We start from the raw sequence: 144,179 nt of genomic DNA, 5'->3' as shown, positions 1-144,179 counted from the left end.
CAACATTACCTCTAAACGACAGGACTACCATGGAAGGCTAATCTCGGCCCCTCTTAATCAAATGAAATAATAACAAAAAGAATAGAAATCATATAGAATGAATAAGAAGTAAGATAAGAGAAGAAGAAGAGAATAGAAAGAAGGAGAGGAAAAGAAAGAAAGGCGGAGAAGAGTGTGAGAGAAGAGGGAAGGAAGGAGCAAAGACAGACACGGACTGCAATAAGAGGAGGAGAAAGAAAACTTAATCGATGACGTATCCCCGTCAGCTGTGACAAGAAGGGAGAAGAAGAAAAAGGCGCAGGCGGCAATGTGCTTCCGTTGACTGTGGCAGAAGATAGGAGAGAGGAGACACAGGCAACGCTAGGCCTTCGTCGGTCGTGCCAGGAGAAGAGGCATAAGAAGACACAGGCGACGCTAAGCCTTCGCTGACTATGTTAGACAAAGAAAAGAGAGAGGACACAAACGGCACTAAGCATCACTGGCTGTGTTAAAAGGAGAGATAAGACACAGGCGGGCGCTAAGCATCGCCGGCTGTATTAGGAGAAGAGGAGGGATAGGAAACAGGCAGCGTTAAGCATCGTCAGCTGTGTTAGGAGAAGAGGAGGGATAGGACATAGGCGGCGCTAAGCATCGTCAGCTGTGTTAGGAAAAGAGTAGAGAGAAAGAGAGATAGAAACAAGAAGAGAGAGAAAGAGAGATAGAGACGAGAAGAAGAGAGAGAAAGAGAGATAAAAATGAGAATAAGAGAGAGAAAGAGAGATAAAGATGAGAAGAAGAGAGAGAAAGAGAAAGAGGAGAGGAGAGAAGGAGAGAGAGAAAGAGAGAAAAAAGAGGAGAGGAGAGAAGAGGAGAGAGAAAGAAGGGAGAAGAGAGAAATTTACCTTATCGATGGGTATCAGCCTTTTTCTTCTCTTTCCTCTCTCTCTCTCCAATACGAACTTACGAACTCGAGAAAAAATTGAAATTTTATTGAATGATCGAAAGTTGAACTGAAGGTCGTTTACAATTTGGCTTTACATGTTTATATAGAATTGGGCACAAACATGGGTGGACGCCCAAAAACTACCTAGAATTGAAGATAATTACAATTTAATTCAATTAAAAGAAATTCCAAAAATTGGCACAAAAAGACTGTTTTTTCCCTACCTAACAATGTGTGGAATTTCAGAATAATCACTACTGCCACCCGAAACTTGTGTGATCTTTCATGACTGATTCGGGGCTGCTCTACTGCTTGTTTGATCAGCATGACGATCGATTTGATACCAATTTCGAGCTATGAATCATGTTTTTAAGCCATGATTGTGAAACTTGAAATTTGCTTGAATCTTGAAAACTTTGGATCGATTTTGTGTTCATTTCTTGATGTTTTTCTTTAGTTTCTTCATTGAATTGCATAGAGCATGCTATCATGATCACGTTGCAATAAACACAACTCGATTTCATGTACAAATGAAGATTTTGTCGTCTTGAGTATTTGGCCAGAATCTTGAAATCCAATGGCCAAAATTTACAACAGTTTCAAAGCCTTTTGTGTGAAATCCAACCATTCATCATACTCGGAGTTCGGACCAAAGATACCTTTGGACCTTACGCACATAATGCAATTGGTTTCGTGCCGATCGGGTATGCAAGCGTCGTGATTTGGCCACCAGAGTGAGGCATGCTGCTACTGATTTTTCAGCAACTTTCTTCACAGATCAGCAACTTCTCTCTAATTTTTCTCCCTGCTAGGGTATCGTCACGAGGCATACCACATATCAAAATTCTCATCTTGAAGATACAAACATGCTAGCAAAATTTGAATGCGATCCAACTTGAAACGCGTGAGATATGGGTCCTAAAAGTCAATACCCGTGACTGTGAAAGCAACCACCTTTAATGGTGTTTTGGTGCAAGGTGGCCACACGGGAATAGTGTGTGGCCTATTCCTTTTTAGTATTTTACCTATAACTTTATCCTGGAGTGCTCAGTTAAACTAAAACTTGACCCATAAGGGTTTTCGACTATACCGGATCCAATGGTGGTGGTCCCATAGCGATTTGACACGTCTAAAATATAGTTCTAATTACGGGGTCCATTTCATAATGAAACTTGGCAAGTGGCCTTTTGGAGTGCTGATGAAGATCTTGACTAGTTCTGGGGCAATTCGGAGACTGTCAAAATTTTCACTTTTTTGTAGGCTCAATTGATCAGAAGGACCAAGGTACTGAAAAATGTGTTCAAACAGCGTCATGAGAAAAAAGAAAATCAAAAAGCAGACGTGACCTCGAAGTCATGGGTAAAAATGCCTCACGGAGTCGATGAAAACCACATTCATGGCACAACTCCTATTCAGTTCAAGTGAAAACACAAATGGGCGCTTGAATTAAAATAAAACAGGTTGGTGCAACTACTGCCTGAAAAACGAAGAAGACCACAGCCAACTTCAAGTAAGAAAAATCCAAATTCCAGCCCCAGTGCCAAAACTAAAATTCCCGACCCCATTGCTAAATCAAATCAAAACCAAAAATTAAAATTCCAGCCCCAATGCTAAAACATCCCTACCAGCTCTATTGGGGCAAAGCACACCAAGGGAACCCACTAACAGGTCCTGACCCAAGTGCCAAATCCAATCAAAATCAAAATCCTCCACCTTAAAGCCAAACATCCCTACCAGCTAGAATGGGGCAAAGCCCAACAAGGGAACCTACTAGCTAGTCCTGACCCTAGTGTCAAATAAAATCAAAATCAAAATCCCCAGCCTTAGAGTCAAACATCCCTACCAACTAGATTGGGGGCAAAGCACACCAAGGGAACCCACTAGCTGGTCCCGACCCCAGTGCCAAATCAAATAAAAATCAAAATCCTCGACCCTAGAGCTAAATATCCCCATAAGCTAGATTAGGGCAGAGCCCACCAAGGGAACCTACTAGCTGGTCCAATAAGGAGGCAACATCAACATGGAGTGGTAAGCCCTTTACAAGGCAACCTATCAGTGCGCTCTCCCAAAAAAAGAAACAAAAAAGGATTCTAGAAGTATTGGGAAGGGAGCCTTAAGCAAAATCCCCATTTGACTAAGTGTCCACTTCGGTTCCTCCTCATGAAGAAGCTTAGTATGGTCTTCCCCTTAAGGATTGTGCTAACGCTAACGATCGAGAAGAAAAATATTTCGTTGAGACAAAATAAACACATCTTAGTAAGGATTCGTAAAAGATGAACTTCAAAGACAAGATCACATTCCGTATGTTGCACTACTCGCTTCTCTTGAAGCACAACATCCATCGAGGTAAGTCGTTGTACGTCATTTTTGATGTATCTACATCCCTAATACAAATAAGAAGAGAGTCAATGACTACCTAGTACAGCTGGTGCCCAAGATAAGACTACGGGAACACTGCAGAATGATCCTGACACTAGGCAACATTAGAGAAACTGCCATCACGCCACAAAAACACCTTACAACTAGAACCCTATGCTAAGGGCGTCAAAACAAATACCACACCACCGGCGTTGCATCCAGAACGATGAAAAAACCCTAGGACTAAATTTGGGCTCAATTGGACCTCCCATGGACATTTTGGGCCCAAATTACCTCGAAAGGGGGTAAGTCGTACACTATTATGGTGGGACCTCGCCAAAACCAATCCCCAATCATGGAGACCATGATCTTCTGCTGTTGGGATGACTTACAAACATCCACGCGTCGCTCGATTGAAGTCGGATCAAGGTCAAATTCAGACACAAGATAGCCCTCGACAACCTGGTCATTTTGATATATGGCACGCGTCGTGACATGACCCAAAATCAAAGTTTTTCTAGAGACAATATGAGCCCAAAATAATGGAAATCAGAGTTCTTGAAGAAAAAGGCATCTTGAACTTCATGAAACAATAAACTCGAGAACCTTACATCGGACCATCGAAAAGATAGACCCGATGGGATCGTATCACGAAGGGCTAAAAATTGGTATTAATGTTGCGTTCAAACCAATGTCAGATAAACCGTAAAACTCCAAGGAAGAAGAAAATAAGACTTTGTTTGGTCAGCAAAATCCCTTTTTCTGGTGATCTCCCAAAATCAGAAAGTACTTCAAGCAATGACCAAAACGGATAAAAATTGGTGGAAAACAACTGTGGAAGTCTCCTCTTCAATTTGCAACCAAAATAAAAACTCGAAACATTAGAGGTTGTATTGTAGCAACAGTCAAAAGATCACAATCTTGTTAGGTTTCCACCGCTCAAGAAAGAGTTTGCCGCAAGACGATCAAAAGACTTCAAAATCTTCAAAATCAAAAAGGCATCAAGATTACGATGATCGATAGTCTCAAACACTGTCACAACCATCTAAAAAAGCTTCCAAGATCTGGCAATGGCAAGAGGCCCCCCAGAGAGGGATGGTTTCATCATCTGTACAAAAGGTTTTAGGGCATTTTTGGTCTTTATTCCTAAATTCGGTATTTTATTGTATTTTATTATAATTGTAATTAGGTTTAGTCTTGAGCATCCACCCCTATTTTTTGGATCCTTTATAAATATAAACCTAGGGCAATTGTAAAAGGATCGGATCATTCATTAATGAAATAGAGGCATTAAGCTTGTTTCTACTCGTCTTTTTGCTCCTAACCCTTGGATTTAGCACCAAAGAGAGAGAAAGATTTTCAGAGAGAGAAACTACCCCTAGCCTTTGCTAACCACACAGCTCAAAACCCCCTCTCCCCCTTCTTTATTTCTTCTCTCTTTTCAGTAGTTACTTGCTCCGCGCAGTAACCCGTGCCATCAGAGAACACACTGTCGCATCTCTCTCCCCTTGACCCAATATCTCTCGGAGTCAACCCGACGATTCCAACCCTTAGACAATCGCTCTGACTTCCTCTCCATACAGTCAAGTTGAGCTGCCAAAGACGTATACGCTCTCTCCCTCAGCCACTCGAGAGGAATCTTCCTGGGCCGATAAGTCGAGAGGGTTCTAATCCCTCGATTACTCTGATCACTCGAGCGAACAACGTTTGAGCAGAGAGGGGAATCTTCACCACCTCTCTCCCTTATCCCTTCTTTTCGTCATCCATCCCTCGTTCGCGCAAGTCACTATAAAAGAGTACATCCGCGTCCATATTGTAATTTCCAGTGAGAGAGAACGAAGCAGTGAGTTGAAAGCCTGAGAAGAGTCTGTATTCAAACCGCACTAGCAGACTTCTGGAGGGCATCGTAATTGTTCTAAGAGGGAAAACTGCCCGGCTATGTCCCAAACCCCAAAGCGACGAGGTAAGTGCAGAAACATTCCTTGTTGTAAAAACTCTCTCTTTGTTGGTTCCTATCTGCAAGTAAGAGAGTACGTGCCCAACGCACGTGAACCCTCCGCGATTGTTTGAAAGAGGATATTTCCCCCCGCCCACGTGAAGAAAAATCAAGTCCGACCAGTCATGTTCTTGGAAAAAAAATATAATGAAATTATATGTCCAATCCTTTCCTCTGATCCCACTACTAAGACAGAATCAAAATACACATGGTCATGAGTTGGAGTAGTTGTAAAATAGCAAACTACTACATTACGGAAAAGTAAAGTGCATTTTGAGGAATTTTCCTTTAGGACACAGTGTTGGTGAGTCAGCCGACTCACCTATTGTTGTGTGGTCCCTTGTTTGTCTAACATCCATCTATAAGATGAATATCACAAAATATTATATCCACTAAAAGTTAAAATGGATGTGAAGAAAGGAATTCAAAAAATAACATTTTTACTTTGTGAAAAAGAAAATTCCACTTGAAAATGTTGTAACTTTCAAGGAAGCTTTTGAAGGGTTATTACACCTTTACATTTGGAATGGTTATTACACATTTTCGAAGAGGGCCATAAACAGTTGCAACTTTCAAGGAAGCTTTTGAATAAGTTATGACATAAAAATTCCAAAAAATTGGTAACCAACATAGTACCCTAAAAGCCTTACTGGTTAAAGATCACTTATCCTATCGATCTTTAAAGACATCCCCCTTTCATTACATGTGTCCACTTCTTAATTATAGCTTTGTAATATAAAGTAAAGATATATCTTTTGAGAAAAATTCTTTTACTTATTTTCTAGGCATCGAATAAAAGGTGTGGTTTGTATAAGGTTGAGGCCCTAAACAATCAAAGTAAGGCACACCTTCAAATAGTTTTGAAATATATTTTTATACTAAAAATCTTTGTGATGGATTGAAGATTTATTTTCATCTCTATGTAGATTTCTTTCTAGTGAATTTCATGTACCAACACAAAGCTCTCAGCTAAGCAATCAGACTGGAAGCTCAACATGCAGATTCAGTTAGTTTGCAGTGTGTGTGTTTATAGGTTGTGAAGCCATACTTATAGCTTATTAAAGAAAGCCAGCGATCAAACTCGTAAGCTATTTCATTCAATCAATCAGGACAGTTAGCTTCTGAATGCAAGACAACAACAGGATAACTAGCTTCTGAAAGCAAGACAACCACAGGATAACCAGACGTAGTTGGAAGCCAGAAAGAAGGATAAAGAGAAAGATAGTCTTTTATAAGTAAGCTTCTCAAAGCAAGAATACTTTGAGTTATTAGAGTGGTTCATAAAGAGTGTCCTCACTCAATTATAAAATTTAAATCTTAAAAAATAGTGTAGATCGAACACATCTATGAACAATTGAAAAACTTGAAAATTGATGTTCCAAAAATGCATAACAAGATGCACTATTTTTAAGACTTGAAATCAATTTTTTTTCTCATATCTTTACATCTTGATATCAAGATGATCAATTTGAAGATTTTTTGGAATCGAAAAACCTTCTTTTAGTGAATTTTTTAAGGGCATCTTAATTTGATTGTTTAGGGCCTTACCCTTATATAAATTTTTTTCTCAAATAAAAGAAGATGGAACTAAAGTAACATAATGGCTCACACTCCTTTTTCTAAATGTAGCATACAGAATTTTAATAGATGTTATATATAGTAACCCGCTGCCTAATCCGAGCGTTAAGCGTGGGACCAATCGACCTACACAAGACTAGGTCCTCATTGTGTAGCCATGTTCAGTTCAAGCTGAAACTTTTCCAACTCAAGGTCGAGCAGGCCTATTTACATGTCTAGAGTCACATTAGTCTCTATTTTAAATTTCGTTACTAAAAGTTCCCCAGTCCAAACTTTTAGCATTTCATTTAGTAGACCCCTGGAAAACAAAAATTGAAAATATGCCTCCTTTTTCCATGATTTAATTAAAAAAAAAAATTTATTGAACCCGACAACTCATCTGACTATTCTGGGTTTTAAAACATTGGCAACTTCGAAGGGGTTTCACAAAAGTTCAGGATATGGATATACTTATGAGAAAAATGTAGATACCCCTAACTTGGACTTTCTAGATAACTTCCCCCCCAACCAATTTTTTTTTTACAACTTTTACCCCAAAACATATTCTTTTTACAAATACCCCCCGGTCAAAAAGTCATATTCATTTAAACCAAAATTCTCTTATCCGTACATGTAACGTCCCTGCCCCCGTCCACCTTACCGTACTTGCTGGAGGGCGGTCGAGAGCGGGTCCATGAACCGGAGGTAGCGAATACCACTTAGGTCGAAGTGGCTCAATGCTTTAATAATGTGGAAAACAAAGCAATCCATGGAAAAACTAAAACATTAACTCTGAATGCAGAAGCGGAAAACCATACTCCAAATATCCACTATATATCAAAATTATTACATATCAGTTCGAGGCATCAGGTCCCAATAGTATACATAACTCATAATAAACAATAATTAGGGCCAAAGTGCCCAAAAACCCATAATGAGAAAGAATTATCTTCAACAACTTCGAGTCCCAAACGCCAATAGCTTCCACTAGGCCAATCTTCTTCCACCTGTGACTTTTGCTCTACAGAGATGGTATGAGCTATACAGCCCAGTAAGTAAGTCTAGAGACTAAGCATCATCAATGAATACATCCAGGTATCACAAACTGCATTTTTCACTTATAAGCAATCACGACATAAATACCACATAGGTCAGAAATCTTCTAGGTGTATCTATCATGATTGTCATTTCAAATATCAGAATTCTCATTCATTTAATACAACGATCATTATTCATATTCGCCATGCAGATAACAAGTATCATAAGTAGTAATAATCCAGAAAGTCTTCTGTTAACGAACACTATAATAAAACATACAGTCATTCACTTCACGATATCATTCATTCATCCATAACGGGACACGTTTCACAATGTACGTTCTTATCATAACATAACTCGTCCTTACTTTATCACTGAGCATATTTCGTTCCACAGTAAGCACTTGGTCAGGTCATGCAATATGCTCAAAACATGCGCCCAACTAGTATCAATCACATAAGCAGTCTATAACAATCATTGGATCAGGTCATGCAATACGCTCAAAGCATGCGCCTAACCGATATCAATCACATAAGAAGTCTGTAACAAACACTGGGGGTCATGTAATACGCTCAAAGCACGCACTTAACCGATAGCAATCAAATAAGCAGTCGGTAACAATCACTAGGTCAGGTCATGCAAAACACTCAAAGCACACACCTAAACGATATCAATCACAATCACATAAGTAGGCTCTGCAATACTCTCAAAATAGGCACCCTTCAACCTCACTCCTAGCCATGCAATGCACACAAAGCATGTCAAGGACTTCTCATAACGATAATCACATCAGTCCCCTACCAGTGGGTAGCCCATTACGTAGAGATCAGTATAACTAGTCACATTCAATTACATGCATCACATAGCCATCACATGGTATTAGCAGTTATCAGACCGTCTCTCATTTGTATAGTCGCATAGCATCGTGCTCATAACTCCATGGCAGTTAACTTGTGACAATCATTTTAGGAAGACTATTCTATATCATAGATGTATATCAATTCACACACATAACACCCTATCACTTAATTGATTAGCGAAATATTCAAACAAAAGGAGCATATTTATCAACTCCATAAATGTGACCTTCTTGTAGGAAAAGGAGTACAATTGTCAAGCAATGGAGGGGTTTACTGGGATTTGAAGCTGATTTTAAAATAGATTTATTCAAAAATCACATGAAGGTGATTTGAATACATTTGGTCAGAGTTGAGCGCAAAACCATGTAACAGGCACAATTTTGAAAGTCTCTGTATTGTGTGGCATTGACGTACCCCTCTTATCGGGGCTTAACTCCCAATCTAGAGAGAGTCATAAAATAATTAAAACATGAAATTTCAAGCCCACACAGTAATCTTTGAAATACAGTAGTTTAAAGGCTTTCAAAAATCATTTGATGGATCAAAAGCTTGACACGAATCACTAGACAATTGCTGGAAATTTCCCACAATAGCAACATGCCCCCGCATTTCAGGGCGTACCTCACAAACCTTGGGGACAAAATAAATTCTCAAAACATGCGACTTTAAGTTTACTCAGAGATCTTTCAAACGACAGAAGTTTGAAAACATTTGGGCATCGTTAGTTTGGTCAAAAGCTCGACGCAATACATGTAACAGTTACTGGAAAAATTCCAGCCATGACAGTGACACATGTTCATACCTAGAGGCGTATTTCTTAAACCGTGCATAATTTCCAGATGGTGTAAAAAGCACAATAAAAAAGACATACATATCTCTCATTCAATACCAATTTAGGCTCATTTGGACGTCGTTCGGCCACTAAAAAGTATGTCGCAAGAACAATCACAATTCTGAAAAATCTCAATACCAAGCTTATTACACATTCAAGATCATTCAATACTTCATTAACTAAGATAAATCTTCACATAAAATCTCATTCATATAAAACTAGCCATACAAGAGAGCTATGCTACAACGTTTTACCACTAAGAAGTTCATTTCCATGGTTCAAACATTCATGGCATAGAGCACGTGGCTATTATTCTCAACCCCACTAAACTCATTCATACTCACAATTTTCACCCCATCATTAACCCACTAACAATATTCAAAACTGATTTCCTACTATTGTTGATGCAAAGAACCTAGACCCACTTACTTGAAGCTCATAGCGCTCCAAACTCCACACACAGGTCACCTTCTTGCTCCTTGTGGCAGGCAACAGCAGCAGCAGCAGTAATGGCGACGGCAGTGAAGAGGGTTTCCCCCTTGAGCACTAGAGAGAGAAAGTTGGGAGAGAAGAAAGGAGAAATGGGCAAACAGTGCTGACAGTGGAGAGAAGTGCGACTTATAAGCTCATGGGTTGGTGAGTCCCAATTAAGGTCCGACGATACTCTTAGAGTGGTACCTTACCAATATCAATCTTGCAATACACTCCAGGCACACACCACAAAATCTCAGAGTCTCAAAACTAGGTCCTGTAATATGCTTAAAGCAGGCACCTCTCTACTGTCAATCATAAGATCAGGTCCTACTACCAGCTTAGAGTAGGCTTTCTATCAGTGTTGGTGACAAATTTAGGTCCTACGATACGCTCAAAGTAGGCACCTCAATTCAATCACAATATTAGGTCGGCAATATGCTCAAGGCAAGTACCCTATCGGTGTTAATAGTCGGGTCCTACAATACGCTCAAAGTAGGCACCCTATCAATCACAATAGTCGGGTCCTACAATACACTCAAAGTAGGCACCCTATCAATCACAATAGTTGCGTCCTACAATACGCTCAAAGTAGGCACCCTATCAATCACAATAGTTGGGTCGTACAATACGCTCAAAATAGGCACCCTATCAGTCACAATAGTCGGGTCCTACAATACGCTCAAAGTAAGCACCCTACCAATCACAATAGTTGGGTCCTACAATATGCTCAAAGTAGGCACCTTATTAATCACAATAGTTGAGTCCTACAATATGCTCAAAGTAGGCACCCTATCACTCACAATAGTTGGGTCCTGCAATACACTCAAAGTAGGCACCCTATCAATCACAATACAAAATATCAACTCCTACAATACGCTCAAAGCAAGCACCTAACTCACACTCACTAGGGCTTTGCAATACACTTCAGTATGCCAAAGAAATCACATAGTGCTTGTTGCATCCATACCATGCCCCCTACATTACAATTCACTCGTTACACAATTTAGGCACGGGTAGACAATAAACGTTCAATTTCCATTAGATATGCCAAAGGATGGTGTCACAATAATAGTGAGAGGAGACAAAATCCAATAAAGCTTTTACATTTCACATTCCAATCAAAACACTTTTAGTTCTCTAACATGGATGCCTTAACTCTTTCCCCTTCAAGTGCAAAGACCCGACCCTAAGTATTCGGTTTGGGTTCATTCTTCAATGTCAGGCAGTCTCTAATCAAGTAGCCTAACTTGCCGCAGTTATAACATGTCTTCGCCTTCAGCCATCACTTGGAAGCCACATGGCCTTGCTTCCTACAGGAGGTACAATGTGAGCTGGCTTTGCTTGATGTCGCCCAGGGAGGTCCTTTGGGTCTAGTCATTTCTCCGACTTCCTTTTCCTCGTGGACCCTCAGGGGGCAGAGGTCATGTTCTTCGCTTATCTTTCCTCAGTCGATAATCATCACAGTCTCTTTCCACCTTCTTGACCAAATCCACCAATTGAATGAAGGACTTAAGATTGGCCGACAAAACTTTCCCTCTGATATCGGGCCGCAATCCTCTCTCGAATTTACTTACCTTCCGAGCATCTGCATTGATGATATGTGGCGCGTATCGGGATAATTCAAAAAATTTTGCCACATATTGATCAATGGTAAAATTCCCTTGTTGTAACTCTATGAATTCACACTCTTCCTTTCCTTTACCTACTCAGGGAAGTACTTTTTATCGAAGGCCTCTAGAAATCCTTCCCAAGTTGGTTCTATCTCTTCCTCCTCTCAGGCCTGCTAGACCGAACGCCACCAATATTTAGCATCCCCTTCTAATATGAAGGTACCCAACCTCAATTTTTACTCATCTGAGCACTGCAAAACTTCAAAGATCCTTTATACTTGCATTAGCCATCTCTCTGCTTTCTCTACACCTCCTTGCCCTAAGAAAATTCGGGGTGTCAGCCTCTTAAACTTCTCTATCAGATTACCATCACTCTGCTCCAGGGCAGGGGTAGATAGGGCCGGCATTGACTCTTTCAGTATTTGGGTCATGGCTCCCAGAGTCCTACAAAATTCACCGAGGGCTTCAGTGTCATAGTTACTAGTACTCCCATAGTAGCCACGAGCTCTTGGCATATTCAACCTAGTCACAGTAACACCCAATTATTATTCTATCCACCCACTACGCTATATTAAAACTACTATAAGGATACTCCTAAACTCCCTAAGCCAAGGATTCTAACTTGGCTCTGATACCATACTGTCACGTCCCCACCCCCATCCCCCTTACCGTACTCGTCGGAGGGTAGCCGAGAGTGGGTCCGTGAACCGGAGGTAGTGAATGCCACTCAGGTCGAAGTGCCTCAACGCTTCAACAATGCGGTAAATAAAGTAAACTTTGGAAAAACTAAAACATCAACTCTGAATGCAAAAGGCAAAAACCATACTCCAAAACTCCACTACATATCATTTATCACATTTGTTACATATCAGTTCAAGGCATCAAGTCCCAATAGTACACATAACCCACAACAATCAATAATTAGTGCCAAAGTGCCCATAAAACCCACAATGAGAAAGAATTATCTTCGACAACTTTGAGTCCCAAACGCCAACAGCTTTCATTAGGCCATATGACTGTTGCTCTACAAAGATGGTAAAAATGATAGAATGAGCTATACAGCCCAGTAAGTAAGTCTAGATACTAAGTATCATCAATGAATACATCCAGGTATCACAAACTGCATTTTCCACTTATAAGCTATCACGACATAAATATCACATAGGTCAGAAATCTTCTTGGTGTATCTATCATGATCATCATTTCAAGTATCATAATTCTCATTCATTCAATAATCATTATTCATATTCGCCATGCAGATAATAAGTATCATAAGTAGTAATAATCCATAATGCCTTCCGTTAACGAACACTATCATAAAACATACAGTCATGTACATTACGATATCATTCTTTTATCCATAATCGGACACATTTCACGATGTACATTCTTATCATAATAGAACTCATTCTTACTTTATCACTGAGCATATTTCAGTCCATAGTAAGCACTTGGTCAGGTCATTCAATACGCTCAAAGCATGCTCCTAACTAGTATCAATCACATAAACAGTATGTAACAATCACTGGATCATGTCATGCAATATGCTCAAAGCACGCGCCTAACCAGTATCAATCACATAAGCACTCTGTAACAATCATTGGGGGTCATGCAAAACGCTCAAAGAGCGCACCTAACCGATATCAACCACATAAGCAGTCTGCAACAATCACTGAGTCAGGTCATGCAATACACTCAAAGCACGCACCTAACCAATATCAATCACAATCACATAAGTAGGCCCTATAATACTCTCAAAATAGGCACCCCCTCAACCTCACTCCTAGCCATGCAATACGCACAAAGCATGTCAGTGGGTAGCCCATTGCGTAGCGGTCAGTATAACTATATAACTGGCATATACACTATACTTCCTCGCATAAGGCATTCATCACAAGGGTTATCTCAAGGCACTTATACTTTGAAAATTAGCATTCATATTCCATGGTTTCATTCAATTACATGCATCACATAGCGATCACAGGGTATTAGCAGTTATGAGACCGTCACACATTGTATGGTTGCATAACATCATGCTCATAACGCCATGGCAGTTACCATATGACAATCATTACATGAAGACTATTCTATGGCATAGATGTATATGAATTCGTACACATAACACCATGTCACTTAATTGATCAGAGAAAGATTCAAGCAAAAAGAGCATATTTATCAACTCCATAATTGTGACCTTCTTATAGGAAAAGGAGTACAATTGTCGAGCAGTGGCGGGTTTTAGTGTTATTTGCAGTCGATTTTAAAATAGATTTATTCAAAACTCACATGAAGGTGATTTGAATACATTTGGTCAGAGTTGAGTGCAAAACCATGCAACCGGCACAATTTTGAAAGCCTCTGTGTTGTGTGGCATTGACATACCCCTCCTCTCGGGGCGTTACTCCCAATCTAGGGAGAATCATAAAATAATTAAAACATGGAATTTCAAGCCCATGCAGTAATCTTCGAAATGACAGTAGTTTAAAGGCTTTCGAAAATAGTTTGATTGATCAAAAGCTTGACACGATTCACATGCCAGTTGTTGGAAATTTCCCTCAACAGCAACATACCCCCACATTTCGGGGCGTACCTCACAAACCTCGAGATTTTTGAAATTCTCAAAACATGAGACTTTAAGTTTACTCAGAGATATTTCAAACACTGGAGGTTTGAAAACATTTGGGCATCGTTAGGTGGGTCAAAAGCTCGACGCAAAACAGGCAATAGTTGCTGGAAAAATTCCAGCCATAGTGATAGTGACACATGCTCATATCTAGGGGCGTATTTCTTAAACCGTGCACAATTTCCAGATGGTGTAAAAATCACAATAAAATAGACAACCACATCTCTCATTCAAGACCGATTTGGGCTCTTTTGGACATCGTTCGACCATTGAAAAGTGTGTCGCAAGAACAGTCACAGTTTTGGAAAATCTCAATACCAAGCTTATTACACATTCAACATCATTCAATACTTCATTAACTAAGATAAAACTTCATGCAAAATCTCATTCATATAAAACTAGCCTTACAAGAGAGCTATCCTACAACGTTTTACCACTAACAAGTTCATTTCCATGGCTCAAACAATCATGGCAACGCGGCTATCATTCTCAACCCCACTAAACTCATTCATACTCACAATTTTCACTCCATCATTAACCCACTAACAATATTCAAAACCCATTTCCTACTATTGTTGATGCAAAAAAGCTAGACCCACTTACTTGAAGATCACGACGCTCCAAACTCCAGACACAGGTCACCTTTTGGCTCCTCGTGGTAGCCAACAGCAGCAGCAGTAGTGGCGGTGGTGGCAGTGAAGAGGGTTTCTCCCTTGAGCACTAGAGAGAGAAATTTGGGAGAGAAAAAAGGAGAAATGGGTAAACGGCGCTGAGGGTGGAGAGGAGCGCGACTTATAAGCTCGTGGGTTGGTGTGTCCCACAGTGGCTGATGTCATTGGGTGGATGGGGAAAATACTGTGGCTGCCGTGATTTTAGTTCGGTCCGACACAAGGTGACATCTATCCAACACTCTTTTACATCGGACCAACATAGTTTTCATGTGGTCCGGCAGCTACGCCTTGGGGTCCAGCAGTGGTTTTATTGTACCGGTCCGATAGTTTTTTACCTCGGTCCGACAATTAACCTTTGGTCATTACGCATCTTACAGGGATGTGACGCGAGCTTGCATGGATAAGGATATTTTGATCCAATAAATATGACTTTTTGACAAGAGGGTATTTGCAAGAAAAGTATGTTTTGCGGTAAAAGTTGCGATAAAAAAGTTGGTTGGGGAAAGGTTGTCTAGAAAGGCTAAGTTGGAGGTATCTTCAATTTTCCTTATTCTTATTAACCAATAATCTTTTGGATAAAATTCAATATATTGCAACTCAAATTGGTCATAAGACAATGGAACTTCAAAAACGTTGAAATATGAATGCACAAATAATGATGGGATACATCGAAATAATAATATAGAAAAAGAGATTGTATAGAATGTGACTGATACTTTTTGTATCGCAGAAGTCACAAGTACCTATAGCCATCATCTGTGAATTTGAATCGCTAAATTGTGTTATTTGTCGACAGAAAATTTAAGAAATATTTCCTTTGATTTTGAGCACGAGTCAATAGGACACCCTCAGTTGCATGAATTTGTATACGAGTGTTAGAGGCCATTATAGCCTTTTGTGCCAAAAAGTAAACAGTTTTATTATATACTTTTTTGAGATAAACATAATTGCATTATAATTTTAAAGAAAAATTGAATCATTGAACAGAGTCCTTTGGATATCGCTTGAGCTTGTCATTACAATCTATGAAGTAGAGGCCAAATCTCGAATTCAATCCAGCCGCCCATTCCCAATTGTCCAAGACGACGCGTTTGTTTGGAGGAAGAAATTTCTCCATAACAAACTTCTTCTTATCACTGTAGAAATCCTGTGTTTGATGCACGGGAACTTCTGCGGTGTTTAGAAGTTGTGAGATACTTTTTTCCCATGTTTCTTCCATTTTTAGTTATAAAAAAAGGGAGAAAAAAGTTCCACCCCCAAGGCAGGAACTTTGTTTTAAGGAGAGTGGGAACTTTCTTCCCCGTTGTTTCCTATCTCAACCCTATTTCTTTATCGCTTCTTCTCAACCCTAGCATCGCAGCCTCCAAGCTCAGAAGCCCATCACCTGCCTCCAAGCTCAGTCGTCTCTCTCACGCCTGCATGCAATAAGGTAAATGCTCTTCTCCTTCTTCTCCCATTTTCTCCTTCCTGTCTTATCCTTCATCTTCTCTCTGATCCTCTCTCCCTCTGCTATATCTACAATCTCTCTCTCCTCTTTCACTTGTGCTCTCTCATCCCCTCTGCTCCTGATTTCTCTCTCTGATCTATTCTATCCCTTCCTCCCCGTCTCTCTCTATCCCTCTCTCTGTGATCTATTCCCTTCCTACAAATGCTGAAAATTCTAGTTTCTTTATATTTATTAAGAAATCAGCCATTTTTAAGGAGGCAGTTTTTGGATCAGACTATTTTGAGTGATTTTTCGAAAATATTGTTTCTTTTTTGAACTCTGTCAGATTCTTTTTAGGGTTTCACAATAAAAGGGTAAAAGATATTGACAAAATAAAATAAAATAATAAGGGTACGTTGTTTTCTTCCTTTTTACTATTGCAGTCATCCATATTTTTTTTCGTTTCATTGATCATCCAAGAACTAGTGTTCACCTGCAGGATTATCCCCATGTTTTTTTTTTTTTGGGCCTGAAAGGCTCATGATTTTAATATTCTATACTTCCTGACCTACAAGAGACAACTTGATACATTTTATGGAGTGAGAAAATGACTCAGTGTGATTCAGTTCTATACAAGATATACATTCAATTAATTATGGTGATTCAATTTATTTTTTTTAGTGTTATTTTTTTCATTGAATCATTTATTTTCCTGTGATTATTTGCTTTGTGACTATTTAAGTTTTTTGGTTTCCTATAATTTGTTCTGAATTGTTTCAATTCATTTTTGTACATGTGCATATTGGTTTTGATCTCCTCTTATTTCTGTTAGTTAAATTTCTATCTATTCTGAACTCTATCGGTTTGCATGATTACTCATTTAAAATGATTTTGGTTTGTGGTTTACGGGGCTTAATCAAACTGACATTTTAGTTTTATTGATTTTGGGGTTTTTTAGGGCTTAAGCAAACTGACAACTCAATTTATTGATTTTGGTTTGTACCTTTATTCTGAACTCTGCATCTGACTCTCTCTTTGCATTCATTTTTTGAGTCAAATCTTGGTGCTCAATGTGTGTGATAATTGGCCATATGCTGCTGACTATGCAGCAGTGTTTAACATGTGCAGCAGTGTTTAACATATGCTGCTGACTATGCAGCAGTGTTCAACCACCATCAAATCTTGGTGCTGAATGTGTATGATAATTGACCATATGCTGTTGAATATGCAGCAGTGTTTAACACATTATTTTTTATCTGATTTTGATGTCATTATGATTTATTGGCTTGCTTAAAATGTCATTGGCTTGCGGAAGTAGATCAAGCATCATTTGATATCATTTTGAGTCAAATTTTGGTGCTAAATGCATGTGATAATTAGTCATATGCTGTCGAATATGTAGCAATGTTTAGCAATGTTTAACACACTATTTTTTATCTGATTTTGATAACATTATGATGTCATTGGCTTGCTTAGAATGTCACTGGTTTCAGAAGTAGATCGAGCATAATTTGTTCTCATTTTGAGTCAAATCTTGGTGCTAAATGTATGTGATAATTGGTCATATGCAACTAATTTTGGTGTGAAATGCATATGATAATTGGTCATATTCTGCGGAATATGCAGCAATGTTTAACACACTGTTTTTATCAGATTTTGATGTCATTGGCTTGCTTAGAATATAATTGGTTTGCATAAGTAGATCAAGCATCATTTGATCTCATTTTTTGAGTCAAATCTTGGTGCTAAATGCGTGTGATAATTGGTCATATGCTACTGAATATGCAGCAGTGTTTAACACACTGTTTTTTATCTGATTTTGATATCATGATGATGTCATTGGCTTGCTTAAAATTTCATTGGTCTGCAGAAGTAGATCAAAAGCATCATTTGATCTCATTTTAAGTCAAATCTTGGTGCTAAATGTGTGTGATAATTGGTCATATGCTGCTGAAAGCGTTTTGAAATTCCTGCTAGGTTGCAATCTATGATTTAAATTATGAACATAAGTCACTATTGGCAAAATTCAGCAAGATTTAGAACGATATGCTAAACTAATTGACTAAGTAATGTTCAATTAGTGAATTGGAATCGGAATTTAGTTAAGTTCCTGTTGTAAATTTGGGTGCTATGCCTCATTATGTGTATGACCATGATTGATAAGAGCACCAATGAATTTTAAGTTGTATATGAATTATGCACACCTTAAGCCTTTTTGCAAGGTGATTGAATTTTATGTATAAGACACCGAAATGGCATGATTGTAATCTTACAAATGTTCAATGTTTCTGACCTCTTGAAAGAGTAAGGTATAAATGAATGAGGGTTATGCATGCTTACACACGGTGAATTCTATTATATGTGATTTTTGGCCACTATGCAATGGGTCTTCCATTGGTAGTTAATATTCTGATTCTGTTAAATGAATTCTATTATATGTGATTTCTGGCCGCTACGCAATGTGTCCTCCATTGGTAGTGGATATTCTGATTCTGTTATATGAATTTTATTATATATAATTTTTGGCAACTACGTAATGGGTCCTCCATTGGTAGTGGATATTCTTATTCTGTTATATGAATTCTATTATATGTGATTTCTGGCCACTACGCAATGGGTCCTCCATTGGTAGTGGATATTTTGATTATGCTATATGAATTATCTTATATGTGATTTCTGACCACTACGCAATGGGTCCTCCATTGGTAATGGATATTCTGATTATGTTATATGAATTTTGTTATATGTGATTTTTCACCACTACGCAATGGGTCCTCCATTGGTAGTGGATATTCTGATTCTGTTATACGAATTTTGTTGTATGTAATTTCTGGCCACTACACAATGGGCCCTCCATTGGTGGTGAATATTTTGATTCTGTGACCGCTACGTAAGGAGAGGGTCGTGTCTTGCAAGGCCACAACCTATCGAAAACCCCCAAAGTGTACTGGAGATCGTGTGCGTGAGTGATGACATTACAAAATGGAGTTTTCATTTGTCATTGTCTTCCCTCCCGATTAAGGGTAGAAGTTTCAAGTTACAAGATTGGCTTAGCCTGATCGATGTGACTTCTACTTTGGGAGTAATTATATTTATGTTTCTTCCAGTCTGAATTAAGTACTTTGTATGATTGTTTGAATGTGACTAAGATAAGCATCAATGCATCTGCCATTTCAGGAAATATTAAATACTTCGGCATCTGGACAATGCTCATTTTATACTGCTAGTGTGCATATTCTGATGCATGACTCTACTTTCTAATGCCAGTACAATCTTTGATGATCCATCGGCCGTGTTATGATTTATATGCTAATAATCAGGAATGCAAGGGTAGTGACCTACTTATTGGGCTTTAGCTCATGCCTCTCTTTTTCTCTTCTTTGTAGAGTGAGAGCCGATAGCTCGTGTGTGGACAGATGGATGGTGGTAGCAGACTTTGAAGCGTAAGTTCTGTGTTGGGATCTTTGAGTATGGGTGTCTGGTGGCTGTGCCACAATGTCTTTTGATGAATATTATAATTTTGTTGTTGGGCCAATAGAGCCTTGAACCTTTTGTGAAAGATTTTTTGGAGCTTGAATTTGTATAAATGGTTTTATTTTTCTCAATTTGTGGCCTTTTATTTTATGAGTTTATTTAGTTTCATAGTTTGCTTTGATCTCGAAATTTTATCTGTGATGCCACTCCCACTTGAGTGACGTACGGGACCTCCGGTCGCGTTCGTGCAGTCTGTCGCTCTCCAGTTTGGGACGGCAGGGGTTAGGGGGTGGGGTCGTGACAGTTATGGTATCAGCGCAGTCAGGTTTGGATTTTTGGCCTAAAATATTGTAAAAGTGTCTCTAAAGTAGTTTTGAGTAGACTAGTGACTGGGGTGTCCCTGTTGTAGGACAAAGATGCCAAGGACTCGTGTTAATAATGCGAGCTTCAGTAACGATAATGTAACGATAATGCAAAAGCCCTTGGAGAAATCTTATGGACCTTGGAGGCCATGACTCAAATGATAAAAGATAATATGCTAGCCCTGGTTACCCCTGCCCTGGAGCTTACTGATAGTGGACTAATAGAAGGTTCAGGAGGCTAGCGCCTCCGACGTTCCTAGGGCATGGGAGAGTAGAAAAAGCAGAACGATGGATAAGGCAAGTAGAGAAGATATTTGAAGTATTGCATTGCAATGATGAGCAGAAGATTTCATGTTAGAGTGAGATGCTGAGCACTGATGGGGCTCAGTAAAACAATCTTGAGAAAGATCAGGGACAGAAGTGACCTAGGAGAATTTCTTGGAAGCCTTCAATGAGAAATATTTCCTTGATTCAGTATGGGAAAGAAAGGAAGTGGAGTTTATTGAGCTACGACGAGGGGGACTTTCTGTCGAACAATATGCAGCCAAGTTCGCTGAATTGTCAAGATATGCGCCGCACATCATTAACACTGAGGCATAGAAGGTTAGTAAGTTCGAAAGAGGCCTCAGGCCAGAAATAAGGAGGGGGGTAATATCAGCCAATTTAAAGACCTTCTCCCATTTAGTGGATCTGGCCATGAGAATAAAAAGGGAGGACAAAGAGTCCCGGTTCAAGAAAGAGGGAAAGATGAGACCAGGTCAATTTAAAAATTTTGGAGGAAGGACTCGACCACCTCCAAAGAGAAGCTTCAGGGGAAATAATAATCGAGGGAGCAAGATCCAGAAAAACTTCTCGAGTGACATAAGAGAGAACCAGCACCCGATATATCCACATTGCGGAAAGGATAACCACTTGGCGGTCGAGTGCCGAAGGAGGATAAAAACATGCTTCAGATGTGGCAAACTTGGCCACATGATCAAGGACTTCCGGTGAAGGGACCAGAAGACCAACCAAAGACTCAAGGTCGGGTATTTTCCCTTACGGAACGAGAAGCCAAGGCTTCCACCTCTGTGATTTGAGGTACGCTTTCTGTTTGCAACATGGAAGCTAAAGTTCTAATTGACCTTGGATCCACACACTCTTTTGATTGCACCTCACTTTGCATGCCACTTAAGTGTTAGACCTGCACTTCTTGATTAGAAATTGGTTGTAGGCACACCTATGGGGGAATCCATAGAAACTGATATTATTTATAAGCACTGTGGGGTTTTGCTTGAAGGGTGTGTTCTACCTATAGATTTACTACTGTTAGACATCCGAGACTTTGAAGTGATTTTGGGCATGGACTGGTTGTTTGCACACTATGTGACAATACATTGTTATGACAAAACTGTAACTTTTAGACGCCCTAATCAGCTTGAATTGAATTTTGTTGGCATTAAGGATGTTTCCCCTATACACTTTATCTCAGCCCTTCGGGCTTCCCGTTTGTTGGCTAAAGAATGTGTTGGGTATTTGTCTTACGTAGTGCAGAATCGGGATGCCCAATCAAAGTTCGATGAGATACTAGTAGTAAGGGAGTATCCAGAAGTTTTTCCTGAAGAATTAACCACTTTGCCTCCAGTTAGGGAGATAGAATTTGAAATAGAAGTGGTTCTTGACTCTGCACCCGCACCCATTTCTAAAGCCCCTTATAGAATGACCCCAGCCGAATTGAAAGAACTAAAAGAGCAATTCTAAGAGTTATTGGAGAGGGGATTCGTCTGACCCAGTGTTGCACCACGGGGTGCACTGGTTTTATTCTTACAAAAGAAAGATGAGTCCTTGAAACTTTGTATAAATTATAGACAGGTGAACCAGGTCACGGTGAAGAATAAGTACCCTTTGCCTAGAATTGATGACCTCTTTGATCAGCTTCAAGGGGATCAAGTGTTTTCTAAAATTGACCTTCGGTCGGGGTATTATCAACTGCGAGTCAAAGAAGAGGATGTTCTTAAGACCGCATTCAGCACCCGATATGAACATTATGAGTTCTTGGTAATGTCGTTCGGGTTAACTAATTCCCTGGCCGCCTTTATGGATTTGATGAACAGGGTGCTTAGGTCCTTTTTGGATGATTTTGTGGTGGTTTTTATAGATGACATTCTGGTATATTCAATGAATCTGGAAGAGTATGAACAACACTTGAGGATGGCCCTACAGACCCTAAAGACGGAGAAGTTATATGCTAAGCTGCGGAAAAGCGAGTTTTGGCTTTCAAGTGTGGCCGTCCTTAGGCATGTTATTTCTAAGGACGGGGTTGCAGTTGACCCTTGTAAAATTGAAGCTGTTTTGAAGTGGGGAAGGTCGACAAATGTGTCCGAGGTCCGTAGTTGTCTTGGACTGGCAGGTTATTACAGACGCTTTGTAGAGGGGTTTTCAAATATAGTGCTCCCCCTAACTCGCCTAACTTAGAAAGAGGTAAAGTTTGTATGGTAAGATGATTGTGAAACAAGCTTTCAAGAGCTAAAGAAGATTTGACCACGACCCCAATACTAACCTTACCCGAAGGGAATGAAGACTTTGTGGTCTATACTGACGCTTCTCATAAAGGACTTGGATGTGTATTGATGCAGCGAGGGAAGGTTATAGCCTACGCCTCCAGACAGCTGAAGCCGTACGAGCAAAATTACACAACCCATGACTTGGAACCTGTGGCTGTAGTGTTTGCCTTAAAGATCTGGAGACATTACCTATATGGGGCTTAATTTAAAATATTTACAGATCATAAAAGCCTCAAGTATCTGTTCTCTCAGAAATAGTTAAATATGAAACAAAGAAGATAGATGGATCTACTGAATGACTATGATTGTACTATCAATTACCAACCAAGCAAGACTAATGTGGTGGCCGACACTTTGAGTCGAAAGCCCTTAGTGTTGGTGGCACCCTTGATGACTCAAGAGATAAAACTGATAGAAGATGTAGTGGAGTGGCACCCAATTCTTTCCCTTAGTGTTGGGGAAGGAATGACTGCTGGTATGAGGGCGGAGGCCTTGCTCTTTCGACAAATTCGTAAAGCGCAGAAATAGAATCCCCAACTTATGCAGATTCTTGAAGAAATAAAGCTGGGAAGACAGGAAGATTTTTCCGTTAGTGGGGACGGTCTGTTAAGATTTAAAGTTCGGGTTTGTGTCCTGAGTTTTGAGGGCGTGAAGCGGGTTATTTTAGAAGAAGCACACCACTCTTGTTATACTGTGCACCCGGGGAGTACTAAGATGTATCAGGACTTCAAGAAAAATTTCTGGTGGAATGATATGAAAAAGGAAGTAGCGTAGTTTGTTTCCAGGTGCTTAACATGTAAGCAAGTGAAAGTTGAACATAAAAAACCCGTTGGACTATTGCCACCCTCACCTGTGCAAGAGTGGAAGTGGGAGCACATTACCATGGATTTTGTCTCTGGCTTATCCAATATAGGTGTTGAACATGATAATACTTGGGTCATTGTGGACCGATTGACGAAAGCAGCTCATTTCTTACCGATATATACAACTTATACTTTGAACAAATTGGTCCAACTATATATTAAAAAAATTGTACGATTAAATGGAATGCCTGTCAGTATCGTGTCCGACAGGGACACTAGATTTACGTCAAAATTTTGGGACAGTTTGCAATCAGCTTTGGGGACAAGACTCACTTTTAGTATTGCTTTTCATCCCCAGACAGATGGGCAATCAGAAATAACTATTCAGACTTTGGAAGACATGTTAAGAGCTTGTGTTACTGATTTTAAAAGAAGCTGGGAGGATCATCTGCCTTTAATAGAATTTGCTTAGAACAATAGTTTCCAGGTTAGTATCCAGATGACACCTTTTGAAGCCCTGTTTAGAAAGAAGTGCAGGTCACCTATCTGTTGGGATGAGGTCGGTGAAAGAAGGATGTTAGGGCTCGAAATTCTTCAAGTGACCTTAGTAAAGATTGCTTTGATTCGGGAGAGGCTCAAAATTGTTCAGAGTCGACAAAAGAGTTACGCCGACAATCGAAGAAGAACCTTGAATTTGAGGTAGGTGATCGGGTTTTCCTGAAAGTATTACCGACCAAGGGTATTATGACGTTCAACAAGGAAAGAAAGTTGAGCCCACATTTTATTGGGCCCTTTGAGATTCTGGAAAGAGTATGAAGTATGGCTTATCGGCTCGCTCTACTGCTTGAGTTGGCAAATATTCATGATGTGTTTCATGTCTCATTGTTGAGGAAATATCAGCAAGATCCGTCTGAACAATGTGATTTCTACTTCGAGAGTAATTATATTTCTGTTTATGCCTATCTGAATTAAGTCCTCTATACGACTGCCTGACTGTGACTGAGATAAGCATCAATGCATCTGCCATTTCAGGAAATATTAAATACTCTGGCATCTGAACAATACTCATTTTACACTATTAGTATGCATATTTTGATGCATGACTCTACTTTCTGATGCCAGTACAATCTTTGAAGATCTATCGGCCATGTTATGATTTATATGCTATTAGTCAGGAATACAAGGGTAGTGACCTGCCTACTTACTGGGCTTTAGCTCATGCCTCTCTTTTTCCCTTCTTTGTAGAGTGAGCGTTGATAGCTCGTGTGTGGACAGCTGGACGATGGTAGCAAACTTTGAAGCGTGAGTTCTGTCTTGGGATCTTTTGCGTATGGGTGTCTGGTGGCTGTGCCACAATGTCTTTTGATGAATATTGTAATTTTGTTGTTGGGCCAGTAGCACCTTGAACCTTTGTGAAAGAATTTTTGGAGTCTGAATCTATATAAATGGTTTTATTTTGCTCAGTTTGTAGCCTTTTGTTTTATGAGTTTATTTAGTTTCGTAGTTTTCTTTGATCTCGAAATTTACACGTCTGATGCTACTCCCACCTGAGTGACATACGCGACCTCCGGTCGCAATCCCGTACTCTTTCGCTCTCCGATTTGAGACAGCAGGGGTCAGGCGGTGGGGTCGTGACAGTGTATTCATAAAGGCATCTCGGATATTTCAAGACATCTCAAATATTTCAAGTATGGAGTTCTTTTTTACCGTGGAGAACCTAGAGGGTCGAGTGGCCTAGTTTAAGGATGTGGTGCAGTGCATACAATAGTTCTAGTTTCCTCAAAAAAAAAAAAAAAAACATTTTATTGAACCCGACAACTCAACTGACTGTTCCAAATGTTAAGACATTGACGACTTCTAAGGGGTTTCACAAATGTTCAGGATATGGATATTCTTATGGGAGAATTGCTACCCCTTAACTTGGATTTTCTAAACAACTTCCATCCAACCAATTTTTTTCTCAACATTTACCCCAAAACATTTTTTTTTACGTATATCCCCCAGTCAAAAAGTCATTTATTTAGACCAAAATGCCCGTACTGATACAAAGTTCGCTTCCCATCCCTAGCATGAGGTGCACTCAGTTTGGCACTTCCAATTGTCGGTCTAGCACTTCTAACTGTCGGTTCGGCATTGCACTCTCTGCTGGCATAGTGTGCATGCGGTTAAGCACAAGGTGCCCTCGATTCGAGAAATATTCAATGGGGTCGGACTGTTAATTTAGCTCGGTCCGGTACAAGGTGACATATATCCAACACTCTTGTACATTGGTCCAGCATATTTTTCATGCGGTTCGGCAGCTACGTATTGGGGTCAGGTAGTGGTATGAATAGGCATGACCACCAAGTCACTCAAGGCCCTTCCCATGATACTAATGAAGAAGGTGCCGACACAGCAGCAGTTCATACCCCTAGCACATCTGTGCTAGTGGTGGACTTGGGGTGTGACGAGGAATTCAGCTCTTCCTCATCTGAAAAAGCATTGCATTATTCTCTAGGGCAAAGAGGCAGAGCTCTCAGTATCCAACAAGAGCTCAACAAAGGAAAAGGCAACCAACAGCAACGGATAGCATGGCCAACATAATGTCCATGATGGCTTATACCTTGAAATACTGGGCAGCTGCTACCACTAGCAGGCGGAACCATGATCCTGCAGCTGATTCTACTGCTCAGGCAACGAAGGACAGGGAGAGATGCACACGGATTGTTGAAGCCTTATAGAAGGGCGGAGAAATAGGTGTCGATGTATTCATAAAGGCATCTCAGATATTTCAAGACTACTCAAGTATGGAGTTCTTTTTTACCGTGGAGAACCTAGAGGGCCGAGTGGCCTAGTTGGAGGATGCGGTGCAGTGCATACAATAGTTCTAGTATCTTAAAAAGAAAAAACATTTTATTGAACCCGACAACTCACCTAACTGTTCTGGATTTTAAAACATTGGCAACTTCTAAGGGGTTTCACAAATGTTCAGGATATGGATATTCTTATGGGAAAATTGCAGATACCCCCTAACATGGACTTTCTAGACAGTTTCCCCCCAACTATTTTTTTTCTCAACTTTTACCCCAAAACATTTTTTTTTATGAAGACTACCCCAGTCAAAAAGTCATATTTATTTAGACCAAAATACCCTTATCCGTACAAAGCTCGCATCACATCCCTAGCATGAGGTGCACTCGGTTTGGCACTTCTAACTGTCAGTCTAGCACTTCCAATTGTCGGTCCGGCATTGTACTCTCTATCGGCATAGTGTGCATACGGGTTAGGCACAAGGTGCCCTCGATTCGAGAAATATTCAATGGGGTCCGACTGCGATTTTGGCTCGGTCAAGTACAAGGTGACATCTGTCCAACACTCTTTTACATCCGTCCAACATATTTTTTATGCGGTCCGATAGCTGCGCATTGGGGTCAGGCAGTGGTTTTATTGTAACGGTCCGACCGCGGTTCGTCAGTTAACATGTGCTTATTACGCATCCTGCAGGGATGTGATCCAAGCTTGTACGAATAAGGGTATTTTGATCCAAATAAATATGTGAATTTTTGACTCGGGGGTATTTGCCAAAAAGTATGTTTGGGGATAAAAGTTTCGATAAAAAAGTTGGTTGCAAAGAAGTTGTCTAAAAAGTCTAAGTTGGGGGTATATGCAATTTTCCTTATTCTTATTAACCATTAATCTTTTGGATAAAATTAAATATATAGAAACTTGGATTGGTCATTAAACCATGGATCTTCAAAAACATTGAAATAAGGAGGCACAAATAATGATGGGATACATCGAAATAATAATATAAAAAAAGAGATTGTATACGATGTGATTGATACTTTAGTATCGCAGAAGTCACAATTAGCTCTAGCCATCATCTTTGAATTTGAATCGTTAGAAAGTGTTATTTGTGGACAGAAAATTTAAGGAATAGTTTTTCAGATTTTGTGCATAAGTCAATAGTACACCCTCAGTTGTATTATTTGTATTATTTCGCATATGAGTGTTAGAGGCGATTATACCGTTTTGTGCCAAAAAGTAAGCAATGCTATTATATACTTTCGAGACAAACATAAATGCATTATCATTTTAGCAATCTTATTATATACTTTTTCGAGACAAACATAATTGCATTATCAGTTTAAAAGGTTTTTGAACCATTGAATAGAGTCCTTTGGATATCTCGTCATTATAATCTATGAAGTAGAGGCCGAATCTCAAAGTAAATCCAGTCGCCCATTCCCAATTGTCCAAGAGAGACCACACAAAATATCCCTTCACATTGCGTCCATCCTCCCTACAAATTTGGAATTGCCAAATTGTGGAAGCTTATGGAATTTCGAGGTATTTTATACCAAATTTTGGAAAACAATTTTTCATGTTCTACACAAAAGTTAAAGGGTGTGGATTGTATAGAGCCGAGGCTCTAAACAATCAAAGTAAAGTGCACCTTTAAATAGTGTCGCAAATGTGTTTTCAAAACTGGAAATCTTTGCGATAGTTTTAAAGCATATTTTCATCTCTAATTATAAAATTTAAAGCTTCAAAAATAATGTAGATCGAGCATATCTATGAAAGCTTGAAAATCTTGAAAATCGATGATCAAAAAATGCATTACAAGATGCACTATTTCCAAAACTTGAAATCTATTTTTTTTTCTCATGTGCATACATCTTGAGGTCGAGATGATCAATTTGAGAATATTTGAGCATCAAAACAAACTCTTCTAGTGATATTTTTGAGGTACGCCCTAATTTGATTGTGTAGAGCATCACACTTATATAAACGTTTTCCAAAATTAGAAAGACAATATTTCTATGAGTTAACAGAGTCACCTATTCAAATGAGTCATCCCTCTAAAATCTATTTTAGAAATAGATTGTAGTTTCAAAATTTTTAAATAAGTCATCCTTCTAAAATCCATTCTAGAAATAGATTTTAGATTCAAAATTTTGAGGAATATATAATTTCAACAATGATAAGTAGTAACTTAAATTAGGAAGTGGGGCAACAAAAGCCATGGATTATGAGATTTAAATTTGAGGTTGAAAAAGTATTAGATTTAAATGATAACAATTTAAAAGTTTGAGACTACAAAAAGTAGTGGGTGGACTTTGTAGCCTTGTAGATGGTCTAACATTATAAAATACAATTTAAAATTTAAAATGATTGCCATAGATTCCTAGCATCATGCAACTCATGTAACACAATGACTTTCATGGGTTGTACGAATAGAAAATTGGACAAAGTACACATTGGTTACTCGTGTCGAGGGTATTTTTGAAATTTATATAGGCCAAAATCTTAGTCCTATGGGTGGTAATGGGTCGGGTTTGGGTCGGCTAGACCCGAACCGGAATAGTATTTGGGTTTAAGTTTTGGACCCGAACCTGACCTTTCAGGTCCAAAATTTAGACCTATACCCAGACTTGAGGTTTGGTCTATCCATCGGGTCCCGAGTCCGGTCCGGTCCATTGCGACCCTTATTTAGCCCTCGTTCTCCCAAAACTAGGAGGGGAAAAGCATAAAATTTTGCTATTCAAATTGAGAAATAATGTAATTTCACGAGTCAATAAAGCAACCTACCTTATGGAAGCCAACAAATTTGTGAGGTAGTCATTATGGTATTTGATCCTCTTCTCATCCTTCAACACGTCCTTGATGGGAATTAGGGAGTTGTTTGGATAATCCATCCCTATAAACACACAAGATATAATAATAATATATTTTTTAAAGGGATGTATATAATGAGACTATTTATCTTTGGTACAAAGAGGACACAATTACTTATAACCATCCGTTGTGAAATCTGATAGCCTAGGCATGTCATAAAGTTTGAAGAAAGTTATTTTGAATTTTGAATTTTAAGCTTAGTCAATGCAACACATATAGCCACCCAATTTCACATTTTACTGGTCAAGATTAATTGTGATCACCTTGTACTAAAGATAAATCTATACCTTTTGCATTTTAAAACGGCAGTGCTCATGGCCTACTTGTTAATATGAATGAAGCTATACAACTGGAACACATATATCTAATGTTTTGAGCTTGTGCCGATATGTCATGAATGACAAAACTCATATTTGACACCTTAATAAACATAGAAAATTTATATTAAAATATTTATTTAAATTTTATGGTGCAAGCCTTTAATGTATCTTAGAATTCTACCTCCTACTGCTGTTAAATGATGTACAGACGTGTTCTATCTGAAAATCAACTTTAAAGTTGCCATTTCTGACATGCATTGACACTTATATCCATATCCTTTGGACATAGAAACATACACAAAACAAATCATTATGAAAGTCACAATGGTGTAAATTTAACCTCTTATTATTTGAGGGCTAATGATTTAATATTTTTACTTATGTGCTTATTAGAACTTTGAAGGCATTTATCAATCACTCACAATAATTAACTCTTTTTACTTAGTAGATATTCCACAATCATTTAAGAAATCATGCATGAATCACATTGCATGGACTAGAATGGACCAATATCAACCAGCTCATAATAGGCATGGCTGCCTTATTCTCACCCAAAACTACATAAAAAAAAAAAAAAAAAAATTGGAGCTCATTCCTTAATCTCACCCAAAAAAAAAAAAACAGAGGAGGAAAGCTCATTCCCAATAATCGAAACAAGCAAAAAGGAAAAAAAAGGGACTTATTTGCCAAGTACACAACCATTCAAACCATCAAGACCCAAATCATATGAACTTTAGAAAAAGGAAAGACTCTAATATAATTGAGAGAAATAATGAGAGGATAATTACCATTTTCTGTGAGAAAATGGTAGAAAATGCACATTTTGTTCCCTTGGGAGCAGAATTTACATATGCTTTAGGGTAAATTGTTGGTGGTACAAGATCAATAAGTTAGAAATGCAATCTTTTAAAAAAAATTCTGTTGTATAAAAATTTAAGGGTTTAAATGCATAAATATTCAATACAAAACCATAATACATATATTTTAGCCTACAAACATGGTTTATACACATTTGAATAATAAAATTCAATCCTAATAAATCCCTTACAAATCCCTTACTAAAAAGTACAATTAAACTGAATACAATACTCAAATATTCACATTGTACATCTCTACAACATATTACATGACTTGCACTCACAATTACTTATTATATCAAAATTATATGATAATTTCGTCTTCATTCTTCATTATCATAATATCTCATACACATCATACACTTCATCATAATAATTCAATAAGATTTAAATTCGCATAAACAATAATGCATAGCATTAAAGCTCATACCGCAAGGAAAAAAAAAAAAAAAAACAATCTCAATATTCATACAATATATTCAACTTAATCAATCATGAATCCATTTAATAACTGTAAATACATCAAATTAACATGTAAATATACATGGAGAAACCATGGTTATCTCATTGTCTAAGGCACGGGCGATAATAATAACTTAAGGAGATTAATCCAATGAGTCACATTTATTTTACTTAATGGGGATCAAATCATGAGAGAGACATGTATCAAAATAGCCCTTCAAAGTTTGAGAGATATACTACACAAAATAAATAAGTTATGGTGAAACGATACCATGTGGTCGATAACGGACTACACAAACTTTTCAACATTAAAAAGGGAACTCAATGGACTATTTCTTATACTCAAATATGATGAAATAAACATCTCATCAGTTGTATATTCTCAGTAAAAATTTCAAAAAAATAAGATCAAGAAATCAAGTTGAAACTACTGAAGATCATAGAGTAAGCAAGCTAGTCTACACATACTATGTCTATGGACTACACTATTGCTTTGGGACTCTCCAAATATCAAGTTTTCATGACTAAAAGTCAAGAAAGCTACTGTAAATTAAGAATTATAGCAAGCTTTGATATTGGAAACGAGGTACAAATTAAAAATATGAAAAAAAAAGTCAATACCTTAATGAAGCAATGGTATAGGCTTGATCACATAAATGATGGACTACTCCATGGAAGGGTTTCAAATGAAAGCTCAAGGAAGAAGATAGTCTCATGGGTGACCACATTTTTGTCAAAGGCTCTCTCTCTCTCTCTCTCTCTCTCTCTCTCTCTCTCTCTTTCTTTGAAGTGAATACTCAAGTTAGGGTAATAATTGATTTTATAAGTTACTTTTATACTTAGATCATAAAGATGGATTTGATTTTAATCTTTGATGCCTTAGATCAATGACACATAAGAGGCTTTTATCCAAGCCACTCATCCATATCTTATCACCAAGATCATTGGATAAGCTTTTGACACCCTTCACTCATCAAAACCTAGCTTTATAGTCATTTTACCTTGAAGTCCTTAGCTCCATGTTTTATTTCTCATTAAGTCCAAATTCGTATTTACACTTATGCCCATGGTTTTTGAATAATTTGTGAGATTTAATAAAATACAAGGATATGGACATAAAGGTAATATGGGACATCTACACATGTGCATAAAATATCTTATGACACCACATGGGTCAAGCCCATAAGGTGGTGCCATATAAGATATACTCTCATGCTACAAAATCATATGTAGATAATATTATGAATTAAATTAATTTTAAAAATCCCATGACTTCACACATACCAAAAATGACACATATGAGTTAAAAAAAACTTATGACTCAAATCAAACTTAAGTCATAACAATATATAATCCTTTAAATAACAAGATAATCTTGTTATAACATAATACTAATAAAATAATTAATGATAAATAGGTCCCTACATTGATATGATATCAGCATGATGTCATCCACTAGTGGGGAGGTGAGGGTGCCACGTGACATCCCTATGGCCACTTAGGATCCATGTAGCATCCCCATAGGATGTCTTTGTTTGGTATTTACGTTAAACAAATTTGAAAATCACATTTTTTATTGTTTAAAAAATCTAAAAAATTCTAAAAATTTATCAAAAATCTTTAAATGATTTCTCAACGTTATTACATAATTTCTCATCAATATAAAATCTTTTCTCGTCAAGTTTAGATTAATTTGGGCTAAAGGTAAATGGATCTCTAGACTTATAACACTAGTCGGAATCTTCCATTGGGCTAATCCGAATGACGTTCTACCGGTATCTCAAGCCAATCCAATGGACCTATGCTCTACAGTCTATGACAGAGATACATAATTGGTCACATCAAAGTCGTTGAGCCAGAGCTTCCTGTCACCAAGGGTTCAATGGATTACTGGTGCAGCCCTGTGGGATATGTTCCTACTCAAATACAGGGCTTCTCTCAAAGCACATGTACACTAGCTCTTCTAAGTCGGATAATACTATAGAAGAGTGGCTTCTCCATACGACTGTAGGTGCACATGCCATGAAACGGTCTCGTGTCAAGATACGGGCTCATGTCCCATGAGCCGACCATTCCATACAGGGCGAATACTCTTTTAAATACTCCGGTTCTATTATTCCCAATTGGATTCTTGAAGCCTTGGCTTATCACAGCAACTATGAGGCATTCTAATCAATATATTCCTGATTGGGAGGTGACCCTCACACCTTCCCGAGAGTTCACACTCTCAAAATGTATACTCTCAATGCTTCAAATACTCGGGATAAATGAATCTAGGCCTCAGTGCACCAAGCACCCATATTCAGTTTCTCTCTAACTCCCACTAAGCGTAAAACTATTGGCTTTAAGACCTTGAAAGGCCACATAGCCAACATAAATGACCTTAGGCACTTGTATACAATGAGACCATTTACCTTTTGGTACAAGGAAGTCACAATTACCTATATCCATCCGATGTAAAATTCGATAGCTTGGGTGTGTAACAAAGTTCGAGAAAATTCTTTTGAACTTTAAGTGCGGTCAATGAAATAAATGCAGTCAACCAATTTCACATCCAATGGTCAACATTAACTATAACCACCTTATATCAAAGGTAAATGGTCTCATTATATATTTTCTCTTAAATATCCATATTACTGTTATAAAATAAAAGGAAACATTTTTTTAGTACTAATCATTTTGATTCGACCATTTGGACAATTTGTTTGCAATCGTCAATGTGATTCTTTTCATGCAGTTCTAAGGTGAGTATCAAACATTTTTTTCTTTTCTTTTTTTTGTTTTCTTTTTTATTATTATTTATTTGTTTATTTATTTTTATTTTTTTTTAAGGTTGTTAACCAAGTTAGGCAGGTCATATCACCAAATTTGGGGTCTTCAAAGTACTAGCTGGGGTTTTGATTTCGCTCCTGGAGCAAATGCACATTTTGTTCTTCGACAATGGGAGCATATAATATTTTTACATTACCAATTATTTTATGTAACTAACAGTATTCATTGAAGTAACGACGTTTGAGCTAGAATCATATCTTGTCTCCAATGGGTTGACCATTTCTAAAAGCTGTAAATGCATCAAAGGAAATAGTGAGTAACAGATGAACAACATAGTAATGCCAAAAGATGAGCAGCACTGTCCACTCATAATATAGAATTATTGGAAACTTGGGAACAAAAAATTGAAATCGCTAAAGCCATCAAATTTGATGAGGCTTTGGTGTGGCTGAGGTTGCTTGTGACAACACCTAAAATTCAGGGGTAAAAGCACCGGAAATCCATCATGTCCACCTCTAGATCATCAAAAATCACCCCTGAGAGCATTGGAAACTCTACAAATGAATTATCTTTACTTCCATGATCATTATGCTGAAAATCAGCACAAGCACATGCACATGCACACACACATGTAGAGATTCAACCTAAAAATGAGGAGACATGGAAGTGGCATGTTGTTTTTTTGTCGAAAACGATGTTTTGGAAATCGTGAGCCAAGCTTAAACTTAGCAAGGTGTCAGATTTGGATGACTAACCCTAAAATCGGGAAGAATCTTACCTCATATCCATATCCTTATTTTGAGAATTAGTTGAGTATGGTGGTTGGACTTGGACAGGCCGGCCTCTACCTCGGGCTTAGGACTGTGGCAAGCCCAAATTCTGACATGAGCTTTTAAAGGCTTGAGCCAGTGTTTAGAAAATCGCTTGGCCAATATTAGCCTATCCATATTTGGACGCAATCATGTGTCCAAATATTACTACAGTCAATCTTTAACAAAAATTAAAATTATATTCTAAATTATTATTTAATTAATGGGACTCTATAATATAAGACTATTTATTTTTATACAAGGAGGTCCCAATCATGATATGAAATCCAATAGATGAAAGTGTGTCACAATATTCGAGAAATCTTATTTTGGACTTCTTGCCCAAATAATGACACATCTTCAACCATTTGATGTCAAATCTAACGGCCAATCACAATTGTGACCTCCTTGTATCGAAAGTAAACAGTCTCATTGTATACATTTCCAAAAGAATTTCAGGTAAAAATGCAAATATCAGATAGGCAAGTTAATTACCATCTGAATTGGAATTTTTGAGCTCTTTAAGTTGTGGCAATGTCCTCTGAGGAATCAGACATGGGTTCAACTACATCACATCAAATGAGATTCCAATGGACCCTTGTTGCTTTACCATGCAATGGGAGAGTAGAAAGGGGAAATTTGACAAAATATATTGGATAGGAATTGCTTTACAACTTACCAATGTTTTTTATTTAATTTCAAAAGACACATGATTATGAGTTGGAATAAAAAATTAAAGAAAAAATTTCTCCCCATATCCTATTTGGAAAAATCATTTCTCAAGAGACCAAGATTTCAAAATCTTTCTGACGGCATATGACTTCACACTATTGTATCTTCCAACCTTTGGAACCCAAATAAGCCCCTTTTGACCACACACACCTCTTTCTATTTGTGTTTCCTCTATCTAAACATCTCTCTTTATCTCTCTCTCTCTCAAATCTACGGCAAGAGAGAGGTTTAAGAGAGAAACTTTATAGAAAGAAGAGATGTTTAGATTAAAGGGACACAAATAGAAAAAATGTGTCATTAACATGATGTTTGGATCAAGAATGTGTCGTCAAATAGGTCAAGGGGGTTAGAAGATGCAATAGTTTAAATCCTTATACCACCATAAAGGTTTTGAATATTTTAGTATCTTGATAAATAGTTTTTCAAAACAGGATATATGGAAAAGTTTTCCCAAAATTAAATATTTAATATTTTAGGTATATTTTGATAAATTTCCTAACAGAAAAAAGAATAAGTAAAAGTGGAAGAGAGGCAATGAAATATTCTATTTATAGCATTTAAAAATATAGAAAATTGAAAAAATATTTAGAAGTTGGAACACGGGAATGTTTTTATCTGAAATTTTGGGATCCACTTTGTAAACACTGAATCATTACCTAAAAAAACCAAGAAAAAAAATATTCGAGTTCCTAGATCTGTCCTAGAAAAAGAAAAGTTGGACAGTTTGTGTGCATATCTAGGTTGCCTTCCTTTTCTCAGGTTGAGTGCTTGGTCAGGAAGAGCTGAGAATTCACCCATTTTGGATATGAAACAGAATTTCGGTTCTTATCCCGGTATGAATCCAAGATTTGGATCCCACATATCAGATCTGGATCCAAAATTTAGATCAAAGAGTAATTCAGATCGAATTCATGTATAGGTGAATCCGATCCAAATTCGATCTAGTTATTTTATATATAGATACATTTATATAGTATTTTTTATATTACTTTATATATAAAAGAATATATAAAAATAATTTTTTGGATCCGATCAGGTCTTATCTGAACCCCATGTATACTGTTTGGATTCGGATCCGGATCTGAATATTTATGATCTGGATCACGTCTAGATCTAGATCCCATGTATATTTTTCAGATCCTAATGGGAAAAAACAGTCGTTAATTTTTTTATTTTCACAACCATAATGTTCAAGGTGGAGATGATGGATTTGAGGAGTTTCATATCCAAACCCAAATCAAAACTCACCAAAAATTGCAGTTCTGGGATCGGAAAAACCTCAAATCCATTATCTCGACCTTGATCATTATGGTTGTGAAAAAAAAGATTCGCAACCCAAAAATAGTGTATATTGTAACACATCATCTAGACCATCCATTTTGCCCTAAAAATAAATGTTCACGGATCCACCAGATCTATACCATTAAATTTTATAAGTTTTTCATACTCGGTGTTGGAAATTTAGTTTAGAGCCATAATGGAGATTTCCGATGGCCAAAGTGCTTTCCAGAAGAGGATTTGAGGTCATGATTTAATTTGTTTTCAAAAAACCTAAACCTTATGGAACTGCATCTTCTAAATTTTGACAAAAAAATTATTTCAGCACCAACAATCATTAAGGGGTGCAGTTGGCATACAGATGCATCTGTTGCTGTAGAGGTAAGGTGCACCTTTAAATTTTATCATGGTATATAATTTTGATGTAAAATGTTCTTAGGATTACTACCCTTAAATCTATTTTTATATCTAATTATAAAATTTTAAGTTTAAAAAATGGCTGAAATCAAGTAGATCTACAAACATGTGAAAATCTTGAAAATGTATAGTGTAGATAATATGTTATAAAATGCACTCTTTCTCAGACATAAAATCTTTTTATTTTTCATGGTCATATATCTTGATGTCGAGATGATCAATCAAAAGGTTTTTCAACATTAAAATTACATTTTTCGATAGATTTTTGAGGTGCGTATGTAGTTCTACATTATAAGATTGCATCCTTATATAAACTTTTTCCATCATTAAAATGCCCTCAAGAGATAAACAAGTTAATAAGAAAACCGAGTGCATGGAGTCCCCTTCGTACAGAGCGGTCACAAACACCACAACCTATTTAATGTAGGCCAAAGGATTATTATACTTCATTCTATGGGAGTATAATGTCCATTTACCCCCTCGGGTATAATTAATTTTAGAACCCCAAATTATGGGGATGTAGCCTCTTTAACCATAGATTAATTTCAATAAATAAATAAATAAAAATCCCTAATTGCATCCTTTATGTGCTTGAAAGAAATAATATCTCGAAATTAAATAGAGACCATCTAATTTTTAGATGGTGAGATTTCAGGATTAAAAAATTCTAATTTCAATTTTTTTTTTTTTTAAATAATCATACAATAATTCTTTGGTGGTTTCTAAAATTTTAGATTGAAACTATCTGAATGAGTCTTTTGACCAATTGGAGGGATGAATGTGTCATTTCTATGCACAAGACTCAAGGAACATTTTCCCAAAGTTTGTTTTATCAATGGTGAACTGCAAGCGACCCGATTTCACATTAGGTGACTAGGGCTTGTTCAATGGCAAACTCCCAACCGCCCAATATCACATCAGGTAACTCTTGGTTTTTCTTAGCGATGAAAGATCCAGGAACTCGAATATCACATTAAGTTTTCCACATCTTTCTCTCTCTTATCAATGATATCTTCCATAAAAATTTCTTTCCCAAAAATAGCATTCTCCATGTCCCATCCCAATCCATTCGTTTCCCATTTGCCTTGCACGTCCCAACCAATATAGGAAAAATCTTGTGGTTTAAATCATAGCAGCCCTGCTAGATCGGAACCAGCCGGTTCTGATTTCGTCACGTCTTGGTTAACTGATGAGGTATTTTAAAAAAGTTCAAAAACATTTATATAAAATCTCAAAAATAAGAGATTTTGTTTGTAATGTATTTTTAAATGTTTTTCATCATTTTGATAAAAGATTGAAAATTATTTTGGCTTTAGGTATTTATTTTTATATTTTTCCATCTTTCTTGAAAAATTTCAAAGATACCTCTAGACACAAATCGATTCTTTAAAATTAATTTTTTCATTAATTTTCAATTTCATTTAGATGTGCTTTGTTTAATCATGTTTTAAATATATTTTTCATGTTTTATTGTAATTTTTGTATTTTTAAATTTTTTAATACTTTTTTTACCACAGGACTTTTCCCAGTTAGACAAGGTTTTCCAGTTAGACAAGGTGAACCTCTTCCGACCCCATATCCGGTTAACTATTCCAAATCAATTTTTCTTATACTTGTCCCAACACAATCTTCCCCCCTTTTCGTCTAAGTTCTCCATCACCACCCTCAACAAAAGAGATAATTCCCTCTTCCTTTTCATCAATAGGGTCAACATTTGAATTTGGAAAAGGAAGCTTTCCGAGGGGCCTAAAGCATGAGAAGCTAAACCGTAAGAGCCGGAGCAAGAATTAGAAGATCTCAATTGCTTTTTTTTAAGGGTGAGGTTTGCATAGAGTCGAGGCTCTAAACAATCAAAGTAGAGTGCACATTTAAATAGCGTCGAAAAATATGGTTTTAATATTGGAAATCTTGATAATAGCCTAAAAATATATTTTTATCTCTTATTATAAAATTTAAAGCTTCAAAAATAATGTAGATCGAGCATATCTATGAAAACATAAACATCTTGAAAATTGACGGACCAAAAATGCATTACAAGATGCACTATTTCCAAAACTAGAAGTCTATTTTTTTTCTCATGTCCATGCATCTTGATGTCGAGATAATCAATTTGAAGATATTTAGGCATCAAAACAAACTAGTGAAATTTTTTAGGTGTGCTCTAATTTGATTATTTAGAGCCTCGGCTCTATATAAACTTTTCCCTTTTCTTGACCCATAGTTTTTTAACTTTAAAATTCAGTTTGAAATGATTTAACCTCAAATAATCGGAACCCTTGGTAGTCCGTGCAGTCGTTGAAAGTTCAGATCTCGGTTTGGGTGTGCCATGGCAAGTCCCTCATGGTTCTTATGACTGACCTGGCCATGAGGAACTGAGTCGACCTTGTTTCCCTTTCTACTATGAACCACGGTTCACCCTTCATTGTCAACCTCTTTCTTTCTAACCCACCAAGATCAATGGATCCCTCAACAGAGGAGCCCACCTACTTAAGTCCTTCAATTGAAACAACAATAATAAAGTTTGATGAATCAACAGAAAGACGGATCTTCCTTGGTAATGGTGAAAAGGAATTTATGTTCACTCTCACTCGAACAAATGATGACTCAGATCCCTTCAAAAATTTCCAGTCCAGACCTAGAAGATCACCACACAAATTAACCAAATTTTGAAAAACTCCCAAATTCCATTAGCAAAGAGGGATTCCCCACAATTTAATCCAAAAAATATTTTCCGGATTATGTGAAATATATCAACCGCATCTCCAACTATCCATGGTAAGAAGCTTATCTCTCACCCTCCCATGCGTAGTGCCCAAAACCTTTTCTGCCTCCAAATCTGAATGCAAGCAAATACAAATTTGTTAGCTTCTATGTCTTTTACTAATAGCTCGTACTATAGAAACCATGCTCTCTTCGCATAGTTTTCCATACCAAAAAGATCTTTTAATGGTGGAGAAAAAGATCCGACCACCAACTAGGAAATACACTCGGAAGACTCCACAAGGGAGTGGAGTTGGGGCATTTGGATGGGGCCCGATGCCCACAGCACCCCATCCCTGCATTCCCACTGTTTATCATATCAAAAGTAGCTGTTGGGAATGAGGTTGGGGGATCGGTGGTTTGAACGGCTCATGCCTCAACATACCGCCTCGTACTCCATCCCCCAGTTGAAGTATCAATAAATAAATAAAGGGAAAATATAGAATGAGATCATTTACCTTTGATACAACATGGAATCTTGACCATTAAATGTGAAATTGAGTGGATGCAATTATTTTATTGACCAATTTCAAACTTCAAAAGAAATATTCTCAAACTTTGTGACAAATCCAAGCTATCAAATTTCACATTAAATAGTAATAAGAAACTCTGACCACTTTGTATCAAAAGTAAATGGTCTCATTGTATACAATCCCATAAATAAATAAATAAAGTAATCCATAAGTTGGTTGTCTTTGCATATGAGTCATCTGTTTTGCTCGTCTTCTTCGGAGTCAAGAAATTTTATGTTTTTACGAGTCATATTACTATCTAGTTCATTCGTTCCAATATATTTGTATGAAAAAATGATGAGCACACATATTGTACACTTACACCCTCGGGCAAAAGAGCCATTTATGGGGAATTTTTTCTTATTAAACTTTGGGACACATCCAAGAATAAAAATTACTGTTTTCAAATAGCATATATATTGTGCTCCTTCGCGAGCATAGCTTACTTCACTCCCTCAATCAGATGACCCACTTGGGAAGATTTTTTCAATATGAAATTTTGAAATATAAGTTTTCTAACACTTAAACCTAACCTTCTAAAAATTGGATGGTTTGTATTCAATCTTGAAAGATTACTTTTTTCGAAAGCTTAGAGGGTGTATGAATGTTTTTTTATTGAGGCTAATTTGTTTGTTCAAGGGAAAGTAGATTGTGACCTTTTTATTCAAATAAGAATTAAGGTAACTCTCAAGGGAGTAGAATATCTTTTGGCTTTCAAAAGAAATTGAAGTCCTAAACAATTAGGAAAAGTTTATACAGTGCCGAGGCTCTAAACAATCAAATTAACACCCATCTCAAAAATTGTTTTGATGCCTAAATATACTCAAATTGATCATCTCGACATCAAGATGCATTAACATGAGAAAAAAATGGACTTCAAGTTATGGAAATAATGCAAGTCTCTTCAACTTGAGTTGGGTTAAAAGCACGGAATGTATTTGCACCATCACCATCTTCACATAAAGTATTTTCTACAGTAACACCATGAATAATGCAAAGCGGAGCTGGATTTGTTTGTCTTTTGTTGAATCCTTTTCAAGGCTCGATAGATAATTTGATAAGCCAACGATTTTTTCCATGCTTCAGAATACGGTTAACTAACATGTTAACTAATCGATTACAATAAATTGGATCGGATTTCACAGTTTTTTCGTCTGCAATATCTCTACCTTCTGTATCTTTATTTTCTTTTTCCCCTTGTATCAAAAAAATCAATAAAAATGAAATTATCTCCAAAAAAAAAATGTTTGTCATGCCTAATATCTTCAATTTGATCTGTATCTATCTTCATTTTGCCTTTCATTTGAGCGGTTTTTTCTTCTTGTAACACATTTTTAGATGGTCAATTTTCAAGATTTTTTAGTTTTCATAAATATGCTTAATCTACATTTTTTTTAAGGTTTAAATTTTATACTTAAAAATAAAAATATATTTTAAGGCTATTACAAAGATTTCCAATATTGAAGCCACATTTCTCAACACTACTTGAAGGTAGATTGTACTTTGATTGTTTTGAACCTCACCTCTATACAAATTGCACCCATACAATTATGGGCATTTTCGAACAGTAGAATATGCAAATCCTTGTCATTTGGGTGTATTTCTAAAGGATACATCCTCAAAACCTCTCGTATGCAATATTTGCTGATTCCAAAGTTTTTTTTTTGGAACGAGCAATAGCAAAATTTTGGAAAGAAAATCTAATTGAGGATAAATTACATACATACTATAAGACCATTTGTCTTTGTTACGAGGTCAAAATTGCTACTAACCATTAGATGTCAAATAGGATAGATTGGAGACTATCTCAGAGTTTGAGAACTTTTTATTTTTTTTGAAGTTTGTTGATTAGGGTCTATCACAAAGTTTGCTACAACCACCCAATTGGAAATCTAATGGACGAAAGCAATTATGAACTCCCTGTTTTAAAAATATAAGGTCTCTTTGTATTCTTTTCCTTAATATAATACCTTTAAACTGTGGTGCTATGGTCACATTAGACACCAAAATATAGCACTTGTATTCATTAAGGAGAAGCTCACAAAACACCACACAGATCGCCAAATCAATCATAGACAATAGTCACCCAGGACACCAAAACGACGAAAAAAATGAGACATCTGCGAGCTCTTGGTTCCATTTCTAGTAAAATCAGACAATTTATACCTGCATGGTCACTCTACTCTTTATTTCATCTTAACCAAAAAAATGCCAACAGATAGCATTAAGCCCTCCCTCATCTCAAAATCAAACCACCTGGTAATTATCAGTCAGCAACTGCACCTTGCTTGAATATTTCGGAGGAGCACCTCCTTTTAAAGCTACAATTCCAGCAACCTGCACATAAGTAGAGAACGATACATTACCTCTATCTCTCTCACACACACACACAGATTTGCAAACTATTATAATGCTCCTGCTGTGACTTCGAAAAACTTACCCTCACTTCAGCAAATGTCTTGAGTGATGTAAATTCCACATTGATAGGGAAAAAGGCTGATGAATCTGCTGCCGGCACAACAAATTCCATTGAACCACTGGCACAATTTCATCCATGTAGATCTTTCAGTAATCAATAGAGAGAGAGAGAATACATTAATAAATGATTTCCCTTTCAAAGGGATATGCTAACAAAAATATAAAGATTGTATTCTCACTTCCTGTTAGAACTGTCAATGAGCAGAATGGACCACACTAAGCAAGTACGTCTTGAATCATAACTGCAGATGAAATCATACATCAGTAAAGCATACCAGCATGCAAAAAGCTCAATCGTTCAAATCAGAAAACAATAATCATATAGGTGCATAATTAAATTTTATGAACACCATGAATGCGTGAGTGTGCACAACCACAGATTCCTTTGAAATTTGTCTTTAGAACAGTTTTGAAAGGAGGCAAAAAACCAAAAATTAGGTTATCAGACTGAATTTCAGTCAAAGTCAATTAGAAGAAATACAAGTTTTTGATAGAAACAGATAATCTGGCCGTCAGATAAGTTTGCCAAATTTTCTGTAGAATTTAGAAAGAAGAATTTAATAACTTGGTTTGGTTGATTCGATTCATGAAATTAATTATAATTATTTCAAAACTGGGCCAATAACCTCTGAAATTAGTCTACATTCTTCAATACTGTAGACCCCATTTAAGTTTAGACCAGCAAGCCGAAATTATCCCAAATATCGCCCCACAAGTCAAAAGCATAATTAGAACATCACTACAAATGAAAACCATCAGAATTCCCCCAAAAGCACAATGTAAACTTGGCAAAAAAAATAAATCAACAAAGATAAGAAACGACCGAGACTCACCTCCATTCTCCATCAACCTGCCTGACACTGGGAGGATCGCGAACGGCAGGCAAAGGTATCGAAATGGCAACATTGTGGAGATCAAACTTTGATGAAGCTTCATACTCTATGCTCACATATGTCTCCCGACCAGAAACAGATGGCCAACAGTTGACTACCAAATTACGAATATATTTCCAAATAAGAACCTAGAGAGTACACAAGATACAAAATACGTATAATATAATCCAGTGAACTACGAGAAACCATCGTCCATTGGGTCATCATGTCCATTGAAATGACGAACACAGATGGAGAAAGAGGGACCCAACATTGATGTCATTCCTGTTCTGCTGGATCTCTATTACCCTTCATTTCAATGGATGGTGGTGACCCAATGCAAAATTGTTTTTCCAAAGTCCATTGGACTTCCATAAACTTTCACAAATAGTAGGAGCCTTTATGAAATACAATATAGAAAGGAGGACTAAATGCAATGAAAAGTTGAGAACTTAATCTCACTGCTCAATGGAACAAGAGACTCATCGGTGCTTTGCATTCTCCATCTGAGGAGGCCAAGTCCAGCTGCATCACCCGTTTGGCTAGTGGGGAATGGCCTACTAGGATCTTTGAGGCCTAGAATATTTTGATTTGAGAACAACTCCCTGTTGATGTTAGGATGGGTTTTAAACTGGAAATCCACATTGTCTCCTGTATCAATCTGGGCAAAGACACTTCGGTTATGTATCCCCTATTTCTTTTATTGAATACCCAGATGACAAACTTATGATGCTCTTTGCAAAATTCTAATGCTTCAAAGCAAGCAGCCCAGTTCCACTTACATGTCACCAGACAGGTCAATACTTTTTGAGATTAACATTATTTACACACATTTCACCATATACGTTTTTCAAAATCATGAAATCATCAAAAGACTTTACAACGAAATATATTCTTCTTAAATACACTAGATTCCCGCTCATCACCTTTTCTCAAATAAGTATTGGAAAAATACATTCATGCTTAGCACAGCTTGTTTGGTGACAGGTCAAACTTCAATGATATGAACTCACCCAAACTGAGATGTCTACTGCTAAACAGAAACCTAGGGACATCTAACAAATGTTTACACCTGAAATGTAAGTCATAATTCATAACAACTGCAAGTAATAAAACGCGGTAAATTAAATTGAGATATAAGATGCATTTTTTCTCATTCTTTAACTTTTTTTATTTTCTATTTTATAGAAATTCTCCGCTATGTTTCAAGGGATCCCAAAAAAAAACAAATAAGATTTTTGAAGTATTCCAAGATACTAACTTGTCGAGAAGACTCTCAAAGTACCTATTTTATTATGACTGATTAGAAAGACAACACCACCCCTTTTTTTTTCCACAAAAGAAGCTCCTCTTTTCCTTTATGAAGCACCATTATAAATAGGGGTGTGTGTGTGTGTGTGTGTGTTTGTCCGTGTGAAAGAGAGAAAGAGAGTGTGTGTGCGAGAGAGAGAGAGGAACCTTTTTTTTTCCACAAAAGAAGCTCCTCTTTTCCTTTATGAAGCACCATTGTAAATAGGGGTGTGTGTGTGTGTGTGTGTGTGTGTGTGTGTGTGTTTGTGTGTGTGTGTGTGAGAGAGAGAGAGAGAGGAATGGCAGTCTCAAGACACAGAGTGGCCGTTCAGGGCTTTGGCTTCTACTGAGGGAAACATCATAACTTGAGAGAGAGAGAAAGAGAGAGAGAGAGAGAGAGAGAGAGAGAGAGAGAGAGAGAGTTACAAGGATGAGCCTCAAGAGAAATTGAAATTCCCTTTTTATTGGGGTTAAACACTATGAGACCATTTACATATGGTTGCAGGTCATAATAATCCCTAGCCATCAAATGTAAATCCACATCACAATGTCCAATAAAATATATTTTTGAGACTTTTGTGTCCAATCAATGGCACAACCCAGCCAAACGATTCCAAATCTAACAGACAAGGATAATTCTGAACCAGTTAGCAAGTCTCCATTTAAAATGCAGTTTTTTCAAAAAATCTCCGATTTTTTGAAATCCGTTAAGAACTCCAAATTTTTCAAAAGATCTTCAAAAAATTGCATTTTTTTAATGGAACCAATATAAATCTGTATTTTCTCTTTTTTCAAAAGAGCTTCTTCCCTAAAACTTTATTTCTTCATTAATGTAATATTAGTTTAAAGATAAGTATATTAACAAAGAGAGTAAATTAAGAATCTTGATTAAATACATTAATCAAGCCCCATATTATTTTACTTTGAACCCACCTATGTAAGTAATTTTTCCCGACTTGCTAACCATGTTCTAAACCCCTTGTAAAAAAGGTAAGTGGACTTTTATATACTCTCTTTTCTATTTTGAACCCACCGATGTAACTAAATTGCATATTTCTAGAGAAAGATCAAAAGAAATTGAAAGCCCTATATTTTTTTTACTTTGAGACCTATATAAGTAATTATATATTAGCTCCTACTTAAAATAGTGCTTCGCAAAGAAATAAAAGCGTATTCTTTTTAAAATCGATGGGTGTTATAGGCTCTTGAAGACAGCCTATGGGCAAATGGGGGATGTTACCCATAGAAAATCCAATTTAAATATCTTTTTTTTGAAGAAAAGGTTAACTAAAATCCAATTTAAATATCTTAACCCTTTTGTTACTAAACCTAAATATCTGAACATTTTGACAGGGAACCACTCCGATTAACAAAAATTGTATACACTCCCAGATTAAAAATGCTTATATTTCACGACTCTAGGGACAGTACCTGGACTTGAATGAAACCGTCATCTCTGCTCAGTATTTGAAGTGAAAGTGTGCCTTGCACTTCAAAGTTACTCAACCCGCCATCTCTCTTGAGCATCACATTTATCTTCTCTTCAACACTCAATGTAACAGGATCTGTTGAGACAACTGCCAAAGAAGCCTTTGTCGAACTGGTATTTGCCGATATATCCTCCAAAATGACTTCGCCTTCAGCCTTTAGAGATTCAAGGAATCGGTTTGTCCTCTGAGTCTTCCCTAGCTGCATCCCTAGACCCTTTGCAGGAGCTTGTGCAGGGGCATCTGCCGATGAGGGGCCTGAAGAAGTGTTTGTCAAATTAGATATGTTTGCCACATAGTGGGGTCAGCTATATACTGCTCATCATAAAGAGGCTTATGCAACAAAAAGGCACATCTAATAGCCATGCAAATAAACTAGGACTTCTACGGGAAGTAAAACTCTAAATAGCAACCAAGTAAATCACATAATGATAGCACACAAACACAAAAGTACAAAGGCACACACACACTCGGGAATAACATTCTATGGATCAAGGGACTACAGTGTATTTATACACCAAAGGGCCAGGGGGATTTTTTTTACCCCAAAAATTCTCAACACATCTTCATTGATAGCATCGATCAATCGCCGAGATCAACCTAAGAAACAATGATTTGAAGCTCAGAAAATGCTCTACCTCCATTCTCACTCCAAGGATGGTTCTCGAGCATCCATTTGATGAACAATAGCTCAAATCAGTTTCTTTTTCCTTTTTTTTTCTTTGCTGTTTTTACTGCTTTGATAAAATTTCAGGTGGTATCATTAACAATGCCCCTACCTAAGTGGTTTTGCCTTTCAAATTACTTGTCGCTGTAGGCCATTTGGCTGAGAGAGAGAAAGTGGGGGGCGGGGGGGGGGAGGGACATGGTTATTTATTGATTCAACTTCAAAGAGATGTCAAAATCAATCACTAAGGATGAACTTATCCAAGCTTCAAAAAATTAGGAAATGGTTCACAGATATTACAAATTCGAAAAAAATTCAAACTGTTGCAAATCTTCTAAAATAGATACTGCTACTTTGCAACTAAGTGATAAAGAGCATAAATCATGAGTAGAAACCTTTTGGTTTAGGGTATTCCAAGTCTGCACCCAATCCATGAACGGAACCACTGCCAAAACCCCCTCCACCACCAGAAATACCCATTTTGCTGAAGCCATCGTCAAGTCTTCCGAGCCCAGATGACATGAACCCTCCTTTATCTCCTCTAGATTTATCGATCTGCCAAAAAAGAAAATCAAGGGAAAACACAGGGATATAACTAGATAACTCTAAATCTATAGAAGAAAATTGATCATATAATGCTTATGATATTCAAATACTCAGAAAAACCAAGTATTGTCTAGAACACCCATATTTGGAAGGTGGATTTTCCATGAGAACTCAGTCAGATATTTGGCTGCACCAAACATTGTCATTGTGCAATCTCTTCAAATGGGCTCTCTTCTTCAAGGATGCACAAGACCCTTGCCAAAATAGGGACTGAAATGGTTTCAGAAATAAGGATTGCTGATTAGTGAATGAGGCATTTGTGTTCAATAGCGCATTTTGTACAGAAGGCCAGTGGATGAGGCATTTGTGTTCAATAGTCCATTTTGCACCGAAGGCCTACAACAGTTCACTTGGATATATAGTTCTATTCCCTTGACCAATCATGGAAGAAAATAAAGCAAAATCTAAAGTAACCCATTCGGTAAAAGAAGGAAGAAGCAATTCAAGATCTAACCTCAAACGCCACAAGTTGGATGGCTCAAAGTCCAAAGCAAGGTGACAAGAGGTCAGGCCAGTAAGGTCCAAACACACAAACACGCACGCACACACAGACACATAGACACACACACACACACAAGCACACACACACAGACACAGACACATTGCGACATTTGCATGGTTATATGCTTAGAAACGACATTGCAGGGTGAACTCTTTCAGCCCATTACACTACAATGCATTGACTTTACCACACCATAGTCCAATGTGTACATCGCCAGCCAATCAAATGATGAATGACAATGGAGACTGAGTGGGCCCCATCATTGGGCTCAGATCATGTTCTGGTGGGTCCCATTCTTTTTCCATCACTGGCAATCATTTCTTGGATGGCGACCACTCCATTGGACTATGGTTTTCCATGGTCCACAGAGGAATTCCCAATGACCACTTTTTGAACTGTAAAGCAGATAAGACGTGAAGCAATTATTGTTCTTTTCAAAACTAGCTAAAGCTATATGATAAGTTGGTATGTATCCTCATAGTTTTCCAATACAGGCAGATCTTCACAAATACAAGGTGAATTGATTTGGAGTGTTATATTGCAAGTTACCTAAAAGCTATATGGCAACATATTCTCAGAATTTTCCAATAGCAGTGAATCTTCTCTAATAGTCTTCTAGTGGGAGATTTTATTAGAAACAATAAAGAGGTTGAGGGATGAACTGATCTAAGTGTTACATTGCAAATAACCTAAAGCTATGCCTATATTGAAAAGATCAGGGTGAATGACTTGGAAGCCATCAGTGAAGATCTTGGTGGTGTTTTGTGTTAAATTAGTGGAGGTTACAGTGATTCACCAATTGGAGATTATGGTTCCGATCATGGTTCCACGAGCAAAGTTAGAGATGGTGGTTAAGCGAACTGGTTTCTCAAGGGGGGGGGGGGGGGGAAGGGCGTCTTTGCCCCTCTCTCCTCCATCAAAGTGTATTTCACTAATTCTCTAAGCTTTTTTCTTCATTCTCAGTCTCAAACCTTTGGTTCTAGTCTTTTTACAGGCCCGAGTAAAACATCAGAAATTTCATCACAATTTGAGAAACCCGGCAATGGATTGCCCAATTGCAGCTGAGAGTAGCAGACAATGGCTAGTAAAATGGGGAATTCATTTTTACAGGTGGCCCAAAAGGACATAGTTGGAAATAGTGAAAAAAGATATGAAGACTTAAGGCCTCACTGAGGGTATGGCCCCTTATAAAACAGAATGGATGACCTAGATTCATGTAGCCGACTCCAAATAATTGAAAAAAGGCTCTGATGGTGATGCTGACGATGATTTTTATAGGTGGCAAAGAATGCCAGTAAGAGGTTTTAGGATTATTTTAGGCAGGGAGTTCATCGATGGAGAGAGAGGGTGAGAGAGAAAGAGAGAGAGTTTTGACAAGTGGGTTTGGTCGATTGTACAGAAAGAGAGAGAGGGAAAGAGATTTTGTGGGTTCATGTTGAGGTTTGTGGGCAGTGTGGAGTCTTGGAGCACTGACGATTTGAGTGAGTTCAGTTGAGGAAAGTTTTGGATATCTTTTGCAAATGGACCATCAATTCATGTGGTATCACGTGCCACAAGCAAACTACTTGACTTCATCATTTACAAACAGATTGATTCCCAAGATGCACCAAACCATAGTTTGATGTAGAATCCACATACACCCTAAAACTTGGCCACGTACACTTGCTAGATTAATTACTCAACCAAGGGCAAGAAGATCTTTTTAAAACTAGACAGGAAACCAGCGAATTATTCTAGTGAGTATAACCCCCCTGGACTAGAATGGCCATAGAACTGGTCAAGAACCGGCGATCCAGCGGGTCCATTGACTAGAACGGCGGAAAAGACCAGTCCCAATAAGGTCAAAAAAAGGACGAAAAAACCTACTGCGCTTTCAATTTTCAGGTCTTTTTTCATTTTTTTTGGGTTTTTTTTATTATTTAAATTGAGGTAGGGGTGTTTTGGTCTTTCAAATACATGAGTGGATTTTGGGATTTTAAAAACCACTTTTTAGAAAGACAAAGGTCTTTTTGGTGATTTTGGCTCTCTATCTCTCTACCCAAAGAACACCACAAGCATTTGGCAAATTTTCGGCCACTGCAGGAGAGGATTCCAGCCATCAATGCATCTGATTTGCAGCCCCAATTAGGTCTATTGCACTATTTTCTTTTTATATTTAAAAATGGAAAAAGTTGGATTTTTAGGACTTTTGCCAAAAATAATTTTTTCAAATCAATGCAATAGATTGTTTCTTGTGTTTCATTTAAAGGTTGTTCTCAATATTAGGTTTATTGTTTATGTTTTTGCTTTTTGGAAGATTATATGCATTCTTCAAATATATATTAGATTTTTCCTCGGTATTTAATTTTCACCATCCTTTTTCATTATCTTTAACACTTATATATGAAACTATGGAAAACGTTCATACTTGATAGATGCTTATTTTCAGTCTTTTGCATTAGTTTCTTTATTTTAGGTTTACTCTATTTTTTAAATGAAATATATCTTTTTAATGCATGTTTTGTCCATTAATGCTTAAATGTTACTGTGGTAGTATGGCAATTGTCGTAAGTCAGGAAAGTGCTGATATTTGATAGATGAAATCATGAAAGATGTTCCAATATGACTTATGACCTTTTTCCTTCAATAGTTCAACATTTATGTCATAATCTTTCTTTGGTTTGCTTGATGGGTTGATGATGGGTATCATGAGATGTGAAATATGTGCATATGGTGTGTTATAAGTTCAGATTTGCTCACAATGTTTTTTAAGTTTTACTATTTTTAATATTTTCAGGGATTTTTATATTTTTCTCTATTTGTCTTTTTTTTTTTGTGCATTTTTCCTTTTTTTAAATTCTTTGACCAGTCTGACCAATGAACCAGTTTTGTCCGATCGGACCAGTGCTCTCACCATCAGTGATCAGTCTCACCTTAAGAACACTAACGTGGACATATAAGGCAAACTACCAGATACATACCCTTGGGTCAGGGCCTATGATGTTTTGTATACTACTACTAATATATGACAATATGCCGAAAAGAAGAGAAAAATCAAACCTTGCTTTTGTCGATCTCACTAGCCTTTTGCTTCATCCTATCCTTGGTATCATTGATTTTGCTCTGCCTAACCAGAAGATGTAACTTCTCTTCATGACTGTCCATTTCACAGTATTTCTTGACCAGTGGAACAGTTAAATTCTCTTTGTGTCCAAGGCATATGACTTCGTCAAAGGCAAAAATCAGCTCAAATGCCATATTGCAAATTCCCTCTTCATCCAAAGCAGGAGAATACTCAGGTACCTTAAAGTGATAGATTCATGGGAATAAACATTAGTAGCCAGAAAAGTAATTAGCCATAAACTTGAAAAGTGAAGAAGAGAAGGATAACAAAGTACCAATTTTGACAAAAGCCTCAAGGTTTCAAGATCTTCAAGAATATTACTCTGCTTGTTTGTCACTAGAAGCAAATATAAAGACTCAATGGGTTGATAAACATAGCGGACATTCTCCGTCTCTACATACGTGTGTTGCTTCTCTATGCCAACCAACTTGGGGAACGCTGCGAGTAGTCCCTCTATTCTGATGCGAGTCATGTCCACAAACTGCCTTGAAACCAAGGCTGCCAACAAAAGGACAATTAAATCAAAAGAATGACAACAAAACTATAGAACATTGAACAGAAGAAAATGTCAAAAAGAATAGGATGAAGCAGAAGGCTAGCGAGATGGACAAAAGCAACCTTTGAGGTCAATGATACCAAGGATAGTATGAAGGTTTGAGACTTTTTCCAAACCTTGCTTTTTCAAAATGTTCAGGCATCAATGATACCAAGGATAGGATGAAGCAAAAGGCTAATGGGATCGACAAAAGCAAGGTTTGATCTCTCTTCGTTTCAGCATATTGTAGCAAATTAGTAGTATACAAAGCAAGGTCTGGAAAAGCCCCAAAGCTGTAGTGAGAGAACAATGGCTCTTTTTCTTTTGAAAAAATAGATGAATGGGCCTTTATAAACCCCAAAGCAGAGCAGACTTACCCAGTTAATAATGAATAAAATGCAAGTATTAATGAGAATTTGAAAATGTTACAAGGGAGTGTGGTTTATCATTAGTGATCATGGTCACAAAACTCTCACCTTTGCCTGTTTTAGTTATAACGGAAGCTGCAAGAACCACCTATAGACAATAACAAATGAAACATCAAATAATTATTGGTATAATGGACTTTATACGCCATTGAAATGGGCAAAGAAGTCCCCACTAATAAGCTTGAAAGAGCCCCATCGTAATAGTGGACAATAACCATCCACGCTCAAACTCTTGAAAGAGAAAAGAAAGGAAAGCAGAGACGAATAATATCTGATCACCATTTTGAAGATTTCCCAGAGACCCACTGGATGTGTCCGCAGTTACAAAGAGTTCAACTGTAACAGAACTAGTTCAGAATCACCTGAGAGCACAAGGAACTTGAGTTTGTCATGAACATATGAGATCCAACCGATTTCTACAAGGAAACACCATTGTATATAAGTAACAACTTATGAGAGAGTGTCTGTGTGTGGGTGTCAAAAGGTCAGAATGTTTTATATATCATATATTTGACTCAGAGAAAAGGGAGACATTGTAACGCTATGGGCAAAAGCTATCCTAACCAACAAAAAATAAAAAGCAATTCATCATCCTTTGATGATTTTTCTTTCATGTGGCTCACATTGACACTGGAAAGGGGAAGCCTGAGCACAAAATGTAAAGATAAAAAAAAAAATTTACAGATGCTGTCAAGGAGAATTCCAGGGATGAGAGATATCATTCTATTGACTAGCCTCCCCATTGACAGACGTTACGGTGCCAATTCTTAAGGACCCATTTTTTTATCGATCCACAAGTTTATAATTTCATCCACAGTTTTGCAAAAGAGCAATTTACTTAAAAAGGACATACCAATCAATCCTTCAACAGCAATTTCATGTTGCAACCAGTGCACTCATTTTTTTGATAAGCAATTAATTCTTATTAAACAAGGAAACAAAAGTCAAATATAGCACAGGGAGCAACAAAAACTATGGTGGCTCAGAACTCCAAAAAAACAAACCTACTCCTCTAATAACTTACAAAATCGCAACTACATAAAAAAAAAATACATAATTCATAGTTTACTACCCTCAAGATTATCAAAAACTCAAAAAGCATTAAAAGAATTCCATTATGATTAGTACCACTCTAACATGATAGCATGACTATGTAGGAAGTTTTAATAAAGATTTCTCCAGCACATAATATAAGTTACCACAAATAGCAGGTTTGTCTGAAGAATTTTCTCCAGATTGCAAATCATCACAAGGAGGGTGATGAACTACAACATGCCTTCACAGCCTAGCATGATCGTATCAGATATATTGAAACTAAAATATCAAACGAGGACCTCATATGATCATATCAGAAGTACATATTCACCATCAACACATACACCAAATATACTAATAATAATTACAGGAAACAATAAATAAACCTAGGAAATCAGAACTTCTTACAGTAAATAATATGAAAAACTTATCGATCTATTACGGCAACCAAAAGAGAATAACAAATTTTCCCACGAAGCATTCAACAACATATTTAAATGACAGATCTAAACTATCAATAGAGCAGGGAAAAAAAAGAAATAATTTCCAAATGAGTAGCAACTAACTGATAGAAAACAAAGAGTTGAGCTAAAACTAACAACTAAGATAGAGAATTCAGAAAAAATTGCATATATGAAACTGATTCTAAACCTAAATCTGCTAAATCCAAACATTTAGATTGAATGAAAAGACTTCTTTGATAAAGGTTCTCTACCAAATGCGTCATATTAGGGTTTCAACAATTGAAACGCTCAAAATTTCACTCAGATTGGAAGCACAACAAACATACCCAATAAGCAAACCAACACAAACTGACCAGATTCATCATTCATCAAATAAAAAGATCAAAAGAATGGAGCTACATCCTGAAAAGGCACCAAATTCAAAAAAAAAAAAAAATCCATACTCGAAAGATTAGTTCACAAAATTAGGTTAAAAATCAAAAAAATAGAGAATGCATTTAAGATCTGATTTGACTAACTGAAAGATTCATGCAGGGAGAAAAAGCAACTATAATAATAAAATAAAAATAAAAAATGGTTGAGATAATAAACCCTCGTACAGAGGTCTGAGAGGTACTCTGAGAAGGAGTCCACCCCAAAACGATCTTTTCTCAATATCAATTTATTCAATTCACATTCTAAGACCTTTTATAATACCCCTCACAACGATCTTTTCTCAATATCAATTTACTCAATTCTCGATCTCTAATCTTTTAGAATGAAGGGAGAGGGTACCATCTACATCCCTCACCCTATTTTCTCTCTCAATGAAAATATCATAAAAATATAATCTCTTTCCCTCTCACGTACCATCTAGATCTCTCTCCTCCCTACTTCTCTCTCAACTAAAATTTCATCTCTATCTAAAGTCACGCACCACATTTTTCAATCTTTATCATGGTTGATCTTCCCCATATCAAAATCCCTCTATCTTTCTCAAATTTAAATACCCTTTAAATCTCTCACTAAATCTTATTAAATATTTGAAGCCATTTTAATATACGATAAGCTTAAAAAAAAGCCTAACTCACACCAAGATTTATCTTTCCTAAAAACTCACGTTACCCATTTTTAATTCCTAAAGATAAATTCAAAAAACATAAAATTACAATTATGAATTTTTCCTAATTTTTATTAGCATCATAGACCAAAAGTGAATTGAACACAGAGAGAGACCTAACTCAGCCTCTAAGATCTCAATTGAAGAGCAGATTTATATTTGCAAATGTCCTAATGAGAATCAAACAACTGAAACATTGTTTCCAACAAGCATTGTTGTCAATTTTTTCCATGCATGTATGCATCTGTGGTAATGAATCCCAAAATGAGATCATTGCCACATAAAGCCAATAGATCCCAAAATTTCTTAAATTTCAGTAAATCAACCAAAGCTTCATTTTTTTTGCTATGTAAAGGAAAAATGAAGACACCATACCACGAGAAACCATAATTTCAGCAAATCACCAACTTCAGAATATTGCTAATAACTGAAACAATATTGCTAATAACTGAAACCCAGTAGGTTCATTTCCTGGATGGAGTTCATTCAAAACCCAATTCAGTAAATCACAACAATTGTTTTGGGACCATAAATAACAAAATGTCACTCTGGATTTATGGAAATAGCACCGCAATCTCTCTTTTTGGAATTTACTGTAAACAAAAAAATCCTTACTGATTTACTGAAATGGGTTCATTAAAAAAAAGCCTCTGAAGTCAAAAGTCGTAATTCATGAAACCCTGAAGTTTCATTCAACAAACCCATTGCGGTAGATATCTATAACCTCGTTTTTATGGGGACTGCAAAATCATGAACTGTCTTTGGATTTTCTGAAATTTGAGAGAAATTTCTTTGTTTTCCATTGATTTACTGCAAATCACTAAATTCAGAAATTTCTTACTCATCTACTGAAATGGGTTCATTTATTAGAGTGTGTTCGTTCACCAAAAAAAAAAAAGGAAAAATCGACGTACCTTTTAGACGAATTTCTTGATCCGCCACTGGATCTTCGCTATGCTTCAAAACCCTCGATTGGACGAGGCCTTCGATTCTTGGTTGTAAAATGGCGCTTGGATCTCCGAACCGATTCTCTCAGGTTTTGAAGCTCTCGATTCGGTTCGATTCTCTGGGGCAGAAGTCTTCAGCGTTAGGAGAGAGGCTCTCGATTTAGATTGGATCTAAAGAGAGAGCGTTTTAGACGGAAAAGAACGTGTATACTATGCTCCCTCGGGAACATACTTTACTTCTACTCCGTCGATCACGAGAATTCGGGGACTTTTTCTCATTAAAAAATTTCCAAGAATAACTTCAAAAATTTCTCGATGATTATTCAAGGATTATTCTTAAAAAAAATTTAAAATTAGTTGAAGTTTTTTTAAAAATACAACCTCATCTCATATCCTCTCTGCAAAGCACTTCCGATGGTGAAAATATCTATAATGGTTCTAAAATCAATTTCTAACACCAAAAATAAAATTTGAAAGTCAATAAATAGTATAGATCTCGTGAATCTATGAAAATTAATTTTTAAGGCAAATTGGACAGTCTAAATAATTTGTAATAATATACATTATTTTTAGAGCTTAAAATTTTATTTTATTTTCACAAGCAAAATGGTCAAGCCAAGATGATCCGTTTAAAGGTTTTTCAATGATTGAATTGATATTTTCGATGAGTTACAAGGTGCGGCTTCACTTATTTTGACTGCAACCCTATCAAACCGTTTCCTTTTTATCAAGTGCATAGAGAGTATAACTTAGAAAGTTTCTTTTGTTGAGGTTAAGATATGGGTCGAAGAGATTTTGGCCCAAAATTTAGAGTCCTAAATTAATCGTAGGTGGGATTTCATCCAAGGGAGTAAATAGAAATTCTACTTTTGAGGATTTAGAATATCTTTGGGCTTAAGAAAAGAGTTCAGATTCGTTGGCTAAAGGTGGCCTTTCTCTCCCTTCTCTTATTGTTTTTAATGATGTAATCTCTTTTTAATTTTTAAGGATATCTTGGATCTTGGTCAAAAAATAAAAGAATTTCAGAAAAAATTCAAAACAGTTTTCTTTATTCATAAACTTGGTTGCAAGCTACCAGAACAGACAGCCAATCTCTCGCTCTCTCTTCATAAACTTGGTTGCCAGCTACCAAAACAGACAGCCAATCTCTCTCTCTCTCTCTCTTTGAGCACAATAATACAGAATAGTAAGCACAATGATCTTCATGATAAACATTGAATACATAACATACATTAATTTCCCCTCTTTGATAGGTTAAAAGTACAAAGAATGCAACTTTGCCCAAAATGCCTTTGAGCAAAAACAATCAGAACCAATCTTGAAAGATCAATGCATTCATAATCCCCCACTTTCATCATGAAATAAGAACATAAAACCAGCAAATAGACTGAAATCATTTTTTCTCTGTACTTTAGATCGATTTAGGATGATCTCCCTCCCCCCTCTCTCTATCTCTTCATATTTTGAATTGAGATGATCTTCTCCCTCCCCCATCTCTCTCCTTCCCCATTACTGTTTTCTACCTAAAGAACTTGACTTGACCACCAATGTCCTTACATAATAATCGACCCTCAGCAGCCAAAAGTCGGCTTTGAGCAATAACATTGTTAGTGCGCACATGCTTAGCCAAAGGCATATATCGACGCGCCGCTACCTCATCATCAGAGGCCAACAATGCCTCTCTAGCTGGCATCACATGTTCCAACCAAAACTCTTTCAAAATCCCATAAATCAAATCCCAATACTCCCTGTCTGTCACCACCCTGAACAATGTACTCCCATTAGGGGTCCAACAATAGAGGTCCACCCAGTCTCTCTCTAAAATCTCCTTCAAACCCTACAACTGGGGCATGTATAGTAAGGAATTGAAGGCCAAGGTAGACCCAACTCAGGTCTTCCCTTGTTAAAGTGGCACTTCACCGCAAGTATTCCTTCACTAAGCCCACATACGAGCTCATCACCAGGCCCACTTATGAGGCCAGCAGGTGAGGCACCAAGCCAAACTAATTGGGCCTCATTAGGGTGGGTTTGAAGCCCAATTGGGTCACTTCACGACCCGTTATGCTCGTGTATCTCTCTATCGTTGATGCCTCATTGCTGATGCCTCATTGCCCACGGCCCAACTCATGGCAGCCACATTAGAGTTGGGGTGGTTTGGGTCACTTGAGAAAACCTTTTCATCCCAAACCTCAGCTCGTCAAACCTTCCAAAACCCTAGGGCAGTACTAAATGAGCTACTCGTTAGCAGATCTCGTCTTAGCTCGAACTATTCGGTGGACCTTTGGTGCACCTCGGCTCCTTGTGAAGCAACCTTCATATATTCGGTGGTGGGTCCTAGGGCGCTTGTGACTAGTCTTTTAAGGAGGCGTGTCACATATGGTTTGCTCATTGTATAGTGGCTGAGGTGGAGTTTACTTGATATGAGGTCAGAGCGTGCTGTAGGGTTCATTCTAAGATAGGTCAAGGAGGAGTGAGAGACGAGAAGTTATGTAACCGCAACCAGAAATGAGATGATGAATGAGAAGCAAAGAATTAGTAGACACATAAATAGAAGATGAGATGTGCATAAAGACGAGTAATTCTGTGCTATAAATCTTGAGAGGAAGGGAGTGAATATTCCATGTTTAAGAGAGAGCAAAATGGTAAAATGGGTCTTTTGTAAACAAGCAACTGTTATATATCTTGCAAGGAAATGCATGAATATTTCATATGGTTTAAAAAAGAAAAATGTTAAAGCTGATTTCATATTAGCAAGTGATTCTACAGAATAAATCTTGGGAGGAAAGGCATAAATATCCCATATTCCTGAAAAAATGGTAAATGGTAACTTACTGTTGTTATTTTTTTTTCATTTCTTTTGTTGGAGATTTGGCTGGAATGAACTTTAAAACGATCTATAGACATACATACATATGTTACACATATTGTCAAATTACCAAAACCCTAGAGAGAAAAAGAGAGCACCTCCATGATTCAATATATACACAATTAGTTTTAATTATTAGTATATATATGTACAGTAGATAAAAATACCCTTGAGGGTAAAGAATGAACAAATACCCTATACAATGTTAGGAAAGACAGTAAATGACAATCTCATCCTTAACACCCCCCCTCAAGCCGAGGATGTATCTTGTGCATCGAGACCTTGTCTGTGGACTCATGGTATCTTGATCTAGTTAGTGCTTCAGTGAACATGTCTGCCAGTTGATAGGACGAAGGAACAAAGGTCAAGGAAATAGCACCTGATACAACATTTTCTCTAATAAAGTGATAATCAACTTTTATGTGTTTAATACGAGCATGGAAGATAAGATTGGTGGCTAGACGTATGACACTTTGATTATCACAAGCTAGAATGGTTGGTTTAATTATGAAAACACCAATTTCTTTAAGGAGAATACGTAGCCAAGTAATTTCTACCGCGACAATACTCATTGCTCTATATTCTGATTCTGTACTGGATTTAGATATTGAGGCTTGCTTTTTGCTACTCCAGGAAATCAAATTGCTTCCTAAGAAGATACAAAATCTTATAATGGACCTACGATCATTAGGGCACCTAGCTCAATCAGCATCAGAGTATGCTTTGAGGTCAGGTGAACTGGATGAAGTATAGAATAAGCCATCATGTATTGAACCCTTTAAATGCCTCAAAATCATTTTTGTGGCTTCCCAATGAGGTTGTCGAGGAGCCTACATGAACTGACATACTGTATTTACTACATAAGCAAAGTCAAGACGTGTAAATGTGGGATATTGAAGATCACCAACTACATTTATGTACAAGGAAGGATTAGGTAACAATTCTCCTTGTTCAAGAATATGACATTGATTATGATGAAATTTTCAGTCCAGTTGTGAAGGCACCTACTATTCGATCCATCTTGGGAATTGTTACCTAATCTGATCTGACCTTAACTTTCAACTGAGCCATCTGATCTGACCTTATCTTTGTACCCCCATTTTGAGCCCAATACATTTTTGCCTCGAGGCAATGTGACTAATTCCCAAGTGTGATTCCTTTTAAGTGCGTGAATATCTTCTTTCATTGAAGCCAACCACCCCGTGTCAAAGACAACTTCTTCATAGGTGGTTGCTTCTCGAATTTGAAAATTTTGTTTTGCAAATGCTTGATGATCGGAAGACAATCTCTCCCGAGGTATAACTTTTAATGGGGTATTTTGTTCTTAAAGTCTTAGAGGTGATTTCAGGAGAAAAAACGATTGCAGAGTAAGTCTGGTAGTCTGACAGATGTCCAGGAGGTTGTGTGGAGTGAGAGGAACGACGTGGTGGTATAGGTGAAACTGCTAACCTTCAGATAAATCATGTTGCACTATGGGAGGTACATCTAAGTTTGAAGTAGGAGAGGGAAAAGAAAGTGGTGCAACATCTGCAGATGAAATAGGTTGTTGATCAGACATGTCAAAGTGAGGCAATGACCGATGAGGGTGATGCTACTGAGATGATTCATCTGTAACGTCAGAGGAGATAGGAGCTTGTGAGTGTACTTTTTCATGCAATTGAAAAAGCCTTGAAATAGGGACAAACACATTATTTGACATGCTATTTGTGTTAGTTTGGGAACACTGCTTTCTTAAAATAGAACCTAGTTTCATCAAATGTTACATGTCTTGTAACGAAAAAGTGTCTTGACACTTTGTCATAATACCGGTACCTTTTATGTTAAGAGCTTTATCCAATAAACCCATACTCATAAGCCATAGGAGAAAATTTATTTCTTTGAGAAGAATAAATGTGTGAGAAGCATACACAACCAAATACCCAGAGAAAAGAGTAATCTGGTTTACAACAAAAGAGCTTTTGGAAGGGAGATATGAAGGACAATGTAGAGCTTGACAATCTATTAATGAGATTTACAAATGGAAAAGGCTTCTGGCCAAGGGAATTGAGGTGGACCACTTGCATATAGCATGGAAAGACTACTCTCAACAATGTGACGGTGCTTTGCGCTCAGTAACACCATTTTGTGCTGGAGTGTACAGACATGAATATTAATGATGAATTCCTTGCTGACTCAAATATTCTATAAAAAAAATGAGAGGTAAATTCACCTCCACCATCAGATCTAAAAGCCTTGAGTTTACAAGCAAATTGACGCTCAACATAAGTGTGAAATTTAACAAAACAATTAAACCCATCAGATTTTGCTTCAAAAAATATATCCAAGTAAATCGAGTATAATCATCCACAAAATTAACATAAAATTTAGAACCAGATACGGAAGTAACTGGGGCTGGACCCCAAACATCACTGTGAATTAAATCAAGAGGAGCATTATAGTTTCTATTAGCAGAGTCAATTGTAGACTCAAAGTATTTTCCTAACTGACAAGAATAACACAATGAACCAGGGGATAAATCATCAACAAAATTAGGTAGAGTTAACTCTCTTCCAAGATGATTGATAGTAGTGAAACTAGGATAACCTAGTTGCTCATGCCACAAAATAGCTCATCTTCTAGCTTTGGAGATAATTGTAGCAAGACCATAAAGTTGATCATTTGAAGCACGTACAAACCTTCTCTTAGGAACCCCTCAGCAATCACCTTCTTACTTTGTAAATCCTTCACAACACAACCATGAGGGGTAAACTCAAAACAACACTTAAAATCTTTACCAAATTGAGATACAGATATGAGTTGTTTCTTTAGCTTGGGAACAAGTAAAACATTAGGAATATTTAAGGAACCAAAGGTAATATTAGTTATAGGTAGGGCAGTACCATCTCCAGCGAATACCATACAAGAACCATGGTAAGGAATCATACCCCTGAGTTGAGAGTTATCATCCGTCATATGAGCATTTGCACCGGAATCCATAACCCAAGAACGATCAGTTGGTGTAGTAGTGGACAGATTGCTGAAATCATGCACTCGCGCATTGTGGGACGATGAAACATTTTTGATGTCTCAACAGTTTTTAGCAATATGTCCATGTCGCCCACAATACTGGCCAGTTACGCAAGGTATCATGCCCATTCTTGGCTAAGGAGGTTGATGAAAAGGTGGGTTGGCTCAAAGAATGTGATGCTGATTTGGGTTGCGACATCTACCTCCGCTACCTCCATAACGACCACGTCCTCGAACATATCCATCTCTTTGACCTGATGATGTATTCACCAAGGCTTGAGGATTACTTTTAACAACCGATGAAGATACAAACCAAGCTTCATATGTGAGAAGAGAGGATCGAAGCTCTGAGAAGGACAGAAATGGTGGTTTGGTCATCAGGGAGGTCTCAAATGACTTAAACTCTGGACCAAGACCTATGAGGGTATAGAGGAGCATATCTTGATCACTTACTGGACTACCAACTGTTGCAAGGTGGTCACATATAATTTTGAACTTGTTCAGATATTCAATCACTGATTGAGAGCCCTTTTGTCAATTGTTCAATTTTGTTTTAAGTTGGAGAACATTGGCAAATGTTTCCCTTTGATATGTGTTGTAAAGCGTCTCCTATACTTCTTGAGCTGTCTACAGGTGCATCACTTCAGTGAGTAAGTCATCGGCGAGAGTAGAACGTAACCAACTCAATAGTGTTTTATCCTTCATTCGTCATTCCAGAAATTTGGAGTCCTTTGATTGTTTTGGATTGGTGCCTTGATTTTCTTTTAGTTCCTCAGAAATAAGTTCATTTTATAGTCGACTAGATCCATCAAGATGACTTTCAAGATTCAGGCCTTCAATACAATTGAAAACTTAGGCCTTCCATTTGAGATAGTTGTCTCTACTGAGTTTAATAGAGATAAAGGATGAGAAGCTTAGGGATGCCATAGTTAAAAAAAGAGCTACTTCACTTGAAAGTTTTGAAAATAAAGTACTCATCAAAAGGGGAACAATTATGAAAAATAAAAGTGACAACTTTGGTACCACTGTTACTGAAGCCTTTAGGGAAGACAAAACTTATTTAGGTAAATTAAGTGCCAAACTTTTGTTTTGATTTACGGAACTGGTTCAGCACAGACTTTATCGAACTTTCACTTTTGTTAGAGAGAAGATGATAAGATGTAAAACTCGATGACAAGAGGTAAAAAGAACAAACTTTGTCAACATGAGGTAAAGTGACTCCAAGAGGCATTCACAAGATGACAAGAATCATCTTTTTAAAAGGAGAGAGAGAATATTTAAGGATAACCCAAACTTAATCACGGTTGATGGGTTTCTCATAAGTGCCTATGCATTTCTTTTCCTGTTAAGTCCCAAGAGGGTTTCGTAGGATCTCTACTCATGTAGAGATGGTGGAGACGAATATGATATTGTTCAAATATGCTCAACTGCCAGCAGCCACAGATGGGTTCAAGGAGCTTCTTGGGCATGGGTCATTTGGGAGTGTTTACAACGGAGCCATTGAATCAGGGCTCATATCAAAATTGCAATAAAGAAGCTGAATAAGATTGTGGAGAGAGAGAATATTAAAGAAGAAGGAAGAGATAGACGAAGATTAAAGATAGATCTTTCAACCTGCACCAATAGCTTGGGGCCTTCAGAAATCAGAAAGGACAGTGCGTGTGAGGGCTCAAACAATGGAAGGATCGAAGAAAAAGAAAAACCAATAGCCACATAAACTTGCAAAAAATCCAATAGCCAGAGAAACTAGCAAAAAACCCAATAGCCAGAGAAACCAACAAAAAACCCAATAGCTAGAAAACCAGCAAAAAAACCCAATAGCCAGAGAAACCAAGAACCCCTTTCAAGAGAGACGAGCTAGAATAAGCAACCAAAGAGAGAGAAAGTGTGAGATAAGATGGGACACTTACAGGTTATGCCTCTGTGAAGAGAGAGGTGAGGTTAGTAGAGCTCTGATATCATGTAAAATTACCAAAACCCTAGAGAGAGAAAGAAAACACTTCATGATTCATACCACACACAATTAGTTTTACATATTAGTATATATATGTACTATGGACAAAAGTACCCTTAAGAGTAAAAAATGAACAAATACCCTATACAATATTATGAAAGACAGTAAAATGACAATCTCATCCTTAACACATATTACATACATAAATACATACATACATACATACAAATGTTGATTGCGTTTCCCATTCAAACTTCAAATTATTTTGAAAGAAATCAAATTCTTATAAGAAACAAAAAATCCCCATTCCTAAGGAGTGTCTACCAACATAACGAATTGCCTGCTTATGACTAAACATTGTACAAAGGTGAACTGCAAAAAATTAATCATTGCCTAAGAAAAGTGAAATGAAGCTCTTGTTTCATTCTAATCAAGCTATAAAGGTCAAAACATTCAGGCGAAATTTTCATCACATAATAATAAATACACCCCAAACCCTCCAAGAAAAGAAAGGAATGGAAAAGTTAGTAATTCAAGTGTCATATCCTGACTTGATTTGGGGCTTTAGAAGGGTCGAAGAGCTGAGATTGGGGTTGAAAAGGTTTTCTCAAGTGACCCAATCCACCCCAACTCTGCTGTGGCTGCCATGAGTTCAATGAGGCGTCAGTGATAGAGAGATACACGAGCATAACGGGTCGTGAAGTGACCCAATTGGGCTTCAAAACCTGCCCTACTGAGGCCCAATTAGGCTGCCTTGGTGCCTCACCTAATGGGCTTATAAGTGGGTCTGGTGATGAGCTCGTATGTGGGCCTAGTGAAGGAATACTTGAGGTGAAGTGCCCCTTTAACAAGAGAAGACCTGAGTTGCGTCTACCTTGGAGTTCAATTCCTGACTATTATATGCCCCGGTTGCCGGGTTTGATGGAGATTTTAGAGAGAGATTGGTGGACCTTTATTGTTGAACCCCTAATGGGAGTACATTGTTTAGGGTGGTGAGAGACATGGAGTATTGGGATTTGATTTATGGGATTTCCAAAGAGTTTTGGTTGGAACATGTGGTTGCCAGCTAGAGAGGCATTGCTGGCCTTTGAAAAATATTTCTAACAAATATACAAGTATTTTTAAAGAAAATATCTCTTTACACCTCTTTTTAGGTTTCATTTCTCAACAGACCTAAGGTTTGAAAACATATCTAGCAGCATAGAAATCTCATGTATTATATCTCATAACCTGATGGACCAAGTTTACCCCATTTTTCTAGCCCAAAGAAAAGTTCAAAAGAAATCTTTTTTTATTTTTTCTCTAAACTTTTTTCTCTTTCATTTCCTATGTTTCTTCACGAAGCTCTCTCCTTTTTTTCTAATATTAAAAAAAAAGATGTTTTTCTAATATGCCAATTTCACCCCATCTTTCTAGCCAAAACAAAAGTTCAAAAAATGTCTTTTTTTCTTCCTCTCTAAACCTTTTTCACTTTCACTTCCTATGTTCCTTCCCAAAGCTCTCTCCTTTCTTTTAATATTAAAAAACAAAGATATTTTTTCAATATTAAAAAAAAAAGAGGTTTGGAAAGAAACACAGGAAGAGAAAGAATAGTTAATTAGATACTTTGAATACATAAACGAAGAAATCTGATTGTTTTTTGGGAAATTAAGAAAATATATTTGTATACTTGAGTAATGAGTAATGAATAATGTGTAATTTGTTTTTTAGAATAAAGGTACGAAAGCTTAAGACCTCTCAAGAAGCCAGAGCCCCAATCTGATTTTTCAAACACTGGTTCAAACCAAGCTAACTCACCACAAAGAGAAAAAAAATACAAGAAAAAACTAACCCATTTTTGTTGGTTAATTCATGAGCACCACCTGAGTTGAATGTGCAAATAACAGTACTAGAAAACCTCTCGAGAAACCTCGAGTCCACTGTAAGCCCATTTTAGTGATACTTGGAGCATATTTTATGACGACAATTCCATTGCAAAGTATTGTTTTTCATTAGATTAGTTATAAAAGCAAAATGTTGGAAAACAACCATTTTTAAGGGCTCGTTTGGTTGAACTTGCATCATGAAACAGTTTTTATATGAAGCGTAATGGTTTGTGCATAAAGCCAGTGAAAACTTGTCCCGTAGGAAAAAGTTTTACCACCACATGAAGCAAATAATGTGAAAAGTAATCCCCACTTTTTTGGCCAAGCTTGCAGTTAAGCCTCTCAAAAGACATCATGGTAAGAGTGGGTTATATTTATCAGAAAATTTTCATATCATCTTCAATCTTTGCTTTTTAAATGTTAGAATTTCTAATTCATCTTCATTGTGTAAGACTCGCAACTGCATAAAAAAAAAAAAAAATGATGCACAGAGAAGATATATCTGAGTTTCAAGAGGTCAAGAGTATTTTTTAATGGAATTTCCTAGCAACCGAGTAAAGAAATATTTGAATTTTTACATGTAAAGAACCCCCTGACTATTGCTTTAAGGGATGAACATGCAATCTCTTTTCCATCAACTGTTTGAAGAACAATGGCTTCTTGGTGTAACCCTAAGAGAGACCATTTGAATTACATCTAGAACTATTTTATTTAAAATCTCCTCTGACATAAAATGTCTCAAACCCACTATTATTTCAAAAGCGCAAGTAAATGAATTTTTTTTTTTTTTTTAAGTCACTGGAATTTGGAAAAAACAGAAGTACTTGAACCATAGTATTAATTCACTACAGTGACACAAGGGCCCATCATTATTTGGAACATATGAAATTCTTTAAACACAAAAATCAAAGCTACGCTCATGAAGCAAAATAACTACTTAGAAATCACTCATTAAGTGAATGATATATTACAAACCTGCATGATGCACCCATGGTTCCGCAATACCAATACATAGCTGAATACTGAGGCTGCAATTCAAATTTAACTTCCCTCTCTCTCTCTCTCTCTCTCTCTCACCCACTAGGAGAGCTCTGTCCTTACACTGTCCCAAACAACCTCAGTTCCTTAGCCTTTTTTTTTCATGCTCGGGCGACACCTCATTTTCCGTCTCCATGTCGGTTTCAACTCACATCTATATCTTGGGCAGTGGCAAAATATAGACTTTCCATGGTTCACATGGAAGACTACAAATATTGATTTTCCATGGTTCACACGTAGAAGACTACCGTCACCCACCAAGCGCGTGGATGGCAAACTCGAGCACAGGCGCACAAACCTTAATAATCTTACAAAACAATTTATAGAAGCGAAACTAAAGCTCGCTGTTGGATGTGGGATAATTCCCACGATGCATTAAATTACGATGGAATTTGGATAAGTATTATTAATATAAAAAACTGTTACACTTGTGCTGATGTGGCGGGATGGTTATCACTTCCACGTTAAGCCTTCCCGTCTCAAGTTTGATTTCGCAACAAAAATAAGCAGAAAATACATTTTTTTAAATTTTTTTTTGTTTTTTTTTTAAATCTCTCTCTTTCTATTAACAATCTTTTTTACTAAATTTATTCTATAAATCTAAAAAATTATTTTTTTAAAAAACAATTTATTACATTTGAAATCTCTCTCTTTCTATTAACAATTTCTTTTACTAAATTTATTCTAGAAATCTAAAAAATTGAAATTTTGAAAAATTAAAGTGTTCTTTCGAAAATTGGTATGCATTCTAATAATTTCTAGCCAAATTTTTTATTTTATTTTATTTATTAATTTGTACACTATAAATCATGTAATTAATTATCTTTTTTACAGTTCTCAATAATACATTTTAAATTAGATCGTATTACAAAATATTTTACATTTGTTAGTATTTGTATAATAAAATAATTATAAAATTTAAACCAACAATTTTAATTTCAACATATAACATTATAGTTAGTTAGGTTGTAATAAATTTGGATTATAGTTAGTTAGTTTGTAATAATTTGGGTATTTTTAGGGAATTAGGGCTTTCCGCCAATTTGAGATTTTGATGGCCATTTTTTATCGATTAAATCTACTCTTTATAGTAGTCCATGTATGATTATATATTTTATCCATGATAATTATATGATTTTTCTTATGTATGATGTAAATTTAATGGTTAACATAAGTTTATACAGAGAAAAAACATATCAATATTCACAAATTGATGAAACAAGTGAAAGTTAACAATGGTGTACACTCATTTCTTATTGGATTCCTAAAAGACAACATTTATAATTAATTTTAATATTTTTTTTGGATTTTTTTAGAGCTTAATCCGACCGATTCCAGATCTGGATCGTCGATTCACCGATCCGGATGGGTTTTTAAAGTGCACGATCCGGGACACCGATCTGTTTTTTAAATCAATGGTTTCAATTGGGCATGCATGTCTTTTTACTCGACCGCATTGGTATGATAGATAATTCTCACAATTGGGTATCGATACTACTAATTATCTTGTAGCTCTCCGAATTCTTGGGCTGCGACTCTTTTGGCAAGTTTTTGGGTTTTTTGTTATTCTTTTTTATTTCAGCTCCTTTGACATGAACTCTTCTACCGTTTCCAAGAAAGCACTGGACAAAAAATATCAGTCATTCTTGGTTAATAATTTCAAAGACAAAAAAACACACTTGGATATACATCTTTCCACTAGTGTGTGGGTTGTGTGTGTGTGCGTGCATGAGAGAGAGAGAAGGTCAATTGTAAGTGGGGAGACGAGAAGCCAAAGTCATCAAATTCCCAGTCTGATAGGGCTCTAAAGTTGGGTTCGAGATACTTGAGTTACCTAGGTCTCAAATTGGTTGGCCATCGTAGCAAGACGATCCTGAGTCAAGAGAAACAAATTCTGGAACAGCTCTTGTAAAATGGAATTTCCAATCCAAAGATCAGTCCAAAACTTAATTCTATTCCACACCCTAGGCCCAAAGTGATATTGTTTTTGAAAAGGTTGTAGCTGGTTAGTAAGCAATGCAAAGCCCCTGAAGATCGATTGTTAGCCGTGCCTCTGGGTAGCCAACTAGATTCTTTGTATTTGTGGCGAATAACCTCTTGCCATAAATGGGGCTCCTGGGTGGAGAAGTGCCGCAACCACTTGCTGAGGGCCAAATTGTTTCTTCCACTGCGGATGCCTAGGGCACGCTCCTGTCTCGGTAAGAAAATCTTGTCCCAAGCAATAAGGTGAAATTCTTTATTCCCCCTATGTCGGACCATAGAAAATTCCTCATCAACCGTTCGAGGCAAGCCACCACCAAAGCTGGCATGTGGAAGCGCGACATCTGGTATATAGAAACACTCGAGAGGATGGTCGTTATAAGGGTAATTCTATCTGCAAAAGAGATGAATCTTACTTTCCAACTTGCAAGGTTATGGTTGAATTTTTCTACCACGTGGTCCCATTGTTATAATTTCGGCTCGCAACTGCATAGGTGCAGACCCAGTTATGTGGGAGGCAAGCTATTAACTTCACAGCCCCAGCAACTAGCGGGGTCCTGGATAGCACAGGCCTCAGTTGCTACACCTATCATCTTGGATTTAGACGTGTTCACCCTAAGGCTAGTTACTGGTCCAAATCATATGAGAAAGAGGAGCAAGGTTTGACCGTGAATGAGTGGCATCACAAAATTGCAGGGTGCCATCAGTGTATTAAAGATATGAAATCTTGGGGCCTTGGCTCCCAATCTTGAAGCCCCTCAAGAGAGCTTGTTGATAAGGAGCAATCGATCTATTAAAGATTTCAGCGACGACAGTGAAAAAGTAGGGGGATAGGGGGTCACCTAGCCTCAAAGTCTCAATCCTCTAGACGGGAAAAATCCTTTGGGCCAGCTGTTAATAAGGATAGAGAGAAAGAGACTAGAGGTGCAGTCGCACATCCAGGCCCTCCAACTATCACCAAATCCCATTCTAAGGAGGGTTTCGTCTAGGGTGGACCAATCGAAATGGTCATAGACCACCCCAAGGATTTGGGACAAGGGCCTAAAATGGATACCTTCACGGGCTACTAGAGCCGCATCCAAGATCTGACAGTCCTTAACAAGTACCTCTTGGTTCGGGGAGATGACTCAACAGAAGACTTCTTTTAGACATGAAGCTCGGACTTTACAAAAGATCATGTACGAGCAACTGAGCAGGATTACAGGCCTGAAGTCTTTAAGGTTTTCGGTCCCTTCGGCTTTAGGGATAAAGATGATGAAAGTGGCATTCATAGCCTCATGCAATATTCCTCTTTCGTGGAATTCTTGGAAGAACGAAACAATTTATGGTCCTATCAAATCCAAAATACTTTGAATAGCCACTGAAAGCCTTAGGGACAAGGGGCTCTATCTTGTCTGAGATCCTTAATGGCAATGTTAAAAAAAGCACAAACCGGGCGCCTGGACACCTAGGAATAAGGACAAGTGGGGATTATTAATTAAGATAAAAGTTATAATATAATTATTATTTTTATTGATTAATATCCAAAATATTTGGTTTTGGACATCAAATATTCACAACAAATCAACTTCATCCAATGTTTATGACTCTTCACAAAATATAAGTCCAAATCGCTAAATGTTTCATCTATAAATATGTAAAAATATCAAAAAAGTAAACAAAACTAATAGGATGTCAAAACATCACACATTGTACAAAATAAGAACCAATTATTCATAAAAGATTTCGATATAAACCAATTTCATCGTCCAAACAAGTTAATACAACTAAAAAAAAACTCTACTACAAACATGTAAATATATCATAAAAGGAAAAGAAGGGCTAAACATAAATAAAAAGATTCAAAACATCATATGTTATAGCACAAAAAATCAAAACCTTTATTCAAATATCATAATGGCATAATTCTCTAAAAAAATCAAAATGAAATTGATGTAAACCCAAACCTCATCTATTTGATCACAAAAAGTCCTCACTATTCACCACTAGAAGCTCCGAAAACTACCACAAAGCATTGCCTTGGATTCAGGGAAATCAAAAATTTATTGATCTTTTGATAAATCACAAAATAGAGGTATTTGAGGTGTCTTTCTGTATCTAGATAGCACAGATTTGGTTTTGGGGGTTTAGAATGTCTCGCAATACACTTTTCCTGCATTTTAGAGGGTGCGGGTGGAGGGGGGGGGGTGTTGTTTTGACTGTAGCCGAGGGCAGTTTTCCGCCCTCGACAACTTGCATCGAGGCAACGCCTTCCCCACTTAGACGGCCGCCTAGACACAAGCCGCCTAGGTTCTGCGTAGGAATTTTAGGCAATTGGTCTCCTAGGCAGCCGTCTAGGCAGCTGGGCAGCCGAATTTTTTAACACTGCTTAATGGCTCCGAGGATCTCCTCTTTAGAGAAGGGGCATTCTAACCATGCCACTTTGTTAGAGGGGATGGACAAGAAAACAGGTCACCCATCCTTGGTTTGGGCCCAGAAGGGGCTGTGAAAAGGTTCTTGAAAAAGCCAATAATGGCATTTTCCACCTGGAGAAGCTTATTAAAGCGACATTCACCAACCATAATTTGAGAGATGGTATTATCACGTCTTCTGCAATTTGCGATCTTGGGGCAAAACCTAGTATTAACATCCCCGAGTTTCAAGACTTTTATCTTGGATATTTGGAACCAAGATATCTCTTCCTTCTAGAGGATGAGCTGGTAATCAAGCTTTGCTTGGGTTCTTTGGTTTCTCTGCTCTGAGTTCAGAGTTCAACTCTCCTCAGCAATGCCCCAACTATCTATGGTTTGGAGTAGAGAGTCTTACTGAATTTTGGAACTTCTGATTGGTAGTTGACTCTAGGTTTTGAGTAGTTGGAGTTTCCACTGGAGTTGAAATCTGGCCTAGCCCTTGACTTGAACTGAGAAAGACTCTCCTACCAAGCTGGAACCAGGGAGAGCAAATAAGTCAAGTTATTCGCTTAAAAGAAGGAGCCATATTTGGTTCTTCAAGCCAAGCAAGCTTGAAATGGAAAGGTTTAGGCCCTCTTGCGACTGACTGTTTATGACTATTGGCCTAAGGTCGATTGTGGGTTTTGGGAGGGCGACAAAGTAGGTGCTTGGAAACAAGGCATCCCATAGGGTGCTTGTGAGCTATCTATCAAGCTTAGATATCAAAGGATTTAGAAGAGTGGTTTGACTAGGTGAAATCCACATCATTAAGAGGAATGTCAATGAACTTATTCCTGAAATGAAGTTCGAGAAGTTGAGACTCTCTCTTTGGAGTTTCGCTCAAAGTGTGGGATGTTAAAGTCACTACCAACATACCATGTTGCCAGGACCATTGAACCAACAAAATCAAGTTCTTTCAAAAATATTCCATAAGGTCTACAGAGTTGGGGCTGTAGACTGCTGTGAACTTCCTGGCAATACTGTTGGAGATTTGAGAGAAGGCTAAAGAGATGGAGAAAGTAGCTACATGAGAGCAAAGAGCATGGAAAGCTGGATCAAAGATGACCTAGATCCCACCAAAAGCAACTTGAGCTCCATCAGCCTCCAATTGCCGGGGCCTTGGGCCCTAGACTTGTTGAATCTAGGGTAAGGAAGGTTGAGGTAACTCCATTTCAATAATCGCCAAAATAGAGGAGAGACATTTCTTGCTGAATGATCAAATAGCCTTGCGCTCATCGGGGCCTGCCACACCCCGAATATTCCAGGTGACACTTTTCATTGGGGTGGGTCAGAAGAAGAGAAGGGGCGCCTTAGTAGTTGATCAGCCAAGCAGGTGGAGGCATAAAGAAGGCAAGAGGTTGGTTTTTTATCCACTGTCCATATCTAACTCTGAAGGCAAGATTTGAAGATCTCTCTTTTACCTTTGGCACATACTCTGGATCTAGCTTCAGCATTTGTGTTGAGAAATGTTGGTATCTGCATCAAGCCCATCATATTGGAAGCTCATCACCTTGAGAACTTTGTGATATCCCTTTGAGCTTTGTCAACCCCTTCAAAGGAATATGAAGGGTCGGGTTGAAGGGGGGGCCTGTGAGACTACCTCGGTGGGTTCATTTGGGGTTATGGTTAAGGGCAGAGAAATAGGGGGGAGTAAAGGAGCCAATTACTCCTAAGGTGGAATTGGAAGGGGAGTTGAGGAAGGACGCTTGAAGAAGTCTGGACTAACCTGGGAGGTGGGGCAAGGGATTAGAGGCGGCCTAGGAAGAGGGAAAGGTAGACTGGAGCTAGGATGGAAAGGTAGGTTGTGAGACTTTCCCGGATGTCGAAGAGTAAAGGCTCCTAGGTTGATACAGATTGCGGAGTACGAGGAGAAAGGGAGGCAAGAAGGGATATATAATTTGAAAAATTCTTCTCTAAAGTTTGGTATTATGTTCAAATGGGATATGTCTCTCCATGTAAATCAGGAAAAGAGTCGTGGCTTAATTGGTTAGCGCTTGACGATTTGCAATGCTACATCCTAGGCTCAATTCCTACAAAGGGAATGCCATTGGCAAAGAATGATTGTATTTACAGTTAAGTAGGACTCATTGTATTGTATCTTTGTAATAATCATACCATGTCTTCCACCTACCAGAAATAACCATAAGAAAGAGACTTTACAAGGAGCTTAGAATACTCATCATGGGCTTCCACATTGAATGCGCTTCCACATTGACACTTCTGTACAAAAGAATAGTGAAGTTGGGATTCAGACACCCACTGGGTGCATTTGACGCGGGACCAAGGGACTAAAACCTTCCCTTGAATCCATGAGCGATGCAAACACCAGCCCATTTCCCATCCTCCATCAACATCAATGACTTGATAAATGAAGAGCTTGAAAAGGAAGCAAGACAACAATAGATAAACTTGTACACATCAGCATAACCCATCCTCCACTGAATCTTTGTTTCTTACCTCAGAGATGTCCAATGGATTTCTGTAAACATCCTTGAACGGAAGGTAAAATCCCTCATTTCTTTCTCTTTCCTCACTGCGGTTGCTATAAATATCATTGAATGGAAGATGGAATGCCCCATCTTTCTCTCTCATCAAGCGACCTCCCGTACACATTCTTGAATGGGTGAGGACCCCTCTCATCTTCTGCATCCCTGTAAACATTGTTATATGGGAGATGTGATCTCTCAAATTTCTCTCTCTCACCTTGGGCATAGTAAGCCCTTCCAACCTCGTTTGAGCTTCCAAAACGCAACTGTCCATCTTCCACCCCTTCCCCCCTCCTCCCCAACAAGCCATTATGTGAAATTCTCATACTCATATCCATAATGCTTGAAGAATCATGAAAGGAATTGTGTAACCTCACATCTGTCCGAAAACTTGACATTTTAGGAGGTGATCCCACATTTTGAAACTCTTCTTCTCTCATCGCTGATAAATTATGACATTGGTTACTTATACCACGACCAGTAAAGCTCAGGGGATCAAGAAAGCTATCATGTGCCCTGAAACATGGATAAGCCCTCGGTCTTCTAAGAGGTGATCCCACATTTTGCACCTCATCCTCACTCCTCTCTGATATGTTATCGTGTTGGTGCTTATACCATGGTCCACAAAGCTCAGGGGCTCAAGGAAGCTATTTTGGGGCCCGGAATATTTCCGGTGTGGTCGTGCCCACCATGGGGTCTCCCCACGAATCCCCAACTGACTGGTGTCCCTTTGTCGTAGCATGCTATCACGGAAGGCAGTGCTCGTACTAGCAGCCATGTGACTTTCAACCCGATCCTCTGATAAAAAGCCCAACTTCTCATTATGCCCCATTTCATGATGGGTATGGTAATAAGGCATCCCCATGTGTAACCTTGTTTCACTAGGAAGGTCTGTAGTTTCAGGTGGTGTGTATTTTGGTTATTTCATTGCACAAGAGGAAGTGCACCTGGACTTGTAGTAGTAATCAAGAAGGCAATGGTGATCCCTGTGATCTATAGCCATCATCCATGGTGAAGTCATGTGACACATAGGTAGAGGTAAGCCTGACATTGGTAGAGCCCACCTACGGAGATTGCTCTCCCAGGGCACTCCAACATGGATTCTTGAGAATGTGATTGAGGGTCAACCATGAAGAGACAAAGGCAAAGCTTGTATTTGGGTCTCAATCATTTGTTGCCAGAAATCCTTGAGAATAGATAGAAGTTGGTTACCATGAAGACTTGGCACCCAGCTAGGGTAGCCACTCTTGAAGCTGACAATGAAAACACAAAAACTAAAAAAAACACAATCAAGCGAAGCAAGAAGCACTAACAAGGTGAATAAATGAAACTGACATTGCTTTACCCTTTATTATCCTAAAAGTGCATATAGTTGGGTCCTACAGCACGCCTTCATAGTTTCAGAGAAATATATCTACTTAGGTCCAAAGGTCCCTTTATTATTATACAAGGGCCGATGGGTCTCCATCTTAGGTGTCTCTTGGCGGAAATTGAATATGAAAGGTGTTTAACTTGTTCATATAAATGAGTAAACCTAACCTGATTTTGGAGAGGTTAAAAAGAAAGTTGGAGAATGAACTCAATAGATTGGAAGATTTGTGTCCTATTCAAATCCTCAGGCATACCTTAAGAACGATTTCTCCATTTTCCCTTGAGAGCTCCTCAACTCCCGAGTAGCATGGAAAGGTGAACCATACTAGTTTTAGCTGCCAATACAAAAAATGAACCAACTCTTTGGAAGACACTGTTGATAGGAGAGTATGATACAGTCCAATGAACGATGGAAAAATCATACTCCAATGGTTCAACTCTGTCAATTGAAATGACAGATAGTGATGGAGCGAAAGCAAGACCCACCACAGGGCTCATGCACTTTTTGGGAGGTCTTGTTCTCCATCCATTGCCGACATTGATGACCCAATGCACTACGATTTTTCTGAAGTCCATTGGATTGTAGTATAATTAACTATTGTTTCAACATAAAAACGTCAACCACTCACTAAAATCACATGCAAAACAAATCAAGAACCTGCAAACATGACTGACACCTTCCACATCCACAGTGAAGTATGAAATGAACTTCAAGATATCATCTACACACGCTGCAGAGCAATGTAGAAATCTGTTCAGCTTAGTTATGTAGGAAATAGTCCAAAGCTCAAAAGCTCAAGGTACATTAAATCGTTGTCATTATTTTTTAATGTAAAATTCCCAGTGTCCGTATAGTGATATAACTGTAAGTATCTATGAGCATCTGAATAAGGGAAAGTGTACTCCTAAAGAATACAAAATAGCCATAGACCATTGGTTCACAACCATCCATAATGTAAAGGAAGATCGAGGGGGAGTCGGACCCACCATTGGATTGGTGTCTTCTTGTAGTGGGTCCCCCTTTCTCCCTAGCACAACATCCATTTCATTTTACCACAAATGACCCATTGGCGTAAGGTTTTCCCATTGCCCTCAGGATTATACTTCCCTCTTCCATATTTAATGTGACTAATATATGGAAAGTAATCAAGCCCTAAAATAAATAAAGAGGACTGATACATGTGAGAACTAGACGAAAGATAAATGCAACAAATGGGAAGGAAGCACACCTTGGGTACCAAGAAGATGAGCAAGTAAGGGGTCAGGAATATTGAGACCATATCCTCAAGTAACTTCTTCATGATGTACTGCAGCATCATACAAAGTAAAACTTGAGCAAAAAACAAAGAGCATAAAGCCATACTATGGAAAACTCTTGCATGTAGATACATTTAGATATATGAACTGCCATATGCAGATTCAGGATGCAATGACTCACAGAAAACTATGATGCCTGTGCTTCAAAAGACACAATGACAAACATCAAAACATTTTCCAAGACGTCACAAGCGCACATCCACACATACACACACTCATACCCAGACATACATACACGCACACATACATACACATATATATACATACATACATACATACATACATACATAGGGGAATGAATTCATGCGATGGTTCTATAGTAATATAATATAAAAATCTTCAAAAACTATGTTAGGCCCATTTGGTTGGCCCTAATTTTTAAATACATACCCTTTCCAATGTAATGAACTATCACAAAAAGGTAAAATTTGACAACACACCCTAGAAAGTATTTTTTGAGCCCAATTAATACGGGCCGTCCGTTTTAATGAGATGCTTAGATCTAGACCTTCGAAGGATTTTTTTTTTCCTCTTCAAATTTTCGTATAACTTTATTCTCATTAGATTAACAATGTTAAAAAAAAAAAATTGATTTTTAACTCGTAAAGGCCTAGATCTTGAAATTCACCTATGGGTTGTCTAGATTGGTTGTTGGAGGATACTCATTTTGACCATATCTAGAGTTCAAACTGAATTTTATTTTTTTGGAGATTGATTATTGGGATGAAGAAATGTTACTTGCAAAATTTGGGGTCATACAAATGACACAAACATGGTTTTCTAGAAGTGTAATTTTATTATTAAAATGACATGGTGACATAAAATCGTTCCCTATATATATGTATGAATTTTTTCCACACACACACAACGGATTTTAATCCATTCAAAAATGTGATATTTCACAGCCAAGCTATCATTCTAATTCTCATTTATCAAATATAGGCTGTTTTGAGAGGTTTTTGGCCTTGTTTTTTGTTGAATTTAGGCGACCTGCATTTTGACCATTGTTAAGCTCGTTTGACCTCTTTTTAAGTTTATTTTCAACCTAGGGTGATTCACAAACCACCAAACAAGTCTCTCTAGACGTTATTTGACTAGCTTGGTATTTGGATCTTGCAATTGGCCACATCAGGACCCAATCCTGGCATTTATGAACAAGCGCGCACACACACACACACAAGCACAGAGAGAGAGAGAGAGAGAGAGAGAGAGAGAGAGAGAGAGACTCAGCAAAACATAAATAAGATATTACACACAATACACTTGGGGAATTCAGTTGCATACAAAATGTGCATATAATATTGTTTTAAGGAAAAAGGAAAGTTGAGTTCTGGACAACTCCAGACAAAGAAATTCTCAATATTTAAAGTTATAAGATAAATGATGGAATTCGTCTTTTTAGTTTCAATCAATACAATAAAACTTTAAAGAATACATAATGACATATAGGCAACATAGTTAGATTCTTATTTATACTCTCAGCCAAGGAGCATAATGCTGCAACATAAAGTTTGGATGCAAGAAAGTTGACTTGGGAGATATATTTGACAAAGATATCCATCAGCTAAACCAAGCAGTAAATATACAAAAGGCTATTGTCCATAGAGTTTGATAAATGTAAACATAACTATCCAACAACAACAACTTCTCCACATTCAGTTCATTTTGAAGAACAAGGCTCTTGTGATTGCTATCCAAATGGCACAATGTCCATGAGTTTTGAAGATAGGCAACCACTGTTTCTCTGGTGAGTAATTTTTGTTTATTCAAATCAGAGTTATACAGTATGGATTTTCACATCCAAATGTTTAAATATAAAAGATCTGTCAATGGCAATACAAATATCCCCACAAAAACTACTTAACTCACAATAAAAAATTTGAAATATGGAGTAAGTCTCGAGAAAGAGGTAACAAGTCCAAAGGCGTCCACGGGTAGATAAAATTTTTCGCAAGATATAAATATCATGGTATCACCCTAATAAGCTCACGATACTAGTAAATTGATATATTTCAATATTAAATAGCATCCCACTACAGATACTTGTTTTCGTGAATAGGCCCTAGGCCTATGCGGTCAGGGTGGTGGAGCAACAACATGACATCAAGGTTTCAATCCTGCCTCGCAAACATGGTTGAAAAAAATACAGCTCTATGTTTTCGAAAAAAAAAAAAAACTTCAAGCATGCAGCTCGTTTACCTGGCAAAGAGCTTCAAACTCTCCCCGCAGTCTGTCAGTGTATTCTTTACCACGCCATTTCTTTCGCATATAATGAGTATGCTGAGAAACTAGAGACATTGCACCTTCGGGATCAAATACCTGGTATTCATCAGCCACAAGAGATCTACTGATTGCTGTGACACTTCCAAAAAAAACAGTGAACCAGAACAGGTTTCGACCATATACCTGCATGCTCAAGTAATATAACCTTAAATGAGAAGTGAAAATTACACCAAAAATCCAATGTTCTATGGAAAAAGCAGAGTCCATTAAAATGAACAGTGATGAGGAAAGAATGGGACTGACCACCTGAGGTCAAGCCCTATCCGGTGGGTCTCTCTCTCTCTCTCTCTCTCTCTCTCTCTCTCTCTCTCTCTCTCTCTCTCTCTCTCTCCATCACCAATCATTTTTCAATGAACAGTGATGATCGAATGGACGATGGTTTTCCATAGTTATAGTATACTTCCTCAAATAAGAAAGAGGCTTTCTCTAAGAAAAGCTATAATGTAATGATAAAGCTCAAGGGCACCAAATGGTTGAGGACATGAAACTAACATGAGCCTCAAGCAGTACTTCATCCATGAGAGCAACTATGATTAATACTGCAGCAAATCGACCAGCCACAAATGAGACAATCTTAGCAATAATGGGGGAAGGAAATTGTCTGATATACTCGGCAGATTGTTCAAAACCAGCATTTATGCGGTCCTTGAAGAGATGGTCAACCTGACAAAAATATAATGAATAAATAAGGAAATAAAAGCATCAGAAGCCATCATATTTGTGAAAAATGAGAACTCTGTGAACAGTCAATGGTAAGGAAAAGAACTTCACTTAGATTCCATATAATATCAAATATATTTTCTCTGAGAATCAGAATTGAAAAAACCTAATTTACTTATATCGGGATTAAGCCCCTGGCATAGAGGGAGGGGGAGGACGCAGGGCCACAGAAGTCATGTCCAAGGCCCAGAAAGAAAAGAAAAGAAAAAGAAAAAAAACAAAAAACACATAAACCTCATTCATTCGTCAATTACATAATGTATATCCTTTATGAGTCATGACCAATCACCTGTTACCTCTTAGAAGAAAAAATAAAACTCAAGCACATTCCTTGTAATCTTTTGATTTCAAGTCCACCAATTCAAAATATTAACAGTTTTCAATAATATATTTAAGATTTACTGACTCAAAGGAATTTGAATCCCAAGAGGCATGTCAGCATGTCTCTATAGTGTGTGTGTGTGCACGCGCGTGTTAGTTCAAGAGAGAGAGAGAGAGAGAGAGAGAGAGAGAGAGAACTACCCTTGCATCGAGATCTCTAGGAACTTACAAATGCAAAAGGTTCACAACACAATTTCTCAAGAAAAAAAGGCTCACAACACAAGGGAGAGAAGAAGGCATGAAGGGGAATAAGAAAAAGTTCACAAGAGGTATGAAAATGTGAGAAGGGCACAATAAAAGGATTATGCAAGGGGTTCAAAATAGTTGAGAGAACTGTAAGCAATAGAGAAACCTGTAATGGGGAATATGAGAAATTCACAAGAAGGAAGAAAATGTGAGAGAGGTAGAAGGAGGTGAACGGAATGAAAAAGAACTTTTTAAAAAAGAACTACAAAAGAGATTAAGGACTAAAGGGGCAAAATTAAAGTGTATGAAAAAAATTGCATGATGAGAGAGAGAGAGATTAGAGAGCAAAATGGTCCTGAATGAGTAAATGAGATCATGGGACAAGGGAGATATTAAAAATATGCAAGCGAGATGGAGAGAAGACAGCTCAAATACTTAACAAGTATTTATCAAAAGGATAAATTAATTCTTGGATTCAATTCGCGGTTGTCAAGTTGTAATATTACAAATTACTGAAGATAAAATATTTTGCTTGATTATAAATCTTACAATGTGGTTCTGTATGAGTAATTCATAAGTTTGTTGCACATAATTAATCCATGAAATTATGATATAGTATGGAAATGTTGAGTGTTAAGTGCCTAGTCTTTGCATCATATCAATGTCACTACTGCCTCTTTGTAAGCATAAGTTTGAACTACCAACTCTTTTGAGTGTCATGGTACTAGTTGACTATACGTGCATAGCACATAACAATATAAGAGGAGATAGAAAAAAAACAAAACAGACAATAAACCAAAACCCAAAAAAAAGCAAAAAAAAATCAGTGTTACAAATCTACTTGTATGATGTTTATAACTTGAAATATCCATACTATTTGTATCTCCTAGTAAATATCATGGTTAATGTTATTTACACAAAGAACCTATGAAATAATAAAAATTGTCTAAATATAATGAAAAGTAAAGAATCACATGTGCTCTTTGATGAAATCTGAAAATGGGTAAATAAGACAAAAACAAAAGTTCTTAAAAGATTAAAAAAAACTTCTAGTATCCTATTTTCTACAAAAATACACCATAAGAACTAAGCAAAAATAGAGTAAAAAGATATAATTTAAAGGCAATGTTTGAAAAAAACGGATAGGTGACCTGCATCGGATACACGGAAAAGCGATCCAGAGCGGCGATCTAGATCAGCAGTTTAGCTGGATCTAGCATTAAAAAATTTCAAAAAATACTAAATTTCTTAAAAGTCTAATTTTTGGGGTTTCCAAAAATATAGCAGTATTGCATTATGGTTTCCCAATTTTTTACCGAAAATGCATAAATACTGAGAACGTGTCTCATATTTGAGTATTTGTTGTCCAGTACATTCATTTCACAGTCAACAATTCATCTTCCCTACTGCTCATGGATGCCAAGGGTATATCATGCAGAATATGAGATGATCATCATCATCATCCCAACCTTATCCCAACTATTTTGGGTCAGCTAGAATTCTAAGTGAGACGGCTCAAAACAAGTGGCCTCTATGGCAAGCCATGACTTGGAAGGTATGAGCTGGGGATCTACAATTTCAATGAGCAACTGAGTGGTGCCCAGTGGGAGAAATTCAGAGGACTTCCGATGGACTGTAATGAAATTGCCACAGGCCTCACCAATCTGTCTAGAAGTATTGTTATGCCACACTTCGAGGGGGATATCGGTGGCTCTCAGCCAGATCATCTGTTTGTGGAGGGAACCCATGGGACCAAGCACAAGGGAGCTCCTTTTTGAGGGTTCCCATTACATATGGCACACCCTTCCATCGGGAAAGAGAATAGGATAGCACCACTAGGATGTCCAGGTTTGGTTCATGCCAAAACCGCCAGCCCCATTTTTCAATGCCTCTAAAGATTATCTCATTTGTGTTTGATATGGCCAACAAGGAATGTCTGTAGTTTCCAGCCCTGTTCTACAATGTGATGACCCTCTTAAGGGGATGAGTTTAGCAAAAAGAAATCTTTGTCTAGCTGGGGAAGCAGCAAGGTTCGTGTAAGTCTAAGGGCAGGAGAAGCGAGATAAGATGGTCTTAGCAGGTGCACATAGTTTTGATATAGTAGGGGAAGGGCACATAGTTTTGATATAGTAGGGGAAGGGGCAGGTAGGGGTGGCTAGATCTAGGGTCAGGAGGAGAGATGTTGGTTGTGCAAGGTCAAATGGAGGGTGGGGAGGGGAAGAAGGCATGCAGATGATGGGACTCATGAGCAAGGGAAAGAGAGAGAGAGGCTTTCACCATTGAGAGAGAGAAGTTTTCGCTGGTCCCATAATGCATTTGGTCTTCTTGCTGGACCAGCTTAAACAACAATTTATTCTTCGACATGGCAGAGATGAACTCATCTGGCATACTTCTCCTATTTGTGAGTTTCAATCTCTTTCTTCCGAGTCTGATCAGATCAAAAGCAACCAAACACATTCTACCCCATTTTGTGGCCCCAGCTCCACCTAAGGTCCAGGCCTTCAGCTGTATGGCCAAAGTCAAAAAGATTCCAAAGATAGATCACTTGCAGCAGAAGGAAACTCACTCACCAATAGGTGTGCATTGTGTAAAGAAAGAGAAGATTCCATTGACCATCTATTTATTCGTGGTAGGGTGGCCACTAACATTGGACTTTCATCTTAAATATGTTGGGCTAAATTTGGGTCATGCCTGAAACAGTCCAACTATACATTCCCCCCTGCACCCCCTGGGCCCCCCATCGCCTCTTCTCTTCCATGGTATGCTTTTATGGCTGGCTGCTATATCAGCAGCTACTCAGACTATTTAGTTGGAACCAAACAAAATAGTCTTTAAGAGCAAAGAATTGCACAAAAATGCGATTATTGACCAACTAAAAGCCACCATTATCTTTTTGGGCTTGATATTGCCAATAATTTTTTATATTTCTAAGTGGGCTTAGAGCAGCACTTGTAACACCTCTGCTCCAAACCAATGCGTACTTCCATATCTTCACTTTGGAACCCACTTGCCACCAGGGCTGTCAAACTTAATTTTGATGGCTCCTCTTCTGGGAACCTGGAATTGGCTGGTATTCGCATTCTGTAATTGTTCAACTGAAATGATCCTTACATAATAAGCCCGATAGGACATGCCAACTCTACCCCCGCCAAGGCCCTACCCCTGCCCCTGCCCCTGCTCCCACTCAGTGGGTTGACTATTAGTACGCAGCTAGGTCTGCCCATAGTTGGTCGCAATGACCATGATAAATTCGTTGAAAAGGTCAATCCCTGAACTTGGAGACTACAAACCATCGTCGACCAAATTTTCAACTTGAGCAGCCAAACTTAAGTGCCTTTTTAAAAGCATATGGCACAAATTGAACTTGGTAGGCAATGCCCTTGCAAAAGATAGAGCCCCTTCAACCAACCTCACGATCACAACGCCCCTCTATCAAGAAGGAACTTTTGGCTCCCCATGGCAATTATGAGAAAAAACCCAAGTACTATAATTTGCATACCAACAATCACATGCAAATTACACATTTTTCTGATTTCTATTTAATACGGAAAGCCACTTTCTTAGGAAAAAATTGATTGGAAGACTTCAAAAACTGAAATTCAGTGATTGCATGAATATTTAGTAAAACTAGAAAAAGCACCACAGATAACCATGAACTAAATTATATCATCCTTGGAATTTCAAGCTTGGGTTTCAAAGTTGCCAAAGAAAGTGCAGCAACTTTTGAGAATTATAAGAAGACTCATATAAAGCAGTTTAATAATTAAACCTTTTTCTTTCTCTTTTACTCTGGTGCATTGGAGCTTCTTACGGAATTTTAAACTTTTGGATGTATGTGTGTAAGTGCACACACACACATTCCATAAATGTTTTGTCTTTCAATGAGTTTGTATTGAAGCCACAATTCTGGTCTTTTGGATCAGAGCATAAGTGGGTATCCATAGCTTACTGGTCTTAATAAGAGGTCATATCCAGATTATTACAAGGGGAAGGCCGTGGACCTCACTGAGATCAAAACCTTCGCGTAATTTTTTTTTTTTATCCTATGTTAGTCAAGAACAACCACCAGCAAACGAATTTTTCTTATGGGGAAGCTTATAATCAGATGGGAGCGCCATGAGTCACTTATTTCATGGCATCATGGAGTCTGGAGAGGTGTCAGAGATCTAGGAGCCATTGTTAGTTTACGTCTTCCATGTTCTATATGGCCTAGATTGATAGGGTGTTAAACCTCCACTTTTCACCGTGGATATTCAAGCTCCTTTAACCACTCTAGATGCCCCATATATTTTCATTAGATTCATCTTAAATACAAATGCAACAAGTATACGGTAAGGTCCGTCCATTTATTCATCCTTTCAACTGATTGATCACACCAGAATAGGGGTAGAGTACGATATTTCTCCATCCCCTTGGTACCCCTATACATACAACTACATTCTTATATTCTAAAAAGCATATTGGATTATGTTTATCAAAAAAAAAAAAGAAGCATATTGGATTATGATCATTGTATATTATTAATGGAAGTAGAAGTGAGTACTATAGAAGGCAATATTGCATTCCTATAGGCACAGTGGTTTTGTGCTCCAATTTTTCCTTGTAAATAACTAGTTTTTATGTCTGTTTAGAGTGGACACATAGGAGGGCATGGCAAGATATCCCACTGGAAATTTTGGACAAGTACAAGAAAGCCGAAATGAATGAAAGTTCAAAAAAGCTTCGAGAGGGAGAGAGAGAGAGGCTTTAGATATAAAACCAGATGAAAGTAGTCAAGCTATATAAGTCAACCATTCTTCAAAAAAGAAAAAAAGTAGTCAAGCTACATCAGCATAGAATGAAAACTTATCTCATCGGGACTTATGAAGGTAAAAAGGATCGAGATCATTCCAATTTGTTCACGCCTTTGGACTTCGACATAAAAGTTATTTCCTTTGTTTTAATAGAAGCAGAACAATTATACTTCTCAGTTGGTTGCAGAATATAACGATCATTGTGATATTTGTTAAAGGAGCACCCCACTAGAAAAATTTGTAACAAGCATAAGGAGCCAAATGAAGTTGTCATTTTGCAGTACAGAGATATAGGTAGGAATACCAGTAAGATGTACCAACACCAGAGATCTAACCCGAGTAGAAATTACAGAAATAAAAACAATGGGAAATAATTGTAATCAACTTAATTAACTTTGTTTACCTTAAAAATTTGTGCCACACCAATTGCATTTACACATGTGCCATAGTACTGCAGCATTGCTAACAAAGAGATTCAAAATCTCAAATTTGCACACATCTCTGATTTGACAATACAAGAGGCATTATCCAAAACAGGGATGACGCAAAAGGGAAAAAGAAAAATTCATAATCATAAGAATTGATGGCAAGTTAGAGTGAATATACCACTACACGATAGTATCTTTTGAATGAAGATGATTTGCAGAAGAGCAACAGAGATTGAGGGCAGAGGAAGAACTGGAAGAATTGTGTTGTGTTTGAAGGGGTCTCTCACAGGAAGAGCATGCAGTGTAGGAAATGTTGGTGGTGGAATCCACACCCACAACACAACACACAGGAGGAGGCAGCATCATTCTCTCGCTTCCCTGCCATTTCCTTTTCCTTTTCCCTCTGTCGAAAAATCAGATTCCTATTTCCTTTCCCAAAGCGCGGCCCTATCAAAATAACTAGAGCCTCACCTCAACTCCCACAGAATATTGCAGTTCTGGCATCGAAAATCCTTTCAAATGGATATTGACTATGGGTTTTTTTTTGCAAAAAAGGATCATCGTACCACATTATCTAAACCCTCCATTTTTCTCTGAAAACTCTTTATTTAACTTCAAATTTCATAATCCGTGTTGGAAATTGATTTTAAAGCCATCAAAAACTTCAGTTTCGTAAGAGACTGCATCCTTAAAATATTATTTGACAACTCATTCTTCATTTTGCTTGTGCCTCCTTGGCACATGATGCAAATGCCCCTTTTTCATGTCAAGACAACTGGAGAAAGAAGTTTTAATATGAGATTCATGTTTTAGATTCCTAACCATGTTCAGAGCATTTGGGCTACACCACTTTAGTTATAATAAATTACTAAAATAGATCTTCTTGTTCAGGTTTTGCATGTGTAAGATGATGTATTTTAAACAGAATTCTAGAAGAATTCCTGTGTGAAAGAAATCTTATAAAATAACAAATTTAATGTTAAATTGGTTGATTTGACTACTTTGATTTTTCAGTAGTATGACCAGTTTAGAGGTATTTTCCCTATTCTATTTTTCCCTAAATCTTTTATTATCATTTTCTTTTGGGAAATATCTTATTGTGCCCCAAAAATCTCCATCATTTTTTAATAGCACCTCCCTTTTAGTTTCTGTTCGACAGAGTTAAAGCATTCACCCGACTGAACTTGTCCTCCTTTAATTTTATATATTAATGTTTTCAAAATGAACCTGAACAATTTCCTTTTGACCCGCATAGGTCATCTCTCTCTCTCTCTCTCTCTCTCTCTCTCTCTCTCTCTCTCACACACACACACACACACACACACACAAAAGGCACAATGAATTGCATAGGATGGTGAGTTTGAAATGTGTAGTTTTTTAATATCATGAGATTGAGGTGGGTTTTAATTGTGTGCACAGTTTGCTAAGAATTGGAATGAATAAGTAATAGTTTGAGGTGTACTTGTGAAAATTGCAAAGTTTCATGTTGTTGCTGTAATTCATGAAATGGTTTTTTAATGTATCAGAGAAGTCTATACGAAGAGGAAACATATATGGCGAGAGTTCCTTTGTTTCAGTATGAGAAGATATCTCTCTCCATAGAGATCTCTTCCTCATATGAGGATCTACACGATCCGCATAGGTCAAATAACAGGGCAATCTATGGCTTCAAGTGAAAACCATATGCCTTGGATGCTAGAAAGCAATAGCAATCTGCAATACAACAATTCCTTCCATAGTTCCAATTTTTTACTTGGATTCTGCTCGGTAATAAGATACACAACATGCTTCTATTTAATAGTACATGCTTGTTTGTGTGTGACGAAAATGAACATGAATTCAACCAGGATAATGAAACAGAATCATTAAAGGAACCACCACAAAAATCAAATTTTGGGTACAAAGAATGTAACAAGTTAACTACCTTCAACATCAGGAAACGCCTCCATTGTTCAGCTAAAAGATCATATAATATCTCATAAGTTATAATATAAAAGGATTTTAAAAACATAAACAATGAGCTGGTAAAGACAAATATATACGCTTCTCAACAACTCCCCAGCTGAAAACAAAAATAATAACCCTGTGACAAGATCATTGCACTGCACTAACATTTCATTACTTGTACAATCACATTGCTTGACTATGTTTTAAGTTAGCCAACACAAATTTGATTACAAAGACAAAAAAAATTAACTAACTAATTCTCCTCTCTATTTCTTGCCATAAACCCTGTCAGTAATAGAAATCTCGCCCAACTTCCCCGCTTATATCTCCCACAATTCCCATTCCATTTTCAACAACTCAACATACAGAGAAGGAGAGAGAGAGCAGTTACCTAAAGATCCATTTGCGACACCTCAGCATACAGAGAATGAGAGAGAGAGAAGTTACCAAAAGAGGCAGTTCAATTGTTGTTCATCTAGTCTTCCTCTCCACTCTCATCGCTGAAATAGCTGATCCTCTTGGCAGAGTGCCTCTTATTTTCCTCCCTTCTCTCATCCCTCTCCTCAACTCCGCTAGTCTCGACCACTGAGGCCCAATTATCCTCCTCAAATCTCCCCTCATCTTCCTCATCTTCCTCTGAAAAATCCCCCATTCTTCCATTCCCCCTTCCCCTCCCCCTCCCCCTCTTTGAAGGGGCTGGCCTCTCCCTCGGGCCCAACTGATTGCTTGGGCACTCATACGACAAATGCCCCTCCATTCCGCACTCGTAGCACCGCGACTTGTCCTTGTAAACGCGCCGCCGTATGAACTCCGGCGCTCTCCCATTGTCAGCAGCGATAGAGACTTTTATCGTCCGGCCATTCAGGGTCTTCCCATTGAGGCTGGCAGCAGCTGCGCGAGCATCAGATTGGGAGACAAAGAGGACAAAGGCAACACCTCGGCTCCGGCGGGTGACGCGGTCTTTGAGGACAGTGACCTTCGCGACTTTGCCGAAGGTGGAGAAGATGGTGAAGAGGTCAGAGTTTGTGAGGGAGAAGTCGAGGTTGCTGGCATAGACGGTGGATTTGGAGGGAGCAAGGCCGCCACTGCCCCCATTGTGCTGGTGGTGGCTGTTGGCGTTGGAGATCGCAGATGGGGTGGCTGTTGGGGGGTGGAGGAGAAAGTTGGGAATTGATTCTTCATCTTCCTCTTCCAAGTAGCCGCCCCTCATTTCCCCCTCTCTCTCACAATGAAAGGTGTGAGTGTTTCCCTCTCTCTCAGGGCATGTTTGATAACTGGAAGGTAAATGTTCCCTGAAAATTGGAGGTTCTTCTTCGCTGAAAAGAAATAAGCTACTGTAAGAAGTTTTGGTTTTTTGTGATTGATAACCTGCTGGAATGTTAAAGAAGTTCTGGGTTTCTGTGTTTGATAACCTGCTAAAATGTTAAAGAAGTTCTGCGTTTGTCTTTGATAATCTGCTAGAATATAAGGAATCCAAGTTACATAATAGGCCTTACACTGTAGTCTACAAACACAGACAAAATAACGATGTAGTCTACACACACAAACAAAATACTCTTTAATCAGTTACATAACAAGCCTTACTCTGTAGTCTACAAACACTGACAGAATAACCATATTATTACTATTATGTGTTTATCAAACATCATTAGAAAATACCAAAAGAGAGCATCAAACATCTAAAGCTATGTTACCATCGATATATTCATTCGTGAGGAAAAAAGTCCAATACAGCCATATAAAGGACCAGTTTTCAATTGATAACATAATATAAACTATATAATAGTGAGCAGCATTGACATTATAATGGTAAGCAACATTGACATTCTTTTTTGGATAGTTCAGTCATATGAAAGAGTTATACAAACTTTAGAAGCAATAAACCTTTAAATATTTCACAATTATCCCAATCACAATCATAACTCAAATTCACCTCAATCATCAAAGATAATCAATTTTCTCTCATTCAAACTTCATGGCAATGATTTGTTCTGTTTTGCCTAGAAAAACTATTCTATACATCAAATAGTCAGGATTAATTAAATTGAATATTGGATTCTTCAACCATTTCCTGAGCTAAAATTCCACAACAAATTTCCTGCTGATTTCCTTCAGAAATGTTGTTATTTGCAAAAAATTCCAGTCAATCCATAACAAGTTGTTGTTTTTTTTGTTCGCTGATTCTATAACTACATTCTCAATGGTCAGATAAAACCCTATGCTTGATAGCGAAAAATAAAAAGTAAGCTTAATCTAAACCTATGGCAAAAAGGAAAGAAATACTGCAATTTTTTTTCTCTTTTCTTCACGACCAACAAAGGAACTATCAATGAAGAAAAAAATAAGCTAACCATGAATCAAATTTAAGCAATCTCATTGATTATCTCATTCTCAGATGATAGCAGTCACAAAAAAAGAAAAGGGGGCACCAAATGGTTATGATTGTCACCTGTGTAGTAAAAAAAACCAGATGAAAAGAAGAATTAGAAAATGAGAGAACTGTGAAATGTAGCTGGAGTGAAGAGAGGAAGGCTTGAAGGGAGGGAAGGGGGGCAAGGTTTCTACAGAGAACTGTTTACCAAAAAAAAAAAACAGCCAAATTATTTTTTCCCTACAGAGAACAATTTACCGCAAAACAATCTTCAGAGAAAACCCTAGATCCATTTTCACCATGTTCCGAACGTAGATAAAAAAATCAGAGAGAGCAAAAAAACCATGGGATAGAGAAAAAACTCAGGGGAGAGAGAAAAAACTCAGGGGACAGAGAGAAAACCGAGATGTACCTTTGTGAGGAGGCCTGTAGGCGCGAAGGCGCGAGATGGTCTCTGCTCTGTGTCTAAGCCTTAGCGAGATACCCTTTTCATGTACCGTGTTCTTAGCCTAAGTAGAGAGGTAACAAGGTGAGTTCCGAGTAAGTTACCGCAAGAGGTGAGTTCCTGGTTTCCATTTTAACGTACTTGCTTTTATCAAACATGAAACTGCTGCAGGAACAAGTAAGTTCCATCTTCTAGTTAACAAACACGCCTTCAATGGAAGATCAGTGATTCTCTGTTTCTTCTTCTGCAAATTCAAGTGAATACTGCCCTGTTTCTCTTCCTCTCACTTTCTAACCTCGCACTTTCTAGTTTCAGACTTTTTTTTGGTGTGTTTGACACGTGGAGTTTTATTTTTATTTTTTTTTGTTTTGGAGCACAAGGGACTCTCTCACAAATTATGAGACATTGTTCTTCCAACATTTTTTTTATAAAAGAGAGGTCTTCCAAAAGATGAACCTATTTTAACATTACAAGAAACGGTCGCCTTTCCACTTTACAGCTTCCATACATTAATATTAAACATGGAAGTAAGACATTTAACTGAAACTTTTACTAATCAAACACGGCCTTTGGTATCAGAGTAGATTGATGACTAAGGATAGATTATCGCCTTGTGGTCCATATATAATCATCATTCGTAGAAGAAAATGTTATAAATGGGGTGCAGTTTTTATAGATCTTAGGCTTTAAATAATGAAATTAGTATCTACCTTCAAATTATATCGTTTCAATATTGGAGATCGTTGTGATAGCTTTAAAATGTATTTTCATATTTATTTATAAAGTTTAAAATTTTAAAAATAGTGTAGATCGGCAGATCTATGAAAACTTAAAAATCTTGAAAATTGATAGTCCAAAAATACGTTACAAAATGTACTATTTTCAAAACTTAAAATCCATTTTTTTTCTCATATCCATATATCTTGATGTTGAAATGATCAATTTGAGGATAGTTGGGCATCAAAATAAACTCTTTTAATAAAATTTTTGATGTGGGTTCTAATTTGATTGTTTAGAGCCTCGGCTCTATATAAACTTTTCCCAAATGGTATACATGGGTGCTCATCAAGTAGAGCGACACTTAGCCCCACATAACGAGTTAATTTCGAACTGAAGTTATATAGAGACCACGTATAGAAATTTATGATACAAAGTATCCTTGGCGAGTGGTGGCAATGGCACATGTCGGGTTGGGTCGAGTTGGGCCCTGAAGCGAAAATAGATTATGGGACTTGGACCGACCTAGACCCAAATTGATTATGAAGAACCGAAACCCAATCTAGACCCGACCTAAAAGTTAATTTTTACAAAAAAAATTTAAAAAATGAATATTTAACTCAAAACACCAGTGTTCAAAAGAACAAATCGGGCTAACTAGTCGGTCCTGGCCCGATCCAATTATTCGAATCGATTCCGACTAAATCGACCGATTAGTACCCCGATTTTTATTGAAAATTGTAATTTGGATAAAAAAAATTGAAAAAAATGTTTAAAATATACACGTATTGTTCTGTTTATATTGTCATATAAAATAAGCAAAATAAAAAAATAATATAGCCATAATTGGGTTTAGAGAAGATTTTTAGTCACCTAAATCGATATTTTTTCAGCGAACTAGTAACTGAAAGAGATTACATAATATTACACAATAGTAAAAAGCACTACTCAAAAGTAGTAAGATCGACGATAGGGTTCGGGATTTTCTTGAGTTTCGCTATCAAGGTTGACAAGGTAGAAAAATCGTTGTGAAGCCCAGTGGGGTCTGTGGATGGCAGCAGTACCTCCTTGCCCAATAGGAATACTATCTTGTGAAGTTCCTAGGCCATAGTCACCTGGACCTTGAAACTATTCATGCTTCTTGCCTCCGTAGCCTATGTTTTGCCCCTCATTGTCATTGTTATCATTCTGAATAATTAGCCTACAGTGGTTGCGACATGTGCCTCTCCGCTTAGGGGTGTAGCTCTGTAATGCCTAGCTCTCTCGACTTCTTCCCGAACTAATCGTAGCCCCTGTTCTTCCGCAATGAAAGTACTACTACCTTGCGGCACCTCATGCTCTACGAATGTTGGCTCACGTCAATCATCTCGCATTTCCCCATCATCAGCGTCGTCCTCATCGATGCCATCATTGAAATCAACTTTGAGCAGAGAAAGAGCACCAACTAACCATCCATTGTTGACTAGGACAGCTAGGCAAAATGTAAAAGACCCATATGAAGATCGCATATATTTTCTCATGATAGTGCACTTGATATCTACTACACGCCTAATAATGGTTACTTAGCCATATCAATGTAGATATCGGGCTTGGGCTTGGGCTTGATTAGTTAGCGGTTGCCATTTAACAATGTTGCATCTCAAGTTTGATACCTACCATTGAACTACCCAAGAAAAAAGAAAATGGATTGACCTATTTATTTGGCCAAAAAGAAAGGTTGGACAACTTCAAAGCAATGGTCGCACTTTAGTCACATACTAATAGAAATTGAATCCTGGTTGAAGATATTAACAATTGAATTGATAAAATAAATCTAATAAAATGATTGACACAAGCAATTTATATGCAAGACCACATGTCCATGATATAAGAATATTATGATCATCCCTAGCAATTAGATGAGAAATTGATAGGCCAAGGGTATGCCGCAATATTAAAGAAACTTTTTCTTTGACTTTGAGGGTAGTTAAAGGTATGCCTCCTAGTCACCCAATTGTGCATCTAATGGCTAAGGGTGATTGTGATCATACTGTACAAAAAGTATATGTTGTTATTGTATACTTAAATAAGGGAAAAGTTTATATAAGGGTGAGGCTCTAAACAATCAAATTAAGGCACACATAAAAAATTCACTATTAAATGTTGTTCGATGCTCAAATATCCTCAAATCGATCATCTCAACATCAAGATATATAAACAAAAGAAAAACTGGATTTCTTGTATTGGAAAGATATATAAACATCAGAAAAATTGGATTTCTTGTCTCGAAAATAGTGCATCATCTAATGTATTTTCTGGACCGTTAATTTTCAAGATTTTTAAGTGTTCATATATCTTCTCAATCTATACTATTTTTCAAGCTTTAAATTTTATAATTAGATATAAAAATAAATTTTGAAGCCATAGCAAAGATTTATAGTACTAAAACAACGTTTTTCAATACTATTTGAAGATGCACCTACTTTGATTGTTTAGAGCCTTAGCCTTATACAGACCACACCCCTTAAAACACATAAAGGAGAAATTTATTTAAGGGCGAGGCCGTTAACAATTAAATTAAGGCGTACCTCAAAAATCCAATAGAAAATGTTATTTTGATACCCAAAAAATCCTCAAATCGATCATCTCGACCTCAAGATGTATGGATATGAGAAAAAATAGATTCCAAGTATTGAAAATAGTCCATCTTGTGATGTATTTTTAGACAGTCAATTTTCAAGATTTTTCAAGTGTTAGATTTTTCACTGTAACAATGCACAAATTGGGTAATCTATACAACAAATCGCTTATTTGTACACAAATTGGTCGATTTGTGCCGATAAGTACAATAAATTAGCCGATTAATGCACTGTATGAAACTTTCAGAATATATAACCTTTGGAATCGGGCCAACTCGAGATCGGCTAGTGACCGATCCCAATTTAGTCTCCCCATTTTTGAAAAATCAGCCGATCTTTTGATCACTGCAAAAAACAAAGAGAGGGACTACATGGACCTGAACCTGACCTTTGGGGTCCACCCCCTGAACCCATACTCGAACCTGGGTCTACCTGTCGGGTCTTAGGTCCATGGGTCCCAATTTTCACCCCTACGTAATGTGTATTTTTCCCAAGGGAGTAAATAGATAGTATACTACAACGGAAGTATGAAATCTTTTGGCAAGTATTAAACTCGTTGCTCAAGGAAATGTCAAATATCCAAAGCCATCTAAGAAATTATTAGAGGGCTCAAATTTATAAAATTATTAGAGTGCTAAAATGATCCCACTTAAGAAGTTGAGGGTTAGTTTATTTAAGGGAAAATCTCACACAGACCTATTATACTTTTCGATATTGCAATTTTACCTAAAATTTTATGTTATTGTTTATTACAATATTTTATCAGCTTTTAAAAAGTGATAAAATTGCCCTTTTCGGATTTTCAATAACTAAAATCTATATTTGAGTGAACTAACTGAAATCTAACTTTTTGGATTATCAATATCAAAAAAATTTCTGTTTTTGGATCTTCAAAATCTAGTTTTTAGCCTTTTGGATGTTTGACGTCCAAAAAATTTCATTTTATAGCCCCGAACATTTTCAGATGTTGGAAATCCAAAATATGTGATAAATTGACATGGATTGAAAGAAAGCTTTGGATGGTAGGGATGTAGATGTGCAAGGCAGTAAGAATGTCAGGATGGTGGATTCAAGCTCTCCAATGGTTGTGGTGGATCGAGTGGCTTGGGAGCAGTTAGATATCAAATCGGAATTCTTCATGTCAGGTTCTTTCTCGCCTCTTATTGCTGATTTCTTGGCTTATCAGACTAAGCATAGAGGGGTTGGAATTTATCTTACCGTCCTGACGTTAAGGCTATTAGCACAAACAAAGTAGTTTTCAAACTGTGTTCAAATGAGGAGGTACAAAATGCTCTATTCAATAGATTCCGTAGAATCAGAAGAAGCCTACTATCTTTAGATTATTGGAAGCCTTCAGATCATGGATCCTTTTTACATAAGGAGTCGGTTTGGGTAAAGTTGTGGGTCTTCCTTTGTATGCTTGGAATTTGTCCATTATTAAAAATGTGACTGGTCATATTGGGGTCTACAAGGATATGGACTGGGATTCCTTTTTGAGTCTTATATGTGCGTGTTAAGATTTGGATATGTTCTGGTCTGCCAATTTTGGGAAAATTCTTGCAAATCTTAGTTACATATGATGCAGAAACTGTGTCTAGATCGGCGCAAAAACATGTTATGGATTCTACATAGGAGATCAAAAAGTTTGAGAAGAATGAGAGGCCGTAAAAGATGAAGAAGACTATCGAAAGTGTTTTTTCCGAGAAGTCCAGCCGTAAGAATTCGAGGAGTAATTCTAGGAGAAACAATCGAAAATTCAAATTTCAAAATTTTGTAACTCTTAAGATCATTAAACGATGGATTCCGATTAGCAGGTTCCCAGAATCATCGGCTGGGATCTCATAACTTATTAGCAGTAATAAGTTAGTTTATAATGCGTGTACCAACAATGATGAGGAGATTAGTGAGGCGCCGATCTCGGGGACCACGTGTGCATTTCCATTAAACGGCACATAGATTATAAGTTCTTTGGAATCTGGTGGTTCGTCGGGTTTACCTTCCTTTTTGCAGAGGATCGGTTCAGTTTCCGATGGAATGGCTGCAAGTTTGAGTCCCAAGAAAGATTTTCATGATGCGAGGATTTTTGACAAAGAATGCAATGCGTATGTGGTGCATGATTTCCCTGGGGTTAATATACTTCAATTAAAAAATTCTTTTTCTCTCTCCCGCCTTTGGAAAGAAGTAGAATTGAAAAGAAACTATTGGTTTTTCTTTTGGTTCTGGTTTCTCTTATGAGTCTTCTTACTCAAAAGAAGCTTTCGGTATAGTGTTTATAGTAGAGGTTGTTGTGGCTGTTGTGGTTGTTTTCTGGTAGTTGAAGATGTATCCCCTTCCTTTTCATTTGGCAGCAGCCAAGGGTCAGGCAAAGAAAACTAGAACTCAGTTTGACCCTTTGCTTATCGATCCTTTAGCTATTATGGTTATAGAACTAGAGGAAGTTCCTTTGAGTCCTTTGTTTTTAGCTGATGAGACCCATCATATGGAGGAAGACGTTTCTTAACCGGAATTAGTTTTGACTGAGTCCTATGTGGCATTGCCTTTGAATGTCCTACCTCAGATGGAGGTTCCTCCATCACTTATCTCGGGGCCGCATTCTGAGGAGATGCTTGTGAATGACCCTTCTTTAATGGAAAAGATGATGGATGATATGGGTATGGATGATGTTCCTCTAAGCGTGGTTACATAGGATATTAAGGAGCACAGAAGAGCTAGGATTTTTGCTGATAAAGGGGAGGTGCCAGCCCGAAAGACTGGTAAAAGCCAAGCCAAGCATATTGTCTTTACCTCTAAGACCCCTTCCAAAGATTATGCTCTTATCAAGAAGTACAAGGCTGCTTTAAATAGTGTCCATTCGTTAGATAAACTTGAGGCCCGTGGCATCCCTAAAGGAGGTTCGATTGCTGCAACTGTTTCTTTCTAGGACTCGACATTGGTGGATGTGGATTCTTCTTCGACATCTTCACCTAAAGATGATGCGCTGAATGAAGCTCTTATGTTGCAGGAGTTGTATTTTGGCACTAGGCCTGATGGACCAGGTTCCTCCTCTAACCTTTATCCTTTTAGTTTTCAAATGAACTTTTTAACTTGAAATGTAGGGGGTTTGGGTGACCCCAGTAGAAAAAGGGATGTAATATAGTTGGTCTCTAAGTATAAACCGGTGATTTTGATTTTATAGGAAACCAAACTCCCTAGTTCTGAGGCTAGGGAGGTTTGGGGAGCTGGTGTTGTTGGTTTCTGTGGAATTGATGCGAGTGGTGCATCTAGTGGGTTATGAGTGTTATGGGATCTTTTGGTTCTTCAAAACTTTGAGATTATTATAAGGCATAGATTTTTGCTTTTGGGGTTTCATGGTCGAAAATTGGGTTTTTCTTGAGGCTTTTTTAATGTTTATGGGCAGTCTGTGCTTGCTCTTAAAGAAGATTTTCGTAATGATTTGGACTATGTTATTCATTCATTTCTTTTTCATATAGTGGTTGGAGAGGACTTTAACCTTATTCGGTGGATGGACGAATACTTAGCAGGAACTTCTATTAATACATCAATGAGGATGTTTAATAGGTTTATTGAAAGCAACTCTTTTATGGACCTTCATATTATTGGACTTAAGTTTACTAGATCTAATAATAGTAGTACTAATCTATCTATGTCCAAGTTAAATAGGTTTTTTATTTCAATGGATTGGTTAGAAGAATTTCCCATGGCCTCTGTCAAGTCTTTGCCTAGACTTTCTTCTGATCATCTCCCTATCTTACTGAATACTGGTTTGTTAAGATGAGGGCAAAACCTTTCAGATTAGATGTGGGTTTGTTGGAGGAGAAAGATGTTGCTGATCTGATTAGAGGGGTCTAGGAAAATATTATAGTTGAGGGTACTCTGGATTTTCAATTGCATAACAAATTATTGAATATCAAACATAAATTGATTACATGGAAGAAAGCTAACAATTTTGATATCAAGGCTAAACTCGGTGTTTTATTTGATATTGAATTGTTAGATCATAATACCCAGTTGGCTGGTGTTTTAACTGAGCAAGCGATATTGGATCGATGTTTGAAACTTAAAGAATTAGAGGATTTGCGGAGATAAGAGGAAATTTATTGGAAGCAAATGTTTAGATCTAAGTGGCTGAAAGAAGGAGACCTTAATACCAAGTGCTTTCATGTGATTCCCAGTGGGAGAAGAAGGCATAATGATCTTTCTGGATGACCATTCTTGAGATTGATTCAGAAAATGACTATGCAATGGAGTTTTAAGTCATTAATCACTTCAAGAGGGATTTTTCAAAAGAAGCCAATTTTACTCCTAAGTTAGACAGAGTACCATTCAAAGTGTTGCATGTGGAGATGAAGAGTCCAATGGAGAGAGATGTCACTATTGAGGAGCTGCAAAAGGATGTATTTGCAATGCCAAATGATAAGGCGTAAGGACCTCAGGGTTTCCCTTTAACTTTTTTCCATAAATTTTGGAACTTGCTTAAAGGGGAATTGTTGAAGTTAGTCGAAGTTTCATGATTAAGGGGGTGAATTCAACTTTTTTTGGCTTTGATCCCCAAGCGATATCTGCCCTCTCAGACATTGGACCAATTAGTTTACTCATTAGCCTTTATAAAATTATTGCAAAAGTATTGGCAAAACGTTTGAAAGTGTTCATTCCTCTCGTTATTTCTAGTACGCAGCCAGCTTTTATTCAAGATCGCTAAATTACCGATAGTGTGCTTGTTGCGCAAGAAGGTATTTATTCTATAGTGTTTGAGTAAAAAGCCTGGTATTTTGCTTAAGCTTGATATAAAAAAAGCATATGATAGAGTGGAGTGGGGAATCCTTTTAGAAATTTTAAAGGTTATGGGGTTTGGCGATAGATGGAGGAGTTGGATTTTTGGGTGACTTTCCTCCGTTCACTTTTCAGTGTTATTTAAAGGGAGTCCCATTGGCTTTTTCAATGCCTCTAAAGGACTTCGATAAGGGGACCCTCTATCTCCCTTCTTATTTGCCATATATGCTGAATGCTTTAGTTTGATGATGAATAGGGTGGAAGGTTTGAGTCATTTTGCGGGTTTTAAAATCTCCAACTTATATTTTAATATCTCTCATTTGCAATACACATATGATACTTTAATTTCTTGTGATGCTGAGTCGATTCAAGTTAAGAACATTGTTAGATTCTTGGAAGTTTGTGAGGTTACCCGAGGCCTGAAATTTAATGTTTACAAGTCTTCCATAATTGATATAAATTGCTCAGAGGAGATGGTAGTGAACTTGGCAAGTGTGATGGGGTGTAAAGCTGGTTCATTCCCTGTCACCTATCTTGGTCTGCCTATCTCAGATTCTAGGATTGCTATTACAGTTGGGGATAAAATGCTTGAAAGAGTCCAATTTAAACTAAATATCTGGAAACATAAGTACTTGTCGCTGAGTGGGAGGGTGACTTTGCTAAGATATTGTTTGGCTAACCTTCTGTCTTACCAGATGTCCTTGATAAATATGCTCGCTTCGATTGCAAAAAAATTGATAACATACTGCGGGGCTTTTTTCGAGGTTCCAGTGGTGCAACGAGGAAATTTCATTTGCTGAGATGGGATAGAGTATGCACTCCAAAGAGAGAAGGGGGTCTGGGTATATTAGAATGGTTAACCAAACTTTGGTATCAAGTTTTATTATCAAAGTATGGTATGAGTAGACTTGAACTTTGGCTTGGGAGCGAAAAAGGTAGGATACTTCTCATGTATGGAGAGCAATCTTTAATTGCAGGCCTATGATTTCTGATTACTTTACATGGAATTTAGACTGTAGTAGTCAAATCTCTTTTGCAACTATAAGTGGATTGGGGATCATTTGGGATTGTTACTAGGCCTAACTTAAAGGCCAGTGAAGTTGTAGAAAGAAGGGGTCCTTGGAATATTTTTTTGGCATATAGCCAGTTGAATAATGTGTTATTATCCCAATGGTGTGCATTGATGGAGCTGTTGTATAAGGCCTATATTTCGCATAATGCTAAGGACGAGATGATATGGTAAATTGAAAGTGATGGTGTTTTCCCTATCAAATATGATTATAATCTTTTCTTTCACAACCGATGGATATGGTCTTCCCCTCAAATTGCCCAATGAAGTGGTCAATTCACCAAAAAGTGCAAGTTTTTATTTGATTGGCTACACATAATAAAGTCTTGATTATTGATAATTTGACCAAGAGGGAAAAAATTATGACAAATGTTTGTTTTTTGTACAAATCTGATGGTGAAACTGGTGTGCATCTATTTATCCATTGCCCTTTTATTGTAAGAATTTGGCACTGGTTGTTTGGTATTTTAGCGATTAATTTGGTGCTACCTCAATTTGGGGTGGGGATTGTTTCGCATTTAGCTCTACCTCATCTGCCTAATACGGGTAATTTAATTTAAAAGACAGCAAAATGTGTTATCATTTGGGAGGTTTGGAAGGAGAGAAATAGGAGGACTTTTGATAAGACTTCTATTTCTTTTGATGGAGTAATTCATATCATCAAACTTTCCATTTGGTCGTGGCTATCAGTTATAAAGGAGGGATGGAGTACCTCTCAGGTAGATGTCGTGGTTAATCTCAATAATCTTTTCTCTCTTGGTGTTGCTAGCTATAAACCGAGATGTATCTGGAATGTGCCTTGTCTTGGAACTTAAAGCTGAGTTTTGATAGAAGCTCTTTGGGTAACCCTAGGTTAGCTATGATTGGTGGCATGCTACGTGATTGTTTTGAAAATATTTTATTTACCTATGCAGGTTCGATAGGTAATGCAACCGTTAATGTTGTCATGCTTAGTACTTTGCTTAGTAGGTCATTGCTAGAAATCTTGGTAATAGCTGCTTGATTGAAGGGGATTCTATGAATGTGATTAGATGGTGTAAAAAGAAGCACAAAGTTCCTTGGGAACTTTGTTCTTTATGGTTGCAGATTATGGATTTGGTAGCTACTCTTTCGGTCTTATTTTCTCATGTTTATCGTGAAGTGAATAATGTGGCTAATGTTTTAGCTAATGATGGAGTTTCTTTACATTCACTTGTTTTTTCTAATGATGTAATTTTATTTTTGTAGTTATCAATAAAAGTAGAAACATTTGTCAAAAAAAATAAAATAAAATAAATATGAAATATGTTTGAAAATGAAATTTTCGGATTTTCAAATTTCAAAAATTGCAAAACCAAACACACTGCAATTTTCAGATTTTCAAGATCCAAAAGTTTCATTTTAAGTTTCCCAATATTTTCAAAATGAAAATCCAAAAACATAAATTTTTTTTTTCTGAATACTCAATAAGGGGAATTTGGAAATTTTCGAAATCTTTTTGAAGATGTACTAAGTAAAATTAAAAAGAAAAAATAACCCTTTAAATATTAATTGGGATTATTTGACCCCTTAACATTTTTGAAAGTTTCAAACACTTAAGTGATAATTTCCCTTGATGATTCGAAGTGTGTATCGTATGTGTGGTGCACGAGTAAGCGATTTCATTTGGCAAAGACTAGATCTATTTTTGGATTTGTCTTTCCCACTGAATTACTCAAAAAAAAAGAAAAAAACTAGATCCATTTTTCAATGAAAGAGGTGTGATCCATTTTACGATGAAAGAGTTGTATTCTATCCAAAAATATTTTGTAAAAATATAAACATAATTTGTTTTAAAAAGAAATTTATACAATAGAATCATTTGATTTTAGTATAGAGATGTTACAATCATGAATGACCGTTAGATCTGAAATTGGATGAATGGAGATATGTCATTTATTGGGCATAAAGTCAAGAAGAAAATCTCTTGAATATTATAACAAGCTTCAGTATTTATGGTATATTACATCTAATAGTTAAGAGTGGTAGTGACTTCCTTATACTAAACATGAATAATATTAGAATTATAGATTTTTATTAATTGAAAAGGGTAGGTAAACTTCTGTAGGAAATATTTTGCAACGTCAACTTATAATTCCATTGAAGTTTTCATTTCCTAAGGAAGCAGAAAAAACAAATTTAATCCCCAACGATATCTCTTAATTTCTCTCCACAAAGAGAATAATGTGCCAATGTAACGTTATAAAAGAAGAAGTAATTTCTATCATCTCTATCTTTTTTTTTCTTGGAAACAAGGGAGAGAGAGAGAGAAAGAGAGAGAGAGAGAGAGAGAGAGTAGTTCTTTAACATGGGGAAGTCACTGGATGAAGGTAGGATGAAATGGAATATCATATTGAATGAATGGCCTTGGTGTAGTATAATATAAGTTTGCAATATGGAGAAAGATGATACCTTCTCAAGCACATAGGAATGTTTTTAGTTGGTTAGATCATCGTATTCTTTGTTGTTTTATGACAGAATAAGATGGAGATTCTTTGTTGTTTTATGATGGAATAAGATGGAGACAAGAGGGTTTGAGGATGATCGGGAAATGGAAGATACCTATTAAAGTGTAATGTTTATCTGGGTGATCGCCTAAGGTAAAGCTTTAATTGTTGATAACTTGAAAAAGAGGAGGAAGGTGTTGGTGAATGTTTGCATCTTTTGTAAAAATAATGAGGAAGCATGTGCTCATCCTTTCCTTTTTTGTCCGTATACTTTGAATATATACCAATGGGCCGTGCATTTAGTGGGAGTACCCATGGTTATGCCTGGTGCTTTGTCTAATCTGCTGTCATAATTTAAGTTGGTTGGTTTTTCAACATTGGGGGTTATGTTATGGGATATTTTGAGAGGGGCCATTATGTAGGAGGTTTGGTTGGAAAGAAATAGAAGAACCTTTGATGGTGTTTCGATAGATATTACTGGGATGCAAAATAGGATTCTTCATACAATTTGGAGTTGGTTCAGTATTACCAATGAAAGTGATGGGGTATCAAAGGTGGATATTGTTCTTAATATGACAAGTATAATGTCTTATAGAGTGTCAAAAGCTAGACCCAAATTAAGCTGGCAGCCACTACCAGTAGGATGTTTTAAACTTAACTTTGATGGATCTTCTTTTGGAAGTGCAGGTGTGGGAGGTGTCTGTAGGGACTTGGAGGGAGTAGTAGTTTCTGTTTTGCATGACCATATGGGATTGTGTCAGCTAATCATGCTGAATTATTGGCTTTGTTTCAAGGGTTTTTTTTTCTGTGGAGGGATAGAAGTTTGGGAAATTCAATTATCATTGAGGGGGATTCTCTCAATATCATTAATTGGTGTTCATGCTTATCCAAGCCGCCATAACCGCTTAAATCTATTTGGTTGCAGGTTATGGATCTTTTATTTTTTGATGATGGTTAACCTTCAACGTGTGTATAGGGAGGCTAATGGGATAGCAGATGATTTAGACAAGAAGGGGATCCTCTTGGACTCTTTGGCAATTTCTTTAGTTTTGTTCTAAATGATGTATACTTTATTTTTACTAGTTAATAAAAAGTAAGTACTCTTGGTAAAAAAAAAGTGGTAACCATAGATAGTAAGTTGGGGAATAATAATAGATTGGAAACTGAAACATTATTAATGAATGGGTTTTGAACTAAAAAATTAGACATATAAATAACACAATAGAGTAGTGCTGCTTTTATGGATTTATTAAAACCATTGAACTATAATTTTTATATCCTTACCTAGTATCATCATGTCATACTTCACAATTTTTTTGTCTAACATATTAAACACAATAAATACATTAGCAAACAACAAGAATGATAATCCAAGGTATGAATTATTGTTCAAACAAAGAAAAATGGCCCTCAGTGTAAGATTAAAGTCAACCAAAATATAAAAACTAAAAAATGTAAAATAATGGTCCACCAAATTACTATATTGTATAACACTAATAAAATTAAAAAAATTGAAAAGTTAAAATTAATCAAATTCTTGTATGCATAAAGCAAGTAAAAAACATGTTTAAGCAAATCTAAACATTTGAAGTTCACCCTGAAATCCTAGCTACCTAAATCTTTAATTGTAATTGAATAATCTTTTTTACTTTTTATAATGATGCTATGTACATAGTGGGGAAAAAAAAACAGATCATTCATTGGGTTACTCTTCTTCTAACTCTAACTAATATTTTGAGATATATGGTTGTTTTGATGGATTATTTTTTGGAGTATATGTTACAGTTTTTTTAGGAAACATCGGTAAAACATTTTTGTTGGAAATTTTTTATAATTAAGATTCTTAATTTATTCCCACTTTTAATATGCTTATCCTTAAAATAAATTCAAATATATTAAACCAATGAACAAATAAAGTAATAGGGAAGAAGTGTTTTTTAAAAGCTTTTTTTAAGGAAAAAAAATAAAATACAGATTTATATGATTTCCATTAAAATATATGATTTTTTGAAGATCTTTTAAAAAACTCAAAGTTCTTAATAGATTAAAAAATTCAGATATTTCTTCTAACTATGGTGGTAATTAGAGCATGAAAGCTCCTTTAGTAATTAAAAACACAATTTAGGTGGAATGTATGAGTATATTACTTAAGGTTATGTTTAGATGCACAAATTTTTTAAAAATAACATCATTTTCCTCTTTCATGAGTGATGATTGTCCTGGCCTAATCCGCCTCTATTCATGCGAAAGCTTGCTTTCAACTAATGTTTTAAAAAAACGAATCGGGGATCCGAATCTGTTTTACCCATACCCGTGTTAGATCGGTGGATCGGATCAAAGAATCGGTGAATTGGCTATATTGTTTCAAATTTTTTTTAGAAAATCACGATAAATATCTAGAAATAGTGTTTTTTAATTTCTAAAAGAAATTAGGAGTTTTACATTATGTACTTTCGTTATTTTATAAAAATAAGTAAATACTGAGACACTGTTTTCTTGTCTGGATGTCTGTATAATTATTAATTATAATATAGTATTATAAAATTGTATCAAAATAATTTTAAAATATTAAAAAACACTTCCATATTATTGGATTAAAAATATTAATTTTCCATATAAAGTGAAATTAGTATAACATTAAAATAACAAATATTTATTAGTTCGCTTTACTTATCCAAAATTATCACAGCCTTACTAACTATAATATTATATATTATTATTTTACTATACAAATAAGAAAAAATCTAAAATGTCTTATAATATCATCTAATTTTAAAAAAACTTATTTACAATTATAAGAACAAATAAGATATTATAAAATTTATATTGTAAATAAATTAATAAATAAAATACAAATATAGTTATCAATGTACAATTATATTATAATAATAATTATTCAAAAACTATTAGGAAATGCTTCTATATCATATGATTACTAACAAAAGTAAAACCCTGTAAATTTATATTATGACATCAAAAAAATTTTCAAAAAAAAACAACTACCCTAAAAAACGAAAAATAAAGATATGCATGTTTATTACCCTATGTTGCCCCACTCCAAACATGTCTGTTGCTGTAAAAAATAAAAATAAATGAAAAGTGGCATGGAGTAGAAAAGCACGTTGAGCAAATAAAGAAAGCTAGAGATCGTGCCATAATGGCCTTCGTTTGAGGGGGTCCAAATGATACTGGTATGATAAATGTGTTCATATTTGAAATAGATGCTCGAGTTAATCCTATATTGGAGCATTGCGGGATACAGTAGCCCCATAGAAAAAGATAACTTGAAACCTTGATGGTGATGACGTAAGGTGACAAGAGAATGGGTTGGCATTAGTTGTTGCCTACGTGTTGCAGGACAGTGCAATGATGATGAGAAGCAAGGTGTGCACACTAGGTGGTAGGGGCCACTATCTTATTTTTTATTAAAATAATGTGGAAAAAGATGGTTCTTTTGGGTCCTGATATGATATAGGATCTGATCCAATTCTTTCAGATTCTGATATATTACGGGATGCAGCTCTAAAGAATTCTCAATTCAGATTGAGTGATTTTGATATGGATCAACAATTGCTCAAACACTGCTTTCAACCTTTGCTTATCTATAAAACGCTACAGAAATACGTATGAGATTATGAAAGACACATGTTTTCCCTCTCTTTCTAAGCAAGAATATTAAATTTTAGGATGCACAAATAGTAGTAAAGTGCTTAACATCAATAGCTCTTTGGATACTTTGATTTTAATGTATATATATATGAAGTAGCTTAGGTGAGCCCATTAGCTCACAGAAAAAAATGAACCCAACAATCTGGGCCGATCTGATGATCACGGAGGTCCCATAGTGTTTGAATTTTAACTTTTTTTTTTTCTACATATCCAAATCACTTGAAATTTGGAGTATGTATATATAAAAAATAGGTGAATCTTCAAAAAATATCAAAAAAATATTTTACATGAAATAAATTGATCAAAATACCCTCGAAACATTTCGGGGGTATTTTAATCAATTGTTTTCATGAATCATTTTTTTATATTTTTATTAGGTGTGACTTGATGAGTTAAGTGATTTGGATTTGTAGAAAAAAAAATTAAAATCCAAATTTAATTGAACGATATTGAATTTGGGCCGATCTAACGGCCACAACCTCATATCATTAATTTAATATTTTTTTTACAAATCCAAATAACTTGAAATTTTAGGCATGCATTCTTCTCATCAAGGCACACCTAATACAAATATTTTAAAAATAATTCGTAAAAAATAAATTGACCATAATACCTCCGAGTCGTTTCAAGGGTATTTTGATTAATTTATTTCTTGAAAATTATTTTTTTGATTTTTTATTAGATTCTCCTATTTTTGAAGAATACATGCCTAAAATTTTAAATTATTTAGATTTGTAAAATAAAACATTAAAATAGAAAATGAAGTTGTGATTGTCAGATCGGCCTAGATTGTTGGGCTCATATGAACACATATGTTCATATGAGCTAGTGGGTTAATCTCAACATTTTTCATATATATATATATATATATATATATATATATATATATATATATATATATATATATATATATATATATATATATATATATACATATATATAGGAAAATGATCATGTGACCAAGTGGGCTCATAAGAAAAAATGAACCCCAACGGTCTAGATTGAATCTGGGCAGATCTGATGATCACAGATGCCCAATAGTGTTTAAATTTTATATTTTTTTTCTACAAATCCAAATTACTTGAAATTTTAAACGTGTGTTATTCTTATCAAGCCACACCTAATAAAAATATATAAAAAATAACCCGTAAAACATAATTAATCAAAATACACCTAAAACATTACAGGGGTATTTTGGTCAATAGTTTTCATGTAAAATACTTTTTTGATATTTTTCGAAGATTCGGCTATTTTTAATGAACATACACCTAAAATTTTAATTGATTTAGATTTGTAGAAAAACAATTAAATTTAAATATTATCGGGCATCCGTAATCATCAAATCGGTCCAAATTCAAACTGGGCTGTTGGGCTCATTTTTACTTGTGAGTGCACTGGCTCACATGATCATTTTTCCTATATATGTATATATATATAAGGAAAAGATGGGATTAGCTCACTAGCTCATATGAAAATATGAGCTCAACGTTCCATATTGAATTTAAGCTGATCTGACGATCATGGATGTCTGGTAGTAGTTGAATTTTCAAGTTTTTTTTATAAATCTAAATCATTTGAAATTTTAGGCATGTATTCATAAAAAAGAGGTGAATCTTTGAAAAATATCAAAAAATATTTTACATGAAAAATATTGACCAAAATACCCCTGAAATGTTTTGGAGGTATTCTGGTCATTTTATTTTTCACGGATAATTTTTTTTATTTTTTATTAGGTGCGCCTTGATGAGAATAACACACACTTAAAATTTCATATGATTTAGATTTGTATAAAAATAAGTAAAATTCAAGCACTATCGGACATCTGTGATCGTCAGATCGACTCAGATTCATTCTGGGCCGTTGAGCTCATATGTTCATATGAACTAGTGGGCTAATCCCATCTTTTCCCATATATATATATATATATATATATATGAGAAAGATCTTGTCAACTCACGGGCTAACCGCTACAGTGTTAGTCAATGGCCTAGATTGAATCTGGGCCAAATCCAATAGTCATGACCTCATTTCGTATTTTAATTTTAATTTTTTTTATAAAAATCCAAATCACTTGAAATTTTGAGTGTCTATTCTTAAAAAATATTAGAATCTAATAAAAATATTAAAAATATAATACAAAAAATATAAATTGACCAAATTTTTTTGGTTAATTTATATTTTACGAATTATGTTTTTATGTTTTTATTAAGTGGGTCTTGATGAGTAGAATGTACGCCTAAATTTTCAAGTTATTTGGATTTATAGAGAAACTTGAAAATGAAAATACGAAATAAGGTTGTGACCGTCAAATCGGCCCAGATTCAATCTGGGCCATTGGCTTACACTGCAGCAGTCAGCCCTTGGGCATATATATATATATATATATATATATAATCTTCTCAACATTTTTGCTCCCAATACTACTGCACCAACAACGTCAGAAGAGACAGTTCAATCCGGCAATCCCTTGTTCGAAGATTTCAGCCAGAGACCCGATGCGTAGCCCGGCCCGATTTCATAAAGTTTGCAATGACAAGACTCCTCTACAGTAAAGATTCCCCCTGTTCCCTACTTTGCATAAAAGACAAATATAGGGTCACATCAAGGCACAGTAAAGATTCCCCTTTTCCCCACTTTTTGTTGATATGACTAATTTGGAGTCACATCAAGCCACATGAAATATTCCCTCGTCCTACGTGTCTCTTCCTCATGACCTGCTGCTGACACGTACAACCTCCACCGACACACGAAAGATGCTCTATCTCCATCACCAATGCACGACCACAACCGTAGCCACCCACGCGTCCTTCTTCATGACCCCACGCTGTGATACGACTTCATCCTTATCCCTTCCTAGCCACACAAGGTTCCTTCGCAGTGAAGGCATCCAGCTTCCTTCTTCGCCTATAAATACTTCCTTCCATTTCCAAGAAGACGGACTTCATCAAGGACATCACAGAAACAGCATCAGAAGTTCTCCAAAGCTCTCATACTCTCTCTCTCTCATATTCTCAAAATCAGTTTCCTCTTCTTTCTTTCCTCTTCTCTTCTTCTGTAGACAATAGGTTAGTTTTGATTCAGTCATCTATCTTTCAATTCAATCATCTTTACATCGTCAAAAGTTGGTAACTTTTATATCTCCCTATGATCTCATAATGTGTGATTGTAATATATCTACTTTACCCACTTACTATCCTTCGGAATGGAAACAGTTTGCAAGTCTCTATATATGCAATCAGTAAGTAACATTGGTATTTTACGTTCATCTCTATAACAGCTTTATGCAGTTCAAACTTGTTTTTACATTTAAAATTCGTGACTTTACACTTACTTCATGGATTGTATTTGATGTATATTGGCTTTCTGCTTTGATTATCATAAGTACTTTTCTTTATTATGTTACAATTCTGCAATAATTAATTGCTTATAACTCTGTAATCTTTACATATTTAAGGTAAGGAATCTTTATTTATATGGTAAATACTTAGGGTAGATCTTGCGGCAAAAATGGTATCAGAGCATGGTATGTAGAAACGTTTGAACCTAGATTAGTAGAATTGTTTCACAAAAGATTTAACAAATGGAGAAAAAAGGCAAATAAAGGAACATGTTTTTTCGATTGGCTAAAAGACACCTTAAGCCAACACAATATCCCTATTCCCGATTTTGAAATAAATACACTAGAAACTCAATATACAGTATTTAATACTACTGAAGGAAATACAATTAAAGCCATACATCCTCCTGAACAAAGTTTGAAACTACAAGAAATAGCTACGAAAGCATCTGCTACCACAGGATTAAATATAGAATCCTCAACCTCAACCTCAACCAGAATGGTTGTATACGAAACAATAGCTACACCATATAAACTAAATAATGCAAATATAGCTCGTATAGAATTGCTTCCACACATAATTGAACAAAATAATTATACGAATCTCTACCTTCATACAATTGGACAACAAACTAGTAGAATAGAAAACTTATTACATCCTCCCATCTATAAGGAGAAAAAACAATTATTTTTTAAACCTCCTCCTGACTTGAATAAAGAAAAATTTCATATAGGTGATGATAATAAAACACTCATGGAACAATTAATTTCCAAATTATCCAAATTAGAAATAAAAGATCCTAAACAAACTATTGTTCTACCAGACAATGATAAGGGAAAAGCAAAAATTCCAGAACATGATAATATGATTCTTCAAGAAGAAATAATATTCCAATCAGATGAAAATATGGAACCATCAATTGCCAACACAATAAAAAATATACAAAAAGCATTTTCTGAAACTCATATTACTCATATTGGCAAGAAAGAGTTGCAAACCGTATGAAAGTGTATCTTCCTTAGGAAGTGTGGGTAAGGTGCGGTCCCCCCTGCAAAAATTCACGGGTGAGAAAGTCAGGTAAAGAATTAGCAGAACCGTGAAGATGCTCAATAGAGAAATCAAAAGCAGATAAAATAGCTTGCCAACAGGCAAATATTTGTTTAGAGACGAGGTTTTGAACATCTTTTTGCAGAATGTCTTTGGCTGCTTTACAATCGGTGCGAATAAGGAAGTGTTGGTTTAAATATCAGTTTGAAATTTACAAACACAGTGAATAATAGCCATTTTATCTCGTAAGCATACTAGGATAGAATTATTTAATCCTAAACAAGTCAAAGGTTTGACAGCTATTTGAATTAATCCTATATGTAAATATTTATAATTTTTTATTTTATGGACTTGTAATATCTTTTGAGATAGTAATTGAAAGTCTTCTTGATTATTTGTAACAGATAGAGTCCCTATATCATAAATATTCCATCAACACTAATAAAACCACAAATTACTGACTTAATAAGAACACCTGATAATATCATTATTCCTTAATACAAAGAAGCTCAAGAAGAACCTGCTGAAGCAGAGTTCATTCAAGTACTATAACTTGAAGAAACATTCGATAAAGAATACATCATAAATGATTTTTTATCTCCAGAAAATAAAAATATCAAAGAATGGTATGTAGAAACCTTTGAACTTAGATTAGTAGAATTGTTTCACAAAAGATTTAACAAATGGAGAAAAAAGGCAAATAAAGGAACATGTTTTTTCGATTGGCTAAAAGACACCTTGAGCCAGCACAATATCCCTATTCTCGATTTTGAAATAAATACACTAGAAACTCAATATACAGTATTTAATACTACTGAAAGAAATACAATTAAAGCCATACATCCTCCTGAACAAAGTTTGAAAATACAAGGAATAGCTACGAAAGCATCTGCTACCACAGGATTAAATATAGAATCCTCAACCTCAACCTCAACCCAAATGGTTGTATACGAAACAGTAGCTACACCATATAAACTAAATAATGCAAATATAGCTCGTATAGAATTACTTCCACACATAATTGTTTTATTATCATCACCTATATGAAATTTTCTTTATTCAAGTCAGGAGGATGTTTAAAAAATATTTGTTTTTTCTCCATATAGATGGGAGGATGTAATAGGTTTTCTATTCTATTAGTTTGTTGTTCAATTGTATGAAGATAGAGATATAATTATCAGGAGGTTTGACTAATGAACTATGTTTTGTTTTTTTTTTAGTTAAATTGATAAACTGATTAATTACTTCTCTTTTTTCATCAGGATCAGATATTCTCTCTGTTAGGTCTAAAATAAGATTGTCTTCTTTTGTTAATGTATGAATATCAGAAGTTGTAATAGGTTGCGGTTGAGTGTTATCTGGACAATCCTCTTTGACTACCTCTTACGTCTTCTAGACCTCAGCGGCTCTCCTGGACTAAACGGTCAACTGACTGGGTGTCTGAGCGTCTCTAACCTCAATACTCGGACCAACTTTCTTTAATGGATTAATTTGTTAAGTTTCTTTTGATAGAAGAACTAGTGTTCACTTTTAGATCTCTAATATAGGGTTGGCTTTGATACCATTTTTGCCGCAAGATCTACCCTAAGTATTTACCATATAAATAAAGATTCCTTACCTTAAATATGTAAAGATTACAGAGTTATAAGCTATTAATTGTTGCAGAATTGTAACATAATAAAGAAAAGTACTTATGATAATCAAAGCAGAAAGCCAATATACATCAAATACAATCCATGAAGTATGTGTAAAGTCACGAATTTAAATGTAAAAACAAGTTTGAACTGCATAAAGCTGTTATAGAGATGAACGTAAAATACCAATGTTACTTACTGATTGCATATACAGAGACTTGCAAACTGTTTCCATTCAGAATGATAGTAAGTGGGTAAAGTAGATATATTACAATCAAACATTATGAGATCATAGGGAGATATAAAAGTTACCGACTTTTGACGATGTACAGATGACTGAATTGAAAGATAGATGACTGAATCAAAACTAACCTATTGTCTACAGAAGAAGAGAAGAGGAAAGAAAGAAGAGGAAACTGATTTTGAGAATATGAGAGAGAGAGTATGAGAGCTTTGAAAAACTTCTGATGCGGCTTCCGTGATGTCCTTGATCAAGTCTGTCTTCTTGGAAATGGAAGGAAGTATTTATAGGCGAAGAAGGAAGCTGGATGCCTTCACTGCGAAGGAACCTTGTGTGGCTAGGAAGGGATAAGGATGAAGTCGTATCACAGCGTGGGGTCATGAAGAAGGACGTGTGGGTGGCTACGGTTGTGGCCGTGCATTGGTGATGGAGATAGAGCATCTTTCGTGTGTCGGTGGAGGTTGTACGTGTCAGCAACGGATCATGAGGAAGAGACATGTAGGACGAGGGAATATTTCCTGTGGCTTGATGTGACTCCAAATTAGTCATATCAACAAAAAGTAGGGAAAAGGGGAATCTTTACTGTGCCTTGATGTGACCCTATATTTATCTTTTATACAAAGTAGGGAACAGGGGGAATCTTTATGTGGAGGAGTCTTGCCCTTGCAAACTTTATGAAATCGGGCCGGGCTACGCATCGGGTCTCTGGCTGAAATCTTCGAACAAGGGATTGCCGGATTGAACTGTCTCTTCTGACATAGTTGGTGCAGTGGTATCGGGAGCAAAGATGTTGAGAAGATTTTGCTCTAATTCTTCCAGGGTAGCATTAGGATGTGCTCGTCTCATCTTTTTGAGATAAGCAGAGAATGTAGGTAGGCTAACTGTATTATATGCTTGTGGGTTCAAGATATTGGTCTGAGGAGGTATTCATTTGAGAAGTAAGGAGGCAGGATCAGTATTAAAAATATCCCACCATTTAACTTTAGGGGTTTTGCCAAGTTTGGGAATATACTCATAATTATTCGTATTATTTTCAGAGATAGTGTAATCCCATTTTAGAATCTAGGGTATTTGGTAGATAGCCATGATGTAGAGATGAAAATCATCTAGGTCGGTACAAGTATTATGTTGTGCAAATTTGGTTTGAAAGGCTTGGAAAGTATCAGGTAAGATTTGGGTCTGTGATCCCCATAGTAAAAACCAATTGCGGAACCAATTTGGGAATCTTTCAAGAATGGGGAGTTTAAATTGTAAGTACCAGGAATGAGTATGATTTCGATTATGGTGGGAGAATACCTTATGCCAAGCTTCTATGTACTCAGCATATTTATAATATTTATATTGAAAATCTGGATTCAATAATTTTTTCCCTTGAAGAGGATTACATCCCCAATCATCATAAGAAAGTAATTTTTTGATTTGAAATTTTGAATAAGCATATACTTTAGTAGTTCCTTGATAAAAATGAACAATTAAAACCGAATCGGTTTCCATAAGAATAGATTCATACCATTCACGGGTTTTGACTCCGTATGATGGATTTAAATGGTTTACAAGGTAAAGGGGAGCTAAATTATTTGGGTCAATTTGTGCATGAATATCAGATATAGGTATATCTGCTAAGAAAGCTATGTCTATATAGACTGATTTGGCAGAGGTAGAGGTTTGCTTATTTGGGTATGTTGCCGGGGAAAATGCCGGACTTGGAGTTTGTTTTGGACTTTGAGGAGAAGTTTGAATCAAGTATTCAGGTATGTTTGTGGATCTGAGAGGTGACATAGGTGTAAGATTCAAAGAGGAGTGGACGGGCATAAGAGGCCCAAACATATTGCTTGGTACTAAGTCTATAGGTTGCTTTCCTTTTTTGTTATTTGAAGACTGAGGATTATTCATATTGCTATTCTTATTGGCCAGAAAGAGTTGCAAACCGTATGCTTTGATACCATTTTTGCCGCAAGATCTACCCTAAGTATTTACCATATAAATAAAGATTCCTTACCTTAAATATGTAAAGATTACAGAGTTATAAGCTATTAATTGTTGCAGAATTGTAACATAATAAAGAAAAGTACTTATGATAATCAAAGCAGAAAGCCAAGATACATCAAATACAATCCATGAAGTATGTGTATAGTCACGGATTTTAAATGTAAAAACAAGTTTGAACTGCATAAAGCTGTTATAGAGATGAACGTAAAATACCAAAGTTACTTACTGATTGCATATACAGAGACTTGCAAACTGTTTCCATTCAGAATGATAGTAAGTGGGTAAAGTAGGTATATTACAATCACACATTATGAGATCATAGGGAGATATAAAAGTTACCGATTTTTGACGATGTACAGATGACTGAATCAAAACTAACCTATTGTCTACAGAAGAAGAGAAGAGGAAAGAAAGAAGAGGAAACTGATTTTGAAAATATGAGAGAGAGAGTATGAGAGCTTTGGAGAACTTCTGATGCGGCTTCCGTGATGTCCTTGATGAAGTCTTTTGTAGGGACTATTCCTTCATTGAGGCAATTAAGATCAACACCTGAATTAACTAAAGCTAGAGAATGGAATTCATATTCATCATTTATGGTAATGGTTATTAAGACAAACCATTTTTGTATGATTACTCTATTTAAAACATTTACTGATTTCCTGGTAGATGATTCACATTGGTTTATATAATCATTGGGATGATATGATTGGAGTAAGTGGTCAAATTCAATGATATCTGTGACAGTGTCTATTTCGGAGGTTTTGTTATTATGGAGTTCAAGGATTTGAATCCTATTTTTTAATTGAGTTACTTCTACCTTGACTATATTTACTTCGGCTTTGAGTTCAGCAATAGTAGGTTCTTTTTGTGTGGCTTCATGCTGACTGATACGTTTCATTATTTCAGAAAAGTTATAATTATCAGGAGGTTTGACTAATGGACTATGTTTTTTTTTTGTTTTAGTTAAATTGATAAACTGAGTAATTACTTCTCTTTTTTCATCAGGATCATATATTTTCTCTATTAGGTCTAAAATAAGATTGTTTTCTTTTGTTAATGTATGAATATCAGAAGTTGTAATAGGACATTGACATTTTTTGTCTTCGGTGCTAGAACTAATGTCTGACCAATAAAAATCATCATTATGTATTGTTCATATAAAAGAAGTATCACTACTTGAGGAAGTAGTGCCTGTATCTGAACTATCAGACGAATCATATATTTGAATAATATCATATATTTTATTTCTGATGGACTCATCTAATGTGATGGAGTCTAGTTTTTGTTTGACTTTGCATTGGCTTTTATAGTGGCCAACTTGTCCACATTTATAGCAAACGGTAATTTCTTATCATTTTGTTGGGATTTTTTGGAAGCAAAACGTTTAGTAAATTTCCTATATTTTTTCTGTTCGATGGAAAAGACTTATGTGTTTTTTCGGGTTTATTACTACAATGTTTTTTCTTTTTATATATTTTATGTATTTTATGTGGTTTGTTTTTATCAATATGATAGCCAAATTGTTGGCAGAAGTCTCCTAACTCCTTTTTACCACTTATGTTTTGTTTGTCAAGTTGCTTTTTAAGTTTCATATCAGTGCATAGGGCTAAGCCTTCAGTACATATTTCAGAGGATAATTCACCTAAAGTATATTAAGCGTAATTGATTACACCACTATTTTTATTTTTCAGATGTTCTTTGACCTTTTTCGCGAATAGATATGGTAATCCTGCTACGAACTTTTCTTTCCAGTGGTCAAGATGACTATCTTCTCGTATAAGTAAACGAGAGAAAAAGACGTCTTTATACCATTTGTAGTGAGATAGTGTAGGACAACGTAAATTGGATAAAAGATCAGCAGTTCGAGCTGCAAGTATTGAAGTATTTCCTATGAAATGAAGAGCAATTGTATAAATCAATGAATTGACAGCATCACTTTCAGAATATACCATATCTTGGTTATGTTCATTTTTTGCTGTCCATTGTCGAGAATTAGTCAATATTTGTTGTTTTGTTTGTTCATTGAGATAGGAATCCCACCATCCTCTTAGCCATCCAGTAAATCCTGAGACTATGGCTTTTGCTATTTCTTGATCATGACTACTAGCCATTTTACATGCAAAAGCATACATAGTCATATGTTTCATTGTATCTAATATTCGGTGATCGAAAATTCCAGCAATGTTCCAGTCTATAATAGTTCGACCAGTATATGTAGAAGTATGACTTGTAAGGTCTTCTTCTAATTGGATATCCACTGGAGTTGGTCTCTTATAATATGGTCTGGCATTTATTGGTTGCCAATTTTTATTATAATTGATTCGATTTATAGAATCTGGAGTAATATGAGTTTCAGAAAATGCTTTTTGTATATTTTTTATTGTGTTGGCAATTGATGGTTCCATATTTTCATCTGATTGGAATATTATTTCTTCTTGAAGAGTCATATTATCATGTTCTGGAATTTTTGCTTTTCCCTTATCATTGTCTGGTAGAACAATAGTTTGTTTGGGATCTTTTATTTCTAATTTGGATAATTTGGACATTAATTGATCAATGAGTGTTTTATTATCATCACCTATATGAAATTTTTCTTTATTCAAGTCAGGAGGAGGTTTAAAAAATAATTGTTTTTTCTCCTTATAGATGGGAGGATGTAATAAGTTTTCTATTTTATTAGTTTGTTGTCCAATTGTATGAAGGTAGAGATTCGTATAATTATTTTGTTCAATTATGTGTGGAAGTAATTCTATACGAGCTATATTTGCATTATTTAGTTTATATGGTGTAGCTACTGTTTCGTATATAACCATTTGGGTTGAGGTTGAGGTTGAGGATTCTTTATTTAATCCTGTGGTAGCTGATGCTTTCATAGCTATTCCTTGTATTTTCAAACTTTGTTCAGGAGGATGTATGACTTTAATTGTATTTCCTTCCGTAGTATTAAATACTGTATATTGAGTTTCTAGTGTATTTATTTCAAAATCGGGAATAGGGATATTGTGTTGGCTTAAGGTGTCTTTTAGCCAATCGAAAAAACATGTTCTTTTATTTGCCTTTTTTCTCCATTTGTTAAATCTTTTGTGAAACAATTCTACTAATCTAGGTTCAAAAGTTTCTACATACCATTCTCTGATATTTTTATTTTCGGGAGATAAAAAATCATTTATGATGTATTCTTTATCGAATGTTTCTTCAAGTTGTAGTACTTGAATGAACTCTGCTTCAGCAAGTTCTTCTTGAGCTTCTTTGTATTGAGGAATAATGATATTATCAGGTGTTCTTAATAAGTCAGTAATTTGTGGTTTTATTGGTGTTGATGGAATATTTATGATAGGAGGGATTCTATTATACGTAGTAACAGACTTTCTTGCTGGTTCTGATTCTCGGAAAGAATAATTATTTGAAGTTCCTGAAATGGATGCATCATCTAGCATAATTCTATTTTTTGGGGTGACTTGAATTTCAATATTTCCATCTGTATACTCAATAATTTTGTCTGGAATGTTTTGAGTAGATATTTGTGATGGTTGGTTTTCATTATGGATAGACCATGTTTAGGGTAGAAGAATATCTGACCATGATATTGTTTTTGGTATAATTGTATTTGATTTTTCCATATTGGTTTGGAAAAATATTGTTTGTCCTCTAGTATCTATTTGAAATACATTTGGACATGATGTATTCATTACTTTATAATAAATACGATAAACGATGGCTATGTTTTGAGAACCTAACATCATATTAAATCCTTGAGTTTTTAGATTTAAAGATAAAACATTTAGAATATTTGGATTTGTAAGTGATACAGAATAATTTGGAAAACAATTGAAATATATTGGTCCACTACATAAACTAGATTCGACCATTCCTAGTAATGAATCAGAAAATCTGTTATGTCTAGTATCTCGTAAGCATACTAGGATAGAATTATTTAATCCTAAACGAGTCAAAGGTTTAACAGCTATTTGAATTAATCCTATATGTAAATATTTATAATTTTTTGTTTTATGGACTTGTAATATCTTTTGAGATAGTAATTGAAAGTCTTCTTGATTATTTGTAACAGATAGAGTCTCTTCTACTGTTTTGATAGCATATCCAATTTTTAGATCGAATGTGCCTCTCTTATAGACATCTGATATTGGAACTTTAGGTATGTTCCAACTTTGTATTTGATTTTCAATATCATTAATAATAATTTCTTCTTTGTTTTTTATCCTTAGAGTTCTATTAGTTGTACTAGTTGTTTTATCCGTTAGATTCTTAATAAATTTTTCCATTATTAGGTTGCGGTTGAGTGTTATCTGGACAGTCCTCTTTGACTACCTCTTACGTCTTCTAGACCTCAGCGGCTCTCCTGGCCTAAACGGTCAACTGAATGGGTGTCTGAGCATCTCTAACCTCAATACTCTAACCAACTTTCTTTAATGGATTAATTTGTTAAGTTTCTTTTGATAGAAGAACTAGTGTTCACTTTTAGATCTCTAATACAGGGTTGGCTCTGATACCATTTTTGTTTCACAAAAATTTGGTTCATATGGTAATCCAACAATATGTTGTTTTCTATGCCAAAAAGCGGTTGGTAAATTATTACATATTTCGTTTTCAATAAATCTTTTGGGTTGTTGTATTTTTTGTATCATATCATTAGTTTGGAGTTCTTCACTGATAAACTTATGTTTGATTTCAAGTTGTAACGATCCTATAAAATTTTATTTTTGTTGATATTTTGTTTGACAGTATTAATTTCTTTGATTTTTGGTTTATCAAGGAATTCAAATTTGATAGGGGTACCATGGGTATTTGTTTCAATACCTGTATGGGAAATAGTAATTGGATATAACAGAGTAAGGAAAGGTACGCCAAGGATTACAGCCCGGCTGAATCCCTTGACCATAATAAATGGAGTAGGAAAACAATGTCCCTCATTACAAATTTTAGCATTAGATAACTTGTATTTCATAAATAGTCTACTTCCATCCGCTGTATTAAGGATTTGGGTAGTTTTATCGAAGTATTTATAGGCGAAGAAGGAAGCTGGATGCCTTCACTGCGAAGGAACCTTGTGTGGCTAGGAAGGGATAAGGATGAAGTCGTATCACAGCGTGGGGTCATGAAGAAGGACGCGTGGGTGGCTACGGTTGTGGCCGTGCATTGGTGATGGAGATAGAGCATCTTTCGTGTGTCGGTGGAGGTTGTACGTGTCAGCAGCGGGTCATGAGGAAAAGACACGTAGGACGAGGGAATATTTCCTTTGGCTTGATGTGACTCCAAATTAGTCATATCAACAAAAAGTAGGAAAATGGGGAATCTTTACTGTGCCTTGATGTGACCCTATATTTGTCTTTTATGCAAAGTAGGGAACAGGGGGAATCTTTACTGTGGAGGAGTCTTGTCATTGCAAACTTTATGAAATCGGGCCGGGCTACTCATCGGGTCTCTGGCTGAAATCTTTGAACAAGGGATTGCCAGATTGAACTGTCTCTTCTGACGTAGTTGGTGCAGTGGTATCGGGAGAAAAAATGTTGAGAAGATTTTGCTCTAATTCTTCCAGGGTAGCATTAGGATGTGCTCGTCTCATCTTTTTGAGATAAGCAGAGAATGTAGGTAGACTAACTGTATTATATACTTGTGGGTTCAGGATATTGGTCTGAGGAGGTATTCGTTTGAGAGGTAAGGAGGCAGGATCAGTACTAAAAATATCCCACCATTTAACTTTAAGGGTTTTGCCAAGTTTGGGAATAAACTCATAATTATTCGTATTATTTTCAGAGATAGTGTAATCCCATTTTAGGAACCAGGGTATTTGATAGATAGCCATGAAGTAAGGATGAAAATCATCTACGTCGGTACAAGTATTATGTTGTGTAAATTTGGTTTGAAAGGCTTGGAAAGTATCAGGTAAGATTTGGATCTGTGATCCCCATAGTAAAAACCAATGGAGGAACCAATTTGAGAATCTTTCAAGAATAGGGAGTTTAAATTGCAAGTACCAAGAATGAATATTATTTGGATTCTGGTAGGAGAATATCTTATGCTAGGCTTCTATGTACTGAGCATATTTATAATATTTATATTGAAAATCTGGATTCAATAATTTTTTCCCTTGAAGAGGATTACATCCCCAATCATCATAAGAAAGTAATTTTTTGATTTGAAATTTTGAATAAGCATATACTTTAGTAGTTCCTTGATAAAAATGAACAATTGAAACCGAACCGATTTCCGTAAGAATAGATTCATACCATTCATAGGTTTTGACTCCGTATGATGGATTTAAATGGTTTTCAAGGTAAAGGGGAGCTAATTTATTTGGGTCAATTTGTGCATGAATATCAGAGATAGATATATCTGCTAAGAAAGCTGTGTCTATATAGACTGATTTGGCAGAGGTGGAGGTTTCCTTTTTTGGGTATGTTGCCGAGGAAAATGACGGACTTGGAGTTTGTTTTGGACTTTGAGGAGGAGTTTGAGTCAAGTATTCAGGTATGTTTGTGGATCTGAGAGGTGACATAGGTGTCAGATTCAGAGAGGAGTGGATGGGCATAAGAGGCCCAAACATATTGCTTGGTACTAAGTCCATAGGTTGCTTTCCTTTTTTGTTGTTTGAAGACTGAGGATTTTTCCTATTGCTATTCTTATTGGCATGAAAGAGTTGCAAACCCTATGAAAGTGTATCTTCCTTAAGAAGTGTGGGTAAGGTGCCGTTCCCCCTGCAAAAATTCACGGGTGAGAAAGTGAGGTAAAGAATTAGCAGAACCGTGAAGATGCTCAATGGAGAAATCAAAAGCAGATAAAATAGCTTGCCAACGAGCAAATATTTGTTTAGAGACGAGGTTTTGAACATCTTTTTGCAGAATGTCGTTGGCTGCTTTACAATCGGTGCGAATAAGGAAGTGTTGGTTTAAAATATCCGTTTGAAATTTACAAACACAGTGAATAATAGCAAGTAATTCTTTTTTCACAGTAGAATAATATTTTTGTGTTGGATTCCAGGCTTTGGAAGTAAATCTTATTAATTGTTCTTTAGAATCAATTGATTGTTTTAATATACCACCAAGTCCTAATTCAGAAGCGTCGAATTCAGTTATTTTAGAAGCTGTAGGATCAGATAAAGTTAAACATGGTAGTTCTTTGGCTTTGAATTTAAGTCGCTGTACAGCCAAAGTATGAACTTCAGTCCATGGTGGAGGATTCTTTTTTAATCGGTCATATAAGGGTTTAACATCAAGAGCTAGATTTTGGTAAAAATCATATATATAATTTAGGCATCCTAAGAATCTTTGTAGTTCAGTTTCTGCTAAAAAGTTAAATCTTTTCTAAACAAAAATTAGATTTTTAGGACATAATATAAATCAAGGGACAATTATCCCAATTGATAGATCCATTCTCTTTGCTGACAAATTTGCTGTGAAAATAAATATATCATTCATTATTTTTTGGAATTCAGATGGAGCATTTTTAAGACCAAAGGGCATAACATTCCATTCATATTGTCCAAAAGGGACATTAAATGCTGTTTTATATTTATCTTCTTCCCTTATCTGTATTTGCCAAAAACAGAATTTTAAATCAAATTTGGAGAAGATTACTGCATGTAAGAGTCGGTCGAGTAAATCTTTTTTATTTGGAATGGGGTATCTAATCCATTGTAATACTTTATTAAGGGGTTTATAATTAATGACTAGTAGTGGAACTCCTCGTTCTTGTTCGGCATTTTTATTGACTTAAAAAGCAGAGCAGCTCCAGGGATATGAACTAGGACGTATGAGTTTCTTATGAAGTAAATCTTAAATTTCATGATGACATGAGTAGATATTTGTGATGGTTGGTTTTCATTATGGATAGACAATGTTGGGGTAGAACAATATCTGACCATGATATTGTTTTTGGTATAATTGTATTTGATTTTTCCATATTGGTTTGGAAAAATAATGTTTGTCCTCTAGTATCTATTTGAAGTACATTTGGACATAATGTATTCATTACTTTATAATAAATACGATAAACGATGGCTATATTTTGAGAACCTAACATCATATTAAATCCTTGAGTTTTTAGATTTAAAGATAAAACATTTAGAATATTTGGATCTGTAAGTGATACAAAATAATTTGGAAAACAATTGAAATATATTGGTCCACTACATAAACTAGATTCGACCATTCCTAGTAATGAATCATTAGAAGAAGACCTTACAAGTCATACTTTTACATATACTGGTCGAACTATTATAGACTGGAACATTGATGGAATTTTCGATCACCGAATATTAGATACAATGAAATATATGACTATGTATGCTTCTGCATGTAAAATGACTGGTAATCATGATTAAGAATTAGCAAAAGCCATAGTCTCAGGATTTACTGGATGGCTAAGAGGATGGTGGGATTCCTATTTCAATGAACAAACAAAACAACAAATATTAACTAATACTCGACAATGGACAGCAAAAAATGAACATAACCAAGATATGGTATATTCTGAAAGTGATGCTGTCAATTCATTGATTTATACAATTGCTCTTCATTTCATAAGAAATACTTCAATACTTGCAGCTCGAACTGCTGATCTTTTATCCAATTTACGTTGTCCTACACTATCTCACTACAAGTGGTATAAAGACGTCTTTTTTTCTCGTTTACTTATACGAGAAGATAGTCATCTTGACCACTGGAAAGAAAAGTTCGTAGCAGGATTACCATATCTATTCGCTGAAAAGGTCAAAGAACGTTTGAAAAATAAAAATAGTGGTGTAATCAATTACGCTCAATATACTTTAGGTGCCCTCTGATATATGTGCTAAAGGCTTAGCCCTATGCACAGATATGAAACTTAAAAAGCAACTTGATAAACAAAACATTAGTAGTAAAAAGGAGTTAGGAGACTTCTGCTAACAATTTGGCTATCATATTGATAAAAACAAACCACATAAAATACATAAAATATATAAAAAGAAAAAACATCGTAGTAATAAACCCGAAAAAACACATAAGTCTTTTCCATCCAAACAGAAAAAATATAGGAAATTTACTAAACGTTTTGCTTCCAAAAAATCCCAACAAAATAATAAGAAATTACCTGTTTGCTATAAATGTGGAAAAGTTGGCCAATATAAAAGGCAATGCAAAGTCAAACAAAAACTAGACTCCATTACATTAGATGAGTCCATCAGAAATAAAATATATGATATTATTCAAATATATGATTCATCTGATAGTTCAGATACAGACACTACTTCCTCAAGTAGTGATACTTCTTTTATAGGAACAATACATAATGATGATTTTTATTGGTCAGATATTAGTTCTAGCACCGAAGACGAAATATGTCAATGTCTTATTACAACTTTTGATATTCATACATTAACAAAAGAAGACAATCTAATTTTAGACCTAATAGAGAAAATATCTGATCCTGATGAAAAAAGAGAAGTAATTACTCAGTTTATCAATTTAACTAAAACAAAAACAAAACATAGTCCATTAGTCAAACCTCTTGATAATTAGAACTTTTCTGAAATAATGAAACGTAACAGTCAGCATGAAGCCACACAAAAAGAACCTACTATTGCTGAACTCAAAGCTGAAGTAAATATAGTCAAGGTAGAAGTAACCCAATTAAAAAATAGGATTCAAATCCTTGAACTCCATAATAACAAAACTTCCGAAATAGACACTGACACAGATATCATTGAATTTGACCACTTACTCCAATCATATAATCCCAATGATTATATAAATCAATGCGAATCATCTACTAGGAAATCAGTAAATGTTTTAAATAGAGTAATCACACAAAAATGGTTTGTCTTAATAACCATTATCATAAATGATGAATATGAATTCCAATATCTAGCTTTAGTTGATTCAGGTGCTGATCTTAATTGCCTCAATGAATGATTAGTCCTTACAAAATACTTCGATAAAACTACCCAAATCCTTAATACAGCCGATGGAAGTAGACTATTTATTAAATACAAGTTATCTTGACGTACCTTTCCTTACTCTGTTATATCCAATTACTATTTCCCATACAGGTATTGAAATAAATACCCATGGTACCCCTATCAAATTTGAATTCCTTGATAAACCAAAAATCAAAGAAATTAATACTGTCAAACAAAATATCAAACAAAAAGAAAATTTATAGGATCGTTACAACTTGAAATCAAACATAAGGTTATCAGTGAAAAACTCCAAACTAATGATATGATACAAAAAATACAACAACTCAAAAGATTTATTGAAAATGAAATATGTAATGATTTAAAAACAACATATTGTTGGATTACCATATGAACCAAATTTTAGTGAAACAAAAATACCAACAAAAACTCTATCTATTCAGATGAATACGGAATTATTACAAACATGTCATCATGAAATTAAAGATTTACTTCATAAGACATTCATACGTCCAAGTTCATCTCCCTGGAGCTGCTCTGCTTTTTATGTCAATAAAAATGCCGAACAAGAACGAGGAGTTCCACGACTAGTCATAAACCCCTCAATAAAGTATTACAATGGATTAGATACCCTATTCCAAATAAAAAAGATTTACTCGATAGACTCTTACATGTAGTAATCTTCTCCAAACTTGATTTAAAATCTTGTTTTTGGCAAATACAGATAAGGAAAGAAGATAAATATAAAACAACAATTAATGTCCCTTTTGGACAATATGAATGGAATGTTATGCCCTTTGGTCTTAAAAATGCTCCATCTAAATTCCAAAAAATAATGAATGATACATTTAATCCCTTCTATAAATTCATGATAGTTTATATTGATGACGTTCTAGTATTTTCTGAATCTCTCGAACAACATTTTGAACATCTTCATACTTTCATTCACACAGTTAAAAATGCTGGGTTAGTAGTTTTTGCTAAAAAGTTAAATCTTTTTCAAACAAAAATTAGATTTTTAAGACATAATGTACATCATGGGATAATTATCCCAATTGATAGATCCATTCTCTTTGCTGACAAATTTCCTGATAAAATTTTAGATAAAATTGAGTTACAAAGATTCTTAGGATGCCTAAATTATATAAGTGGTTTTTACCAAAATCTAGCTCTCGATGTTAAACCCTTATATGAACGATTAATAAAGAATCCGCCACCATGGACTGAAGTTCATACTTTGGCTGTACAGCGACTTAAATTCAAAGCCAAAGAACTACCATGTTTAACTTTATCTGATCCTACAGCTTCTAAAATAATTGAATGCGACGCTTCTGAATTAGGACTTGGTGGTATATTAAAACAATCAATTGATTCTAAAGAACAATTAATAAGATTTACTTCCAAAGCCTAGAATCCAACACAAAAAATATATTCTACTGTGAAAAAAGAATTACTTGCTATTATTCACTGTGTTTGTAAATTTCAAACTGATCTTTTAAACCAACACTTCCTTATTCGCACCGATTGTAAAGCAGTCAAAGACATTCTGCAAAAAGATGTTCAAAACCTCGTCTCTAAACAAATATTTGCCCATTGGCAAACTATTTTATCTACTTTTGATTTCTCTATTGAGCATCTTCACGGTTCTGCTAATTCTTTACCAGACTTTCTCACTCGTGAATTTTTGCTGGGGGGACCGCACCTTACCCATAATATCTGACCATGATTTTGTTTTTGGTATAATTGTATTTGATTTTTCCATATTGGTTTGGAAAAATATTGTTTTTTCTCTAGTATCTATTTGAAGTACATTTGGACATAATGTATTCATTACTTTATAATAAATACGATAAACGATGGCTATGTTTTGAGAACCTAACATCATATTAAATCCTTGAGTTTTTAGATTTAAAGATAAAACATTTAGAATATTTGGATCTGTAAGTGATACAGAATAATTTGGAAAACAATTGAAATATATTGGTCCACTACATAAACTAGATTCGACCATTCCTAGTATTGAATAAGAAAATATGTTATGTCTAGTATCTCGTAAGCATACTAAGATAGAATTATTTAATTCTAAACGAGTCAAATGTTTGACAACTATTTGAATTAATCCTATATGTAAGTATTTATAATTTTTCATTTTATGGACTTGTAATATCTTTTGAGATAGTTACAGCGTTATAAGCTATTAATTGTTGCAGAATTGTAACATAATAAAGAAAAGTACTTATGATAATCAAAGCAGAAAGCTAAGATACATCAAATACAATCCATGAAGTATGTGTATAGTCAAGAATTTTAAATTTAAAAACAAGTTTGAACTGCATAAAGCTATTATAGAGATGAACGTAAAATGTTTGGGCCTCTTATGCCCATCCACTCCTCTTTGAATCTGACACCTGTCACCTCTCAGATCCACAAACATACCTGAATACTTGATTCAAACTCCTTCTCAAAGTCCAAAACAAACTCCAAGTCCGGCATTTTCGCCGGCAACATACCCAAATAAGCAAACCTCTACATCTGCCAAATCAGTCTATATAGACACAGATTTCTTAGCAGATATACCTATCTCTGATATTCATGCACAAATTGACCCGAATAAATTAGCTCCCCTTTACCTTGTAAACCATTTAAATCCATCATACGGAGTCAAAACTCGTGAATGGTATGAATTTATTCTTATGGAAATCGGTTCGGTTTCAATTGTTCATTTTTATCAAGGAACTACTAAAGTATATGCTTATTCAAAATTTCAAATCAAAAAATTACTTTCTTATGATGATTGGGGATGTAATCCTCTTCAAGGGAAAAAATTATTGAATACATATTTTCAATATAAATATTATAAATATGCTGAATACATAGAAGCCTGGCATAAGGTATTCTCCTACCAGAATCCAAATAATACTCATTCCTGGTACTTGCAATTTAAACTCCCTATTCTTGAAAGATTCCCAAATTGGTTTCGCCATTGGTTTTTACTATGGGGATCACAGACCCAAATCTTACCTGATACTTTCCAAGCCTATCAAACCAAATTTGCACAACATAATACTTGTACCGACCTAGATGATTTTCATCTCTACTTCATGGCTATCTACCAAATACCCTGGATCCTAAAATGGGATTACACTATCTTTGAAAATAATACGAATAATTATGAATATATTCCCAAACTTGGCAAAACCCTTAAAGTTAAATGGTGGGATATTTTTAGTACTGATTCTGCCTTCTTACCTCTCAAACGAATACCTCCTCAGACCAATATCTTGAACCCACAAGCATATAATACAGTTAGCCTACCTACATTCTCTGCTTATCTGAAAAAGATGAGATGAGCACATCCTAATGCTACTGTGGAAGAATTAGAGAAAAATCTTCTTAACATTTTTGCTCCCGATACCACTGCACCAACTACGTCAGAAGAGATAGTTCAATCCGGCAATCCCTTGTTCGAAGATTTCAGCCAGAGACCCAATGCGTAGCCTGGCCCGATTTCATAAAGTTTGCAATGACAAGACTCCTCAACAGTAAAGATTCCCCTTGTTCCCTACTTTGCAAGGTAGAAGTAACCCAATTAAAAAATAGGATTCAAATCCTTGAACTCCATAATAACAAAACCTCCGAAATAGACACTGACACAAATATCATTGAATTTGACCACTTACTCCAATCATATCATCCCAATGATTATATAAATCAATGCGAATCATCTACCAGAAAATCAGTAAATGTTTTAAATAGAGTAATCACACAAAAATGGTTTGTCTTAATAACCATTATCATAAATGATGAATATGAATTCCAATCTCTAGCTTTAGTTGATTCAGGTGCTGATCTTAATTGCCTCAATGAAGGATTAGTCCCTACAAAATACTTCGATAAAACTACCCAAATCCTTAATACAGCGGATGGAGGATTCTTTTTTAATCGGTCATATAAGGGTTTAGCATCAAGAGCTAGATTTTGGTAAAAATCACTTATATAATTTAGGCATCTTAAGAATCTTTGTAATTCAGTTTTGTCTAAAATTTTATCGGGAAATTTGTCAGCAAAGAGAATGGATCTATCAATTGGGATAATTGTCCCTTGATTTATATTATGTCCTAAAAATCTAATTTTTGTTTGGAAAAGATTTAACTTTTTAGCAGAAACTACTAACCCAGCATTTTTAACTGTGTGAATGAAAGTATGAAGATGTTTAAAATGTTTTTCAAGAGATTCAGAAAATACTAGAATGTCATCAATATAAACTATCATGAATTTATAGAAGGGATTATTTGTTAAGTTTCTTTTGAATCATTCCAAAAAATAATGAATGATATATTTAATGGATTAATTTGTTAGGTTTCTTTTGAAAGAAGAACTAGTGTTCACTTTTAAATCTCTAATATAGGGTTGGCTCTGATACCATTTTTGCCGCAAGATCTACCCTAAGTATTTACCATATAAATAAAGATTCCTTACCTTAAATATGCAAAGATTACAGAGTTATAAGCTATTAATTGTTGCAGAATTGCAGCACAATAAAGAATAGTACTTATGATAATCAAAGCAGAAAGCCAAGATACATCAAATACAATCCATGAAGTATGTGAATAGTCACGAATTTTAAATGTAAAAACAAGTTTGAACTGCATAAAGCTGTTATAGAGATGAACGTAAAATACCAATGTTACTTATTGATTGCATATACAGAGACTTGCAAACTGTTTCCATGCAGAAGGATAGTAAGTGGGTAAAGTAGATATATTACAATCACACATTATGAGATCATAGGGAGATATAAAAGTTACCGACTTTTGTCGATGTACAGATGACTGAATTGAAAGATAGATGACTGAATCAAAACTAACCTATTGTCTACAGAAGAAGAGAAGAAGAAAGAAAGAAGAGGAAACAGATTTTGAGAATATGAGAGAGAGAGTATGAGAGCTTTGGAGAACTTCTGATGCTGCTTCCGTGATGTTCTTGATGAAGTCTGCCTTCTTGGAAATGGAAGGAAGTATTTATAGGCGAAGAAGGAAGCTGGATGCCTTCACTGAGAAGGAACCTTTTGTGGCTAGGAAGGGATAAGAATGAAGTCGTAACACAACGTGGGGTCATGAAAAAGGACGCGTGGGTGGCTACGGTTGTGGCCGTGCATTGGTGATGGAGATAGAGCATCTTTCGTGTGTCGGTGGAGGTTGTACGTGTCAGCAGCGGGTCGTAGGAGGAGGGAATATTTCCTGTGGCTTGATGTGACTCCAAATTCGTCATATCAACAAAAAGTAGGGAAAAGGGGAATCTTTACTGTGCCTTGATGTGACCCTATATTTGTCTTTTATGTAAAGTAGGGAACAGGGGGAATCTTTACTGTGGAGGAGTCTTGTCAATGCAAACTTTATGAAATCGGGCCGTGCTACGCATCAGGTCTCTAGCTGAAATCTTTGAACAAGGGATTGCCGGATTGAGTTGTCTCTTCTGACGTAGTTGGTGCAGTGGTATCAAGAGCAAAAATGTTGAGAAGATTTTGCTCTAATTCTTCCAGGGTAGCATTAGGATGTGCTCGTCTCATCTTTCTCAGATAAGCAGAGAATGTAGGTAGGCAAACTGTATTATATGCTTGTGGGTTCAAGATATTGGTCTGAGGAGGTATTCGTATGAGAGGTAAGGAGGCAGGATCAGTACTAAAAATATCCCACCATTTAACTTTAAGGGTTTTGCCAAGTTTGGGAATATACTCATAATTATTCGTGTTATTTTCAGAGATAGTGTAATCCCATTTTAGGATCCAGGGTATTTGGTAGATAGCCATGAAGTAGAGATGAAAATCATCTCGGCCGGTACAAGTATTATGTTGTGCAAATTTGGTTTGAAAGGCTTGGAAAGTATCAGATAAGATTTGGATCCGTGATCCCCATAGTAAAAACCAATGGCGGAACCAATTTGAGAATCTTTCAAGAATAGGGAGTTTAAATTGCAAGTACCAGGAATGAGTATTATTTGGATCCTGGTAGGAGAATACCTTATGCCAGGCTTCTATGTACGGAGCATATTTATAATATGTATATTGAAAATCTGGATTCAATAATTTTTTCCCTTGAAGAGGATTACATCTCTAATCATCATAAGAAAGTAATTTTTTGATTTGAAATTTTGAATAAGCATATACTTTAGTAGTTCCTTGATAAAAATGAACAATTGAAACCGAACCAGTTTCCATAAGAATAGATTCATACCATTCACGGGTTTTGACTCCGTATGATGGATTTAAATGGTTTACAAGGTAAAGGGGAGCTAATTTATTTGGGTCAATTTGTGCATGAATATCAAAGATAGGTATATCTGCTAAGAAAGCTGTGTCTATATAGACTGATTTGGCAGAGGTAGAGGTTTGCTTATTTGGGTATGTTGCCGGGGAAAATGCCGGACTTGGAGTTTGTTTTGGACTTTGAGGAGGAGTTTGAATCAAGTATTCAGGTATGTTTGTGGATCTGAGAGGTGACATAGGTGTCAGATTCAAAGAGGAGTGGATGGGCATAAGAGGCCCAAACATATTGCTTGGTACTAAGTCCATAGGTTGCTTTCCTTTTTTATTTTTTGAAGACTGAGGATTATTCATATTGCTATTCTTTTTGGCAAGAAAGAGTTGCAAACCATATGAAAGTGTATCTTCCTTAGGAAGTGTGGGTAAGGTGCGGGCCCCTTGCAAAAATTCACGGGTGAGAAAGTTAGGTAAAGAATTAGCGGAACCGTGAAGATGCCCAATAGAGAAATCAAAAGCAGATAAAATAGCTTGCCAACGGGCAAATATTTGTTTAAAGACGAGGTTTTGAACATCTTTTTGCAGAATGTCTTTGACTGCTTTACAATCGGTGCGAATAAGGAAGTGTTGGTTTAAAATATTAGTTTGAAATTTACAAACACAGTGAATAATAGCAAGTAATTCTTTTTTCACAGTAGAATATATTTTTTGTGTTGGATTCCAGGCTTTGAAAGTAAATCTTATTAATTGTTCTTTAGAATCAATTGATTGTTTTAATATACCACCAAGTCTTAATTCAGAAGCGTCGCATTCAATTATTCTTAGAAGCTGTAGGATCAGATAAAGTTAAACATGGTAGTTCTTTGGCTTTGAATTTAGGTCGCTGTACAGCCAAAGTATGAACTTCAGTCCATGGTGGAGGATTCTTTTTTAATCGATCATATAAGGGTTTAGCATCGAGAGCTAGATTTTGGTAAAAATCACTTATATAATTTAAGCATTCTAAGAATCTTTGTAATTCAGTTTTGTCTAAAATTTTATCAGGAAATTTGTCAGCAAAGAGAATGGATCTATCAATTGGGATAATTATCCCATGATTTATATTATGTCCTAAAAATCTAATTTTTGTTTGGAAAAGATTTAACTTTTTAGCAGAAACTACTAACCCAACATTTTTAACTGTGTGAATGAAAGTATGAAGATGTTTAAAATGTTGTTCAAGAGATTCAGAAAATACTAGAACGTCATCAATATAAACTATCATGAATTTATAGAAGGGATTAAATATATCATTCATTATTTTTTGGAATTCAGATGGAACATTTTTAAGACCAAAGGGCATAACATTCCATTCATATTGTCCAAAAAGGACATTAAATGCTGTTTTATATTTATCTTCTTCCCTTAGCTGTATTTGCCAAAAACCAGATTTTAAATCAAATTTGGAGAAGATTACTGCATGTAAGAGTCTGTGGAGTAAATCTTTTTTATTTGGAATGGGGTATCTAATCCATTGTAATACTTTATTGAGGGGTTTATAATTAATGACTAGTCGTGGATCTCCTCGTTCTTGTTCGACATTTTTATTGACATAAAAAGCAGAGCAGCTCCAGGGAGATGAACTAGGACGTATGAGTTTCTTATGAAGTAAATTTTTAATTTCATGATGACATGTTTGTAATAATTCCGTATTCATCTGAATAGATCGAGCTTTTGTTGGTATTTTTGTTTCACTAAAATTTGGTTCATATGGTAATCCAACAATATGTTGTTTTCTATGCCAAAAAGTGGTTGGTAAATCATTACATATTTCGTTTTCAATAAATCTTTTGAGTTGTTGTATTTTTTGTATCATATCATTAGTTTGGAGTTTTTCACTGATAACCTTATGTTTGATTTCACGTTGTAACGATCCTACAAAATTTTCTTTTTGTTTGATATTTTGTTTGACAGTATTAATTTCTTTGATTTTTGGTTTATCAAGGAATTCAAATTTGATAGGGGTACCATGTATGGGAAATAGTAATTGGATATAACAGAGTAAGGAAAGGTACGCCAAGGATTACAGCCCGGCTGAGTCCCTTGACCATAATAAATGGAGTAGGAAAACAATGTCCCTCATTACAAATTTTAGCATTAGAAAACTTGTATTTAATAAATAGTCTACTTCCATCCGCTGTATTAAGGATTTGGGTAGTTTTATCGAAGTATTTTATAGGGACTAATCCTTCATTGAGGCAATAAAGATTAGCACCTGAATCAACTAAAGCAAGAGATTGAAATTCATATTCATCATTTATGATAATGGTTATTAAGACAAACCATTTTTGTGTGATTACTCTATTTAAAACATTTACTGATTTCCTAGTAGATGATTCGCATTGATTTATATAATCATTGGGATGATATGATTGGAGTAAGTGGTCAAATTCAATGATATCTGTGTCAGTGTCTATTTCGAAGGTTTTGTTATTATGGAGTTCAAGGATTTGAATCTTATTTTTTAATTGGGTTACTTCTACCTTGACTATATTTACTTCGGCTTTGAGTTCAGCAATAGTAGGTTCTTTTTGTGTGGCTTCATGCTGACTGATACGTTTCATTATTTCAGAAAAGTTATAATTATCAGGAGGTTTGACTAATGGACTATGTTTTTTTTTTGTTTTAGTTAAATTGATAAACTGAGTAATTACTTCTCTTTTTTCATCAAGATCAGATATTTTCTCTATTAGGTCTAAAATAAGATTGTCTTCTTTTGTTAATGTATGAATATCAGAAGTTGTAATAGGACATTGACATATTTCGTCTTCGGTGCTAGAACTAATATCTGACCAATAAAAATCATCATTATGTAATTTTCATATAAAAGAAGTATCACTACTCGAGGAAGTAGTGTCTGTATCTGAACTATCAAACGAATCATATGTTTGAATAATATCATATATTTTATTTCTGATGGACTCATCTAATGTGATGGAGTCTAATTTTTGTTTGACTTTGCATTGGCTTTTATAATGGCCAACTTTTCCACATTTATAGCAAACAGGTAATTTCTTATTATTTTGTTGGGATTTTTTAGAAGCAAAACGTTTAGTAAATTTCTTATATTTTTTCTGTTTGGATGGAAAAGACTTATGTGTTTTTTCAGGTTTATTACTACGATGTTTTTTCTTTTTATATATTTTATGTATTTTATGTGGTTTGTTTTTATAAATATGATAGCCAAATTGTTGGCAGAAGTCTCATAACTCCTTTTTACCACTTATGTTTTGTTTATCAAGTTGCTTTTTATGTTTCATATCTGTGTATAGGGCCAAGCCATCAGCACATATTTCAGAGGATAATTCACCTAAAGTATATTGAGCATAATTGATTACACCACTATTTTTATTTTTCAGACGTTCTTTGACCTTTTCAACGAATAGATATGGTAATCCTGCTACGAACTTTTCTTTCCAGTGGTCAAGATGACTATCTTCTCGTATAAGTTAACGAGAGAAAAAGACGTCTTTATACCATTTGTAGTGAGATAGTGTAGGACAACGTAAATTGGATAAAAGATCAGCAGTTCGAGTTGCAAGTATTGAAGTATTTCCTATAAAATGAAGAGCAATTGTATAAATCAATGAATTGACAGTATCACTTTCAGAATATACCATATCTTGGTTATGTTCATTTTTTGCTGTCCATTGTCGAGTATTAGTTAATATTTGTTGTTTTGTTTGTTCATTGAGATAGGAATCCCACCATCCTCTTAGCCATCCAGTAAATTCTGAGACTATGGCTTTTGCTATTTCTTGATCATGACTACCAGCCATTTTACATGCAGAAGCATACATAGTCATATGTTTCATTGTATCTAATATTCGTTGATCGAAAATTTTATCAATGTTCCAGTCTATAATAGTTCGACCAGTATATGTAGAAGTATGACTTGTAAGGTCTTCTTCTAATTGGATATCCACTGGAGTTGGTCTCTTATAATATGGTCTGGCATTTATTGGTTGCCAATTTTTATTATAATTGATTCGATTTATAGAATCTGGAGTAATATGAGTTTCAGAAAATGCTTTTTGTATATTTTTTATTGTGTTGGCAATTGATGGTTCCATATTTTCATCTGATTGGAATATTATTTCTTCTTGAAGAGTCATATTATCATGTTCTGGAATTTTTGCTTTCCCTTATCATTGTCTGGTAGAACAATAGTTTGTTTCGGATCTTTTATTTTTAATTTGGATAATTTGGAAATTAATTGATCCATGAGTGTTTTATTGTCATCACCAATATGAAATTTTTCTTTATTCAAGTCAGGAGGAGGTTTAAAAAATAATTGTTTTTTCTCCTTATAGATGGGAGGATGTAATAAGTTTTCTATTCTATTAGTTTGTTGTCCAATTGTATGAAGGTAGAGATTCGTATAATTATTTTGTTCAGTTATGTGTGGAAGTAATTATATACGAGCTATATTTGCATTATTTAGTTTATATGGTGTAGCTACTGTTTCGTATACAACCATTTGGGTTGAGGTTGAGGTTGAGGATTCTATATTTAATCCTCTGGTAGCAGATGCTTTCGTCGCTATTCCTTGTATTTTCAAACTTTGTTCAGGAGGATGTATGGCTTTAATTGTATTTCCTTCAGTAGTATTAAATACTGTATATTGAGTTTCTAGTGTATTTATTTCAAAATCGGGAATAGGGATATTGTGTTGGCTTAAGGTGTCTTTTAGCCAATCGAAAAAACATGTTCCTTTATTTCCCTTTTTTCTCCATTTGTTAAATCTTTTGTGAAACAATTCCACTAATCTAGGTTCAAAAGTTTCTACATACCATTCTCTGATATTTTTATTTTCTGGAGATAAAAAATCATTTATGATGTATTCTTTATCAAATGTTTCTTCAAGTTGTAGTACTTGAATGAACTCTGCTTCCGCAGGTTCTTCTTGAGCTTCTTTGTATTGAGGAATAATGATATTATCAACTGTTCTTAATAAGTCAGTAATTTGTGGTTTTATTGGTGTTGATGGAATATTTATGATAGAAGGGATTCTATTATACGTAGTAGCAGACTTTCTTGCTAGTTCTGATTCTCGGAAAGAATAATTATTTGAAGTTTTTGAAATGGATGCATCATCTAACATAATTCTATTTTTTGGGGTGAATTGAATTTCAATATTTCCACCTGTATACTCAATAATTTTATTTGGAATGTTTTGAGTAGATATTTATGATGGTTGGTTTTCATTATGGATAGACCATGTTTGGGGTAGAACAATATCTGACCATGACATTGTTTTTGGTATAATTATTTTTGATTTTTCCATATTGGTTTGGAAAAATATTGTTTGTCCTCTAGTATCTATTTGAAGTACATTTGGACATAATGTATTCATTACTTTATAATAAATACGATAAACGATGGCTATGTTTTGAGAACCTAACATCATATTAAATCCTTGAGTTTTTAGATTTAAAGATAAAACATTTAGAATATTTGGATTTGTAAGTGATACAGAATCATTTGGAAAACAATTGAAATATATTGGTCCACTACATAAACTAGATTCGACCATTCCTAGTAATGAATCAGAAAATCTGTTATGTCTAGTATCTCGTAAGCATACTAGGATAGAATTATTTAATCCTAAACGAGTCAAAGGTTTGACAGCTATTTGAATTAATCCTATATGTAAATATTCTACATATACTGGTCGAACTATTATAGACTGGAACATTGATGGAATTTCCGATCACCGAATATTAGATACAATAAAACATATGGCTATGTATGCTTCAGCATGTAAAATGGCTGGTAGTCATGATCAAGAAATAGCAAAAACCATAGTCTTAGGATTTACTGGATGGCTAAGAGGATGGTGGGATTCCTATCTCAATGAACAAACAAAACAACAAATATTAACTAAAACTCGACAATGGACAGCAAAAAATGAACATAATTAAGATATGGTATATTCTGAAAGTGATGCTGTCAATTCATTGATTTATACAATTGCTCTTCATTTCATAGGAAATACTTCAATACTTGCAGCTCGAACTGCTGATCTTTTATCCAATTTACGTTGTCCTACACTATCTCACTACAAATGGTATAAAGACGTCTTTTTCTCTTGTTTACTTATATGAGAAGATAGTCATCTTGACCACTGGAAAGAAAAGTTCGTAGCAGGATTACCATATCTGTTCGCTGAAAAGGTCAAAGAACGTCCAAAAAATAAAAATAGTGGTGCAATCATCTACGCTCAATATACTTTAGGTGAATTATCCTCTGAAATATGTGCTGAAGGCTTAGCTCTATGCGCAGATATGAAACTTAAAAAGCAACTTGATAAACAAAACATAAGTGGTAAAAAGGAGTTAGGAGACTTCTGCCAACAATTTGGCTATCATATTGATAAAAACAAACCACATAAAATACATAAAATATATAAAAAGAAAAAACATCGTAGTAATAAACCCGAAAAAACACATAAGTCTTTTTCAACCAAACAGAAAAAATATAAGAAATTTATTAAACGTTTTGCTTCCAAAAAATCCCAACAAAATAATAAGAAATTACCTGTTTACTATAAATGTGGAAAAGTTGGCCATTATAAAAGCCAATGCAAAGTCAAACAAAAACTAGACTCCATTACATTAGATGAGTCCATCAGAAATAAAATATATGATATTATTCAGATATATGATTTGTCTGATAGTTCAGATACAGACACTACTTCTTCAAGTAGTGATACTTCTTTTATAGGAACAATACATAATGATGATTTTTATTGGTCAGATATTAGTTCTAGCACCGAAGACGAAATATGTCAATGTCCTATTACAACTTCTGATATTCATACATTAACAAAAGAAGACAATCTTATTTTAGAACTAATAGAGAAAATATCTGATCCTGATGAAAAAAGAGAAGTAATTACTCAATTTATCGATTTAACTAAAACAAAAACATAACATAGTCCATTAGTCAAACCTCCTGATAATTATAACTTTTCTGAAATAATGAAACGTATCAGTCAGCATGAAGCCACACAAAAAGAACCTACTATTGCTGAACTCAAAGCCGAAGTAAATATAGTCAAGGTAGAAGTAACCCAATTAAAAAATAGGATTCAAATCCTTGAACTCCATAATAACAAAACCTCCGAAATAGACACTGACACAGATATCATTGAATTTGACCACTTACTCCAATCATATCATCCTATATATATATATATATATATATATATATATATATATATATATATATATATATTGGCGTCAGTGTGGCAGCCCCTGAGTAGTTGTTCATGGCTATCAACTTGTTGTCTTAGGATTCCTCCTAAACCCAACTCTGAAGCATCACATTCAATGATTTTAAAAGCAGTAGGGTTAGGAAGAGACAGACAAGGTAAAGTTTTGACTTTCTGTTTAATCAATTGTACTGCGTTTGTATGAATATTTGAATTAGGCCTTTGAGATGGCCTTGCTTGAGCAGGTGTAAATGCTGGAGTTGATGTATTATATTCTGGGTAAGTTATTTGGTGTATAGGTGAAATAGATGGTGAGAGAGTAGCCAAGGGTGGACTCTCAAGTAATGCAGGTACTATTTCAAGAGGGCGTTTCTCATTACGAGAATTGCTACGAGTGCCCCTTATAGTAGATAAGTCAGGCGGAGTATTATTCTTATTAGCTTCAAAGAGCTGTAGTGCAAGTGAGAGAGGTGTATCGTCGTTGGAAATAAAAAGATAGGAAAAGACCTGGATAGCATGAGATAGGTTCAAGCTGTGAGGTCAGGACAACAACGGTGGAGCAGTATGGCAGTTGTGGTCTTGAGACCGAGAGAGTAGATAGAGAGATGAGTAGAAGCCTGTGAGAAGGTAAGAGAGCAGAGGGATGAAGAGAGCAAAGGGCTGTGAGCAGGAGAGAGCAGAGAAAGAAGAAAGCTCCGCGAGACCTGCTTCAAATGAGGGAGTATGTTAGTTCTTGGGTTCAATATCAACCTAGAAATGAATCCGCTTTGGACATGGGCTCTATTGGTTAGGATAATCCTCTTTATATTTTTTTTGGTTTGGTATTGTTTTTCATGAGTACTGGCTCATTTCGTGTGATGCTCTTATTGGAGGAAGCAATGGATTCTTACATGGTATTGTTTGTTATTCCTTGAGTTTTTTGGATTTCTTGTGAGCTTTGTGTTGCAGCATTTTATCAGTAACATTTTTGTTGGATCATTTTTGGGTGAGGTATGGGAACTAAGTTTATTTTACTGGATTGGTTATGGACTTGTGGAGTCTGTAGATCTGTGTTGTGGCCATAGGGATCTATTTCAAGTGGTATTGGGAGTCGTGCTGAATTCTATCAATGTAATTTGGCTGTATGTTTTCAAGTTTGTCATAATTTGGAGATATATCTTTGGTACTTGCAGTTGTGCAAAATAGCTCTAAACATTCATGTGGAATACTCACATTCAGATTGGGGGTTTATATTTTAAGCAACTTTCTTACTACCTACCTTGTACTACAGTTTCCATTCTACATTGTTGTTTCCATTTAAATTTGGACTTTTGTAGATGAGTGACCATTATTGTTATTTGTAAGTGCGTTATAGATTTGAAGAATGATGTCGTCTGGTGTTTATCAGATGGGGTTCTCCCATTCTGTTTCTCAAAATGTTCAATCGCACATGTGCAAGGGGAATTTGCTTAATGGGACATGAAGAGATGGGCTTAGATGTCAGACTAATTGGTTGGGATTTTTTTATCTCTATTGCTTTCTATTTAATTTCTGGAGATGTTTTTTTGGGTATTAAATTGAATACCTGTTATCTTTGTTGTTGGCTTACAATAGTGATTCACTTTCAATTCTTTTTGTCAAGTCCATGGATACACATTTCTTTGTCTAGATGGCGTTTGTCCAGATGCTTGTTCTATGGATCATGTTTTATCAGTTTGCTTGGTTTTGTTTTCCAAAATCGAAGTTGTTCAATGGGTTATATGTACTCATCTCAAGATTGAAAGTGGAAGCTTTTATTTCATTTTCATTTTTTTGGGAGGGGAGAGGAAAAAGGGGGGGGGGGGGGGGGGGGGGGTTTGGGGTGAGTGGGGGTGTTATTTTCTGTATATGCTGATCGGTTTGGATTCGAACTGATTTTATTTTGAGTGCCATCATTGTGATTTGGATATGTTTCTTCTGATTTTGTAGCTCATTGCAAGTTTGTGGTTATTACTTTTTTTATTAGGGGATTTACTTCTGATGGTTTAATGGTTTGAAAGATCCATGACTTTATTCAGTTTATTTTAGAGTAGTATTATTTTGCTTCTTGTTGTCGGGACATGTAATCATCTTGCCCATGCTTGCGGTTGTTTGAAATGAATCGTGAGGCTAGTCTTCGTAGCAGTTCCAAAGGTGGTTATCACATTTTGGTCAATTTCTGTTGTAGCACCTTCATTTGAATCTTGATGGTGGATCAAAGGAATGGATGACTCTTATCTCTCACCCCTCAAGTCTCCTTTTGACTTAGATTGACGGTCAGATTTGATCTCGTTGAAGATGGCAAAACCTAAGGCATAAAAATCTATAAAAAGGGATTCTCCTCAGTTACAAAATTCTCTAAACATCTTCTCTCTCCTCTCTCTAAAAGTTCTCTGTCTCTCTCTCCCTGTTGTTAAAAAAGGGGCACAAAAATCTAATAGTAGTTTTGAATAAAGTAATCTTTTTAGAAGATACAACTAATCCAGCATGCTTTACTGCATGTATAAAGGTATTAATGTGTTTAAAATGTTCTTCTATTGATTCTGAAAAGATAAGAACTCATCAATATAAATAATCATAAATGGATAGTAAGCATTGAAAACATCGTTCATTATTTTCTGGAATTCTGATGGAGCATTTTTTAATCCAAAAGGCATAACATTCCATTCATATTGACGAAAATGACAGATCCAGATGAAAAAAGATCTGTTATTACTAAATTTATTAATCTAACAAAAACCAAATCCAAAACACCTCCTATCATTAAAACACCAGATGAATATAATTTTACAGCCATTATGAAAAGGGTCAGTGAACAACATCTCACTGTCCAAAAAGAACCTTCTATTTCTGAGTTAAAACAAAGAATAAATGAAGTAACGAAAGAAGTACACCAGTTAAAAAATAGACTAAAAATATTAGAATTATAAAATCTATCTAATCATAATTCTGATACAGATGAACTAGAATTCAACCATCTGGTTACAACATATAGTCCTGACAAACCAATAGATACTCTAAAAACTTCAGAAATGAAACCACTTATGATAAACGAAATTCCTCCTTCTGTTAACCTCTTGGATAAAATTATTACACAAAAATGGTTTGTACAAGTAACCATTATAGTAGCAGAAGATAGTAAATTTCAAACATCAGCTTTAATAGACTCAGGAGCTGATTTAAACTGTATAAATGAAGGACTTGTACCAGCAAAGTATTTTGATAAAACAACTCAAATCTTAAATACTGCAGATGGCAGTAGACTCTTTATCAATGATAAATTATCCAATGCTTCTGTTTGTAATCAACAATGTTTCCAAACACCATTTATGATGATAAAAGGACTGAGCCAAGTAGTCATCCTCGGAGTCCCATTCCTTACATTGTGATGGGATAGGGTAGGACATTGTAAGTTTGATAGCAAATCTTCTGATCTTGCTGCTAATAAAGCCGTACTACCTACAAAGTGTAAGGTGATAGTATATATTAAAGTGTTTACAGCATCACTTTATGTATAAATTATTTCTTGATTTTGTTCATTTCTGGCAGTCCATTATCTGGTGTTGGTTAGGATTCTATTTTTTGTTTCATCATCAACATAAAAATCCCATCAGCCTCTTAGCGAGCCTGTAAATCCATTTACTATTGCTTTGGCAACCTCTTGATCAGGATTGCCAGCCATTTTATTAGCGGATGCAAACAAAGTCATATGTCGCATAACAGTTAATATTTTTGAATCAGATAGGCCATCTATAGTCCAGTTTACAATTGATTTGTCGGAATAGGATACGGCCTGTTGTATGGCATCTTCTTCTAATTGGACATCAACGGGTGTAGGTCTTTTATAATATGGTAAAGCTGTAATTAGTTTCCATGTTTTACCATATGTTATTCTATTGATATTATTGGTTGTGGTATTCATAAAAGCGAGTTCTCTATTTTGTAGAGTATCATCTATAGTTGGTTCTTCTTCTTGGAGCATTAAAGTATCATGCTCAGGAAACTCTGTTTACCTTTATCAGATGATTCTGGGATACTACTAGGTATAGGTACAGGAATACTTATCTTTGGAGAGGGGATTCCTTTGATATCTAATTGAGCTAATTTAGATGTTAACTGATCCATCAATGTTTTGTTATCTTCTCCAATATGAAATTTCGTTTTACTGAGTTCCGGAGGAGGTTTAAACAAAACAGCTTTTAGAATAGGAGGGTTTACTCCCTTAAGTTGAGGAGTGACTAATCTTTCTATACGTTCTGCCTGTTTCCCTAAGGATTGCATGTATAAATTTGTATAGTTGTTTTGTTCTATAATATGGGAAATTAATTCATGCTTTTTTCCCATATCCTTGGGTACAACTTTATAAGGTGTGGCAATGATTTCATATAACGATTGTGGTGGCTCACCTTACGCAGTACAATTGATTAAACAGAAAGTCAAAACTTTACCTTGTCTTTCTCTTCCTAACCCTACTGCTTTTAAAATAATTAAATGTGATGCTTCAGAGTTGGGTTTAGGAGGAATCCTAAAACAACAAGTTGATAGCCATGAACAACTACTTAGGTATACTTCTAAGGCCTGGAATTCCACCCAACAAAATTATTCTACAGTAAAAAAGGAACTACTTGCCATTGTGCATTGTGTAACAAAATTTCAAAGCGATATTCTAAATCAACAATTTCTCATTCGCACTGACTGCAAAGCAACCAAAGATATTCTGCAAAAAGATGTTCAAAATCTTGTCTCGAAACAAATCTTTGCTCACTGGTAGGCGATTCTCTCTGCTTTTGATTTCACTATTGAACACCTTCACGGTTCTGCCAATTCCTAGCCTGATTTTCTGACCCCGTGAATTTTTGCAGGGGGGCCACACTGATGCCAACGACGATACACCTCTCTCACTTGCACTACAGCTCTTTGAAGCTAATAAGAATAATACTCCACCTGATTTATCTACTATAATGGGCACTCGTAGCAATTCTCGCAATGAGAAACGCCCTCTTGAAATAGTACCGGTATTACTTGAGAGCCCACTCTTGGCTACTCTCTCACCATCTATTTCACCTATACACTAAATAACTTACCCAAAAATTAATACATCAACTCCAGCCTTTACACCTCCTCAAGCAAGGCCGTCTTAAAGGCCTAATCCAAATATTCCTCGTTCCTCATTCATAGAAAGAGCTATCCTCGTGGATATCACAATTGAAGATCACCATACCCATATGGACCCAACCAAACTTGCTCCTCTCTATCTCATAAACCATCTCAATCCCACAAATGGGGTGAAAACCCGAGAATACTATGAGGCTATACTAATGGAAACATGATCTATCTCTGTAGTCCATTATTATCAGGAAAATACAAGAGTTATTGCATACTCTAAAATGCAAATAAAAAAGCTTTTATCCTATGAAGAGTGGGGTTGCAATCCCACCCAAGGGAAAAAATTAAATAATCCAGATTTTTCTTATAAATATTATAAGTATGCAGAATACATTGAAGCATGGCATAAATTATTTTCATTTCAAAATCCAAATAATTCTCATAATTGGTACATCCAATTCAGGATGCCCATTTTTGAAAGATTTCCCAGCTGGTTTAAAAATTGGTTTCTTATATGGGGTTCTACAACTGATATTTTACCTCCTGCTTTTCAAAAAGCACAAGAGCAGTTTGCCATATTTAATAAGATGGATAATAATACGGATCCACACTTATATTTTGTCACCTTATATCAACTCCCATGGATTATGAAATGGGAATACTCTATGTCTTCTAATAATACAGCCGACTTTACCTATATCCCTTGCTTGGGCAAAACTATCTCTGTCAAATGGTGGGACATTTTCAACATGGATCCCACTACAATAGTACCCAATAGGATACCACCAGAAAAACCCATCTATAACCCAAATCCTTCTGCTTATAATACTGCCAATACTGCCAATCTCTCCTGCTCACAACCCTTTTCTCTCTTCATCCCTCTGCTCTCTTACCTTCTCACAGGCTTCTGTTCATCTCTCTGTCTACTCTCTGGGTCTCAAGACCACAACTGCCATACTGCTCCACCGTTGCTGTCCTGACCTCACAGCTTGAACCTATCTCATGCTATCCAGGTCTTTTCTTATCTGTTTACTTCACCAAAACCAAGTTCTCTCTTATCCTCTTCTCTTTTAACTCTCTTATAATTTTATTATGTGTGACTGTAATTTCTATTCACTCCCATCATACTGTCCTCAACATTGGAAGCTATTTTCCAGTTATTGTATCTGTAAATTGTAAGTGTTTGTCCATGTTTATGTTTTTATAATGTTTATACAGATGGTTTGCTAGTCTGCATTAATGTTACAGTTGATATGATATGCAGTTCAAAATTGTCTTCAGTATTAAAATAGGTAATCATACACACACACAGTGATTTGTTATCGATATTTTTGTTATCCCTTTCATCTTCATAATCCTGTTTTGCTTAAATTACTATCGTCTTTTACAAGAATGATTAAAGTATAATACTTTACTATTTACATACCTTCTATAAAATGCCATACCTTCTATAAAAGGTTATGAATGTTAACTCACTAGATCTTGGTCCGTTTTAGTATATATATATGTATAGATGGAAAAGTCTTTCCAACCCCTATAGGCGAAAATGAACAGTGATTTCAACTACCCTTATCAACGTCCAAAATTCATCGCACGATCACAATTATCCAGTAGAATTTCATTTTTCATTTTTCTTTCTACAAATTTGAATAATCTAATTTTTTGAGTCTGTGTACATCTTAGTGAGGTGCACGTAATAAGAATATAAAACAAATATTTCGAGAAAAATAAATCTACCAAAATACCCCTAAAATGTTTTGGGGGTATTTTAGTAAATTTATATCATGTAAAATATTTTTTTGATATTTTTCGTAGATTATCCTATTTTTGATGAACATAGGCTTCAAATTTCGGATCATTCCAATTTGTAAAAAAAATAAAAAATAAAGTACTACCGGACAATCGTGACTAATGTTCGCAAAATCAAACCGGAACGATTAACCGGTCATGAGGCCAGGAGCAGTTCAAACAGAAACCGGACTAACCGGAGCAGTTAACAGGACTAACCGATCAAGTAGATTTTTTTTAAAAAAAAGTTGGGTCAAAATCTTCAAAAAAAATTAAAAATAAGTAGAAAAACTTAGATTAAGTATACGCCATCATATTACATACATTTATCTTATAAAAAATTTTGATACAAATTTTTATATAATTTAATATTTAAATATTATGAAAATATGTAAGATAATTTATAATTTCACATAAATTCAATGGGTGAAGTTACAAAGTCCAACTAACAATGGATGAATCTACAATATATGCTTCTATATTGTTTTAATGTTGATGTTGAAAAATGTTGTGTTAATGTTGAAAAACCCTTTAATACGCTTTAGAATTGGGTTTGAGAGCGTATTTTTTTGTAGCACGATGTTCCCTGTGTTTCGAAGGGTGGTGAGTCAAGGTAGTAAGAGAGAGCACCTCATTTACTTAGCAACTTGGTTATCAACTGTAGGGTGTGGGTCAAGGTGTTAAATGCTGCTTCAAATGGCCAAATCACATATTTTAAAAAAATATGGCAAAGTCGATTTTTAAATGGCCAAATCGATTTTGAAATGACCAAATCGATTTTGAAATGGCCAAACCTAAT

General features: G+C 35.9%; 2 protein-coding genes and 1 long non-coding RNA gene across 12 annotated transcripts; 1 reads left to right on the top strand and 2 right to left on the bottom strand.

Moving 5' to 3' along the window:
* The first annotated feature begins 16,297 nt into the window (after positions 1 to 16,297).
* LOC110006587 (uncharacterized) lies at positions 16,298 to 25,012 on the top strand. Its single transcript, XR_002279631.2, has 4 exons — positions 16,298 to 16,370; positions 19,754 to 20,166; positions 20,251 to 21,283; positions 24,795 to 25,012. It is a non-coding gene; the product is annotated as an uncharacterized LOC110006587 (long non-coding RNA).
* A 17,037-nt stretch (positions 25,013 to 42,049) lies between these two features.
* Positions 42,050 to 55,781, bottom strand: LOC18426459 (coatomer subunit delta). Of its 3 annotated transcripts, XM_088872121.1 has the most exons (13): positions 55,607 to 55,781; positions 53,920 to 53,995; positions 52,374 to 52,456; positions 52,143 to 52,182; positions 51,406 to 51,629; positions 51,068 to 51,310; positions 47,316 to 47,475; positions 46,198 to 46,511; positions 43,939 to 44,137; positions 43,438 to 43,591; positions 42,784 to 42,846; positions 42,567 to 42,663; positions 42,050 to 42,463 (listed from the first exon to the last, which is right to left on the bottom strand). In XM_088872121.1, the coding sequence occupies exons 3-13, from the start codon at positions 52,374 to 52,376 to the stop codon at positions 42,374 to 42,376; spliced, it is 1,587 nt and encodes a 528-aa protein (XP_088728247.1). In that variant the 5' UTR covers positions 52,377 to 52,456; positions 53,920 to 53,995; positions 55,607 to 55,781; the 3' UTR covers positions 42,050 to 42,373. The 3 variants fall into 3 exon arrangements, with proteins under 3 accessions (XP_088728247.1, XP_020518171.1, XP_006833168.1); XM_020662512.2 differs by lacking the exon at positions 53,920 to 53,995 and having other exon boundaries at positions 52,374 to 52,510; XM_006833105.4 differs by lacking the exon at positions 53,920 to 53,995.
* A 2,185-nt stretch (positions 55,782 to 57,966) lies between these two features.
* Positions 57,967 to 89,546, bottom strand: LOC105420063 (autophagy-related protein 9-like). 8 transcript variants are annotated; one of them, XR_016059359.1, is made up of 7 exons: positions 89,473 to 89,546; positions 78,727 to 78,897; positions 78,151 to 78,357; positions 75,864 to 75,941; positions 75,293 to 75,365; positions 74,889 to 74,969; positions 57,967 to 58,089 (listed from the first exon to the last, which is right to left on the bottom strand). XR_016059359.1 is itself a non-coding variant. In XM_020662499.2 (5 exons), exons 2-5 carry the CDS (start codon positions 78,751 to 78,753, stop codon positions 75,357 to 75,359), a joined length of 321 nt encoding a protein of 106 aa, XP_020518158.2. In that variant the 5' UTR covers positions 78,754 to 78,897; positions 89,473 to 89,546; the 3' UTR covers positions 75,194 to 75,356. The 8 variants fall into 8 exon arrangements, 6 of the variants coding, with proteins under 6 accessions (XP_020518158.2, XP_088728252.1, XP_088728251.1 ...); XR_016059358.1 differs by lacking the exon at positions 57,967 to 58,089 and adding an exon at positions 72,844 to 74,516; XM_020662499.2 differs by lacking the exons at positions 57,967 to 58,089; positions 74,889 to 74,969 and having other exon boundaries at positions 75,194 to 75,365.
* Between the last annotated feature and the right edge of the window lie 54,633 nt (positions 89,547 to 144,179).

This window comes from Amborella trichopoda, chromosome 7 (assembly GCF_054954075.1).
Source record: "Amborella trichopoda isolate Santa Cruz 75 chromosome 7, AtrichopodaSantaCruz75HAP2 v2.0, whole genome shotgun sequence".
NCBI classification, from domain to species: domain Eukaryota; kingdom Viridiplantae; phylum Streptophyta; class Magnoliopsida; order Amborellales; family Amborellaceae; genus Amborella; species Amborella trichopoda.
The sequence above is the reverse complement of the archived record's forward strand: the minus strand, read 5'-3'. Positions and strand labels throughout refer to the sequence as shown.

What these genes read in the sequence shown, in the direction of transcription:
- LOC18426459 (XM_088872121.1), bottom strand. An exon ending in TATAACTAAAACAGGCAAAG is followed by an intron (nt 51,630 to 52,142) that starts GTGAGAGTTTTG and finishes TTTTGTTGGCAG; the next exon opens with CCTTGGTTTCAAGGCAGTTT. An exon ending in ATTGACAGTTCTAACAGGAA is followed by an intron (nt 42,664 to 42,783) that starts GTGAGAATACAA and finishes AAATTGTGCCAG; the next exon opens with TGGTTCAATGGAATTTGTTG.
- LOC105420063 (XM_088872125.1), bottom strand. Translation starts at nt 87,899, where the DNA reads ATGAGGGGCGGCTACTTGGAAGAGGAAGATGAAGAATCAATTCCCAAC.